The sequence below is a fragment of the Cupressus sempervirens genome, chromosome 8 (assembly GCF_028749045.1).
Source record: "Cupressus sempervirens isolate cs-2001-9-10 chromosome 8, ASM2874904v1, whole genome shotgun sequence".
Taxonomy (NCBI): Eukaryota; Viridiplantae; Streptophyta; class Pinopsida; order Cupressales; family Cupressaceae; genus Cupressus; species Cupressus sempervirens.
The window spans coordinates 653,138,318-653,282,496 of NC_143125.1; the positions used below are offsets into that span (position 1 = coordinate 653,138,318).

The following is a 144,179-nucleotide window of genomic DNA, read 5'->3' on the forward strand; positions in this document are numbered from 1 at the left end:
ATGTATTCCAAGTGACTCCAATGTCAAAGTAGGAGTTGGAGAAGTGATAGAAAGGGAGCTTGAATATCCCTCCTCAAACTAAACACTCCTCTCAATGAACAACTCATGTGTAGTAGGGTGGAGCAACTGATAACCCTTCACACCATTAGCATAACCTACAAAAATGCAAGCTCTACTATGTGGATCCAAGGCCTTGCATATCTCTACAGGAATGTAGGCCCATGTAGGAGAGCCAAAAACTTGAAAGTTCTTAACTGATGGTTTTCGATTGCTCCAAGCTTCAAAATGAGTAACTCCCTTCAAGGCTTAGTGAGGAACATGATTCTACATATAACAAGCATAGTTAATGGCCTCTACCCAATAGTATGGTGCAAGAGATCTAGAGTGAATCATACAGTTTTCCATTTCCTTCAAGGATCTATTTGTCTATTATGTAACATCATTCTACTAAGAATTGTATGGAACTGAATGCTATAAATCAATTCCCTCTAAAGTGCAAAATCTTCCAAATAGATGGTTGACATACTCACCACCATTGGTTTTGTCCATGAAACTTTGATGGCTTTCTTAGATTGCTTCTCTAAAAAAATTTTGAAGTCCTAAAAATGATCAAATACCTTTGACTTCTATTTGAGAAAGTACACCCAAGTATATCGAGAAAAGTCATCAACGAATGTGAGGACATATCAAGCCCTGCTGAAAGAAGGATGCTAAAATGGACTAGCCAAATCACTGTGAACTAACTCTAGTATCTGTGGAGCTCTCCATGCCTTACTTTTTCAAACCTTTCCTTAGGATGCTTACCAAGAATGCAACCTTGGCAAAAACTGCTTGATAACTAAACTGAAGGCAACCCTATGACCATGCTCTGCTAGTTAAGCTGATGCAAGTAGTAGAAGTTAAGATGGCCAAACTGCTCATGGCATAATTTACTCACATCATTAGAGTGAGTGAGAAAAATAGTTGAAGAAGGATCAGGAAAAATGTGAGAAAATAGATAGAGTCGTGATTGATGATCTGCTCTCCCAACTGTAATTGTAGAATTATTGTGCAAGTCACATATCTCCACTGAATCAAGAGTGAACTCAACCCACTTTCTTAAACTTGTGTGAGTGATGTGGTATACCGATAGGATATTAATTGACAATGACAGTACACAAAGAACATCATGAAATGTGCCATCCCCCACATCAATAGACCCTCTCGCACACACCTCAACAGGAGTGTCATCACCCATCAAAATAGAAGGTATAGTACATGGCTCCAAGGATGCAAGTTCTTCCTTAGATGAAGCCATGTGGTGTAAAGCACCTGAATCAAGAACCCAAGTGGATGGTGAGGAAGCAACTGCAACAAGGACCTTGCCCTTTCCTTTCCCCTTGTTATTTTCTTTTGCCTTGTTAGACCCTTCATTCAAACTTTGTTTGATAGACTCAGAAACACTGATATTATTCTTCTCAAGAATGTGTGTCAAGTGATCAGTTTGTTTCTTCAAACATTTATGTTCATTAAGACCAGGTCTTTTACAATAGGCACATTATACCTTTTCTTTCTTAGGCTTATTGCCCTTGGAAGATGGTGTATCAATAGTTTCTTTTGAAGAAAATAGTATATATTCCTTCTTGTCCTTGCTATTCTGTTGTTTCTTGTCCTTACAATTGATGTTACTACTTTGTCCTTTTTGTTCTTTTGTACCTTGGTTGGCAGCCAAGACATGTGACTTAGAGGACTTAAGAGTGCCCATCTAGATTAGCTTCTTCTGTCCTCGAGTGAGATTGATAGTAAAATCATCTAAAGATGGCATGGTGAATTGAGTACCAAGTGCATCCTTAGTAGCACAAAAGGTAGAGATAAACACAGAATATTCTAAACTCAGCTTAGAGAGAATACTTAGAATCAAATTTTTATCTTTCTTTTCAATTCCACATTGTTTTAACTGCAACCTTAGCGACTTCAATTTAGTGAAGAAATCTTGGATTGTGTTGAAATTGCTTACACTTAAACTAATTAGCTCATTTTCCAACATATGACCCCTCATTTAAACTTGTGTGCCAAATAATGTTTCCAGCTTTATCCATATTTCATTTGGTGTGTCCAAAGATTCAATTTGTAATAACAAATTAGGAGGAATAGAAAAACACAATGTTCTATATGCCTCATCACATTTGTTAAACCACTTAGGCTTATCTTCATCTTTATCAGGTTTAGTTTCAAGTCCCATAGTTATCCTATTTAATCCAACTTTCCTTAAGTGAATTGTCATGCATGATTTCTACTCAAAGTAATTGTATGGAGTTAGGATGGGCATATTTGTTTGATCCATGATGAAGAAATGCTAAAAAAGGAGAACCCAACCACAACAATGCACTTGATTTCAATGCATTACAAAACCCTCATGAAGAGCATATGCTAGAATTGAAACTTGGGCACAATAGTTAAGGAAACCAATAGCACCACTATAATCTAATAAAAAAATATGCACTGTGAAAAAAAGAATCGCCTCGATATGAGGTGGTATGAGAAAGTTATGATCCTCCAAAGTTTCCAAAATGAGAACTATGCACAATCATGATTAAGAATCTACAATTTTTGAAATATTTTTGCATGAAAATCAAACAACAACTCCACTAGTGGATAGAGCACAAACAAATAGCCAAAGTCATAACAAGAATCATTGAAATTGGAGTTCGTATGAGCAAGAATGAGGCATTTGAAAACTACATTCAAATCTACAACTACCAACAGAGAGGGGTACAACTATAGCTTTCCATGATCAATTCTACAAAATAAATAGATTACATGCAAAAACTAAATGATACCAAGATAGGTTTTTGATACTATGAACAAAACCCATAAAGCATTTTTCTTGCTGATGTACAAAAGATGTAGGTGTAGTGTAAATTAGATGCCTTTAACAAAAAAAATGGCCCCACCAACCAAGAAATGACCCCAGCAACCAAAATTTGGCATGCAAATGTTGAATCAGCTACCTAAGTCAATCAATGGCATGTTGGAACCTACAATACAGATTGAAAACACCAAATATGCAAGTTGGTTGTCAGGTTTGAGATTGAAACCTTAGAGATTCAAAAAACTTTCTTTTGTCAAACTTTTCTGATTCTCAAGATCATTAGAAGATGCAAGAGAAGAGAATACCTCATTTTTCAACAAAAATACAATACAATTTATTAGCCTCCCCCCCCCCCCCCGTACAAATCTCTCAAATAAGGAAACTAAAATCTACTCTTGCACATAGAAAAGCTCTGAATACCATGTTAGAATTTGAAAAGGTTGATAACCTAGAAAACTAGTGCAAAGAATAGATATCTAAACTATGAATAAAAATGATACAAAATCAAAATAGCAACATAGAGTTAGTCTCCAAGAGAGTAATGCAAATGCTAGAAGCCAAATAGCATTAAGAGGATGCAAACAAAATCATTTCCAAATACAAGCCAGACATCATGCTTATATAGACTAGGAAGAAGAAGGAGGTGGCAACACTGACCAATGAGGAGCAACCATCTATCAGAGTAAAGATAGAAAAGTATCTTCCTAAGATAGCTAATAGATGCTCACATGTAGGAAGGTGACACCTAGCAACCACTTACTAAATAAGACATGCTTTATTAACCTAAGTAAGATTATTAAAAGTATTGGACAAACCTAGCACTAAGGGGGAAAATAAATAACCCACTAGGAAATTAAAAAACTACACTAGCAGGGTCCATGTTGGGATGATAATGCCTATTGTAAATATCATTAGAGCAAAATTGGTCATACTACAGAAAATTGTCAAAGGTTAAAACATGATATTCAAAATTTGATTGATAATGGAAATTTAACAATTGATGGTGTTATTCATGCTACTAATAATGATCATCAAGCTTATAAAGATCCATTGCCTGAGTATGAAAAGGGTGAATCATCTAAGAATGGGAAAGCTCAAGTGAATTGTACTTATTCCAGTCAAAATTATGGATATTCTAATGTAGACAATGTTGCAAACATGGTTGGAATTAAGGAAAATGATAAGGATTTTAATCATCAACATAATCTTGCCTTACATATTGAAGTCATGATTCACAAAACTCTTGTTAGACGCGTGTTGATAGATGGGGGTGTCGGGTTGAATATTTGTCCTTTCAACATACTTGAAAAGTTGGGATATTCAGAACAAGATATTGATACTACATAAAAGGTTACTATTAGTGCTTATGATGGTAGTGAAAGACATTTTAAATGATTGGTTGTTTTACCTATTTGGATTGAGTCATTTGAAAGAGATATTTTGTTTCATGTTGTTGATACTAGTACCCTTTCTAATAAAATTTTATTGGGTAGACCTAGGATACATGAAATGAAAGTCATTCCTTCCACATATCATCAATGTGTTACATTTCCATATAATGGGATTCAGATGTGTATTTCAAGATTTAATATTTTGGCTATCGATAATATTTCAATAGAATCACATATACCTTTGGACAGAGTTTTAGATAAGATAGTTGAAGAATCCATAGAATGTGTGATAGAATACAAGACACTTAATAGTGAAACAAAGGGATGTGAGGTTGTTTCTTCAAAAAATTTAGATTAGATATATACTGATTTCAAACTTTGTGAAGATGAAATTAAATATCTTGACACAAGAAATGGAGAATATAGGATGGATTCTATCAATACTCTTCCATTTTTACCTCATTCCTATGAGTTACCTTCACTTGAGATGAAACCTTCTTCTTCTACTAAGATTTGGTGTGATACTTTGGTTGAACCTTTACTTCCTATGGAAAAAGAGGAAGAAGAATTGTTGTTAGAAATTGGATTTACAAAGAAGAAAATGATGATGGACTCATCTTTGATGTTTACGATGATAATTATGAGGAAGTGTATATACTTGATCAATGTGATATATGTGATGATTTGAGCCCTTTTACTAATCTTCCTTGGGGAGACAGACATGTTTGGTTAATGAAGCCTCTACTTCAAAAATTCAAAATGATTCAGATGTACAAAACAATGATGAAAGAACATATTCAAATAAGTATGAATTGGATTTATTTTTAGAGCCTTCTATAGTTGATTTGGATATTGATGTGATTCATGCTTATGATGCTCAACCTAGTATAGTTAATGAGATTTTGAACTCACATATTCCTCATGAGTCAAATTCTCCAGTTATTGGATAACTTTATGATTCAAGAGAAATTAAGAGGAACTTAATGGACTCTGATTCATTAGTTACCAACAAGGATGTTATTCTTATTTACAATCTTGAGTCTCTAGAGGTTGAGATTCTATCATTGAGGGTTACTCTTAATGAATTAGTGACAAATGAAAACTATAGAGTTATGAGATTACAAGAACTTGAGTTCCTTAATGAGAAGATAAAAGATGTTTTCGATCACATGAGAGTTTATAAGAAAATATTTTCTAAGACTTAGAAAAATAAAATTTTCCCTAGAGAGTTTTCAGTGGGAGATCTTGTTTTGTGTGAGAGTCCTAAGAATCACAATAATAGAGCTCAAAAAGGAAAATTTGAGCCTAATTGGTTGGGTCCTTTTATTATTCCAGCTACTTTTGGATTGGGTGCCTATTTTTGTTGTCTACACTTGAGGGAGATCAGCTCCCTAATCCTATCAATGTGCTTCATTTGAAAAATTTATATCCTTGATGTCCATTCTTGCTAGGAGCATCTATACATATTTATGGGTCCTAAAAAAAAAAATTCAAAAAGAGTGATATATTCCAAAAATACAAAAAAATATATAAAAGAAAAAAGAAAAGAAAATGGTATTTTTCAATATCAACAATGGTGTTCCTTAAATATCTTAAACACCAAAACAATTTTTCTCAACACTACCCTAGGAGTCTTGTTTTGTGATCCTTGGCTACTTGTGAGATCTTGACCTTTTCCTTGAAATTCAGTTTTGATTATCACACTTTAGTTTATAATTAATGTTGAGCTATGCTTTAATCTCTCTTTGTATGCTGACTGTTCATTTATATATATACATTTTTACTGCACTATATATCTGCATTTTTTTTATTCCCTCCCTAGTCATTTTTGCACTAGAGGAGCATGTGGTTTTTTTTTTTATAAGTGATTTGATTAGTATTGATTTTTGATGAGTGTCTCTATGGTTATCTCTAGATTCATATTGAGAGAACTATGGACCATGAGACACATTTTTGGTTGATTTCTTACTTGTGTGGTTTTGATCTCAAGACTTGCAGTATTTTTCAACACTACCAGATCTCATTCATATCATCATAGTTGCCTTGGTGACTAGTGATGATTGTGGGAGGCTTATGATCATATTTACATCTTCATATTACTTTGGTGATTAGTGATGATTGTGTGATCTTTCCGATAGAGTTACATTCATATCTTCACGATTTTGACCAATGAAGGTTGTGTAGCTCGACACGATGATTAAAACTAGGATCTTAATCTTGGCTGAAATGATTAAGTACATTGAATGGAGAGAAGCGTCATATGGACATGAACATCCATCTTATCCCCTTGTCTTTTTGGAGGTTTTGATTTGTTTTTTTGCCTTTTGGAGGTCTCCTTCATCTTTTCTTTACTATAAGTTGTGATCACAATTGTGCTTTTTTTAGTACACGTCACTTGTTCATGATCTCAATCAAAATTTCCTATCTTGCAAATTTGATTATTTTTGAGGCATTTTTTCCTCTTCTTCTTTTCATCTTCTCGCCTTTCATTCACCCTCCTTTATTCTTATTTGGGGCATTCTTTTCATGGTTGGTGATTTAACCCTTATTTCTTGATCTATATGTTGCTTATCTCTGATCATGAAACTTTTTCTAATTTGATCATATCTATCTTGTTCTTTCTTATACTCTCCATAATTTCAATTTCGATCTAGAGGGGGGTAGGAAAACTCTATTGAGCTTCATTATTTGCAAACTTGATTCAAAATCTACCGGTCTTTTTTTGCCTAGGTTGGGGCAGATGAATATTGTACCCGAGGCAAGTCAATGTGTGATTTGTTATTTTCTTGGGTGTTGGTATTTTTCTTTTTCCTTTATATATATTTCATGAGTTTTATATTTTTTAAAAACTCTTTGAGTAGACCTACAATTATAAGACCCATAGGGGCATATTGTGTTCCAAGCACTGTATGACACCTGATGGCATGTTGAGGGAACAAGAGTTGGATGCTTAATCTTTTTTTTTTTTTTTTTTCATAAATCAATATTTACACACACTTTATCTTATGATTCTTTAACTTAGTGCACTTGTCATGTATGTGGATACACATTAGTCAAAGAGGGGCAAATGTAAGCACATGAAAATGGTCACCTTGAGTATGTGCCCCAGTTTCATAATTTATGGCAAGCTTGAATCAATATTTGCATCATCATTTCCTTTAATTGAATTAAATTGTTTGAATTATTCAATTTATTTGAATTATTTAATTAATCATTATTATTTTACATCAATTTCCTTGATTAAGTTGAAATTAATTAATTTAATTACTTTAAATAAATGCTTTAATTATCTTGATTTTTGTATTATTTATTTAAAGGAGTTTGCTCTCTTTTAATAAAACCCCTCCTCACTTAATTTTATGTGCAAAAATTATTATTTTAAAAGAAATAATTAAATAACCATCACACACTTTATTTTATAAGAAAAAGGATTATTTTACATTTAAATTAAATAAAAAATGCCCCTTACCTTATAATTTTTATGGAGTGTTACACTCTACATCTCTTAATTAAATGCTAATTGCACATTCTCTTATGTGGGTCATACCCTTTCATTTAATTTTCCTTTTGCCTCCAATTTGGGAATGCCTCTTTGGATTGGTATGTAAAGGAGACCTCCTTCATCATTTTGATAGGATGATTTCTTATACTATGATTATTATATTTTTTTTTGAAGTTTTCTTGGAGACTTGGAGATATTTTGCATGTTTATGATCATTTTGAATCTTTCGTTTATTGGATGTACTTACGAATACCAAGATCAACGTTCATATGAGAGCTACCACTTTAAACCTTTGAAGGTCTTTGCACATTGATGATAAGAAGCTATGAGTCGATTCTTGAGATCTTTCATTTTCATGGTGTTGTTTTGAAGGATTTCAAGTGTAAGGATTCATAGAAGTGTGCTTGCTATTTCTCCACATTTTTCACACAATGTGTGTGTGTGTGTGTGCGTGTGCCCACGCGCATGTGCGTGTGCATGTGTGTGTGTGTGTGTGTGTGTGTGTGAGAGAGAGAGAGAGAGAGAGAGAGAGAGAGAGAGAGAGGGAACTTAGGGAAGGAAGATAGAGGGACTTTTATTAAAATAAACTTGTAGAGAGGGAGAGACAAATGAGAGTGAAAGAGAGATTTGGAGACATGAATGTAGAATAAAAAAGATAATGGGAGAGGAGGAGATTGAGAGATAGGAAGATATATCTTCAAATTTTGAAGATGTGACAAAATAAAAAGTGTAGTGCTCCAATTGTAGTTTTTAAATGATTATATTAAAAAATGGTTGAGATTAACGACCTCATAGGAGCACACAAAGTGATCCTACTATTTTTACAAAAAAAAAAAAAAAACATATCATTTGGTGTGCTTGAGCCACAAAATAAGCTTTTTTCCTAGAATATATTTTGTTTCTATAGTGACAAGTTAGTTAGCATTGAGAAGTTTATCGTAGATTTTCAACTATTCTATGAAAATATGAAATTTTCTAATAAATTTTCAAAGTGGAGACATCCTAAAGATGCAAAATTTGAGTGCCCTTATTCTAGAAATTGTTGAAAACTAATAAACAATAAAATATTCCTTTTCTCTAGGTATTTAGATTGGAATATTTTTTAAAACATAATTTATCCAAAATTCTGGCAAAAATTATGGCTCTTAGACTGGTCAATATCCTGCCTAAATTTGTTAATTCTACCCAAACTGGGTTCATTAAGGGTAGGTGTATCCTTGAGAATCTCATAACCAACTGGGAGGCTATGGACTGGTCTAGATACTCTCATCAGAACTCTGCCATGCTTCTTTTGGATTTTGAGAAGGCCTATGATAGGGTTGAATGGAGTTTTACTCTTATGATTTTGGATGCTTTTGGTTTTCCTCCATTTTTTATTAATATTGTGGCTATGCTTCTTAAAGATGCCTCTGCTCAGGTGGAGGTCAATGGTATGCTTTCTGCTCCCTTCTCTCTTGGAAGATCTATCAGGCAAGGGTGCCCTCTGGCTCCCACTCTCTTTGTTATTGCTTCGGAGGCTCTATATTATATCCTTAGAGATAACTCCATATCTCAGGAAGTTAGGGGTATTTATTTGCCCAATAATGAGGAGCTCATCAATTTTCAATTTGCGGATGATACTGCTTTATTTTTAGAGCTCTCAAAGGATAACTTTAAGAACATGCAAGAGAAACTCAGTCTATTTTTCTTTATGTCTGGGGCTAAGATATCCCAATCTAAATCAATTTGTTTAGGTTGGGATGAGCGGCCTCCGGACTGGTTTCTTCAATATAACTTTCAATGGGGAGGTCCTAAGAGGATTACTAGATATCTTGGCATACCTTTCTCTATTGAGCTTGACCTCAAAGACATGTGGTCATGGGTTAAAGTGAAGATTGATAAGAAGCTGAATAAATGGCATAACAGGGCATTATCTTTGGCTGGCAGAATTCAGGTGTGCCAGAAAATTTTGTCCTCTTACACTATATACTATTCTTCTGCTTGGTGTTTTAATAACTATCAGATTGCTGAAATTCAGAAATCCATCAGACAATTTCTTTGGTCTGATGGCAAGGGTAATAGTAAGGTTCATTTTGTTAAGTGGGCTTGGTGCCATACTAACAGGACCCTTGGGGGACTTGGGCTGAAGGATTTTAAAACTCAAGGTATAGCCTTGTCTGCCAAATGGATTTTTCAGTCCATGGAGGGTGATGCTCCTTGGAAAGTGCTGGTTAGAAGTAATATTGAGAGGGGTGTTTTGAGGAAAGCTAAATCTTGGACTAGCCTCCCCTTTTTTGATCTCATTCTTGGTAACTTTACTATTATGGTTCAAGGATATGTGGTTTTTAAGTCTATTTGGAAGGCTTGGGATCATGTGAGGCAATTCATCACTGACAAGGAGTTTCATTCTAATGTTCAACTCTATGGTGAAAGATCCATTTGGTGGAATCTTCACCTAAATGGTAAACCTTTGGCCCTTAACCAAGGGTGCTCTGCCAGACTGTGGTCTAAGAATGACATTAAAATTTTTATGGACCTTTTTGACAATGATAGAATTATGACATGGGATAAGCTTAAAGATAAATTTGACATCCCTGATTCTCATAAAAGAACTTATAACATGATTGTGCAAGCTATTGTTGGTATTCCTTCTGTTTGTCATGCTGATTCTCATAGGTACCTTAAGTGTAAATGGCCTGATGGTATAGTTACTACTCTTCTTAAGGCCAAGAATATTTTTAAAATCATTGAGTGTAATACTGATATTATAGAACATATCAATGTTGTTTGGTATTCTTCCTACGATACTGATGTTTTAAAGAAGTACTTTGATATCTTATGGAAGAACCCTGTTGAACCCAAAATCAGATGCTTTAAATGGTTACTTCTGTTAGATAAGCTACCTGTGAAAAGAGATTTTGTGAATTCTGATATCTATAATTTATGTAAAGTTCCTGAAACTAGTAGACATATATTTCTGGATTGTATTTTTGCTAAGGAGATATGGAACATGTTTGGCATTATTTATCCTTTTAATGTCAATATTTTTTATATTATTTCTAGTCACATTAATGGTCTTCCTAAAGATACCAACCTTTTTTGAAATATTTTGTCGTTCAACATTCTATGGCAGATCTGGAAGTGCAGGAATGAGGAAAGGTACCAAGGTAAGCATAGGGATCTTACTGAGTTTTTCCGAAAAATTACTTATTTTAAAATATTCTTGTAGGTGCAGGCTACTATGGTGATTGAACAGGACAAGATGAGGAGGTTTCTTCATGATGGGCATGCTACTTTTTACTACTATGAGCTCAAGCATGGGTACTAGTGGCGAAGAACGTTGGATGACTTTCATATTTTTGAGCAAGTGTGCAACAAGCTAAATAAAGAAATTAGAGAAAATGGGATTGCTAGAAAAGATGAACTTTTTATGCTAACACAGATACAAGAGCACAAAAGTATTGTTTGGATGGAGGGTCCCTTAGGCTGGACTACCTGGTTCGACATTCACTATGATGTTCTCAGCTAGATTGTTGTTCCTTCTTGCCTCTCTTTTTATATACAGCTGATACTGTTCCGTCATAGTGAGGCTTTGCCTCCTTTTGTACTCCCGCAATGAAACTCTGGTGACTCTTGGTTCATTTTTTATTCTCTTATATCTAATAGAAAAAAATTTGGTGGAAAAGTCAAACCCATGCCTAAAGTACTACACACTAGTTTTTGACAAAAAAAAAAGACCTAATTATTGAAGATATTAGAGATGCAAAATTTAAGAAAATAAAAAACAAAAATAACCTTTATGATTAGATAACTAACATAGAGTTTAACACAATCATGGTGTTTAATTTTGTCGATGTCAAACTGTGTACAAAACTAATGGGAAATACAGATAAAAATATAAGATTGTTTCGTATGTTTTCTAAAGAACGTCTCAGATCTGTTAGAGCACTCAGCCTTTCTCAAAATTTGATAATATTGCACATTCCCTATATGGTCTGCTTCATATACGGTGTAGGAGAGTGGTTTTTTAAGTGGCAAATTTTTGCCAATTGTCAATTTGCAAATATCGACGACATCGACAAATTGGTGAATGTAATTATTAAAAATGTTGGTCATATCGCCTAGTTTCATGCAAGATTTTCTATAGTAGCTGGTTTATTTTCCACCTTGGGGTCGAGTAATATTTACTTAAAAATGGTTTATTCACCACGAGATCATAATCGGTATGAATATTGCTTAGTCATAATTTTTTCAAGAATTTCTAAAGAAATCACTGATGGAGGCGCATGTATTTGCCAAAATCTACACATGAGTTATGAATTTTAAGGTACCATTTAACCAAAAATATTTATTAATTTCTTCTTTAGGGCCGCATCAACTTTCCTTAATGGGGGCTATGGAATAGTAATATTGACTTCACAGTTTAACTTCAAATTTAGAATGACACCGCCATAATCCCATCCAAGATTGCCAAATTTTAATCTCCAAAATGGTAGAATGGTACACAATTCACTAAATTCATTTAATATTTAAGTACATGAGATTGCAAACTTTCTACATTTAGTTCGTTGTTTAGACCAATCTGTACTTCCACAAGCTCTAACTAAACAATTTATTGAAGAATTCTTTAGATGTTGAGTCATTTAAGGACCATGTTGTTGTAAAAACGTAAGGGTAAGTGAAGAAGGATATAGGAATGAAGATATTGTTAGACATCTTATACTTTATGCCTTGTCCAGATCAGTTTGCAATTTGGTCAAATATTGTTGGGATATACTTTAGATGTTGATCACCAATAGAACGTATTATTATGCAAATTTTAAGGTAAGCGACAAAAATAAAATTGATGTTAGTATTTTCTATTTTGGTCATTATTTTCTATTATTTTGATTTTAAATTTTTTTGTAGCTTAGTTGTTAGAACTTAATTATTTTCTATTTTAATATGATCTTCTCTATATGGCATGCATTACAGCACCAAAAAATATCTTGATTTTTCCCTCTTTTTGTCTATTATTGCATTTTGTAGGAATCAAATTCATTCTTGAAGTTTTTGAAAGTAAGAGATGTTGAGTAGTAGGACACATCAACCTATCAAACTAATGTAGGAGCATCCTAGGGTAGTTGGCTATCCTACATGATTAAGGGATTTTAGTAGAGTTTAGTGGACCTATTTGGGTCATGGGTAATTAATTTTGATGTATTTAATAAGTATTATAAGCCTTTTAAAGCATTTGGTATTTAATTTCTGCTGGAAGCCGACTTGTGGCTCTTTAAGTATCTAATGTAACTAATATTTAATTTGTAGCTTATTGGGTTGAGTTGTGGCTTAGTTGGGTATAAGTAGGGGGTATTCTGAAGTCTTTTTCCATTATTCATTTAGAGGAGGAGGAGTGAGTGTGGAGAGTAGCTAGATATTGAGTTTTTTCCTGAGTCTGTGGACAAAGCATTGAATGTGATGCAGTTTATTGTAGGATTATGATTATTCATCCATGTTGGTGAAGAGGAGGTGGTAGAGGAGCGAATTTTTAGAAGAGCTAGTAGTCGTGGCTTGGAAAATAAAGGGATTGCTTGGTGGGCTTGCGAGCACAAGTTGGATCTTCTTTGGAGGTTTTTACTAGAGTGTGGATCTAGACTAGCTAGGATTTGGATTGGATTTTGAGGGATCTTAAAGAACTATTACTTGCTTTATATTTGGTCGTAACCAGGAAGGCCTTACAGCCTAACACATTACATGTAATCAATTATTTTATGAATAAAGAGTATTAATTTAATATCAGATCTTGTATTTTTATTGTGTTTTTGTTGTATGGTTATTTGTTGGGGGATAGGAAATCTCCTTTGGGGATTCTCCTACCTTGCATTGCATCAAGTGGTATTAGAGCAAGGTTTTTCCTGAGTGTGTAGATAGATCACCGAAGTTGAGGTAGTTTGCACCAAGACCTTGGAATGACATGTAGATGGATCTATGGTTGCAAAGATGGAAGGTTAATCTTGTTCAAGAAGATTGATCTATTAGTTATTTGTTGTTGAGGATTTGTGAACATCTTGGAAGATGACTCTAAGAGGATTGGACCCTAAGGTGATTGTGAATATTTGTGATATAGTGGATAGGAGGATTAATGAGACAATAGCTCGGGTGGATGCTATTGTGGATGCTATTTTTTCTAAAAGAGTTAAGAAACAAAAGAAGGAAGTTGTATGCTATTGGAGTCTACCAATCCAGAAGAGAGTTGTCTAGCTGGTTAGACGACTTGTTCAAGAGAGAAGATGGCATCGCAAGATCAAGGTGGAGGAGGTTGGCTCTGTTGATTAGTTTGTGGAGCCTAATATAGAACATGAAAACCAACTGGAGGTTGTTGCTGAGGATATTCCTAATCTTGTTGATGTTGGGATGGGGATTGGTTTTCATGATCAACTACTTGAGTCTGACATGGAGATTGAAGAGCACTCAGTCATGGATGTTCTAGTTGATGTTGGTGGTGACTTGTATGTTGTAGAGCATCTTGTTGTGAGCAATGAGATGGTTGGTGTTGAGATTTTGACATATGTTGTTAAGGGGTTGCATATTGCCACTAATATGGAGTTTTTTGTTGCTGGTGTGGATTCACTAGTTGTTGATGTAGATGAGGTTTTTTTGATGAAGCATTGTGTTTAGTTTGTTCTTGGGAGTGAGCAAGTTGATTGGATGGTTGAGATTCTAGTGTTTGACAGAGTGATGCAGATGTGGATGATTTACATGCTGGTTTTCTTGTCTTCGTTAGAGTGGAAGCCCTTGGTGAAGATGAATACATTTTTGGATTTTTTTCATTGGGCATCAAAGTGTGAGAAACACTTTCCTTTTCACACTTGGAGAGTCTGATTTAGGAGCATCCCAGAGTAGTTGGCTATCCTGCATGATTAAGGAATTTTAGTAGAGTTGAGTGGACTTATTTGGGTCTTGGGAAATTAATTTTGATGCATTTAATAAGTATTGTAAGCCTTTAAAGGAATTTGTTATTTAATTTCTACTGGAAGTTGACTTGTGTCTCTTCAAGTATTTAATGTAAGGGATATTTAATTTGTAGCTTACTTGGCTGACTTGTGGCTTGGTTGGGTATAAGAAGGGAGTATTGTGAAGACTTTTGCCATTATTCATTCAAAGGAGGAGGAGAAGTGAGTGTGGAGAGTAGCTGGATAGCAAGTGTTTTCTTGAGTCTATGGACAGAGCATTGAATGTGAGGTAATTTACAACAAGATTGTGATTATTCATCCATCTTGGAGAAGAGGAGGTAGTAGAGGAGTAAAATTTGAGAAGAGATAGTGGCTATGGCTTGGAAAACAAGGAAATTTCTTGGTGGGCTTGTGAGTGCAAGTTGGATCTTCCTTGGAAGTTTCTACTAGAGTGTGGATCTAGACTAGCTAGGGTTGAATTGGATCTTGAGGGATCTTATAGAGCTATTATTTGCTTTGGATTTGGCCATAACTAGGAAGGCCTTACAGTCCAAGACATTGCATGTAATTAGTTATTTTATGAATAAAGAGTTGTGATTTAATATAAGATCTTACATTGTTATTGTGTTTTTGTTGTATGGTTATTTGTTGGGGGCTAGGAAATCTCTTTTGGGGATTCTCCTACCTTGCATTGCATCAAATAGGGAGGCCATCAAATGCAAAAATAATAATATAATGTCATATTTTCACAGTCTATTAGATGGATGTAGAAAATCATTGCCTTTACTTGATGCATATGTCACGTAGAATGTTCCAATGGGTATCCAATGTAGCTAGGTTAAAACTATCAAAAGAAAAAATCAGTGTGGGTGATGTTGTTGTGATAACATCACTTCTTCTCTCATTGTCATGATGTTGGTTATAATGTTATAGATGATTGTGTAAATTTTAGTGATTTTTTTGGTGAGAACATTGATGAAATTGTTGTAAACAATGTTGGTAGTGCTATTGTTGATAATGTAACAAAGAGGAGAAGAAAAACAAAAACAAAAATTGGTGGCAATGTCACAGATACTAGTGTAAATGTCATTGATTCTATTTTTGAAACTATAGGGACTTAGATTGTTAGTAATGTTTCTATTGAGAATGCATATAGTAAAGGAAAATCAATAACCAAAAAAAATGCATGATTGAGATTGTATGTGATTTCATCACATGTCTTAGACTTTAAATAAACATGAATTATTCCAATGTCAAATCCATACCCAAATAGATAAAGTTGTCATTAATAGATGATATATTTTATAGATTTACAACTTTTCATGTTGGAAAAATATTTGTAATTTTGTTTGAATTTTTTTGAATTTTGTCCCTACCATAAAAATGGTCCAATAGAATTAATCATAAATATGATTTATAAAATAATAAAAAATGAAAAGAAAAGAGCACAATAGTTATCGTTTTTTGACAAAAGTAATAAACATGTTAGAGAATGGTTGAAAGAAGCGTAGAAGAATTAGTCAAATAAGGCCACCATTAAAATTAAGTTTTGAAAAAATAAGTCAACTTTGATGACATGAGTTGTGGATTTATCAGTTGGATGTTGTGAAGAATGTCTTATGGGTGATTGCAAAGTAAAAGTGTATGCTAACAGATCTTGAAAATATTTTTTTAGTATCGTCAGTTTGAAGTGGATCTAAAAATATTATCAAATAAGAAAATGTAAAAATGGGAATAGGACTAGCTATTCCAATAACAAGTATTTTTGTGAATGTACATATGAACATTTTTGGGGCAAAATGGGAATATGTATTCCTATTCCCAATTCTAATTTGGTGCACCAAACAATGAATAAAAAATATATTCTAATTTCCTATTCCTACTTGTCATGTCCTTTTTTCAAATAGTTAAAAAAAAAAAAACTTTGCTAAGGCAAGAAGGCTCCAAAAAGGTGAAGTTTCAGAAAAAAGGGGTTTGGAGGCATTTTGGGCTCATTCCAGAACTTGATTTTTGCTCATTTCTTTGTTGTTCTTCAGAGGCTGCCAAACCTGTGGAGAAGGAGACCCAAGAACGGGATTTTGTAGGTTTCTAGGAAGGCTAAGGATGGGATTTTGAAGCCATTCCATGTGCATGCTCATACAGAGTTTTCCTTTGTGCTGAACAGTGCAGATTGGTGGGTTTTTGGGTGTGTTTTTTTTGTATGAGTTTGGTGTTTCAGTTGAGTATTTCATATCAGTTTGGGTTGCTGCTATATTTCAAACTTTAAGGTGTTAAAATAGAGCTAAATATATGTGTTTGGACGTGATCAAACTTTTGAGATAGATTATTAGTGTTTTTGTGGTGTTTTCAGACATTTTTGTGTTAATTTCAGGAGCCCGATGAGCATAGTTTTTGTCCTACATTTGTGAACTGTTGTGTAAAGGCTATATGAATTTGAAAATGTCATTTTGTAGGCCGTTATGCTGCTGAAACTTCTATAAAAATTTCTATTTTCAGATTTATTAATAATTTGTGAAATTGTGAAGCTTTTGGCACCATTTTCAGAATACCTGATTTGGATTTATTGAGAAATTGGTGGATCTTTGTAATATTGGTTGTTTGATTTTAAAGTTCTGATTTGAGGCTTGAAATATCATACAAAATCAGTAAAGGGACATTTTAGTGGTATCAGAGTCATGATCTTGCCAGCCTGAGGGTTTGTAGAAGTTGCATGTCAGTTTTAACAACTACCCAGATCTTGCATGTTAGTTTTGCCAACTACCCAGATCTTGCATGTCAGTTTTGACAACTACCCAGATCTTGCATGTCATATTTTATGGTTGCATGTTACTTCTAATCAGTTGCATGTCAAAATTTATGATCGCATGCAACTAAGTGAAAGAGAAAAAAGATATTTGCAGCGAGAAAAGAATAAAGAAATTTTGATCAAACCCCCAGTTGAAAGCAAAAGTACGAAATCCAAGGAAGGAAAAAGTATGGCTGATCCAGATGAGATGGCAAAGAAATTCTTTCAAGAGATCCAAAATACTCAGAAGCAAACAGTGGATAGTTTGGCAGAAACTAGAGAGGCTTTGCGAATATTGATAGAAAAACTACAAGGAGTTGCATCTATTAATGATAAAGGGAGCACTTCAGAGGAGCCAAGAAATCTGAAATCCACACCATCTAAATCAACCAAAACTATTTTCTTGCCTGCAGATGAGCCATCAGTACCAAATCCAGCCATTAATCCTATGGAAGAGGTTATAGGTAACTTGATTACATTAAGAGCTACTTATAATGGCTTAGATGATGACTTTCGTAGTTTGGTTCCTTTTAGAGAATATATGGATATGATGAACACCTTGATGCCCAAGAAAGAGAATAGGAGGGAGCATGACATAAGTGGAAGAGAACTCAAAAATAAAATAAGCAAGTTTACAACACCTACTTTTGATGGAACAAATAAAATTTCAGCTAGAGCATGGCTACAAAAATTACAGACTTTCTTCACACTTAAACCCATGAAGGAGAGTGATGCTGTTCAGTTTGCAAGTCTACACTTGGAAGATGCAGCCTATGATTGGTGGTATCATGGAATGACTACTCAAGGTCATGATCAGGTAACTACATTTGATAATTTCAGTCAAAGAGTGATAGATAGATTTGACCTCAAGGATGATGAAGAGTACTTTAAAGAATTGTCAAAGTTGAAGCAAACCAAATTAGTTAATGAGTATATAGAAGAGTTTCAAAAAGTGGCTATTATGGTACCTGATATGAGTGAAAAGAGGATTGTTTATATTTTCCTTGATGGTTTAGAAGATTCTGTTAAGGGTTTGGTTAAGGCTTTCTCACCCTCAACCTTACAGGAAGCTATCAAAAGAAGCTTGCAACTTGAAACTTGCATGCCTATGAAATCAATCACTAATCAAAAACCCCCAAATCTTTGGCAACATAAGGGAAATTTTCAAAGAAAGACTTTCCCAACACTACCACCAAAAGATGTGACAAATGTGGAAAAAAGAAGGTAGATGAAGAGACTAGGAGTGAATTACGAAGGAAAAAGCTTTGTTTTACTTGTAGAGAACCATGGGCTCTAGGACATAGATGTTTGGGGAAAGGTCAAGTGCACTATATTGAAGTTTCTTCAGAATCTGATTCAGATGAGCATGAGAAATTTCATGATACTAAGGAGGAGGTAGAAGAAGAGAAAGAAAAAGAAACCAGCAAGGATGGCACTCTAGCAGCATTATCGAGAGTCCCAAGATACCATCCCTTTCAAATTCGAGGGGTACTAGCAGGGCAAAGGTTGACAGTTCTTCTTGATAGTGGGGCAACTCACAATTTTATTGATGAGGGATTTGTCATGAAAAGAGGGCTTAAAGCAGAAGATTTTGAGGGATTCAATGTTACGGTAGCTGATGGATTCACTATGTCTTGCACATGGGTGGTGAAACAACTCAAGATGACCTTAGGAGATTATGAGTTATGTGATGACTTCTATGTGGTTGGTATTGGGGAGACAGATCTTGTATTGGGTGTTCAATGGTTGCACTCTATTGGAGGCTATTACATGAACCATCAAACTATGGAATTTAAATTTCATTCCAATGGGAAAGAAGTCATATTGAGAGGTTTATCGAATGGAGCACCTAAGGCGGTCTCTGCAAAGAGGATGGAGAGGAATTTTCGAAGAGGACAAGTAACATGGGTAGCAGGAGTCATAATCCAACCAACAAGCTCTCCAAAGAATCAAGGTAATTTCCATTTTGAAATTCAAAATATTCTTGATAAGCATAGTATAGTTTTCAATGATTTGCCTCTAGGATTACCACTAGATAGAGGTTTTAAGCATGTTATAGAGTTAGAATAGGGTGCCAAACCAGTTATAACAACCCCATATCGCCATCCAAGAGGTTATAAGGAAGAAATTGAAAAAACTATTAAAGAACTCCTGGACATGGGATTCATAAGGCCTAGCTCTAGTCCATTTGCATCATCTATGGTACTTGTCAAGAAAAAGGATGGTACAATGAGAATGTGTATAGACTACAGGGCTCTAAACAAGAAGACCATAAAAAATAGGTATCCTATACCATGCATAGATGAACTCATTGATGAGTTACACGGTACTGTATACTTCTCAAAAATTGACTTAAGATCAGGGTACCATCAAATTCGAATGAGGAGTGAAGATGTGGAAAAGACTACTTTCAGATGTCACTATGGGCACTTTGAATTTCTTGTTATGCCATTCGGACTCACTAATGCACCTGCAACATTCCAATCTTGTATGAATAAGGTTTTCAACCAGCATCTTCAAAAATTTGTTTTGGTATTTTTCAATGATATCTTGATATACAGTAAAACATGGGAAGAGCATCTAAAGCACATAGACACTATTTTGGGAATCTTGGAGCAGCAATCCTTCTATGCTAAGCTATCTAAATGTGAGTTTGGTTTGACAGAGATCCTATATTTGGGACATATTATAAGTTCTAAAGGAGTACAAGTTGATCAACAAAAAATCTAGGCAATTTTGGATTGGCCTCCACCCACTAATCTTACACAGTTGAGAGGTTTATTCGGGTTTTGTAGCTACTATAGGAGATTTGCCAAGGGATTTTCTTAGCGTGCTGCCCCCTTGACTGATTTGACAAAGAAAGGAGCTTTTGTCTGGACAAAAGAGGCACAAAAAACATTTGATAAGCTTAAGGAGGTAATGAGTTCATGCCCTGTGCTTGCAATTCCAGATTTCTCTTTACCTTTTGTTGTTGAATGTGATGCTTCTGGAGAAGGTATAGGGGCTGTCCTAACTCAAAGGGGACATCCAATAGCATTTGAGAGTAGAAAATTAAATCAATCAGAGAAAGGTTACTCCATCTATGATAAGGAAATGTTGGCAATCATGCATGCACTTCATAAGTTTAGACAATATTTGGTATGTGGGAGATTCATTGTAAAGATAGAGCATAATAGCCTCAGGTTCTTCTTGAACCAAAGGGATTTGAATGATCGTCAACAAAAATGGGTAATAAAATTGCAAGCTTATAAATTTGATATTGAATACATGAAAGGAAAGAATAATGTGGTTGCTGATGCTCTCTCAAGAAAGCCCACTTTGTGTTCCTTATCATCTATCTCTACTTATTGGAAAGTCTCCATAATTTTAGAGTATGCTAAAGATTCCTTTGCCACCAAGATTTTGGATAAGTTAGTGGATGATAACAGGTACAAGGTTGTTGATGAATTGATTTATTACAAGAATAGGATCTTCTTAGTGCCAGGGTCAAAAACTAAGGAGAGGATATTGAGGGCCTTTCATGACACACCTTTGGCTAGTCATCAGGGATACTTCAAGACATACAGACAAATTTGAGAGTAGTTTTCATGGAAGGGTATGAAGGAGGATGTCCTTAAACACATTAAAGAATGTATGGTATGCCAACAAAGCAAGAGTGAGCAAAATTTTCCTGCAGGGTTGTTGCAGCCACTTCCTATTCCTGAACAAAAATGGGAAAGTATTTCCATGGACTTCATCACTGGGTTGCCCAAGGTTCAAGGTAAGGATTGCATATATGTGGTGGTAGATAGACTAACTAAGTATGCACATTTCTTTCCTATCACATCTGATTTCAAGGCATCACAAGTGGCCGAATTGTTCTTCAAAGAAATTTTTAGATTACATGGTTTGCCTAGAAACATTGTTAGTGATCGAGATAGTAGATTCCTCAACCCTTTTTGGAAGGAGCTCTTTCATTTGGCAGGAACTGAACTCACTCCCAGTACTAGCTATCACCCTCAAATAGATGGACAAACATAGATAGTTAATAAATGGATAGAGGGATATTTGAGGAACTATGTTTCAAATCAACAACATGCTTGGGTGAAATGGTTACACTTTGGGGAGTATTGTTACAATACATCTCATCACATGTCTATTGGTATGCATCCTTTTCGTGCTCTTTATGGTTATGATGCCCTTTCCTTTGTTGATCTAATACTTTTCGATAGTAGAGTACCCACAGCAAGTGATTTCGTCAAACAAAGCCAAGACATAATGAGGCCCCTCAAGGATAATCTACAACATGCACAGAACCAACAAAAGATATATGCTGACAGGAAAAGGATTGAAAGATCTTTTGAGGTGGGAGATTTGGTATTTTTTAGGTTGCGGCCATATAAGCAAAGCACCTTGAAGAGGAGTGGGGCAGAGAAAACCAAGCCAAGGTTCTATGGGCCTTATAAAATCATCAAGAAGGTAGGAGAGGTAGCTTATGAATTGGAGGTCCCACCAAACAACAAAATACATAATATTTTCCATGTATCTTGCCTAAAGAAGGTTCTAGGCCAGAAAACCATAGTATCTACAGAATTACCACCTCTTGATGATGAAGAGAAATTAGTTTTGATACCAGAAGAGATTTTGGATACAAGAGAGAAAAGATTGAGAAATAGGAGCATCATAGAGCATTTGGTCAAATGGAAAGGATTACCACTAGAGGATGCAACTTTGGAAGGAGCACATATTCTTGAGAATTCCAACCTTCATTGCTTGAGGACAAGCAATATTTGGGAGGGGATGACTTGTCATGTCCCCTTTTCAAATAATTAAAAAATAATAAACTTTGCTAAGGCAGACAGGCTCCAAAAAGGTGAAGTTTCGAAAAAAGGGGCTAATCTTTGGAAACTAATGGACTAATAAATAAAAATTATTATTAAATTATATTTTATTAACCCTTCTTGGATGTGAGTTAGGGTTATGCCCTCTTTTAAGGGGTTTGGAGGCATTTTGGGCTCATTCCAGAACTTGATTTTTGCTCATTTCTTTGTTGTTATTCAGAGGCTGCCAAACCTGTGGAGAAGGAGACCCAAGAACGGGAGTTTTTAGGTTTCTAGGAAGGCTAAGGATGGGAGTTTGAAGCCATTCCATGTGCATGCTCATACAGAGTTTGCCGTTGTGCTGAACAGTGCAGATTGGTGGGTTTTTGGGTGTGTTTTTTTTGTATGAGTTTGGTGTTTCAGTTGAGTATTTCATATCAGTTTGGGTTGCTGCTATATTTCAGACTTTAAGGTGTTAAAATAGAGCTGAATATATGTGTTGGGATGTGATCAAACCTCTGAGATAGATTATTAGTGTTTTTGTGGTGTTTCCGGGCATTTTTGTGTTAATTTCGGGAGCTCGATGAGCATAGTTTTTGTCCTACATTTGTGAACTATTGTGTAAAGGCTATACGGATCTGGAAATTTCATTTGGTAGGCCGTTATGCTGCTGAAATTTTTGTAAAAGTGTCTATTTTCAGATTTATTAATAATTTGTGAAATTGTGAAGCTTTTGGCACTATTTTCATAATACCCGATTTGGGTTTATTGAGAAATTGGTGGATCTTTGTAATATTGGTTGTTTGATTTTAAAGTTCTAATTTGAGGCTTGAAATATCATACAAAATCAGTAAAGAGACATTTCACTATTCTAGTTCTATTCTAGTAACCAAATGGGCTTGGGTAATTGTTAAAGCTAGTTCAAGTGTTCATTGTTTTAGTTGTTGTAATGGGTGTGATGTTCTTTTCAACATAATTTCATTTGGTTACTTCATTGTTAATTCTTTTATTAAAACTATTGATATTTTGGGCCTTGTGGAAAAGTCTTGTTTTAACCCTTAATTGAAAATAATTATTTTCTTATGAATTAACAATGATCTTGGGAAAAATAAGATATGCATGACTTTAAAAAAAGTATCTCATAGTTCCACACTATGTTATAATTCAAATAATCTATACAAGGAAGGTATACCTTCTTATAGACCCCATATGAATTTAGAGGCAATTATAAACAAACCCCATTGTAATTTTAATTTTACTAATATATGTAAAGGAAGGTATGCCTTCCTAAAGACCTCAGACATAAAAGAGGCCATTGTAGTAGTCAAGACATTGCATCCCAAGTTAGACCAATATTTTTCTTCCCGATTCTTTTTTCCCCAATGCCCATACTTTGAACAAAGCATAAATAATTTTTACTATTTTGAAATGATGAATAAAATTGGCAATAGACTTTTACCAAACAAAAAAATTATAGACTATATATATAATTTTAGAGGTTGTAACCTCTAAAAACTACCCCATGTAACCTCAAAAACAACATACAATATCTAATGGATTTGCAATATCAATAAATATGTTTGTGTGTTAAACCATTATCTTCTCATCAATTTTTATATATCTATGTGTGGTCTATCTTGCCCTTCCTTCCCTGATTTTTCCAAATTTTTACATCCAAATTTCACACTTCTGCTTAACATTTAATACGCAATTTTTTTTAAGGAATAAGAAATTTCCAAAGAGCACAATATTAATATGATATAGTCCAACACCGAGGAAATTGAAGGATAACAAGTAAAAGGCCAAAACTTACCAAAAGAGAAAACATAATGGGTTTACATAAATTTGAGTGTTCTATGTTCTAAATGTGAAGGTTGTATTCCCCAATTACAAATAGTGTATGTGAAAAGATAGTCGACAACTTCACATGCAACATTGAAAACTCTTACCACATCGATATCAAATGAAGGAAGAAGGCATTCAAGCTATCATCATGTCTAAATTAAGTCAACAAACTATACATTTGACAACAATCTGAAAACTCTTCATTATGTTTAAATAGGTTTTGTACAACCTTCTTTTCCTCAAAAATGTAATTGATGAACTTTGAAGATATTCAGATTCGCACTAGAATATTCAAGTCTTGGGAAGGAAGTTATTTCTTTAGTTTTCTATTGTTTTTCTTCTTTATCGATCATTGAAAAGTTTTTTTCAGTTTTCTACTATTTTTCCCTCTTAAATTGTTATTGTACAATTATTTACATTTATAATTTTGTGTAAGATGTAAGGCATATTGTGTTTGCGCTTGTTCATTCTTTATGCCCATCTAAATCAAGTCTAGAGATATATCAATTTCTAATATATATTTTTAAAATATTATAATTTGATACTTACATGTGATGACAAGTGACTTCATAGATTACTCATTAACTATTTTAATCAGATTAGTTAAGATGTGCATTGGTCTAATTGTTATATTATTATTTTATTAGTAATCTTATTTTAGAGGAGTTAATTTCATTTAATTCAATTATTTTAAAAACTAGTTAAACTATTAGAATTTATCATGTGTATTATGTTAGTTAAGTAGTGATGTCTTGTTAGTCTATAATAATTATTAATACTTTACAAATCAAATATAACATAGAGTAATAGAGTAAATGAGCTTTGATCTACAAACATGCTAAAGAATAGAAAATTATTTTAATAAAATTATCTCTAATATTTAAAAAATCTCAGATTTATTTTCAAAGTTATATAATATAAATTAAGTGAAGAAAATAATATTCAAGTGTAATTTATCTACTACCATCACATAGTATTTAAACAAAAATAAATTTATTTTATTTTTCAGACTCATCAAAATATAGTGATTTTATCCAAAATCTTTTGTTGTTTTCTATAAAAAAAAAATATAGATATTAAATTTTTTTTGAAAAATCCTGTTTATTTTATATATTTTGAAATTTGAACAAAATAACCACATTCCAAACCATCTGATTCAATCGAATCTGTGGGTCCCAAAACCTTCTTTTCTTAGAAGGCAACAGGGCATCCGGTTGGTCAAACATGATCAACATCATCCAGAACTATGACTGCCCGAGAAGATGTCGGGCAGCTTACAAGAATCGTCCTACCCATTTCTATATTGTCAACTGCCATACCTCCAAAGCCAAGATGTCTGGCAGCAGCATCTCTAACATCGAATAAAAAAGCTACATTTCTCTTATGACTTTTTAGTTTTATTTGGTACGTTTTGTAGGCTTCTGGCATATTGAAGTGTGCTTATTTCAGAGTCTATACAACTGCATCTACGCTCAGTCTCACCGGATGTTATGCGGCCACCGGTGGTACCTCTCTAACCTCTGTCCCCACAAGATGAGCGATATGCTCGAGCAGCTTGCCCTCGTCTCTACACAGGCAAACATAACATTGAATAAAAATTCGGCTGTCACAGTTGACCTTATTCTGAGAAGATATAAAAGAATTTTGCAGAGGATGCATTGATAAATTATAGGTTAAGTGATTAATACTTACTCCTTGCTCTTAACGATGTTGCCAACATTAAATGAAACATTGTAAAGCGCCTCCTTCCACGCCGAAATCTTTTCCGAGGCATATTTTTTATTCTTTACATGCCGATCAATTGCATGAGCATAGACTCCTTTAGCATCCCGGCTATCTCCTGGCTCAATATAGTAGAAAATAGGAACAATTCTAGCGCCTGTCTCGAGCATAAGTGTCAGCTCTGACAAACACCAGGGGGATTCTGCATATCTCTTGGAAAATATAGCTATATGAATCTTAGCACTGCTTATTGCTTCTTCTATTACACTAGACATGTGATCCCCCAATCTAAGCTCTTCTGTATCCAAGAACACCTTCAGTCCCATGTCCTTTAGCCTGTTATAGATAGGTTCGGCCAGTGAACGCTTAGCATCAGGAATGCGATGACTAATGCATACATCACAGCGGACATCTCTCGTAGGCCTTGCGTATGTTCCACCAGAAAGAAATGCCAATTTACCCCGTGGGTGAATGCTTGAACGAGTGTTATCTAATGAGAATTCTTGAGCCTCTTTACCTTCCTTCGTTACCAAATCCGCCATCATCTTCATAAGCATGTCCTCGTCTCTGACATATTGAAGAAGGAAACAAAATAAACTTCAGAGTTTAAGATATCGAGAAAAGAAGTCTATGGGCCTGAAAATTAGGAAGGAAAAGATGCAAATAATGTATAAAAAGAACTTGTGTTAACTGCTTGGATTGGAGTAATCGATACTTACTCCTTGCTATTGACGATACGACCCGCATAGTCGGAAGCATTGAAAAGTGCTTCCTTCCACTCCTCTAGCTTTTCTGGGTCATGTCTACCCTTCTCTTGGTGCCGCCCAAACGCCTCACCATAGCTTCCCTTTCCAATATATCTTATTTCATACGGCCAAACACGGTAAAAAATGGGAACAAAAATACTGCCTTCTCTTCCGCTAATCAACGACAGCTCTCGCAAACACCACTTGGACGATGCATAGTCCTCTGAAAATATAGCTATGTTTAGCCAAGTACTCTTTATTACTCGTTCTAGTACGCTAGGAAAGTGACCCCCCCACTTAAGCTCTTCTGAATCCAGAAAAACCTTCAGTCCCATTCCTGTGAGCATTTTATAGATAGCTGTGGCGAGTGTACGCTTGACATCAGGACCCCGATGGCTAATAAATACATCATACTTAACCTTTCTCACAAGCATTATCGATCCACCTGAAGTAGATGTAGTTGCTGCAAATACTTCACCCTTTTGTTGGAAGCTTGAACTAGTCTTAGCTGGTCCTACAAATTCTTGACACATTTTTCCCTCTTTCGCTACCCACTCTGTAATTGTCTTCAGCAGCATGTCTTCGTCCCTGGACACATTCGACAACGAAGAAAACAGAGTAAACGTCACAAGTTATATAGACAACTGAAGTCTATGAGCCTCAAGATTAGGCGAGAAAAAGATAAAAGAATGCATCGATTAGTAAACGCTGAGTGCATCTGGTGGAGAGATGGGTACTTAGTACTTACTCCTTGCTCTCAACGACCGGACCTACATAATGTGAAACGCTGTAAAGCGCTTTCCTCCACTCCTCCAGTTTCTCAGAGTCGCATTCAAGCTTGTTTGGGTCAAATGCGTAGCCTCCTTTTACATAGCGTACATCATCAGTCTTAACACGGCAGAAAATAGGAACAATTTTAGTGCCTAATTTAACCCTGTTGTGCATGGATGACAGCTCTTCTAAGCACCGGTCGGATTGTGCATAGCCCTCTGAAAATATTGGAATGTAAAGCCAGGCACTCTTAAAAGCTGCTTCTACTTCTTCATCCCCCAAATTGAGCTCTTCCGAATTCAGAAAAACCTTCAGTCCCAACGCATCAAGCTCTTTATAAATTGCTACGCTCAGATGATGTTTAAAATGATTGATAAATACATCATAACGCGGGAAATCTTTCACAGGCATCGTGGATGCACAAGAAGCAGATGTGGATGATGGAAATTCTTCAGCGTGTTGGCAATTTAATGGAACACCACTGTACGGGTTAGAAGCAGATGCCATGAAATTAGATAAGTAATGAAATTTAACGGAACACAACAAAGGTTGAAAAAAGGGGCGTTCAAAGAGAAAAGGAGTGGGTGCATATAAAAGAGCAGGAGAGGGATAAGTAATGAGAAATAAAAGTGGGACTAGACGCGTAGACTGCGTCTATTGGCTGAACTAGCTGAGGACAGCTGAAGTTTTATTTGACTTTTCGTACTCCTTTGGCCTTCTTCCAACTTTGACCTTTCTCCCGGTGGGCCGAGGCTATTGCGTAGTTCCTAAACAACCTCGAAGCGGGCACCTACTACTAGTAGTTTTGTCATAGATATCTTTTAATTATTATTTTTAAATTTTTTTTAAAATGATGATGTGTAGATGATGCATGTTTATTTATGTTCATTTACTAATAGTTGATCTTTTTAAGCTCTCTTGGTTGCTGATTATTTCATTTTTTAATTGAATTGGACATGTCAATAGTTGTCGAGTTCTAAGCCTAGATTATTTATTATTCATTTACTATTATTGTGAAGATTAAATATTATTTTTTAATCTTGAGTAGATTCGAACCATAGACCCCCCATAATGAAACACTCACAATTTACTGTTTTATTGTAGACTCTTGTTGACAAATGTGATTCTTATTAATATTAATAAAATATTATTAAAATTTTATAATTAATTTATGAAAATAAAAATTAATCTATAAGTTGCTAGCATTCAAAGTCAATGTACTATTGTCATTAATAATCTTGATTAATTATAATAAATTAATAATATGAAATTATTTAATTATAATTAATTAGTGAAATTTAAATTTTCATGTTATTTGAGAGTTTTATAATATGTACTTTTATTCAACTTATGACTTAACACATTAAAAATAGTATAAATATTCAAAAATAAATTTATGTCAATGAGCTCTTGGTTTATTGGTGAAGTTGAATGGCTCACAAAGATCCCCCCTGAGATCAAGTCTTTCTGAGTGCAAGGTTCCAACATCAAAAGGGATGGGATCAAGATTGTGCCTCGCATGATTTTGATGGCGTGGATGTCCCTCAATTCTTAGGGTCTAAGCTAAAGAGGTGCATATGTGGGCATGTATTAGCTTCTTAAACCCTCCATCAAAAAAGAAGATTTAGAATTATATATAAATATGATTAGTATATTAAAATGTATTTGTTCTCATTTTTATTTTTTTTCTATATTTTAAAGGCACTTGAGCTAATTTTAAATATTATTAAATGTTATTCACATTTATTTTGTCTATTACAACTAAATAGTTATTTATATTACTTCTACTTTATATCATCTTGGGGCAATCATCTATATGTAGGACCAACATTGCATCCATAGATCTAGTTGTTAGACTTTAAAAAAAAAGTGTATAATTCAATTATTTCTGATCTATTATGGTAGTTGTTATAAAACCACATTATTTGTTGGTATTATTGAATTTAAAGACATTATATATTATAATCAAGTCACGTATATTTACACCCACATACATAATTGAAAATAATTTATAATTAGGAATATTTCACTTATCTTTAATTATATTAGTTCTTATCTTTAATGATGTCAATAAAGAGGGATTCCCTAAATCCTGGACAACTAGCATAGTTATCCCTCTCTACAAAAGTAGTGACATAAATAATCCATCAAATTATTGCACTATTATGATTAATCCCTCTTGGAAAAGCTCTTTGGTAGCACGGTGGAATGTAAGAGCAGCAAATGGGTTGAATCATAAAGTGAAAGCGGTAAGGGGCAAGCAAGGTTCAAACCAAAATACTCCACTGTTGACCATGGGTTTACAATAAGATTCTTGGTTTAAAATGTTTTGGAATATGTAGGGTAAGGCCTTTTGTTGCTCTGTTAACTTTAAAAATACCTTCGACATAGTGCAACATGACTAACTCTAGCTTACAATGGAAGAGTTGAAAATTCCTACCAAACTTAGAGTTGTGATGCATAGACTATATGAGTAGGTCATTGCTAAATCAGAACTATGAAAGGGATGTTAGAGAGCCTTGGTAGTGATATAAGGGTCAAATACGGGTGCCCCCTCTCACCAATCTTGTTTGTGTTATATATTGAAAAATTAGGTGAATGTTTACATAAGGACAATGATGATGGGTTTCAACTAGCTAAGTATGTGATTAACTTGTTTTTATATGTAGATGAGCTCATTTTAATTCCTAAAACAACGAGCCTTTATCATGTGGTTGGGATGCAAGTGAATACTAGCAAAACCAAAGTGATGATTTTCTCTTTGAAAGGAAACAAGAGGTAGGGAAAATACTTTCATTTTCAATGGAAATCCATTAGAGATTGTGGATGAGTACAAGTACCTCGGAATTGACTTCAACAACAAACTTAATTGGGAAACATGTAGCTTGCAAAAGGAATTCAAGAAGGATTGAAAGTATTATACACTTTACAAAATAAATGTAGGAATGTGAAATTATTTGATTCAAAAATTAAAAAAGGTGCTCTTTGGTTTGTTAGTTACTTGGGTAAGCCTTTATGGTTGTGAGATTTGGGGCAACAACATGTTTAATCAGAAATGGAGACAAGTAGAAAAAATTCAAAAACACTTAATCATCAATAGTCTTAAAATTAAAACAATGGTTCCCTATGAGATCTTATTGGTGAAAATGTGCATTTTCCCTTTAGAGGCCTTGTAGATGATTTGATTACTATTCTATTCAAAGAAGGCCCAAAGAATGGAAAATCATTGTTGGGCTAAGTTTATCGCAAAAGAAAGGTTAAATAGAAGAAATAACACATGGATGAATAAAAATGTTAAATGGATGGAAAAATGGAATCTTGGTATACATGAATACCCAAAATAACAATGCTAGAATTAAAAATTCATGAAGGAAAAATTCAGGTGTCACATGATCAAAACAAAATGAGTACAAACGAGACTACTATATCAAAGAATCTTTGGTGACCTACTTTTTTGTTCTCCTCAGAGGTTTGTTTCTTGTTTGTTTTTTACTGCTATCTCGGATTCTAGCTAAGACTTTTGTTTTATGTATAAAGGTTTCAGGTCCTTTAAAACCTGATTTTACTTAATCAAAACAAAATGGGTACAAACGAGACTACTATATCAAATAATTTAACCTAATGCGAGCCCATGAGGAGAAAGCATATATATGAGAAAATATCAAATGCAGAGTTAAAATGCTTATAAGACAACTTAGAACAAACTCTCATCATTTGCGATGTGGAACAGGTAGATGGAGGATACCCAAGAAAGAATGTGAGGAGAGAGTATGGATTTTCTGCAATATAGGAGTGGCAAAGGCCAAGCAACACTTTCTCATGGAATGCCCAACATACAACACCATTCACTTCAACTATTGGGATATACTAGAAATAGGCAATTTAGGTACTCTTTTTGAGGAAACATAGTTGAACATGACAACAAAGTTAGTGGTCAACATTCATATCGAAGGCTGGTCTTATAGAAGCAACTTCAAAAGACCTAATATTCTTGCATGCTTTATCTTAAAGGGATTCTTGTCTTTTGTCTAATGGGTACCATAGACTTCTTTGACCTCACAGATATTATTAAATTCATTCATTCACTTGAAACATATATTTGATTTTCATTGCAATAGTAGTGTTGGTTGTAAATCTACAAGATGTGACCCTAGTGATCTATTTCATCACCAATCTTTATAATAAAGAAATAATTTATAAATTTGATTATCCAAAGTGTAGAGGCATACAAATTATTTTTTAGAGTATTTAAGGACAATTAGGGTAAAGCATGCACTGTGAGAAAAGACTTAAAACTATCATACAATTCCCAGAGAATTATAATCAATTTCTAGTTTCAAACATATTGCTATAACTAAATTAGCACGACAGGTGTGCTAGCTTTTCAACTGACATAGAAAAGGAATCTCAACCAAATTGTAACTGATATTTTCCCATTCACATAATCAATTCATAGTTAGTTGGAGAGAAAACATTATAATTTAACTTGATTGGCATGACAAGCATGCCAACTTTTACTACATCAACAAAATTTTGTAGAATAATAAGTAAAAGACCAAAAAGTATGAGAATAGAAGTTTGAAAATTATAGTGTGCTAAACTTAGATTTGTTGTATATTATTTTAAAGGGATCCCAATGTCCATAGTTTGATAAAAAAGAGTACACTTCCATTTTAAAAAGTAAAGCATGTGCTACAATCAAGGAATATTGTAAAACTTGGTACTATAGATAATTTCTAGTCTAGTCTAATCAAATAAAGACATCAATTCACAAAATTTTCTCTTTGTTCCCTTCTTATTGCCTTCCAACTTCTTTACAAGATGTCATAGTGAAATTTGCATATGGGCCAATGTATTCACATCCTCTTAATATGATTATATAGCGATAATTAATTAATTAGTTTTTAAAAAAATTCTACTTCCTTTTTTTTACTACTAATTGTACATTACTATGTAATGGTATGGTGAAGTGTTGTGAAAAATCAACCAAAGTAAATTTTGGTGTATCTTTTATATGTTTGTGTAATACATTAATTGAATTGATATGTCATTTATCAAATGATATTTGTTTTAACAGGAAGTAAAATATTGGAGATGAGGTAGCTTCAAATTAACTTCTTGGATTCAAAGCATTGCACAATCAAAACTTTAGAAATAAGAACATAATCATGCTCAATTTCATGTTGTGTTTTCAATATGGAGGGAGACGAATGGAGGGAAGAGAGAACGATTTCAAGAGGGAGAGAGGAGTATAGAAAATAGAAAAAAATTGTAGATGGAGATGGAGTGTGTGTGTGTGTGTGTGTGCGTGTGCGCGCGCGTGAGAGAGAGAGAGAGAGAGAGAGAGAGAGAGAGAGAGAGAGAGAGAGAGATCATGGGATATAAGAAGAGGGAGAAGGGGAGATATAAACAAATATAAATGGAGAGAGGAAGAGATAAAGAGGGGGAGATAGATATAGATATATGAGAAGAGAAATATAGAGATATATATAGACATATGTGGAGAGAGGGAGGGAGAGATGTTGAGATAATGTGTGCTGCACACATTACATAATATTGTTATATTGTATTACTTTATTTTATTATGTAATGTTGCACCTAGATGGACGTGCAACATGTAAAGATTCCCATTGGATATACTTGATGAGTTGTATTGTAACATTATGATAATATTTCATGTAATTATTTAATATTGGGTAAAAGAATTAAATTTCCAATATTAAATGTGGAGTCAATGGATTAGGTAGCACATAGTTTTAACACCTGGCTTATGTAATACTACTTAGTGGTTTTGTGGGACTTGCTACTATATAAGCAGCCACAAGGGTAGTTATTCTGAGAGTGAAGGAGAAGAAGAAGGAAAAAAGGGAAACAGTCGAGTAGGACAAGGCTTGACAGGTTAGCCAAGGGAGCATTTGTGAAGGTTGGAAGCATGGTGTGGGATGTATGGATTCATGCTTGTTCACATAGATTGCTCGGTGGTGGCTATGGCTTTGAAGGATTCCATGGTTATATTGCAATGGTATTTTTGCTTAATAATACATGGTGATGGATGCTTTTGGAGGTTGGGTTTTTCCCTCAATGAGGGTTTCCTAGGGTATATCTTGTGTCATAATTTTTTGGGTATGTTGTCTATTCTCTTACATGTGGATTTTCATTGCATATTTGTTTCAAATCTATTATGGGTTATGTGGAAATGGTTATATTCTTTCTTGCAAGTTTCCTTACAAGTGCTATTAGAGCTACGGTTTTATAGTAGTAACCCTAGATGAATCCATGGGAATGTATGAGAGGATAAAAGAGAGGGCAAGATATATGAGTGATTTATTTTAGATCTAAGAGTTTTAGGTTTGTTGTTATGATAGGATCGTGGCTGATTTTGGGTATGTGAAATTGTTGGACAAAAGGGCATTTTGAATGTTACATTTTAAATGAGGGTTTTAGGGGGGAGCTTGCAAAAATGACCTCCTAGGTAAAAATAGAAGAAGTAGTTATATTTGAATAGATGAAGTAGTTATATTTCATTACTTTGATATTTTTCTTATATATCTATAGTACTTTAATGATATACACATGTACAACTTACATACATGTTAATCTCATTGCTTATTCAATATATATACATATTTCTTTTTTGCTTACATTGCTTTAAGTGTTTATTCAATATATTTACATGGTTTTTTTTTACATTGCTTTAAGTGTATAAATGTAGATATAATGTTTTAATTTCTTTAGATGAAATAGTTATTTGTAGGTGCATAATTCTTATGTGTCATGTATACGCATGTGTACATTTATATATGTAAATGTAGAACTTAATTGTAAATTTAGCACATGAAAAAATATCTAAAATATTTTCTATAAACATTTACAAAGCACATGTACATTTAAAATATATTTTCATAAATTTATAGAACATGTAAATTTGTTACACATTAACAATCTAAAAATATTGTATAGAGATTTCAAAAACATGTATCCACATTTATGTAAAAGATATTCTATAAATTTTGAAAATATGTATGCAAATATCAAATGTGTCAACTATAAATGTAAATATCGAATATATCAAATACCTATAAACATGGTCACATAACTCATGCAAATATCAAATATATCAACTATAAATGTAAATGGTTAGATAACTCATGAAAATATCAAATATGTCTACTATAAATGTAAATGGTTAGATAACTCATACAAATATGAAATATCTCAAATTTGAGTGTGTTGTAAATGTTAAATTCCCCATAGCTATAAATCTAAACGATCTCATCATAAGTGAATATCAAACATCTAAAACATATGAACCAAACTCATGTACATGACATTTATAAATATCAAACATGATCTTATCGCATTCCACAATGCGATCGATTGACATGAGACCTCAAAACCTATGTGAAATATAATAATGAACGTATCATGACCATGTGTATATATTCAAAATAAAATACTAACATACGCACAATTAAATTTACATGTGACTTAGGATGACTAGGGTCAACAGGCATCTCTCCATCTCCACCCTCATGAGCTGAAGATGTAGACTGTAAGAAATAGAAGAAACAAATATGTCACAGCTTATAATTTACTAAATTGAGTAATATTATATTTATAAATAAATGGAATATCTGTGGAGAATTAAATAGACATGTTTGTAAAGTTTTACCCATGTCTCTTGTTGCACATTATTCATAGTTGTCTACAAGTTCCCATATGACATCATCATTGTAAATATATGTCTACCTGCATCATTTAGATCACTATCACTAAAGGTCATATCTGGGATGTCAAGCATAGGATCTATGAGCATATATGTGAACAATGATCATCATGGTGGGTAAGAACCTACCTCAATAAGGGCGGTTGCATCCTCTTCAACTATGGTTTGTGGTGGAGTTGCAGCTACAACATGTATGTCCTCCTTCCCCTGACCACCCTATGCCATTGATCTACCATTGATGATACAAGTCACATATAATGGCCTTGCACAAAGAGGTTGTCTAGTCAACAACTAAATAGCTCAATAGGCTAAAAGAAGATCAGTAGATAAACATGTACTCATACCCCTCAAATGGTCTACTATAGACTTTGTTGCCAAGTTTTAGTCTTTCCTTTTTAAAGCTTGATGTCACTAGTTAAAGTGAGTAAGAGGTGTCTAAGTCTATTTTAGGTTACTTACTTCTCATCTTTCCTAAAGCACTCTACTACCTACATTTCCTAGGTGTTAGGTGATTTATGTATGGTTGGGGTGTGATATTGCATCCTCTTGATGAGAAGTAAGTGTTTCAAATTCCATTCTCTACTATCTTGTCTTAATATTAAATATCTCGTAGATTATGAGCTGTTGATTTGATTTCCCCATTGAGCAAACTACACCAAAAATGAATCCAAAGGTTGGAGCCATGGAAAGTTATTTAAAGGGAAGTAAATGTGTTTTTGCCAATATCTAAGGACTTACAAAGCTATGGATAGAGGCAAGGGCAATTCTTATTTAGATTTGTGGAAATAAGATCAAATTCTTCTTAGAAATGTAGGTTTTTGGTTTCATTACTGCATATTCATGGAATGCAACCATTTTATCTTATTTTTGGAGCCTCATGAACCTGAGCCAAATCTTAGTTCAAATAATCAAATAATGTGAGCATAATAATTTAATGGTTCATAACTAGTAAGGTGTGCTTGAGATCTTTCTTCAAGACCATCAAATCACAATTAAAATTTGAATACTGTTTGTTGTGTCTCAGTCTAGAAAATGTTGTTGAGAAAGGAGTTTTCTACCCAAAGGTAACAAAACGTGCTATTTTTTTGCTATCTCTAAAGATAGAAAGTCCAGTTACCTTAAAATTTTGAATATCCTTCAGAGATGCCCAAAAGATACTTCTAGAGAATTAAGTGTTGAAAATGCAAACCCATTATGAAGGAAAAGTAGTGTTAAAAGCCTTTGGTAGAAAGTGGAAGAACAAAGAGCACAAGCTAGAAAAAGGATTACTCCTTGTGCTATGATTTTGAATGAAAGGAAAACAACATTACATAAAAGATAATTGTTTCTTTCTCTCTCACATATACTAATATTATAAAGATATCTTCTCTAGATTCTAAAGAAAAATGAGGCACTTCCCTCATAGTATTTATGTTATTCAATGAATTTTAGACATATCACTTTAAGTAAAGTGAGAATTCTTTTAGGAACTTAATATTTTAAGTGCAAATTAACAAAAAGTTTAAATAGTTGTTACTCATGGAATTAAATACAAATCTTGTTGTTATAATCATTGGCTAAACTTAATTTTGTTTGTGTGGTACCAACATTCTAATTCCTTAAGGTTATTTTATCATATTTTCAAGCAATTTGTTTCTTCAAGTTTATTTAAGGCTATATATTGAAAGTTGCATCCTGTGCAATTATAGTGAATGGAAATTAGAGCTGCTAGTTACGAAAGATTAATTGGCTTGGAAGGTGAGTTAAAAGATTATATAGATACATCCTTCAAGTTGTATGACTTGAGTCATCTACATAGGAGGTTAAATTCCCAACCCATTCACCCAGTCACTCTGGAACTCAAAGAGAGTGGATTAGTAGAGGCAACCAGCTTTTGAATGGTAGTTCATGCACCTGAGTTAGGAAAGGAGTGCATAGAGAGATATAATACAAAAATGATGGAGATTCTATTTCCAAATTAATGTATTCTCTTGTCAGTTAACAAGGTGTTGATGTAGTCAGCATTTGACATCCCTATAGATGAGCGGTATTGTGACATTGATTTTGGGTCCCCCGTGTCCATGTTTAATGACAAAAGGACCATCAGATGGGAAGACATGCAGAGGACCTAGTTCCAGATTGCCTGCTCGAAGAAGAAAAATATGTTGAAAAATCTGTTTGGCAAAAATCTAATGCAATAGATCGTGGATATCCTCACACACCTCTATAGACTGAAGGGAAAATAGGAGATTTTGGAGTTCATCAAGCAGCATTTCTTCCTAGTGCAAGAAATTTTTGCTGAGGATATGAAGATCGATTGAGCATAGATCATCCATCATGAGCTTGCTTCCTAGTTGAATTTTGCTAGAGTATTCAAGTAGTTCTATATGTCCTCCTATTTGATTTATGCTTTGGAAACACACCATTTATGACCTAGTCTCCCAAGTATCCCAAACTATGATGAACACACCAAGATTTATGAGTTTTATCCACATCTACAACTGTAAACGAGCTATGAGGAGTATGTAGCTATCAATGATGCCTTTATAATGGGGTTGTGCCAAGAATTGCAAGGTTTCCTTGAGAGGAGATTCTTACCTGAAGAAATTTTGGCAATGAGCTAGTTTGGATGCCTATTCATCCAGTTTCCAAGCTTCTCCTATTTGTGAATAGGAGCCTATGATGGATTTCCCAAGAGATTGCTTAGATATCTAGAGGAAAATGTAGTTATAGCTAAGCTGTATCGACAAATTCTAGAGGTGAACATCTTGTGTTAAAATGTTTTTGTTAGAATTGTATTCATGTGCCTCCATATCAGATGCCTAGAACTTGGTAAAGAGTTTTGAAAGCAAGATCAAGTTGATAGGGTCTCAATATGATCCAATAAATTTTGTAAAGGATTATCTGAAGTTTGGATATGCCTATAGGCATATCCTAGATATTGAAGAAATCCGGTCTGGCTGTCTTGATGAGTATCAAACTCAGGAGAGATTTTGGTTATGGTTAGCTATTGAGGAAATAAAGTTATATAATGATTCTATGAATGTTTCTTATCTTGTAGATGATGGAGCCTACATGCACCCCACATTTTATGAGAAGATCAAGGGTATACCTATCCTGTCTACCCCACCTGCTGAGCCAATCATTGATACAATGGAGGATCTCATGCAAGGGATAATTAAAAGAATAAACAAATGGGTATAGTGGACTTGGGTGAGGAAGAAAAGGACTAGAGCAGCTAGTTCAACAAATGGAGTATCAATAGGAGCTACCCAGTCATCTATAGCTGTGACCACAATGACCACTACAACAAAATCTATTAGGTCATCAAAATCTAGTGGCTAGGGAAGAGACCAGCCTCTTGAAATGAATGTACCACTTACTCCTACTTGTAGAACTAGCTCTCTTCCAAACATTGGGAAGATGAGAGAGAAGGAAGATGACAAGGACAAGAGGAAATAACAAGAGAAACTAGTCGCCAAGCCATACTCCCCTATTCAAGTCATCAATTTGGGTGGTGATATGAATCCCATGGATGGATAGGAACAAGAAGCATCTCAACAAAGGGATACATTAGCCCTTTCGATAACCAATGTAACTTCCTTTCCTATTGCTTCCTAGAGCAAACCAACTCCATTGATTCTAAGGAAGTTGTTTGATCCATCTGCACTACAATTTGCTATCAATGTGCTCTCTACAGAGTCTTGGCTTGAAGAAACCATTAAAAGAAAGAAGAGGAGATACGAGGATGTGGCCCCATCAAAAGACTTGATCACACAAGTCAATTCCACTCAATCATTAAAGAAAACTAATAAGCAAAAGATAATTGCTGCATTATCTACAGATTTGGTAACATGCCTTATGCTAGTTGAGATTACAGTGCCTCAAAAAGAGGGAAGATTTCATGAGCTCTCAAAAGATGATTTCCAAATAAAACATTGGATCTTGGAATACCAAATCATGAGTCCATGGTGAACATGTGGAAGTCAACCAATGAAAAGATTGAGGACAAGTTTGAGGAGCTAAGTGCAGAGAAGGAGATATTGAAAGCCTTTAATAGAGAGTTGGTAGAGTACATAAAATCCACACTTGGGAGTATTTATTCTAGTCAATTCAACCCAAATGCGGAAGAAAATAAGAACTTACTACTCAAGTTGCAACAAGAGAGATAATCCAGACAAGTAGGCAGAACATGGGTAGATAAAATAAAGGCCCAATGTCCCCTACTAGTTGAGAATCTAGAGAGCTTAGTACTAGACTCTAATAACCTCAGAAAGGTTGCATCAGACCATCAAACAACCATATAAATTACAGTAGATAAGCTCATGGAGCAATTGGTCCTTTTGCAGGAAGAGATAGATATGAAGACAAATGTGGCCATTGTTTATGGGATTCTAAAGACTAGCCAAGAGTCATTGTTACACTAGATGCAATCCTTGGATTTTTTCATAGAAAACTCTGTGAGATTTGCAAGTGAACTCAAGGATGTGCATGACCTAGTGTAAAATATCATTGACAAGTTGTTTCAATACTTGAAGATCTTGCATATAGAGTCCTTTGTGTCTACTAATGGAAAGCTAGTGGACATTGAAAGAATGAAGTCCAAGCCCTTGGGATTTGTTGATGAAGCCATTGAACCACTTCGCTTCCAAGTGGCCAAGATCTAGCAAGTATCAGTAGCTAATGCAGTCATAAAGAGGGGAATGGAGAAGTTCCAATCAATAGTGGCCAAAATTGATGAACTTACAAAAATACATGCTTACTAGATGATCAAAGCTGACGATATTCTCATCCTAGGTGTTGAAGAGCTAGATAAAGTAACTAAAGCTATGAAAGCATATAGGGCTAAATTAGTTACTTCTAAGAAGGTATGATGATTCTGATGCTTCTCAAGATATCTGTCATTCTTCCCCTCTTCCTTCTTTCGTCACCATTCTTGGCAATTCACTAAATCTCTATAACTGACAATGATTTAAGCTTGTCCTATTTTTAGATTATTCTATTGAGTAGCCATCCAACGTAATTGACCATTTTAAGGAGGCCTATAAATGTAATCTTTTAAGATGTAAATATGATTGGAAAAATTTGCTTTGGGAAAGCCTCTATAGCTAGGACTACTTGTGAGACTCTGAGTTCATTTTAAGTTTTTCTGAATAAAGTTTATGGAATGAATGTGTGAATGTTGAAAGTTGAATGACTATGAATGAACTTGTCTTTCTTTCCTTCATTCAATAGATTGTATGCTTTGCCCTCTTCAGCATAAGTGTGTCTTCTATTCACCATAGTTTATGTATTTAGTTTAGTTCATTACATAAGGAATCTCAAAATTATTGTGGAAGAAGTTGAGGAATAGACAATTCATGTGTTGTCAAAACATTGGCTAACTCTATAATCTAGGAGTTACTTGTTTAACTATCTTCTTTTCTTCCCATTGTCGTAATTATTCCTGCATGTTCCCATTTCTTTAAATTTTTAGTTTAAGTAGATTTCATACTATGAGTTAGTCCCCCTTATTTTTCTAAATTGTTTAAAAATGTTGAGCAACTTGGTTTTGGCCTCATCTACTGTCTGGTTAAGAGCATACTCCCGAAACCTGAACGTCAAATTCATTGCATATCTTGTAGTCATAAGGGAGATTTACCTTTCAATTTAGGGGTTTTTTATAGATTACTATACTAACCCATTGTGTTGTTAATTTTTTTTTTTTCCATAAGCCTTTGGGGAAGTAAAGAGTCAATGAATAAACCAATATATCAAGGAAAAAAAATTCTTAGCCAATAGACTCCATGGAGACATCTACTGGAGATGGGATGCCAACCTCATGATGCATATCATCAGCTAAAGATGATGTAGCATCATGACCACCTATAGATGTAGATCATGAGTGTGTCATGTATTTGTGCACTCAATCAATAAACATCTCATGCAACTGGGTTGCAATAGTGGCAATCCTTGCATACACATCTCTATATGTATCATTCGTCACTCTATCTCCAGCTGCAAGTAACTCCAATCATTTTGGCATCACCAAAAGGTTTGGACCAATAAATTCCCATTTATTAATGGGTGCAAGAGCATTAGGGTGTTTGAGTTTATCTGAGAGCCTAACCTGATCTTGCCCAACATGCCTAGGGATATTGGTGCAATCAACATCATGATGTAGATGAAATTCTACAAATAATTATTTGTAGAAATATAAGGGTAACTTATCCTTTTGGGGCCACATGTGATGTGTAGCCAACCAACAAGGAGATATGAAAGGAGCTACCAATAGATCAATATACCTCCTTGCACGGTAACCTCTAACCATTTTGAATAGTTGATAATATGGGAACATTCTCTTCACATTCTTCATAACAACATCTCATCTATCTCTCTCCACCTCAAACCACCATTAACACTATGGGATAGAGTGCTATAAAATGTGTCTAAACACAAAATATCATAAAGGTTAAAACCTTAGATAGTGTGCATCATTCTGATCAATTAATCTCTAATCACAATCACCTTATCCTTATGTTGTAGGGTAGGTGAAGCCAGTAAGCTCTAATCAATAGCATCAAGTGTGCTCTATAATAATTGAAGAGTCTTAGTGAAAAGTGGTTTCTTATCATAGGTACTATTAGTGGATCTACACAATGATCCACCTGCTCAAATTACAATAGGGAAAGAAAACTCTAAAAGGGGGTTTGAATTAGTCCTTCAAAACTTTAAGCATAAATTCATTCATCACATATCCATCTCATAATTATACATGTAAACTAAAATAGCTAGCTAAACATATTCATCCATAGTATGAAGGAAAATAACATTCAACACATGTATAACACAAGATATTTGGTTACCTAGAAACCCTCCAATGAGAAGGTGAAACTAGGGTGGGATGATACCCACAAATCTCCACTACTGCAATAATAAAAATGTTTGATCATGAAACATGATCTACTTTGTAAAAGGTGTGCCCTATTAAAGGCTTACAAGATCGTTAGATTTACCCTATTAAAGGATTTTAACACCTTGTTAGAAGTCTGCCTAGTAAAAGGATTTTAAGTTACAATGAAGTAAGCATCTTGTTAGATGATTTACAATAGCCTGTTAAGACTACTTTGTTAAGAGATTTAACTAAATCACTTGTTAAAATGTCTCAACAATTATTCTACAATTAGCACTATGTTGCTAGATAATAGATCACCTCTTTCCTAATGTATACTTGATCCTCACTAATTAGATGTATCTCTTCTATCCTCTAATTCCTTTCCTCTATTCTCCTTTAACTGATTCTTCAATATATCTCAATTCACCATACATTAGTCATCATGGATGCTCTATTTGTGCATGCAAACTTCTTTCTTTTCTCCTTCCACACACATAAAAAGTTTAGGGTTTGTCCTCCTTAAGAAGACCTAGGTGACTTAGGGTTGGGTACAAATCAATGATTGCGATTAACCCATATTATTGCTTAATCCTTCCCTTTTTCTAATTGGTTGCATGTACTACATAGGGATTCTCAATAAAGATTCATATTTATCATCTAAGATCACAAAAGAATCCTTAAGTTGGCTCCAAAATGGTTTACATGGCAGTGTGTTCCATTACAAACAACTATGTCAAAATTGTAGTAGTTGGCACTTGAAGTGTCTGATGCTTGGCATCCATTGTCTCTTCAATGTTGTAACTCAACCTCTGAATGACTCAACATCCACTAATCACTTGGCATCTGAATGACTTGGTAGTTGAGTGATTACTCAACATGTATTGTATATCTCTTTCTTGACATATACTACTTGTTTAGCATGAACTAAGTAAATGACTTAAGTATATTGTCACTAATATGTCAAAACCAATATGAGATTAACAATCTCCCCCTTTGACACGAGTGGAAAAATACTTTGTCGTGCATGAATAACCTTAGCCTTTTAAGCATAACTTAGATAATATCCATTTATTATTTTTCTTACATAAAAAGTTTCAAAAAAATCAAAATTTTGTAAAAAACTTATGACTCATCAGTCATACCTCAAAGTTCAATGACTCCCCCTGAGTTGATTATTCTATTATGAACTAAAACTAAATACTCCTGCTGAGTAGATCTGATATGCTGACTTTGTCTCTATTTGGTCTCCCCCAAAACTTATTTCTCCTTTCATACATTCTCCTCCTTTCTTCACTCTCTCCCTTCATTTATTTCTCCCCCTTTTGACACTTATGTCATGGGTTGTACACAAATTTTGTTTGTCTAAGAAATTTTTATGGACCTCCAGTATTATCTTTAGAGTTGCATCCCAGTTATCGCAAGCTACTTCTAGTGATTTGATTTGGATAGATAACTTAGCAGCAAGGTGAACTAAGACTTCATGTGTAGAAAGATGAGGATCTTTCTTCTTTACTATTTCTACAAAGGCTAGTTCCTAGTGTAGTATCTCCATGTGTGGGGCCAACATGGACTAGATACTGATCAATGTAGCCTGAATGTTCACATCTTGAGCATGTAGGGCTACCAACTAACCTTGGGTATTCATCAAAGTCCTAAAGTGCTTTTGACTTTGTGCTAGAGAATTGGGTATCATAATACCTAATAACTTCATATCTCCTTGCAAAGTGTTAATATGGTGTTGCACTTCTTGTGTGAATAGAGTTGTATCACACAACTTGGTGAAAAGAGAGAATATATTCTCTAATACTTCCTTCACACCCTATATCTTGGTTGGTAACTATTGGTCATTTTTTCCTCCTACCAAAATTGCCATATTTGAATTCAGCCATAGTAATGTTTGACACATTTGAAAATTCAATTATTAGAGCACACAAAAATACATTAGTCCTACAAGTTATATCCTAAGTCTCGAGGTTAATTCATGTTTAATAATTTTGTGAGGCTACAACATTCCCCACCATCGAATCTTCCTAGATCTACAGTTGTCATCTTGTCACTTTATGGAGTTACAAAGGTTTTATGGAAGGTGACAAAGTGAGAAATGAACACATAGTAGGGTGGACCCTCTTTCTTAGTTCTAATAGGGTGCATCATACATCTTCCTAGCCATTGATCTTCCTCAAATCAATGGTCCTTGCTATGTCATTATAGAAAGTTTTGAATGTTTTAATTCATGTGACATAGTGAGCACTTGCTACGTACATCTAATAATGTCATTCTTTTTGCGGGCTGCAAAAGTAGAAACTTTGTCAAACAGGTTGGCATATGGAAGGGTTCTAATTAGTTTGGATCCTAACATGGTTGTTGCATGCTTCTGGGCCATCAGATGGAGGAAGATCAATGCCTCTTGTTATGTCACTATGGAAAATTGTCCGACCTTTAGCTATAGTGACATAGCAAGGTCTTGATGTGTGGCCTTACCTTGCCCCATTTCTTTGGATCACAAAGGGTGAAAACCAAGGTTACGATAATATGATTAGATTTTCAACCTAAGATCATGAAGCTAATCCTTGAAGCTACTGATGTTATGATATTTAGTTATTGTAATATGGTAACTACACATGGTTGTAGGAAATGTTAAAGAGAGTTGCAATCTTATGGTACATGGTTTTCATAAGACCATAGGAGCAGTTACAGAGGGTTTTTGAAAGGTACAAAGGAAAGGCTTTTTTGTAACATTGTGGTGATCATAGTGTCATAAGAAAACTTTAAAGAGAGCCCAATGTTATGAGAAGATGACAATCGTAAGATCGTAGAGATTATCAAGACTGTCCCCGAACATAAGATAGGAAGACAATCACAAGATTGTAGAACCTTGGGTTAACCAAAGTAAAGGTGACTCACTCATCCAAACTAGAAAAGAAAAGGGTCTCTAACCAATAAAATTGTGAGAGTGAGCATTGAATATAATTGACTTACTAATAAATCCAACTTGGTGTGGTGGCAATGAAGACAAAATAACTCTTTAATGGTGGATTAAATTTTTGATCGTTTGTAGATTGCTTTCTGCATTCCCATGCCTAGTAAATGCAAAAGGAGCATGCACTCATCACCTAGTTATCCATCTACCCAACTATGCATTGATTGGTGACATTTCTATCACTTCAAGGTTTACTCTAGTTAGGGTTTTTATGATTTTTATGCCTCTACAAGTGTACCAAATCAAATCTATTGTTTGGATCATCCTGATTGTCCTCTAAGAACTTAATGGTAGTGGTTGTGGAGTAACTTTTAGTGAGAAAATATCTCAGTTATGCTTGAGCTATAAAGGTTTAAAAAATGTAATCTTTGTGTTGGTCGACTCTTTTCTATTTTCTTTGGCATTTCTCTGGCATGCTACTATAAATCCCCCTTTTCCTTCGAACCATGGCATTCTATCTTATCTCCTTCAGTCATTGATGTTTATGCAAGACCTATCCACCTCTCATCAGTGATTTGTAGATATCTACAACTTGCACAACTATATCTCTTTGACCTATGAATGATATATAAGTGAATTTCGTCTTCCTTATGTCATTTATTTGGGTTTTCTGATCTGCATGTGATTGCTAGATTAAAACTAGCCTAGACGTTTATATCTTTTGGTGTCATGATGGTTCAAAAGTGCATGTATGGGAAGTGATTGATATGAAAACTCTATTTTAGTGCAAAGCCCCTTAAGTTAGAATAGGTAGATTTTCTTTCTTGCATCCCCTTCTCCCTTTTCCTCACAATTCAAGTCCCATAGTTTGGAGGTTGTTTCCATGTTACACGATGTTGTCTAAGAAGTATTCCCTCAGACTAGGATGCAAGATTTTGTGTCAACAGTAACTCAACCTGGTGTTGTACAATGACACTAGATATCTATTCATCCACCTTGGTTTGAAATTTCTTCTCAGACCATTTCAATAATTTGACATGGGTATCTAGGTCTTCATCATTGATTTTCCCTGCAATATTTGCCTACTGCTCAATGATGTGTTTGGCTTCATTAGGTGTAGGGAGGCTAAATGAATCAAGGAATATATCCTTGATGTCATGAAGTGCTTGTTTATGCCTATGCTCCCTTCTGTGTAGTTCTTGGTGTTTCTTCCTTGCTAGAGCATCCTGCAATATGCTCATTTTCTCTATTGTGATTGTAGTAAGGTCATACTTTGGTAACAAAATCACCTTATTTAAGTTGATTTCACCATAGGAAATAACCTCATCAATCTTAGATGTGCTAGGACTTGGCCTTGACTCTCACAAAGGTGTGCCTTTAGTACTCGGCCTATGAAGTGCTTGACTAGGTGTAGTAGTAACAGAGTTTGGGAAGGTAACTAGTGTCTATATTTATATTACTTCCTCTAGATTCGTAGTCAAGACTAAATCTTCAATCCTATCCTTCTCCTTCTCTTTGATCTCTTCTCCAACTTGTGCTTGTGGTGTAGGTGCAAGACTAGCTTTCTGATCTGTTTGAACTAGTGTCCTTTCTTTTTTAATTATTGTAATTGAAGGTACCTTGGTGCTGATATGTGGAGGCATGGTGTCCTTCCTCTAGTACACTACCATATGCATGGTAGGTTGCACCTCTATAGATTGAGAGGGGGTACTTGATAATGCTTGAGATTTTTTCCCCTACAGATGCCAATCCCGCCTTCTCAATCTCATCCACACTCACCAACACAAAATTACTACATAATTGTGCCTTGGTGGTGGAATCAGTCAGTATCTTTTTCATATCCTCATTCATTATGGGATTGATGTTCTGAATGGTGGTGTCAGACACATCCTTAACTCTTACTATATCTACTTGAGGACTGACACTCAACATTTGGAGTACTAGTACATTCTGATCTGGGTGTCACTCTTCATTAAATGTTGCCTTTATAATGCCTTCCCCATGTACTTCCATCACAAATTCATCATTTATTACTTCAACTATTTCCTCTATTTTTACTTCACCTATTTCTTGAGGTGCTTGCTCAATAGCCTTTTGTGTTGTCAACCCATAAATTACCTTCCATATTTGTGTGCTTTGTTGGACAATAGCTTCAATCTTGTTTTTTAAAATCTTAAAATCTCAGTACTTTGGAGAAAATCTCCCCTTGTACTTATCAATAGCTTTTCTTATCTCATATTTGTCAAAATTTGGCATCACTCTTGCAAGTATAGTCTCTCTAATATTTCTCTTTGTTGTGAGACTATATTTCTACCTTTGCTCAACTCTATCATATAGGTTCTTTGGTAGAGAGTTGGCAATCTCAAATGGGGTCATCTTAAAAGTTTCAATCATGGCATATAGAGACTCATCTACTTTATCCATATCTAACTTCCCATGTTTATCAAACTCAACATGTGTGAATCCACTTAAATCAACATTATTCTTAATATTTTCACACAAGCTGTCCAAATTAGAAGAGGGACAATGACTTACAACTTTGAATTGGTTGTTATCATCTAATTTTGTACTCTCCTCATTTGATTCAGCTGGGGCAAAGTACTTCCTTGTTTGCTTCTTCTCAGGTTCATCTCCTTGTGTAGTTGTACTAGCTCTCTTTCCTTTAGGCTTCTAAACCTTTTGAGTCTTCTTAGCAATAGCTTTAGTGCTAGCCCTAGTAACAAGAACTATAGGATTTTTTTGTAAATATTTCACAACCTTTTAAGGTTTTCTTGCTGCCATTTTCTTTTCTTTCCTTTTCTTTTCTTTTGAGGAAACACATGCCTCATTGGCTTCTTCTCCCTTGACACTTTCATCGATTTTTGTTTCTTCTTTTCCTTAGTCCTCAACATGACTTTGCGTGATGGCAAGCAGTGCTTGGGTAAGTGTATTATCATCATCTTTATTATCTTCTTCTTCTCCATCTCCTTCTACCCCTACATCAAATTGTTCTTTGAGTTTCTTGAAAAGCTTATTCTTTTTCCTCATCACAAAAGCTTTCTTTAAGTCCATTGTGATCTTTGACTTTGCTACATCATAGTTTCCAAAAGTAGTAGCATCCTTATCTACTTCTTCTTCTAGTAAAGAATTGATGGTTGTAGATGCCTCATCAACATTAATTTCATAAGGTAGGGGTTTGAGCCAGCTCACCCTTGGAACAACAACTTGAACATATATGAAATCAACATCAACTAGAAAATAAACATCACTAAAATGTTTCTCTATTAGTGATACTAATATCCTTTGCCTTTATTTCATTGACTTCTTAAAGTCTTCAAAATAGCTATTCATCACACTCTCAAAATTATCTCCAAGTTTCTTTATAAATTCACTAATCTATTCTACAACTAATCTGGTAGCCTTCTAAACTACTTTCCTAAATGTGGAAAAAGTGTTCTACATAGAAAAATATAAAAACTAGTATTGAACCAAATTTTTATTGTACACTTTTGTTTTCCATATGGCTCCCAAGTTCTTAGATAATTGTTGGAGTTGTAACTCGGCAAGGTCATAAGAGTGATCTTTCTTCACTATCTTGTAACCCAAATCCATAGCCATACATGGTACACTATTTAACCTACTAGATTGAAAGAACTTATGTGCAATAATTATTACTAAAAAAATAATTAGGGGATCATAAATTTTGTCTATGGTCATTCCTCTCTTGTTCCATAGTGCCCTTGTATTCTTTTCAATTGTCTCTTTTGCATCACTCCTCATTATCATAGGTCTATATAGGGTTGGATGCATTGTCACTCTATGAATGATCCTCTTTGTGGTTTTTATAGGTCCATCCTCCATACACACAATATTTTCATGAATTCTTCTAAGAACAATCTTAATCCATTCGATTTTGAATACATTTGGAAAATCTAGGGCATGGGTTAACCCTTTTGTCTCTACAACCTTGAATTTTTATTTTAATACTCCGTTCTCAAAAATTTCACATATAAATCTCTTATCTCCATGTCTCCAATGCTTCCAACCTTACAAGTGTACAAATACCTTACATCTTGTATCCTCAATACTTGTGGTGGTATCATCGATAATGCACTAGATGGGTCTCTTTTATATGCAATGTAGTTTGACTCAACCATTTCTTGTAGTTACTTCTAAAGTATGTTCTAATGAAATTTTCAACAGCATTTCCATACTCTTGACAATAGTGACAACTATACCTTGTATTATAACCCCAATTATAAGAGTTTTCATGTGCTTTACCTTTGTCTTCTTGTTTGATGACCGCTTGGGCTTGGATCTGCACTCATATGCTCTATCTCCATACTTTTTATAGTTATGGTAGTATCCTTCAAATATTTGTGTGCTAATGGTCTTGGTTATATATTCATGTACCTGATGTCCTTGCTTGTTGTACTTATGGCAGTGACCCACAAACTTCTACTTGGGATTTTGATTTATAATCTTGCTGTTGCAAACACTAGCAGTATGTCCTAATTTTCCACAATTATGACAAGTAGGTTTCAATTTCTTACCATTGGCATTCCTTTATTCACCACTTTTAGAGTATTCTCCTTCTTCACTATTAGTGTAACCCAATCTAGTAGTATCACTGGTGGATCTAGGAGATCTCATCAATTGCTCAAAATAATTGATGACTTCACTAGGTCTATTGAAACTTTTAGCAAATTATTTTTCCCTTTTCAGATCATTTCATAGTTGTTCATTCTACAACTTTTTTGTGATCTCATTATCTTTTCCATTCAATTCATGATTTGCAATCATCATTTGGTTCAATGTTTCCAATTCCATGTGAGCAATCCTATTCACCTCTAATGTCTTCTCTTCCAGTCTATTGGTTAGTATCCTTTTTTCATCTTCAATTGTGACTTTTTCTTCTTTAGCTTTCTTTTCCTACTTAGTCATCTCACATAGCAATACTAATTGGACTTCTTGTTCTATTTTGAGATTTTTGACCTCTTTAATTAGGGCTCCATTCTTTCCCATTAGATCTACAACTACTACATCAAATTCACTCATGTTTCCATCTATAAAAGATTCAGTAGTGTCAATCTCTTGGTAATGTGCGTCATTCTCTTCAATAGCTATCTCTTTCATTCATTTCAATGATCGTTTAAACTTATCTCTTGTTTCATTTAGATGATGTAGGGCAAGTTGTATTTCAATCTTCTAGTTCTCAATAGTCTTTCCCAACTTGTAGACTTCCATCATCAAGATCTTTCCTCAAAGTTGCAAAGCTTTGCTTTCCAGAGAACCTTTGCTCTGATACCAATTGTTGAAAATACAATATGGAAAGTAAACTCTGAGAGGGGGGGTGGGGTGAATCAATCCTTCAAAAATTTAACCATAAATTTATTTCCCACACATCCATCTCACAATTGTACAAGTAAAGTGAAATAGCTAGCTAAACATATTCATTTGTAGTATGAAAACAAATAACATTCAACACATGTATGACACAAGATATTTGGTTACTCAAAAACCCTACAATGAGAAGGTAAAATTGGGGTGGGGATGACACCCACAAATCTCCACTACTATAGTAATAAAATGTATCCAATGAAGGTTACAATATTTGATCATGAAACATGATCTACCCTATAAAAGGTCTGCCCTATTAAAGGTTGACAATATTGTTAGATATTACCCTATTAAAGGATTTCAATTCCATGTTAGAAGTGTGTCTGGTAAAGCGACTTTAGCTTACGATGAAATAAGCACCTATTAAAGGATTTACAACACCCTGTTAAGACTACTCCATTAAGAGATTTAGATGCTTCACCTATTAGAATGTCTTAGAAATGATCTTGTGGTTAGCACTCTACTGCTAGATAATAGATCACCCCTTTCTTGATGTGCACTTGATCCTCACTAATCAGATGTATTTCTTTTGTCCTCTAACTCCTTTCATCTATTCTCCTTTAATTGATTCTGCAATGTATCTCAATTCACCATACCTTAGTCACCATGAATGCTTTGTTTGCACATGCAAACTTCTCCCTTTTCTCCTTCAACACACATAAAAAATTTAGGATTTGTCTTCATTAAGAAGGCCTAGGTGACTTAGGGTTAGGTATAAATCAATGATTGTGATTCACTCATATTGTCATTAATCCTTCCCTTTTTTTGATTGGTTGCATGTACTATGTAGGGATTCTTAGTAAATATTTATCTTTATTAACTAAGATCGCAAAACAATCCTTAAGTCAGTTGCAAAATGGTTTATTTAGTAGTTTGCACCATTACAAACAACTATGTCAAAACTATATTACTTTGCACTTGAAGTGTTTGATGTTAGGCATCCACTATCTCTTGAATTTTGTAACTCAGCCTTTGAATAACTCAGTATCCACTAGTCACTTGGCATCTGAATGACTCAGCTCTTACTATTTGCTCAATGCTTGTGTGACTCGACACTTACTAGTTACTCAAAATATACTATGCATCTCTTGCTCGACATATATCACTTGTTTGGCATGAACTAAGTAAATGAATTAACTATATTGTCACTCATATGTCAAAACCAATCTGAGATTAACACCACTATAGGGACAACCATGTACACTGGCTTCTTTAGATTTACTACCTCTAGATGCCATAATGATGAAATATATAAACAAACAAAACAAGATAGTTGATAATAGAGATCTACACACACACACACACACACACACACACACACACATTATTTTAAAAACTAATTTGATAAAAATACACTAAATGAATCTTGCTAAACAAACCTATCGTACAACATATAAAGAAACATTAACTAAATTATATTTTCATTTCAATAATAGGTACAAATCAAATGTAGATAAAAATAAACCTAGTCACACTTGAATGCACATTATTTTAAAAAACTTTAATTTAATCAAAACATATTAAATGAATATTTATAAATGAATCTACTATAAAACATATATAGAAAAGTACAAATTACATTTTAATTTCATTTATAGGTACAAATCAAATTTGGATAACAATTAATAAAAATCACCTAGTCATACTTGAAAAATCCAATCATGATTAGGGATACAAGGTTAGGAGTTAGAGAGAGGTTTAGGGTTTAGAGAGATGGGTTTTAGGAGTTAAAGAGCGAGAAGAACTAAATGTTAGAGAGAGAGAGAGAGAGAGAGAGAGAGAGAGAGAGAGAGAGAGAGAGAGAGAGAGAGAGAGAGAGAGAGAGATGGGGTTTAGAGTTAGAGAGAAGCAGAGGGTTATGGATTATAGAGATGAGGTTAACGATAAGAGAGATGAGGTTAGGAGGTAGAGAGGGGTTAACGAATTAGAGAGATATTTAGGACTAGAGAGATGAGGTTAGGAGTTAGATATGGGTTAAGGTATTAGAGAGACGTTTAGCATTAGAGAGACTAGGTTAGTAGTTAGATAGGGGTTAAGGGATTAGAGAGAGGTTTAGGGTTTAGAAAGATGGGGTTTAGGAGTTAGAGAGAGGAACTATAGATTAGAGAGAGAGAGAGAGAGAGAGAGAGAGAGAGAGAGAGAGAGAGAGAGGAGGTTAGGGTTGGGAGAGGTGAGGTTATGTTAGTGAGAGAGAGGGGGTTAGTTTTGGGAGAGATGAAGCTATGTAAGCTAAGGAGAGAGGGAAACAAATTTAGGGATTATGGGGTTAGAGAGAGGTTTAGGGTTTATAGAGATAAGGTTTAGGAGAGGAACTATATATATATATATATATATATATATATATATATATATATATATATATATATAGAGAGAGAGAGAGAGAGAGAGAGAGAGAGAGGGGGGGGGGGGGGGGGGGGGGGTTGACAGAGATGAGGTTTTAAAGTAGGAGAATTGAAAAGTAAATTTCTATAAAAATTGAGAGTAATGTGGAATATCAACATGAAATTTTGAAAAGTACATAGTTAAGGTGAGCATGTATAACATTAGAATACTTTCACTAACATAATATATGAATACTTTCACTAACATAAAGTCATCTCTCTTTCTTCTCTTTCTCCCTACGCATTTATTAACATAATAAGAAATTAACCCTAATTATATTTATTTGTAAATAAAATTTAACTAACATCGTCTAGATCATTCAATAATAATTTTAATAAACATCATTAAAATAGATTTCCTAGTAACTTCATTAACAAGACTAAGCCCAAACGTGTCCCATTTCCATTGAATTTCCTTTGGCTTTCCCTTTACCAAGTAGCGACAAAGGAAAATTTGACTAAATCGTTAGAAACCACGGCATGGAAGAAGCGTAGAAGCATCCAGATTCTACTGGACCACTAGTCATATAACAATGTCTTTTCCCAACTTTATAAATGTAAGTTTTTTATGCATCTTCCGAAACAGCATCTCCCGGGTGACACGAAAGTCAGTTGCGTCAAATCTTTCGCTACTTAATCCGTGTGGGCAATATAATGCGAGATTCTCCACGTTAAGGAAGTAGCTATAGCTATGCCCCACCTGATGCAAGTTAAAACAAAAAGCATTTCCCAATTGTCACATTTCCTAATTGTCTTCTCTCTATGATTGAGATCAGAACTAACGAGTGCTCTGGAAAAGCTCGAGTCCCTATCTTAAAGGTATAGAAGATTAAAAGAAAGTCTTTGTTTTATATTTTGTTTTGTTTAAAATATAATAATATTCTAGAAAATATTGAGTTGAACGAAAGGGAAATATATTTATAAGATATTTTGTTTCTGAATAGTGACATAGGCAGCATTTTGAGCAGTGATCAAAATGATCAATAGGTAAAAACTTAGATGCACTCTAAATAACATTTTAAATATTTTAAATGAAATATTTGAGAAACAATTGGCACCTTAAAAAGTGGACTATAAATTTGTTAGCTTAAATCATGTCACATTAGAAATATTATATCACCTCCAAAGAAAATAAGTCCTAATAATTAATACATTGAGTGTAATGAATATATTAGTTCCACTAATAATGTAAACAATATAATAAATTTAAAATAACATTTGTTAATTAATTATAAATATATTAATAAATAGATATTAATTAAGACTAATATACAACTAACTAATAAGTCTTAACATAAAACTATTATAACAATTGTAAAACTCAAAACATTTCAAAAATTCAAAGAGTAGAATGCCTTTTAAATTATATTTGAATAAAAATATTTCAAACTTAACAATGTTAGAATCTTTTTATTGTAAAAATTAATAGATTGGATCGAATGCTAGTTTTTTGTGGCAAGGACTAATTATTTAACTTGAAAGAAAGATTCATATAGCTAAATTATTTTGATCAAGGAAAAAAATTTAAAATGCGAAACAATTAATATTTTAGATTTATCAAATGGTATATTTTTATTGACTTCAATTAGAATATTTAATTAAACTAAAACATATTTTCATAACAAAATGTTCTAATAAATTTCTAATTAATTACAAATAAATCTTTTTTAGAGAGTAATTATCCTTCAAATAAATTCCCTTCACCAAATATACTATTGTTTTAGATAAGCAACAAACATGTTTTTTTTTAATATTCAAATTCAAATTTACATGTATTTTCCTATCTTTTATTGTGAAATTCATTATTGCACTCAACAAAATCTTCACCGCAAACAGTTTTGAGATATAAACAAAAAATAGTTGGAGCATTTTATGTCTAATTGTAGAATGCATGGCTACATTATAGATGAAACATTTTAAATAATTAAAAAAAAATCAAATAGTGAGAAAGATTATTAAAATTAAATTGAAGAATTTGAAAAGAATTTAAGCATTTTAGTGGAAAATGTGCAATCTTGAATTCTAAAATTGCTAAATTCATTTAAGCATAAAAGGTGACACTACTACATTTTAGAATTCAAGATTGCACATTTTCCACTAAAATGATGAATTTAAGCTGCAATTTTAAATAATGATGATTCGTATAGCCAAAGCCAAGCAGAGAAATTGAAATTGAATGTCAAAACATACATTCTTCAGTTTAGCAAGATCCTAGGAAATTGTAATTTGAATATCTTGGCATTTCTTGAGGTCCCAAGGAGGAAGCTTAGGAATGGTCACACTTAGCACTCCACCCTCAAACCTAGCAGAAGTGGCACATGTATTGTAGTAATTAGACAAAGGGAACATGTACATAAATTTGGCAAATTTTTGATCCTTCAGGATGTAAGTGACATCCTCCTCCTTCTCCCTCTCTCACTCTCCACCGATGATGAGCAGTAGAACACTCTTGTCCTCCACCTTAATCTATTTACCCACAACCAATACAAACTTAAAAATTAGAGGAGAATTTAGAATCCTAAAGTGGAAGTCATTGCTATGTCATGTCCAAATGCTTCTACTACTTAGTTCCATAGGTGGAAAATGTTGTCCTAAAAATTTTGGCGAGGAAAGGGGCCTAATTGATAGAGGCAAGGGTTTTTTCCCCATATCTTCCAACTCATGATTAACAAAATTGTGAAGCTGCTGCAAGCTCTACAAAACCTCATTGTACCATGAAAAGCCATATAATTAGGTCAAGTTTCTCTGTGCTCCCTCGGTAAAAATTTTAAAATCTTCAAGGAAATCCAACACCTACAAGTTGAGCTCTACATAGGAGAGCTCTAGAAGAAAACAACCATGAATTTCCATCTAAAGCGCCTCACCATTTCGGAGATTTGGAAGAAAGTTCTAGAAATTTTAGTTGCAAAAATTTAATTTTATCCCTAGAAAATGGGGCTCAACCAATCAAAATTAAGAAATTAATGTGTAAATATTAATTTAAAAATAAATCAATTTTGAACTTTATGATAAGGTGAGTTTAAATATAAAAATTAATTGGTGTAGCACAACTGGAAAAATTAGTTCCCTGCCTTATAAATAAGGCATGGACTAAATAAAAATATGCTTGACAACAATCATTCAGACAACATTTAAGTTTTCTGGCTAAATATATTTCACATTATCAAGGTATCATATGCCATGTCTTTCAAACATCATGTTGTTTGAAAACTTCTATGATATTTTTGTAGTCACATTATCAAATTCTTAGAAAAGATTTGTGTTCTTTCAATGAAACAATGCTGCATATAGATTTTATTCCTTAGGGTTTCTAGGCGTGTTTTTTCTTACTTTATATTATAAAAATATATTGAATCCATCTAATACAATAATAGTGATACTCATATGTGTAAGATAGAATACCAAAATAAATAAAATTTACATCATGCATACCAATTAGGTGCGTTGAACAACAAGCTCATAAATAGTGTACTAAATGTGTTGGATATTACCTTCATTGTTAGAAATCTAGAATCGCTAGAATGAATTGCCTTCTACAATGGGATGTCAATTGGCTACACATCTTGTTTGACATCAACTTGTGTCAAGACATTGGGACATACATCATACGCTACAATTGATTATGCTTTCTAACCAATTTTGTTGTAAGCATTTCAGACACATGTTTATTTAAGAACACAAAATAATTTTATATTAGCATCTACAATTTAGGCCAATGAACTTAAATGAATGATCTAGAGCCCAAAATAATAGAAATATGGAAAGCCACAAAATAGTAGATTGAAAATGAAAAACTATATAGACTTATAGATATTACATCATAGGTGTCCCACCTTGGGCTCACATGAAAATCCGTGCTCTTTTTTCTAGATACAACATACTTGGTGATATAAATAATGAAAAAATATATATATTTAATTGGATCAATCTTTTTCAACATGAGTTCTTTTTAGTTTCTACTCAATTTGTTTTCAAAAAAAACTATAAATATGTGGATACAATGAACAAATTAAACAAAAAATATATATTTCTAGAATATATAGCATTCTTAAGGCCATAAATGGTTTCTTATCCACCATAATTTGCTCAAATTTAAAAGTAAAATGGTCAATTTTATGACATTTCTTAATTCTATAAATCATTTCACTTCATAGGAATCATCTTAATATTGAGATTTCATGTCTATTTTTCTTCCATTAATGGCCAATGTTGTAGTCTTCCAAATACTTTAGGTAATCTTACAACCCAGTATTTCCTATGCAGATCCATTGTCTTTGTTAGAATGGACTCAATATCACTATTAGTGATTTTTGCTTGGTCATTATTTTAAGGATGGTAAGGAGATGACTTACTATACGTTATGTTGTACTAAATTACCAAAGTTGTGATGAGAGTGGAAGTAAATGGTGTCCCTTGGTTTGTTCCTATTTCTATATGAATCCTAAATCTAGTGAAGATTTCCTAATAGAAAAACTATTTTACCTTGTTATGCCTAACATGCTTTATAGGTCTAGCTTTGACCCACTTCGATACACCATTAGTGCACACAAGAATATAAGAATTTCTATTTGAAGGTGGGTCAATGGGGCCTATAAAGCCTAATCCCCACTTATCAAAGGGTGTAATAACAACTTGTGGAACAATGGTATTTCATCTAATCTTGTTGGCATCCCTATTCTTTGACATCTATCACACATTTTGGTATAGTTGGTTGTATCCTTGTGCAATGTTGGCTGATAATATTCAATAATTCTTTTGATGAATAGTCCATTTTTATTAATAAAAATATAAAGTTACATATTTATAGAAAAAGACTTAGGGATACATGATCACCCTATTAAAGTCCACTTAGCATAGATATCAAAAACCTCTTAGCTATTCATATAAAAAAGAGTATAAGAAGCCCTTAGGTTGCAAGAGTAGTGCTAGATGAGGGAGGTGGATCAAGGTAGTCAGAAAAAACCCATACATTAGTGGGGTTTAGAGTTTTGTCTAGAAGAGACCACCCATTATTATTATTATTTTTCTTCCTCCCTCTTGGGAGATGAAAGATAAATCACCAGATCAAGAAACCCTTTATAATGTTGACCTTCCAAGAACAAGTTGACCTATATAACATAGTCTATTTAGAAAATGCATAACACTCAAGTTTAATATTGATGGCTATCAAACATTGATAGAAAAAAATTAATATTTGCACCAACACCATCCTTTGTACTAGAATCCATGGTAGTTATAAGGGCCAATGCAAGAAGTTGGGTCTTACTTTTGGAGAAAAAGTGGAAGTGTTTTTCCTATTTTTGAAATATATTGTCAATTGATGCCAAAATTTGAGCCATTTAGAGATTAAATATTAAACACACTTCAACAATAAAAATTGTAGTGCATGGGATCTTCTTTTTGAATATGTAATTTATTTGTATACCCACATGATAGATTTTTTTTGGTATGGATCTTTGAAAACCACTTTTTCAAAATGCCTATTTAGGACCATACCATGCTCATGTACAGAAACCTTAATTTGACACAACTAAATGGATGCAATAATTTAATCAATTTTTTAAAAAAAAATTTTGATTTTTTTAAAACTTTAAAAGAATTGTGTGAGGATTGATGACATGTATATTAATTTACAAAATATCAATAATTTAAAAAGTTATTAAAATTTTACTGAATTTCACTATTTAACATTTAAGAGATACCTTTGATTAATAAATAATGGAAATATAGCAAATGAACTCATAACACTATAAAATTTACATTTTTGAAATCAAAACAGTATGACCTATAGTGGGTTTTTGTTTTGTCAAAAAATTCAATGGGGACGACCATATAAAAATTATGAAAATTCCTGAAATTATTGATAAAATGCCTTTAAAAAAATGGTTCATAAAGGCATGCCATGCCTTTCCCCAAGGCAAAACCCCATGCAAATTTGTGGCCATTACAAATTTCCACCTATGTCACTAGAATCGGGCACTTGATTTGTAATTCAAAAATTGGGTGCTTGATTTGGTTTTAGCCATTAACAAAAATGGGTACTCAATTGTTTAAAAATTGGGTGTTCAAATTATAATTGGGTACCTAATTTTAAACAATTGGGTACCCAATTTTTAATCAATCAAGTACCCATTTCTAATCTACCTTTTGGGCCCCAAAAGATGCCCCACAAACTAATTATTAATGATTAAAATGATTGACTAACAGTTTTGATAGGCAATAACAAATTCTGTCATAGTTACTATATTTTATTGTCTTCTTCTACAATTTGCAAGTTGTTGATTCAAATACAAAACTGGTGCAAACATAGGATCAAAACAATGAAGAAAGAAGAAAATAAAATTTATAACAAATGAGGAGATTGCAATAAATAAAGAGAATGAAGCCCAAGGTCAACAAGAGAAAAGACAAAGAATTAGAGAATTGAGCAATGTTTCAAAGTAAAAAGACATCGAGGATACCACGATGGATGAAGAGGCTAAAGAAGAGAACCTAGTACAAGGAGATTTAGGTGCACATTCTAATCAAACATTCAATATAGGTGTGTCTTGAAACCTTCAATTTTTTTCTCATGATGAAATTGGTGATTTTTTTAGAAGTAGGTTATGATTTAAACAATTTAGATTTTCTTCATGAGAATAGATTGTCAAATGATCATGTGCAACAAACTCCAGTGGAAATGCATGCCCCAAAAGAAATACCAAGTAAAAATGAAAATGAGATTCAAATCCCAAATAATAGTGAAAATGAAATGCCAATGAAAAATAACAATTATAAGAATGTAGACATAGAAACACCAATTAGTGAAGAAACATGTCAAAATGATACTAAAAGTACCTAAACATAATTTTCATTTTCCTAATGATGTGCTAAATAATCTTGATGGATTTGTTTCATGGAGACAAATTAGGACACATGATAATAGATTATATAGACATTTTTTTATTATAAGAAGTTTGGGTTTCAATGTCAGTTGATGTTGCAACTAATTACAATGTCTAAAATGAAAAAAGTAATGAAAAGGTTAGGAATGTATGGAAAAACTAAGAATAAAAAAGAGTCTTTAAAACAATTTGTGTCCACTGTTACCGGTGCCTTTGATGTTATTGGAAAGAGAAGTCACTTTAAAGATAATAATGCAGTGCAACAAGAAATAACAATAGCTTTAGTTAACAAATCAACAACTGACAAAAGAATGATTAGAAACATAAGTGGATATCTTAATGTGAATCGTGAGACATTAGAAAGAGCTACAAATAGAAGGGTTAACTTTGAATGTGATCCAACAAATATTTTGTGGACTTCTAGTGGTACACTCTCGAGATGTGATATGAAATTTACTAGTGAAGTCAAAAGTTTGGTTGAAAACTCTTGGCATGATAATATGAGAGTATCACCTAATTCAAGAGATGTTCTTAAACTAAGAGTTGGGTCAAAAATACACAATCCACATCCTAAACACCTTTTGGACATGAATCAAACTCAAATGTTTAGAAAATTTGTAGATGGCAAGGTGTTAACTATTACCATTAGTCAAGGATCTTTTGAAAAGTGTAAACCATGGTATGTAAGGATTAACAAGGAAAGAATCACATGTTGTTGTAAAACTCATGTTCAATTTCGTTACCATTATGATGTATTTCGATCTAAATGTAGTACCCTGCATAGTAAAGAAATGTTACAAGAATGTGGTATAAAAATACCACCTCAAACTATAAAGGATTTCATATCAAGTTTGGTTTATAAGCCACCTAATGATCAATACTTTCTTTTCAATGCATGTCTTTCTAGTACATGTGATATGTGTGTAAATATTTCTTTGTTAGATGAATGTTTGCATGAAAATGCTTTGACTACTTTTGGACAACACTTAGTTGATGTAAAAAGATTCAAAACTATTGAATATCCATTGAAGGATGGGAAGATCGGAAGAAGGTGTGATCTAGTTATGGATAAAGTTAGTTGTCATGTATTTATGGATGAGTTTAAGAGTGTGATCATACAAAAATATGTTAAACACTCTCAATATGCTAGATGGCTTGAGGGAAAATTTTGCATATGTAAGAATACATTTCCAATTTTTACTATACTTTTAGTTGTTCACTTTGTAGAGAACTACACACTTCCACTGTAAGATGAGATACAACAACAATTTTACAATTTAGTGCAAGAAACAATTTATGTCCATATAATTTATAGGCATGCACTTGATAGTACAAAGGAAGATCAAAAAATATTGACAGAGTACCATTTCTATATGAGTGATAATAAACTTCATTCATTTGAGCTTGTCCAATATTGTTTTAAGGTCTTTTATGATAAATTAAAAGAGAGACAAATTCAAATGACACAACATTGGATATGGTCAGATAATTATACAAGACAATTCAAGAATGCTAGAATGTTCTATTGGTTGAGTAGGACACATAGGAAAACTAATATCCAACATGTGTGGAGTTTTCCTGAGGTTGGACATGCTAAAGGAGAACACGATGGTACCAGTGCATGCATGAAGAGAGCTCTTAGTAGAGAGCAATTAAAATTTGAGAAAAAAGCCAAATTCAAAAATGCACATGAGATTGTTGAATGGTGTAACAAATACTTATACATAGGATCAAGTAATAACTCTACATAGGATATAGAATTGGTTGAAGATTGGCAAAAAAAACCATTAGCACTTACTAACACAAATTTTCAAGATGATATAGTAAATGAAGGCTAGAGTGTTACTTTTGAATGAAAAGACTATTGTTGTATTTCAAACCTCATACAACCTGGTATGCACAATTAAATTAGATTTTGTCATGATCATGCTTCAATTTATATTATTTATGGATGTACATGTCATTAATATAATTCAAGTACAGGTCTTTAATATATTAAAGTTATATATATGTACACATGTGATTAAAGTGTTTATGTACTTTATATTATCTTGTAGGACATGTTTATGTTGTTATTGTACCTAATGATAACGATGAAAAGATTAAGAATTGGTTATCTAAACATGTGAAACCTAAGAAAAAAATAATATGTCATCAAGTAGACGATGATGGTTTTGAGTATCCGATTGGGTTTGTCATTATAGCTGGCACCTGGCTACATACATACCGAACAAGAAGAAATGGTTTACTAGCATTTGAAGACTACCAATCTAAAATGAAGGTTTTACACTATTCTCATTTGGTTGTGGCACAAAATATCAAATTAGAAAGATACAAAGGGAGACCCACCAATCAGGTATTATGGACAATTTCAATGGATGAGCACAAGACAATCATAGATGCATTGTAAAAGAGAGAGGATGCAGATGGTACAATGGGATGGCTACATTGGAATCAAACACATGTAATATTTTCTTTATTGTGTTTGTTTTTAATATGTACTTATATAATTTAATTACATGTATGTATTCATTGTCAATAGAAAATCAAAAAACTTATATATACCTCTTATTTAGGTCTCAATTAAAATTTATGCAAATTTAAATGTTAAAGTGGACCGAACATCAACATATTGTGCAATTACACATGGTGAGTATATACAAATTACACATATTTACATAGTTTAGATAGCTCATATTAATTTATGCTTTTATTAACATGTGTTTTTGTTTTACAATTTTATTTTACAGGACTTCATTTGAAGAAATGTGTTGAACCATATTTATATTTTGAGTTCACTTCTATAAATGTGTAATTGATATTGTCTTATATATATTGTGAAACATGTTGTAAACATTTAAAAATAGGATTTTACTTCTATTTGAAAGTTAAAGGTGTGCACTTGATATTATAAATTAATTGTCAATTCAAGTAATGACCTCCTACTTTTTTCCATTACTTTTACAGTCAAACATGTTTAAACTAATGTTTGCATATAAATAGTTAAAATTGTTGTTCATGTACCATGTACTTACAAAATGTATCATAACATGAGTAAAATATGTTGCAATAAAGAAAGTAGTTTGAATACTTGCAATTTGATAACATAATAATATATACTGTATACACTAGCATGATAGGAAGTCGTAAAAAAATAGTACATGGTCTAATACATATAATATAGTTAATTTTTCTAATAAAAAGTGTATCAAAATAAATAATATGTGTAATAGAAACAAAATCTAAAGGTGCCAAAAAGACCTATTATATCTGATACGCAGTCCTCTTTAGTCCACACGAAGAGGACTTAAATGGATCATCCTATGTAACATGAGCTATCTCATCATGTGGGACACCCGTGAGGTAGATGGATCATCTTGTGTAACATGAGGTGTCTGATTATGTACATGCTTAATTGAAATGGGTTTCAAAATCTAGCTTGTAAATAAATTCAATATTCACAACATAATAAAAATAATACCACATGAGATGGGTGTCCCTCCATAATAGGAGGAGGTGCACTATGAAAGCTACCAAATGCGATAGTGGTGAGGTCCTATAATTTAAAATACATACATTTTTAAAATTTGATAAAGAGAGTAATGAACTATGTATTTACATAAATCACAATACTGACCTCAAATGATGATGTAGGTACCTCCATCTAGCTTAGTCCCATACTCTCAGCAACATGCATGGTGACATAGTCCTAAAATTATGGATACATAAATGTTGTGTCAAAACTATATATACATGAATTACAAAAGATGTAAACTAAAAAGTGCATAATTTGTACACTACATTTTTATGAACTATAAAAAACATGTATATATATCATACCTGAGTAGTAGCCAATGTCACAAATGTGTCTAAAGATATGCTAGCATGATGATCATCAGCATGTCTCATAGGGTCAAAAGATGGAGTCAAAAATAAACTATACCGAGGCCTAAATGGATAAGTATGATCCATTTCCTATTTGTAAAATCAAGAAACATAAAATTATACACATGAATCAAAGGTGAAGATTATAAGTTAATAACAATGTACATACATAAAAATAATACAAATTATTTTCCTTGAGTCAAAAGGTTGTATCGCTGGTATTTGAGATTGTGTCTCACTAGTTAATGGATCAAGACCTGTACTAACATCAAACTATGTAGTAGCCGACAATCCCTACAAAATTAGATAAAAAGAACATATGAGAACATGTTTTTAAATTTGAGTTTGAATGTACATTTTTATAGTGTAATTCAAACTGCATACCATATGAGGGATGCCAACATTTGTAGGTCTTGAAAAAAGACTATACTACCTCCTAGGAGGAATAGTATCATCTGTCCTCTGTTATTTCAAAATCAATATACATTAATATGGTTAATACAATTAAAAATGTGTGTAAAAAGTAAATAATTATGTACTTTATATTTAAATTTTAGTTGACTATCTCTGGGCTCTCCTTGCATGAGGTCAACAAATGATGACACATCAATATCATCACTACCATCACCATGAGCAACATATATGTCATCATCAAAATCATAATAGTCATCATGTGTGTTACATCAACATCACTCTAGGGGCCTCTACATATATCTCCACAACTAATACAAATGTGTCCAAGTGGACAAATATCTCTTGCCTACGTCCACTACTCTACTAAGTTTCTTGAAAGGGAACTCAATAAAGTAAGAGTAGATGACACTACTTGATGATGGTGTGGCATTGGGACAACTAGTGTGGGAAGAGGTACAAGAGGTTGAGGCCATATGAAATTTCTCATTCTATTTCTTAGCTTTTCCCTAGGCCTATCCTGAGGCATCCCTCCACTGACCCCCTGAAATGCTCTAATATCAAAATAATTGGGTTTCAAAGCCAATTCAATCCTAGCCTATAGTTTCTTAAGGAAGTACATGGGCACCCCATGATTAGCGTGTGGTGGATGGTCAAATACCATCCACCACCACTCGCAAAAGTGTGCTAATATACGTGGATGTGTGCACCATCTAATAGAAATGCAAGGCTTCTTCTCCCAAATCTCCTCACCTATCTTAGGGTTTATAGAATACCTAGCAAGATGTTGTTTAACTATTTTGAGCTTATGGACCTCTCTATAGGATAGGCCATCAGAATAAAAGGCACGCATGTTTTGCCTCCATAATCTAAATATATCAATATGAAAATCCAAATGTTGTATAGAGTGAATGACACCTTGCATGCTATCCATAGGGCATATTAGGTGAGGAGGGGGTGGACCTTGCCCCTAATAGTCTCAATATCTTGCATGAGGTCTCTAAGATTATGCCTCATGCTATCCCACAAATACTCTACGGTAGGTGGTAGAGGAGGACTAGATGGTTGTGGAGGTGGGGGAGGGGGAGGGGGAGGGGGTGGGGTGGGTCCATCAAATATAATTTGCATATATGTTTAAACAACATAAAAATCACAAAATTTCTATTTAATAAAATAAATCTAAAATGTCAATAATATAAATGCACAGATCTTTAAAACCATATCAATTAAATAAATAAAGTTAAACACTTACATAAACTTTAATGTTAAGGATAATTGAACATTATACCAAATTTAAGCCTAATCATAAAATAATACTCCAAAAAACTATATTAATAAATCAACTTAAATGTTATTTCTAAAAATATCTTATATAAATATATTTATGATTATGCCTTGGCAAATTTGTATGATTGATGATCAATATTAAAACAATTAGGATTGAATATATAAATAATATTTTGGTTTGGGTTAGGATTGAACATAGATATAATATCACACATAATTAACCTTTTAGATGGTGACATCTATAGGGAAATGTGTTGGTTACCATGAATTGAGTAAATAACTCTTTAAGTAGTTATGTTTTAAGTATCTATGTAGATGGTACATCTTTTTCTGTGTGTCTTTGTTATAAGGAGGAACTAGAAATCTGGTTTTTGTGTTAGATGTGAACTTGTTTTGTCTATGCAAGTTCAAGGGAACATATTTTTTATATTAAGGAAAATGATGTGAAAGTTCCCAATAGTTTAACCATTGTTTTTTTATGCTTTCAAATGATATTACAAGAAAATGATATTACAAGAGTATAAATTTTTTATTGATGTATGTGTGTGTGAAAGATTATGATAAAGAAAAGGAAACATCTAAATGTACATCAATCAAAATAGATGTATGTTTCATTTAGATGTATGTGTGTGTGAAAGATTATGATATATCATAAACATATACAATCACTATTAAATAACTACGTTAATAAATGAATATTTATACACAATCCATTTCATTATTTAGAACTAATTATTAATAATATGTATTCTCAAAATAATATTATTCATATTATCCATATATATATATATATATGTGTGTGTGTGTGTGTGTGTGTGTGTGTGTGTGTGTGTGTGTGTGTGTGTTTAATAATTCATGAATAAACTTTAAAATCTAAGCTATATTGCACTGCATTATATTTAATGCCACATATTTAATAAACCAATAATAGATAGATGTCAGTATTCACATAGCAAAGGGATGCCACACTTACACATACTGTTTGATGGTATATTTACTTGGGAAATGAAAATGCATAGAGGGAGATATGTGAAGATAGTACAAGCATCAATATAAGCGTCAAAAGGAAGTTCTTAAAGTAAAAAAAAAACAAAACAAAAATAACATGAAACAATATATTTAAGACAAAAACATAACATAAGTTCATAAGAAACCCATAGAAATAATATAGAAGATACATTAAAAGTAAGGAATCAAAATAAGATAGGGGAACTAAAAAGAGAAAAAATACATAAGGAGACAATTAAATAGATAAGAATATGTAGCAGCCAATAATGCACTGAAGACAAAAGGGAGAATCATTTAAAATAAACTCCAAGGAAATATAACATGGTAAATGCTGATAAATTGTAAAGAGATGATAATATAAGTATGTCCCCCTTATATAATTATTATAATTAAGAGCCCGACTTGTAAAAAGTAAGGTTAAGACATAAGACCACCATATATTAAAATAACAAAAGAAAGAAGGAATATAAGATAATAAAGCTTAAATAACAACATAGGATGGGTATATTATTGAAGATGTAAGAAAACTAATAAATTATGAAATGTAAAATAAGGTGTAGAATGATAAGAATGCTAATAAAATATATTTATGAGAAATCTAATTTATATATAATGGAAATGTTATAAGTTTGCCATATTTTATGAATATTACACATATATACAAGGACTTTATTTGATTAAACTGACTAAATGAAATTTATGTTGTATTAAATGATATCATTTATAATAGATAAGGAGGTAGAGAGGAAATTAAACATAGAAGATAAAGGGTAAACTATAAAGGAAGAATATCTTGATTGACGTAAAATATTAATAGAAAGAGAATACATGCAATGTAAGATTGCCTAAATGTCAATTAATCTCATACAAGATATGCACTTCTACCAAAGAATTGAAACCAAACCTATTATCTGGGGACATTTTTATTAAAGTGTGACTTGAAAAGTTCCACTATGGGAAGCCATGTCCTTAAGGGGACATTACAATTTCTTTGAGATAAATCATGATTTTAATGACTTTGAAAGTTCACTCAAGATTGGAATAGATATGAAAATCCAAACACATCAAATGTAATATTGGATAAGCTTGACAATGGTATGTTGATTATTACATTTGTTTACTTCAAGAAATGACATTTTAATATAAATTTACACATAGTCCCTAAAATCAATCATTTGTCCAACTTATCAAAATAATTAAAGAAATACAAATTGTATATAAAAATAAATTATTTAGACAATTTAGTTTAGTAAATTATTTTCTTCCCATTATAGTTTTTGCTAAATAGTCTAAGGCTCTTTTTTAGTTGTTCATATTTGCAAATGGGGCACTATATTCTTGCCCAATAACTATGTATATGGATCAATTGTAGCTTTTGATGTTGGAGATGTTTAAATTCCAAAATAGCATCTTTTGGATGCACGTTCTTCCAATGAACAAAATTTTCCTTGTTGCTACTTCTTGTAATATACTCTTGTGCCCAATATTTCTTCAACCCAATTTAAAATCATTAAATAAAGTTTTTAAACCTAGGATTAAGATTACTCTACATTATGGACCTACTGCTATGGTTACTTAGCTAGGGATCAAGTGTTAGGTTTAAGATTTGAAGTTACAATTAGAATTAGGGTTTAATATTTAGGTTTCATTTATTAATGATTAGGGTTAGGCTTAGAATTAAGTTTATCAATTTTAACTATATAATCCAGTTAAACTTTTAATCAGTGTTAGGGTTAGGCTTAGAATTATGGTGAGAGTGAGATTTTACATCAAGGTTAATACTATGTTTATGATCAGTGTATAGCTTTATTTAAAAAGATATGGTTTTAAGGTAAGGGAGCACATTATGTAACTCCGAACTAAGGGATCCAAAGAACTAACCAATTTTTTCATTAAGAAATAAAATAAAATAATACATAAGAAAACATAAGATATTACATTCCTTAAGTATCCCAAGATGTTGAGTCACATTTAATTTTTAAATAATTATACTAGAAATAAAATAAATAACACATCCACATGAAAGAATAACTACAAGATCAATCCATTTAAATAATATACATTTTTTTTGAATGCTACTTGGCATTAATTCAAAATGCACAATCATCCACTATACATGTCACAGGGTATGAAAGGTTGAATGAATATACATGTATGAAATAGTTTACATCATCCCTTTCAGATCCTTGAAACAAAGTACAATACAATAAGAAAAATCATTAAATGCTTAGTTTTGTGTTTGGATCCATTGGCGAGGCATTGCACATTAAATACTTAGTTTTATGTTTAGGGTTTAGACTAAATTATTGTATAATTATGATTAGGTTTCAAGGTTACACTTAGGAATATAGTTGGTTTTATTTTCTTTGTTATATGGTTTACAAACTAATTTATAAATAATTACTATTTAGTTGAAATAAATATAAAATATTGAATGTAATTACATGTTTAAACAATCTAATTTACATCTATCTAATTTTCAAACATTGGAATTTTTATTAAATACATTGAAACATCTAAAATAATAAATTTTAAATGAACATTTACAAATTTTTAAAATTAAAATATACGAAACTATTTAAATGAATAGATACAATAATCTAAAGATAATACTATTAACAATGGAAAATTAAAATTTTACATCTTAAAAGTGAAAAAAAAAAGAAATTAATAAATTGGCAAAATTATAAAGTGTAAAACTAAGAAAAATGAAATAAAATAGTAGAAAACAAAGTAAAATAACTAGTGCATTGAAAAAGAGCAATAGAGGGTCAGTAGAAAATCTAAAAATGGGCTCCCGTATCTCTCTAAAATCGAGCTCATGTTTTGCAAATAGTAAAAATGAGCAAAAAAGCCCCAAAAATTCAGCTTTTGTAGTTTTCCAAAATTGGGTGCTCGATTTTTAAAATCGGATTCGAGCACCTAATCCATGTTCAAAAATCTAGTACCCATTTCTGAAAGGTCTCATTCCATGAAATTGCAACCCAACTTTGTGCTCTTACCCCATATCACCTTGTTATGATTAAGGGGATGATAACTACCATAGTTGATCTTTAACAAAGGGACTTTATTCGATAGTAATTAGTTCTTAGTAAAATTCATAATAACTAAAATATATATAACTTTATTAGTTGTTTAAAGTAATGTTTTGAAAACAAATTAGTAAACTTCTTTTATATTTTTTAATCTTTTCATAAATCATTTCAAATGCTTGTCCAAAAAAAACTTTTGAAAACTATATTTTTATAAGAAATAGTTTTCATAGAGGGTACTGTCAAAATTTAATTTTATAAGACTAATGAGATGAGAAGATCAATTTTTTATTTTCTCTTCTTCTAGTTTTATTTTGTTTTACCTTTTAGAATTTAAATAGAGATATAATTTTCTCTTTTTATTACTCTTAAAAACATAAAAGTTTTAATCAACTAATAATGATGTTTGAAAATATTGTTCATGTTTTCACTAAGATTTAATGGGACATCATAAATATTCAAATAAAAAAATAATGTGTAATTTTAATTTTTACACTAATAATTTATTTTTAAACTAGGCATCTTTTATTTATTATATTATGCTAATTAACTATAATGATAATAGTTTATCAAACTTTTTTGTTTTCTATACTATACTATTATACAAAATATTAATATAGTAAAATAAATCTATTTAATTCATTAGAGCAAAAGAGGAGCATATATGTAACAATAATCTAACATTACTTCAAAGAAAAAAATGCAAGTCTCATCATAATATTATACATATAGTAAGATTTTGAAAATTCACTTTAATATATTAATTTGTAGAATCATGTAATAGACCTAGATGATATAATATGTATTATATTTTAATATATAATAGTGTTTTTTTATTATGTTGAAATAAGATAATTTATTTAGTTCAATTTAACTTAAAAAAAAATTCATATTCATAATAAAATCATGAAATTAATTTAGTCTCTTTAATATAAGAGTTTTATTAATGATTGTAGATATTAATATATGGTAATACTATAAAGTGAGAAGACATATACATTTTTAAAAAATAAAGATAGATAAATTCAATAAATCAGTAATAAAAAGTAAAACTATATATCTAGGAAGTAGGCATGAACTACAAATCTCAATGAAAAAATTATAATATGGAAGTATCCTCTAACAAAATGGGTCCTATAAGACCCAAAAAATTTAACCAATCATGTTAGAGAAAACTCTTTTTGATAATATATAAATTTCATAAATAAATATAAGAATTTTAGAAATATTTGAGTTTGAAAAAAATAATTAATTGTAATTGGTGGAAACCAATTTAGTTTTTAGAGAAAGTGAATACAATAGTAATATTTCCTACAAAAAGTACCATAACAATGTCCTTTCCATGATTTTTATGCACCTTTTGAAACAACATCTACTGTGTGATGTGGAAGTTGTCGTGACATGTCACTCACTACTTTAATATTTGTGGAGAATATATCAATGTGTGATTCTCCATGTTAGGAAGTTTCTTAATGAGTTATTTCATCTCATCACTTAAACAAATGACATTATGGTAGTTGATACATGGCTTCATTAGGTCCACTGTTTAATGAGACTATATGTGGTACACATCCTTTCTTATTATGCAATTTGACATTGCCATAATTCTTTTGTACATTATGGCTTCTTTTAGCCTGCTATTCAATGTAATTTCTACTACGATGTACATACAATCACTCTTTTAAATACTTAGCAATAATCTAATGCTTCTAATTTCTCATGATCAACATTTGGGTAAACTGACTTTTAAATTTAAGGTTCATTTGGTTGCAGGGATAGGAACTAAAAATTGGGAATTTCTATTCTAGAATAGCTATTTTGGAATTAGATTTTTTTCTCTCCATTTGGTTAGACAAAACAAAAATGAGAATTGCACTAGTCATATGAATCATTCTAGTTTTCAAAGAATTTGGCCACCAAAGGTCTCCACTGGTGATAATAAGACACCATAACTTGGATTGTCTATTGGGTTACATTTGGGTTTAATGGACATGGCCTTAGTTATAGAGTTGATGCCAAATCGAACCTTGGATGAGGACATTGAGAAAAGAAATAGTTAACTTCAAATCAGTAAGTTTCAAATGTCACAACGATCGAATTTTGGTTTGAACTTTTATTATAATTTTTATTTTTATTCCATTAGGGGTTCTTTGTCTCTCTTATACAAATTGGGAATTTCTTTGCTTAAGGATTGCAAGGGGTGTGGCAAAGTAGATGAAGTGCCCTCATCATGAATGTTCCTAGCCAATTTTACACTACAATTTGAATCCATTCAACATCTTGTTGGACATGGACTTTGAGAAAGATTTCTAGAATTCTAAACTACAATGACATGACCCATGGATTTATCAGTTGGATGTTGTGAAGAATATCTCATGAGTGATTGCCATGTAAAAATGTATGCCTACAGATCTTGATTTTTTTAAAAATTTAGTGTCATCAGTTTGAAGAAGTTCTAAAAGTGTTATCGAATAAGAAAATATGAAAATGGGAATAGGACTAGTTATTCCAATAATAGGAATTTTTGGAATCGACATATTGCTCATTTTAGGGGAAAAATGGGAAAAGTTATTCATAATCCCAATTCCTATTTGTTGCATCAAACAATGAATACAAAATATATTCTAATTTCCTATTTCTATTCCAATTGTATTCCAGTAACCAATCTATCATAGGTAATTACATTAAAGTTGGTATAGGTGTTTATTGTTTTAGCTTTTATAATGGATGTGATGTTATTTTGAACATTGTTTCATTTTGGTACTTCATTGTTAATTCTTTTATTAAAACTATTGGGATTTTGGGCCTTGTGGAAAAAATTATTTTAACCTTTAATCAAAAACAATGATTTTATTATGAATTAACAACAATCTCAGTCAAAATATGATATGTAGGAATTTAAAGCAAATATCTTATAGTTCCACATTATGTTATAATTCAAGCAATCTATAATAGGAAGGTATACCTTCTTATAGACCCCAAATAAATTTAGGGGCAATTATAAACAAACTCCATTATAATTTTAATTTTAATAATAAATATAAAGGAAGGTATGCCTTCCTAAAGAGCTAAGAAAGAAAAGAGGCTATTGCAGTAGTCAAGATGTTACATCCCAAGTTAACCCAATATTTTTCTTACCGATTTTTTTCCCCCAATGCCCATACTTTGAACAAGGCATAAATAATTTGTACTATATTGAAATGATGAATAAAATCAGCAATAGGCTTTTAGCAATCAAAAAAATTATAGACTATATCTATAAAATTTTAGAGGTTGTAATCTCTAAAAAGTACCCCATGTAACCTCAAAAACCTCAAAAACAATGTACAATATCTAATGGATTTGCAATATTAGTAATTATGTTTTGTGTGTTAAACCATTGTCTTCTCATTGTTTTTAATATCTCCATGTGGTCTATTTCACCCTTCCTTTTGTCATTTTCCCAAATTTTTACACCTACTTTTCACACTTCTACTTATTGTTTAATACATATTTTTTTTTTTAAGGAATAGGAAATTTCCAAAGGATGCAATAGTTTAATATGATATAGTCCCACACCTAGGAAATTGGAGGATAATAAGTAGAAGGCAAAAACTTACCAAAAGAGAAAACAAAATGGGTTTACATAAATTTGAGTGTTCTATGTTCTAAATATGAAGGTTGTATTCCCCAATTACAAATAGTGTCTTTGAAAGGATAGTCAACAACTTCCCATGCAACATTGAAAACTCTTACTACATCAATATAAAATGAAGGAAGAAGGCATTCAACCTATCATCATGTCAGGATTAAGTCAACAAACTTTACATTCCACAACAACCTAAAGATTCTTCATCATGTTTAAATAGGTTTTTCACAGCCTTCTTTTCCTCAAAAATACAATTTATTAACTTTGAAGATATTTAGATTTGCACTAGAATATTTCAAGCTTGGGAAGGAAGTTGTTTCTTTAGTTTTCAACTATTTTTCTTCTTTATTGATCATTGAAAAGTTTTTTTAGTTTTCTATTATTTTGCCTTCTTAAATAGTTATTTTACAATTATTTACATCTATAATTTTGTTTAAGATGTAAGTCATATTGTGTTGTGCTTGTTCATTCTCCTTGTCCATCTAAATCAAGTCTAGAGATATCAGTTTCTATATTTTTTAAATAGTATAATTTGATACTTACATGTGAGGACAAGTGACTTCATAGATTACTCATTAACTATTTTAATAAGATTAGTTTAGATGTGCACTGGTCTAATTATTATATTATTATTTTTATTAATCTTATTTAAGAAAAGTTAATTTCATTTAATTCAATTATTTTAAAAACTAGTTAAACTATTAGAATTTATCATGTATAGTATGTTAGTTAAGTAGTAATGCCTTGTTAGTCAATAATAATTTATTAATAAGTTTTAAAAATCAAAATATAACATGGACTAATAGAAAAAATGACCTTTGATCTACAAAAGTGCTAAAGAATAAAAATAAATATTTTAATCAAATTATCTCTAATATTTAAAAAATCTCAATTTTTTTTCAATGGTATATAATAGAAATTAAGTGAAGAAAATAATATTCAAGTGTAATTTATCTACTACCATCACATAGTATCTAAATAAAAAATTATTCAATTTTAAGCTACATTTTTACTAGGTAAGAACGTTCAAAATCATTCTAAAATTTTTAGAGCAGCAATTGGAGATAGAAACCATATATATTGTCAATGGGAGCTGGCTAATCTGCATTAAAATACATGAAAGACAATAAATAAATTTTATTTTTCAGACTCACCAAAATATAGTGATTTTATCCAAAATCTTTTGTTGTTTTCTATCACAAAATTTATAGATCTTACAGAAAAAATACTAAAAATTTCAAAAAAAAAAAACTTTCTATTTTAGATGTTTTGATTTGAAACAAGGATAACCACATTCCAAACTATTTGATCCAATCAAACATGTGGGTCCCAAATCCTTCTTTTCCTAGCTCATTGGTTAAGAGCAGAGGCTTGAGCCTATGGGTTATCCCCATGGTTCTTCGTTCAAAACTCTCTTCAAATTTATCTAGTGGGATTGTAGTGCGAGCCTATTCCCCCACCCACATAAGATTAGTCTTGCCCAAGCTCACCTCAACTTGATCACTTGGCTGGACCACTGGGATACCTCTGTCGCTAGCCAAAAGTAGAGACCATCTAGTTGGTCAAACATGATCAACATCATCCAAAACTATGACTTCCCAAGAAGATGTCGAGCAGTGGAATCATCCTACCCATTTCTATATTGTCAACTATTAGACCCAAAAATTTGATGTAATAGAAAATAATTGAAACATAATGGAAACTTTATTGTATGTTGCTCATTGGGATTCATTACATAAATAAAGTAGTCATTTAGTAGTTCAACTACTATTTAATAACTACTAAAACTAAAACTTATAACCTAAATCTATAACCCTAATGATTAATATGCTAACATCCTCCCCTTAATCAGAAAGGGTTACATGAAATTAGGAGTATTCTAAACTCTTGAAACTTTGAACTCAACCAGAAACATTTTTTGGTTGATCTGAATCATCTTTTGAAATTTTTTATCTGTGATGTGATCTAAAATCTATTTGAACTTGTAGGGTTCAAACTTTTATACTCCAGCATGTTATCCATTGTTGGACTTGAAATTTATATAATGAGCCTATTGCTTTGATAGCTCTCAGTTTTGTCCCTTTCAAATTAGCACACATTAGGTGCAATGAACATCTACTGCTCATGTTTCAACTTGATAAGAGCACACATTGAGTGCAATAGAATAACACACATTGGGTGTTATGAACTTGTTTATTTGTATTACAATTTGATAAGAGCACACATTGGGTGCTATGAAATAACACACATTGGGTGTTATGAATTGTTTTCTCCATATGAAATTTTTATAATAGCACACATTAGGTGGAAAAAAATAACACATTGGGTGTTATGTATTTGTCCTTCATTTTAAATTGAACTTGGAACTCACATTTAATAATCTAAAATTGCATTCACTTGAACTTGAACCTAGAATTGACTTGAATTAAATCTAAAGTTGCATTCACTTGAACTATAAGAATATCGTCCCCTTGATAGATGAAAGGAAATGAATTCATGTGATAAGCTATTGGATTATTTTTATTGATACTTTTCAACTTCTATTGATGTTGCCTTTTCTACCTTGTAATATTGTAAACTAAGCACTGGATATCTTGAAGACAATCTGTTAGTTTTCAAACGTTTTGCAATAGTACTTTTACAAAGTATACTTTGTCTGTCTAACCAATTTCAAGCTTCCAAATACATAGACTATGATAAATTAAACTTTGATAAGAAATTTGATGTAGAGCATCAGAGAGCATTTCTAAAACCTTCATATCAAATGTCATTTACTATCATCAAATTGATAGAATAGAAACATATTCACATATTTTCTCATATGAAACTCATTTGATTGATCACTTAATCTTCTCTCCATAGAAAACTCCTTTGATACTAATTTTCTAGACTGTATTCTTGAACCATTCAAAATCTTCTCATAGAAACTAATTTTCTATTTCAAAATGTTCCATACCCAAATCATTTAAACTATGGATAAATTTGAAAATGATGGGAATAATTTGAAAATGGTGGGAATAATGGATTGATTCCATAACCTTTGAAAGACTTTTTAAAAATTTAGATTTTGTAGACCTAAATCAATCCAACTATCCTTTTTAGGAGAATACATGGTTTGAAGATCATCAAAAATCACCAATATCTTGTGGGATTCGAACACGGGACTGTCTAGGATCATAGTGAGGCTAAGGAAAGGAGGAGAAGGAAACTATTTGTAGGCTTTAGTGAGGGGATTGTAGATACAAAGAAAATTCATAGTGTGGGAAGAGAGACAGAGAAATCCTCGCAAAGATGCCATTGGAATTGTTAGTTCAATGGGTACAAAATTTAGGGCTAATGTTAGGGTTTTTTGGAGATGTGGATCATAGAAATGAAAAAGCCTACTATTGTGATTTAAGGCTATGCTAGTTTAATCTGTAAGGAGTACACATGAATTTCTATTGCTTTTGGCAGATGCATAATAATGAAGAATGAAAAGTGGGGAAGAGAGAAGAAAATGCCATCACTTACAAACGGAGAGAGATCGAGTAAGATCGAGGAGAGGCAGATGGAAGAAGACTCTCCCCAACACATCCTTGGGCACTTGCTCCATCCTCTTTCTTCTCTTAAAACCATCATTCTACTACATCATTTTTACCTACTTTGATACCATTGTTAAGCCCAAAAATTTGATGTAATAGAAAATAATTGAAACATAATGGAAACTTTATTGTATGTTGCTCACTGAGATTCATTACATAAATAAAGTAGTCATTTAGCAGTTCAATTGCTATTTAATAACTACTAAAATTGAAACTTATAACCTAATTCTATAACCCTAATGATTAATTCATTAATAGTCAACTACCATACCTCCAAAGCCAAGATGTTTGACAACAGCTTTTCTTTTTCCTCGTGCAATATGTTTCTGGCAGCAGCGTCTCTGACATCAGATAAAAGGCTACATTTCTCTTATAACTTTTTAGCTAAAGTAGTTTTTCCAGAGCCACCCTTGCCCCTATATTCCCTCATTTAGTAGATTTTGAAGGCTTCTAGCATATTGAAGTGTGCTCATTGTAACCTCTGTCCCCACACGATGAGTGATATGCTCGAGCAACTTGTCCTCATCTCTACACATGCAAACATAACATTGAATAAAAATTAGGTTGTAACAATTGACCTTATTCTAATAAACTATAAAAGAAAATTGTAGAGGATGCATTGGAAAATTAAAGGTTAAGTAATTAATACTCACTTCTTGCTTTCGATGATGTGGCCAACATTAGATGAAACACAGTAAAGTGCCTCCTTCCACTCCAAAATCTTTTCCAAGGCATATTTTTGCTTCTCTACATGCCCATCAATTGCACGAGCATAGGCTTCTTTAGCACGTCGGACATCTACTGGCTCAATATAGTAGAAAATAGGAACAATCCTAGTGCCTATCTCAAGCATAAGTGTCAGCTCTAACAAACACCAGGTGGATTGTGCATACCTCTTGGAAAATATAATTATATGAATTTTGTGATATTGCTATCAGAATTTAACTATGTGATTTTGAGTCAAACTCATTGACCCATGTTTCATGAGTAGTGATTCAAAATGAATCCATCTCTCATGAGAATAAATGGAACACTTAGCACTCATTGGATCTAGGTGATGCTCACAAGGGTGAAGCACCGAGACTTCCCAGGAGGTCACCCATCCTAGTATTGCTCCAGCCTAAGCTTTGGGTTTGAGGAAACTCCATAGTTAAGCACGCTCCTACAAATTCTTGATACATTTTTCCCTCTTTTGCTACCCACTCTGGAATTGTCTTCAGCATCATGTCTTCATCCCTGGACACAGTCAACAATGAAGAAAATAGAGTAAACGTCATAATTTATAGGGATAAATGAAGTCTATGAGCCTCAAGATTCAGCGAGAAAAAGATCAAAGAACGCATGGAAGAGAAATCGATAAGTGTGTTTGTTGTAGAGATGGGTACCTTTTTTTTTTTTTTTTTTAAAAGCCAAGGTGGAAAAGGCACCATATAAATATATATATATATATATATATATATATATATATATATATATATATATATATATATATATATATATATATATATAGAAATATACCAGATTCAAGAGCTCATTAAGGAAAGAATTTGGAAAGAAAACCCCAATTCATAGCCGATACAAAAGAGTAAATCAATATCAATTACATTTACATTGACAAGAAAGATTCCTAGGCAACAGCATAAAGCTCTTTATCCGCATCAATAATGTGTACTAAATCTAGAAAATCTTTCACATGGATACTTAGTCTTGTGGAATCAAGATGAATGCCATTGGATCCCCATTTTGCTTAAAGATCAGCATCCGAATTTACTTCTCTATAAGTATGTGAAATGAGGCAAGAATCAAATGAGTCGATCGAATACCAGATTTTACACATGATATATTTGATTCTCTAGTTAATGATTTGTCTCTTGATGCAAGCATTAATGATGAGAGTGGAATCACCTTCAATATGAATCACTTTTAATTCCAAGTTCTTGGCCAAAACCAAACCATAAAGTAATCCAAGTGCCTCTGCTGTATTGTTTGTGCTTGAGGGTAAAGAGAGATATTTGAATGCAAGAACTTCACCCAAATGGTTTCATAAACACATGCCACAACCAGCTTTTTTGAGATTTCCTCTCGAAGATCCATCGAAGATCATTTTAATATAGCCATTGGTCGGAGGTAGCCACTTGATTTGAGATCTGTCAACATGGTTGCTTGGAGAAGAGGAGGCCATAAATGGAGGGATAGAAATGTGGTTCCATCTTTTAAGGATGGAGTTATCCCATTGGGTGAAGCTATAGTTGCTGATCTTATCTTTGACATGAGCATTGACCACTTCCAAAATTGACTTTTCTAAACCCTTAAGGACCAAATCTAAGGAATTGGTAACATTTTTAAATATTCATTTGTTACGTTCCCACCAAAATTGCCCAAACGACAAGTGCAGGAGAAAATTTCCAAATGCAAGAAAAGAAGGATTTAGAGAAGAGGATCGGCCAAGATTGAAACAATTCCCACAATGTGTATGGTAGGGGCATCGAAAGGTTAAGTTTTTGCATGACAAAATTCCAACATTGTTGGGCAAAAGAACATTGAATAAATAAATGGTCTACATTTTCCATATCTTCACTGCATAAGACACATTGAAAAGGCTGCAATATGTTAAGTTTTTGTAGCCTGTCACTGGTTAAAATTCTTTTTCGAAGTGCAAGCGAAGAAAAGCAACATACCTTGGGAAAAACTAGATTATTCCAGCAGAAAGAAAATGCCCATTGTTTTGTTTCATGCTGCTCCACTAGTTTCAAATCTCGGTATCCAGCTTTAATGGAGTATTCGCCGCTTGGAGAAGGGGATCAAATCAAAACATCATTTTCACTATTCAAGAATATCTTTCTTGCTGTCATGACTTTGAAAAAATGTTGTTTGTGACTACAAGAAATTGGTAAAATAAAGGGATCTTTTCAAAAGACTTTACCAGAGAATCTTTCAATAGCCAGGACATAGTCTATCAAAAATTCACCCCAATTGTCTTTGATTATGTGAATAACATCTCTCAAATCATTATCATAAGATAATGAAGGCAAACCATGCCAGGAATCCTCCCAAAATTTCACTGATTCACCATTATGCACCTCCCAAGAGACAAAGTTTGTAATGATATCCCTTGAAGATATCAGAAAGTTCCACATGGCTGAACCATTTGGGGGATCACAAAAAGTTATAATTCTATTAGAATCCATAGAGTCTAGATATTTTCCTTGCATAATCTTACACCATTTACTTTCAAGATTCCTCAGCATCCTCCAAATGAGCTTGGCACCAAAAGCGATGTTTCTCTTGCTCATGTCATGTAAACCAATACCACTGTTGTCTTTGTCATAAATCATTTCCTTTAATGAGATCAAAGAGACTTTCTTCTCATTAGACATATTGTTGTTCCAAATAAAATTCCTTATAATTTTTTCAATCTTTCTGATAATACCAGTTGAGGCTTTTAGGATAGACATAGAGTAGTTTGGAATAGAAGCTAAGACATATTTGACTAGCATAATTTTTCCAGATAGAGAAAGCCATCAATATTTCCAATTAGAGATCTTACTCTTGATCTTGTTTACAATTGATTTCCAGAAAATAGCTTTATTATTACCAGCAAATAAAGGGATACCAAGATATAATGATGGTAGTTGTTCTTGAGAGAAACCAAGAATATTGATCAATTTTCTCGAGATCCTTGGATTGGTAAAGAAAATATATACTTTTGACTTTTGAACATTTAGCCTTTGTCCCGAGACTTCAAGATATAAGTCTAAAGTTTTTTTAATTACCTTAGCTTCCTGAACATTGACTTTCCCAAATAGCAATGTATCATTAGCAAAAAATGAGTGAGTGATTGCAAAAGGAGTACCTTCGTTCTGAATACCAACCCATCTTTGCTGAACTTGTTTAGCTTTAATAATTCTACTGAATGTCTCAACCATAATGATAAATAGTGTTGGAGATAACATGTCACCTTGTCGTACACCTTGCCTGGATTTGAAAAAACTGACTGACTCACCATTTATAATGATTGAAAAGAATGCACCAGAGACACATGATTTGATCCATTTACACCATTTTGTGTTGAAACCAAACTTCTGGAGAACTTTAAACAAAAAGGGCCATTGCACTAGATCATATGCTTTTGTCATGTCAAGCTTGATCATCACATCAAGAGATTGTTTAGAGTGGATTGTGTGTAGAGTCTCATGTGCAATAATGGCCCCTTCCATTACTTCTTTACTTGGCACAAAACCTCCCTGCTCTGGAGATATAATTTTGGTTAAGATATTTTGTAATCTCATGTAAATTGCCTTTGTGATTATTTTATACACTGTGTTGCACAATGAAATGGGTTTGAAATCTGAAAAAGTTTTAGGAATTTTGGACTTGGGGATCAAGGCAATATTTGTGGTATTAAAATTCTTTAACATGGCTCCATTTTTACGAGACTCTTCCACTACTGCTAGAAGATCAAATCCAATCACATCCCAACATTTTTGGAAAAAAAGTGCTATAAATCCATCAGGGCCAGGGGCTTTATCTAGAGGCAAGGAAAAGACAACATTTTGTAATTCCATCATAGTGAATGGGGCCATTAATTGTATGTTGTCTTCTTTAGAAACTAATGTTGGGATAGCATCAAGTAGTTCATGATCACAAATATGAGATGAATAGGGGTCAATCTATGGAGTTAACAAATTCTAGAAAAAAGTCTTCTCTTCAGCCTTGAATTCCTGAGATTCTTTAAGTAATCTACTTGAAGAAGCTTCTTCAATCTCAAAAATAGTGTTTGCAGCCCTTCTTTGTTTAATTGACATATGGAAGAATTTCATATTTTTATCACCCTCCTCAAGCCAAATTTCTCTGGATCTCTGCCTCCAAAATTCCTCTTCCCTCTTGCACAACTCTTCCCATTTAGCTTGAAGATTATTTTGTTTTAAAAATGTGTCTGAATCCAAACCATTGACAATCACATGTTCATTAATCACATGCAACTGTTTGCCCACACAATTTTTTTGATTGACAATCACATGTTCATTAATCACATGCAACTGTTTGCCCACACAATTTTTTTGGTGAAAAATATTTTTGAAAACATGTTTATTCCAATGTTTGATCCTACCCTTCACATACTGCATTTTGCGATAAAAGCAATACATTTTAGTGCCTTCATAGCTTGGAGAACTCACCCACCATTGATGTAGCAGGGGAAGAAAATGTGGGTGTCTGAGTACTTACTCCTTGCTCTCAACGACCTAACCTATATAATTTAAAACACTGTGTAGCAATTTCTTCCACTCCTTCACTTTCTCTGAGTCGCGTTCAAGCTTGTTTGGGTCAAATGCATAGCCTCCTTTACATAGCGTACATCTTCAAGGTTAACATGGCAGAAAACATGAACAATTTTAGTGCCTTTTCCCCTGTTGTGCATGGATGTCACCTCTTTTAAACACCGGTTGGATTGTGCATAGCCCTTTGAAAATATTGGAATATAAAGCCAGGCACTCGTAAAAGCTGCTTCTACTTCTTCTTCCCCCAATTCGAGCTCTTCTGAATTTAGAAAAACCTTCAGTCCCAACGCATGAAGCTCTTTATAAATTGCTTCGCCCAGAAGATGTTTAAAATGATTGATAAATACATCATAACCCGGGAAATATTTCACAGGCATCGTAGATGCATAAGAAGCAGATGTAGATGGTGGAAATTCCTCAACGTGTTGACAATTTAACCGAACACCACTGTGTGGGTTAGAAGCAGATGCCATGAAATTAGATTTAAGCGAACACAACAATGGTTGAAAAAAGGGGCGTTCAAAGAGAAAAGGAGTGGGTGCATATAAAAGATCAGGAGAGGGATAAGTAATGAGAAATAAAAGTGACTAAACACGTAGACTGTGTGCATTCGCTGAGGTAACCCCACGGAAGAAATGCAGAAGCATCAGAAAATTAGAGTGACTTAGTTGAGAACAGTTGAAGGACCAGTTGTCCAGTCTTATTTGACTTTTCATACTCCTTTGGCCTTTCTCTCGGTGTGCCAAGGCTATTGTGTAATTCCCAAACCTTCCTTTTCCTAAGCAACCTCGAAGCAGGTTGCACCTTAAGACAATAGGCCAATGTTTATGCCAGCATCAGGGCTGCAATTTCCTGTTTTAACTAATTTAATTAAAAATTAATTTAGAACTATATCTTAATTTAAAATTTAAGTCAATGGGCCTTTGATCAACTGGTGAATTTGGATGGCTCACAAAGAGCCCATTAGGGAGCAAGTCTGGCTAGGTGCAAGGCTCCAACACCATAAGGGATGAGGCTGGAATCATGCCATGGGTGATTTTGATAGCGTGGATGCCCCTCAATCCTTGGCTCTAAGCCAAAGAGGTTTTAGGCATGTGTGGGCACGTACCAGGTTCCTAAACCTTCAAGTGGTAGCCTTCGCTGGTTGGTAGCTCGCAAGCCTCATGCCTCACTAAGTTACCTCATAGGTCTGAACCTTCCATCAAAATTTTAAAAAATAAAAAATAAAAATAATTTAAATTTAACTAAAAATTATGTTTTGATGCCAACGTAGACATCGTGGTAGAAGAGACCGCCTACTACTAGTGTCATGATATATAATTTTTAATTTTTTTAAAAAAGAATTCCAAAAAAGATGACATGTAGATAATGCATGCACATTTACTAATAGTTAAAAGATGACATGTAGATAATGCATGTACATTTACTAATAGTTGATCATTTTTTACTTTCTTGGTTGTTGATTGTACCATTTGTGCTATGGCTATTGGGGGGTGAACAAAACACGTACCTTAATTAGTCAAACATAGCATTTGTAAGATCTACCGATCCACATTGAATTCAATAGATCATTTTAAAATTGAATTGGACATGCCAATAATTGTCTAGATCTATTTTGGCTAAAGCCTAAATTATTTATTATTCATTTACTATTATTGTTAAGATTAAATACTATTTGTTAATCTCGAGTAGATTCAAACCATAGACCCTCAATTGAAACACTCAAAATTTATCATTGTGTTGTAGGCTCTTGCTGGCGAATGGGATTCTTATTAATATTAATAAAATCTTATTAAAATTAATTTGTAAGTTGCTAGCATTCAAAGTCAATGTGCTATTGTTATTACTAGTCTTGATTAATTATAATAAATTAATAATATAAAATTATTTAATTATAACTAATTAGTGAAATTTAAATTTTCATGTTATTTGTGAGTTTTATAATGAATACTTATATTTAACTTATATCTTAATATATAAAAAATACTATAAATATTCAAAAATAAATTTATGTCAATGAGCCCTTGGTATATTGGTGAAGTTGAATGGCTTACAAAGATCCCACCCATGATTAATTCTTTCTAAGTGCAAGGTACCAATGTCAAAAGAGATGAGGTAAGGATTATGCCTCACATGATTTTGACACCATGGATGTCTCTCAATTCTTAGGATCTAAGCTAAAGAGGTGCATGTGTGGGCATTCATTAGGTTCTTAAATCCTCCATCAAAAAAGAAGATTTAGAATTATATATGAATATTATCAATATATTAAAATGTATTTGTTCTCATTTATTTTTATTTCTATATTTTAAAGGCACCCGAGATAATTTTAAATATTACTAAATGTTATTCACATTTATTTTGTCTATTATGTCTAAACAATTATTTATTTCTTCTACTTTATATCATCTTGGGGCAGTCATCTATATGTAGGACCAACATTTCATCCATAGATCCAGTTGTTAGATGTCAAATATAAAAGATTAAATTCAATTTTTTTTAATCTATTATGGTAGTTGTTATAAAACCACATTATTTGTTTGTATTCTTGAATTTAAAGACATTATATATTACGTTCAAGTCATGTATATTGAAATCTGCATGCATAATTGAAAATCATTTATAATTAGGAATATTTCACTTGTCTTTGATTATATTAGTTCTTATCTTTAATGATGTCAATAAAGAGGGATTCCCTAAAAATTGGACAACTAGCATAGTTATCCCTCTCCAGAAAAATAGTGACATAAATAATTCATCAAATTATTGCACTATTATGATTAACCCCACTGAAGAAAGCTCTTTGGTAGCATGGTGGAATGTAAGATCATCAAATGGGTTGAATCATAAGGTAAAAAAGCTAAGGGGCAAGCAAGGATCAAACCAAAATACTTCACTACTGACCACGGGGCTATGCTAAGATTCTTGGTTTAAAATGCCTTTTGCTTCTTTATTAACTTTGAAAAGGCCTTTGACATAGTGCAACATGACGAACTCTGGCTTACAATGGAAGAGTTGAAAATTCCTACCAAGCTTAGAGTTGTGACACATAAACTACATGACTAGGTCATTGCTAAAATCAAAACTATTAAAGGGATGTCAAAGAGCCTTGGTACTGATATAGGGTTCAAATAAGGGTTCCCCCTCTTACTAACTATATTGATAAATTCTATAAGAATGTTTAGATAAGAACAATGGTGATGGGGTTCAAATAGCTAAGTATGTGATTAAATTTTTTTTTATATGTGGATAACCTCATTTTAATTGCTAAAACAACAGATGGTCTAAGGAAAAACTTGAAGGCACTTGAGGCCTTCTATCAAGTGGTTAGGATGTAAGTGAACAATAGCAAAACCAAAGTGATGATTTTCTCTTTGAAAAGAAACATGAGGTAGGAAAAACACCTTCATTTTCAGTGGCAACCCATTAGAGATTGTGGATAAGTACAAGTACCTTGTGGGTCAGTGCAAGAAGTTGGGTCTCACTTTTGGCAAAAAAGTGAAAGTGTTTTTCCTGTTTTTGAATTTTTTTGTCAATTGATGTCAAAATTTGAGGCATTTAGAGATTGAATATAAAAAACTTCAGAAAAAAAAAATTTAGTGCTAAGAATCTAGTTTTTTAATATGTAATTTATTTGTGTACCCATAAACCACTTTTTCAAAATATGTGTTTCAGGACCATACCACGCTCGTGTACGGACACCATAATTTGACACAAATAAATGAATTTTCACAAATCCTTTTAAAGGGAGTTACCTAGTACATCTAAGATTGATAACAATATTTTTTCTTAATTTTTTTATTAATAATTTCTAATTGGCTATAAAGGTAAATTTTAAAACCTCTTGTATATGGACACCATAATTTGATCAAAATCTCACTTTTTCCCAAAAAAAAAAAGAATTTAACCTCAAAAGAATTGTATGTAGATTGATGACATATAAATTAATTTAAGAAAAATTATAAAATAAAAAAGTTATTAAAGTTTTAGTGAATGTCACTTTTTAACGTTTAAGAGATAGTTTTGATTAATAGATAATGGAAAAATAGAAAATAAACTAATAACACTATAAACTTTACATTTTGGAATCAGAATAGTAAGACCTATAATGGGTTTTTGTTTCATCAAAAAATTCAATGGGGACAACTATAAAAATTTTACGTCAATCCTAGAATTGTCAATTAAATGCCTTAGAAAAAAAAATGGATCATAAAGGCATGGCTTGGTGGGACCAAGCCTATGCCATGCCTTTCCCCAAGGAAAAACCCCATGCAAAAGTCATGTGCCATACCAAATTCTCGCTCATGTCTCAAGAATCAGGCACTCGATTTGAAATTCAAAAATTGGACATCCAATTGCATTTCAAACATTTGAAGAATCAGGCACATATTTATTTATAAATTAGGTACCCAATTTGTAAGCGGGTACCCAATTGTTTAAAAATTGGCCCATTGGGCACCAAAAGCTACCGTACAGACCAACTTTCAATGATTGAAATGATTGAATAACAGTTTCAATCTACAATACCAATTTTTTTCATAGTTATTCTATTTTCTTATCTTCTTCTACAATTTGTAAACTATTGATTCAAATTCAAAATCAATGCAAATGAGGATCAAAACAATGCAGAAAGAAGAAAGTGAAAGTTCTGACATATGAGGAGATTGCAGCAAATAAAGATAATGAAGCATAGCGTCAACAAGAGAGAAGACAAAGAATTAGAGGCTTGAACAATGTTTCAAAGGAGAAAGACATTGAGGATACCTTGATGGATGAAGAGGTCAAAGAAGAGAACCGAATACAAGAAAATTCAGGTGCACATTCTAATCATGCATTCAATACACGTGTGTCTCCGAACCCTCAAATTTTCTCTCTTGATGAAATTGTTGATTTTTTAGAAGTAGGTTATGATTTAAATGATTTAAATGATTTAAATTTTTTTCATGAGAAAAAATTTTCAAACGATCATGCACAAAAAACTCCAATTGAAATGCATGCCCTGAAAGAAATACTAAGAAAAATTGAAAATGAGATTCAAATCCCAAATAATAGTGAAAATGAAATGTCAATTGAAAATAAAAATTGCATAAATGTAGACATAGAAACACCAACTACTAAAAAAACATGTCATAATGATAGTAAAGTGTTTGAACATAATTTTCATATCCCTAATGATGTGCTAGATAATCTTGAGGGATTGGTTTCATGGAGATAAATTAGGATACATGCTAATAGATTGTGTACACATTTTTTTTATAATAAAAAATTTGGGTTTCAATGTTAGTTGATATTGCAACTAATTAAAATGTCTAAAATGTGGAAAGTAATGAGAAGGTTGGGAATGTATGCAAAATCCAAGAATAAAAATGAGTCTTTAAAAAAAGTTGTAACCATTGTTGCTAGTGCCTTTGATGTTATTAGAAAGAGAAGTCAGTCTAAAGGTAAGAATGCAACATGATGAGCAATAACAACAACTTTAGTTAACAAATCAATATCTGACAAAAGATTGCTCAGCAATATAAGTGGATATCTTAATGTGAATTGTAAGACTTTAGAAAGAGTTTTAAAGAGAAGGGTTAACTTTGAATGTGATCCAACAAATATTTTATGGACTTCTAGTGGTAGACTCTTGATATGCGATATGAAACTTACTAGTGAAGTCAAAAGTTTGATTGAATAATACAAGAGTATCAACTAATTTAAGAGATGTTCTGAAATTGAGAATTGGGTCAAAAATACATGATTCACATTCTAAACACCTTTTGGACATGATTCAAACTAAATTCTTTAGAAAATTAGTAGATGGTGAGGTATTAAATATTACCATTAGTCAAAGATCTTTTGAAAAGTGTAAACCATGGTATGTAAGGATTAACAAGGAAAGAATCACATGTTTTTGTAAAACTCATTCAATTTCATTACCATTATGATGTATTTCGATCTATACATGGTACCATGCATAGTAAAGAAATGTTGCAAGAATGTGATATAAAAATGCCGCCTCAAATTGTAAAGGATTTCATATCAGGTTTGTTTTGTAAGCCACCTAATGATCAATACTTTCTTTTCAATGCATGTCTTTCTAGTAAATGTGATATGTGAGGTAATCTTTCTTTGTTAGATGAATGTTTGCAAGAAAATTCTTTGACTAATTTTGGACAACAATTATTTGAGGTAAAAAGATTCAAAACTATTGAATACCCATTGAAGGATGGGAAGATTGGAAGAAGGTTTGATCTAGTTATAGATAAAGTTAGTTGTCGTGCATTAATGGATGAGTTTAAGAGTGTCATCATACCAAAATATGTTAAACACTCTCAATATGCTAGATGGCTTGAGGGAAAATTTTGCATATGTAAGAATACATTTCCAATTGTTACCATACTTTTAGTTGTTTATTTTGCAGAGAACTACACACTTGCACCGCAAGAAGAGGTACAACTACAATATTACAATTCAATGCAAGCAACAATTTATGTGCATATAGTTTATAGGCACGTACCTTATAGTATAGAGGAGGACTGAAAAATATTGAGAGAGTACCATTTTTATATGAGTGATAATAAACTCCATTCATTTGAGTTTGTCCAATATTGTTTCAAGGTCTTTTATGATAATTTAAAAGAGAGAAAAATTCAAATGACACAACATTGGATATGGTCAGATAATTGTATAGGACAATTCAAGAATGTTAGAATGTTCTATTGGTTGAGTAGGACACATAGGCAAACTTACATCCAACATCTGTGGAGTTTTTTTGAGGCTAGACATGGTAAAGGAGAACATGATGGTGCTAGTGCATGTGTGAAGAAAGCCCTTAGTAAAGAGAAATTAAAATTTGAGGAAAAAGCTAAATTCAAAAATGCACATGAGATTGTCGAATGGTGTACCAAATATTTATACATAGGATCAATTGAGAACTCTACAATCAAACATTTCTTCTACCTAGTTGAAGAAAATAATATCCTTTCAAGATATGACTATGATACAATTAGTGGGTCAGCTAAATGGCATTCATTTAGGAGTTCAGATTCTAACACTTGGACTATATGGACTAGGAAGCTTGCTTGTTTTTGTCAATTTTGTCTTGTAGGTGAATGGGAAGAGTGGAATAATACATAATGGGTTCAAGATTGGCAACAAAAATCATTAGCACCTACTAACATGCATTTTCAAGATGATATAGTAAATCAAGGCCAGAATGTTTCTTTTGCATAAGAAGACTATGATCATATTTCAAATCTCATAGAACCTAGTATGAACAATTTAATTAAATTTTGTTGTGATCTCATGCTTCCATTTATATAATTTTCATATGTGCTCATGTGTTTAAAGTGTTTCTTTACTTTATCTTATCTTGTAGGACATGTTTATGCTATTATTGCTGTTAGGATAAACCACAGACAGAAATAAAACTACATGCAAATATAACCAATAACAGAAAAATAATAGAACACACAGAAATGAACACAAGGTACCAAGATTTAACGTGGTTCACCCAACCCCTAGGCTAGGTCCACCAAACAGCAAGTCCGATCTTATTACAATCCAGTGATTACAACCTGATTACAAACCGTAATCCCTTACAGCTCAATACCGTCGCAAGAACCAATTTCGTATCACAACATTATGAAAAATACCCAACCCTAAGCCCTTTTTATACAAGTATTAAAATACTTTAGGGTTATAACATGTCGGCCATAATATGTCGGCTACTGCCCAAAAATTTTTTATTTTTTTTGGGGTGATGCCCCGAACCCCACTATTTATGAAGTATGTACAATACTTTCCTAATCAGTCACCACAATCTAAAAATCTCCCACTTGGGGACTGATCAAGCTCCACACTAAACAAAAATCTCCCACTTGGAGACTGATCCTATAGCAATACCACTACCACATGGGGCTCCCACTGGATCAAACCATCCTAGACTCTACTGTTCTTTTATTCATGTTCAGTCTAAAAGACCAACCGAAGCTAAGAAGGAGTTCAGCTTCTCCCTTGTTACAACCTTTGTCAACATATCTGCTAGATTGTCATTGGTATGTATCTTCTCTAGCTTTAACTATCCATCCTCCAAAACTGACAGAATGAAATGGTACCGCAACTATATGTGTTTGGTCTTAGAATGCAGAGCTGAATTCTTAGCAAGATGAATGGCACTCTGACTATCTATGAACAAATAATTATCCTTCTGAGGATGTCCCAATTCTTCCAAGAAGAACTGAAGCCATATCATCTCCTTGGCTGCCTCTGTAGCAGCAACATACTCTGCCTCTATAGTGGAGAGAGCATTAATCTTCTGTAACCTAGAAACCCAGCTCACGACTGCCCCACCAACAGTAAAGACATAACCTGTAGTACTTTGCCTGGTATCAATATCCCCAGCCAAATCTGAGTCAACATAGCCCTGTAAATCAGTATTAGAGCCCCCAAAGTGTAAACACTTATTGGATGTTCCTTTCAAATATCTGAGAATCCACTTGACAGCATTCCAATGCTCAAATCCTGGATGACTCATATACCTGCTAACGACTCCCACTGCATGTGCAATATCTGGCCTAGTGCATACCATAGCATACATCAAACTTCCTATAGCTGAAGCATAGGGTACCTTGGACATCTTATCCTCCTCTTCCTGTGTCTTGGGACACATCTCCTTAGTCAATTTCAAATGACCAAGTAAAGGTGTGCTGACAGCTTTAGCATTCTCCATAGAGAAACGTTGCAACACCTTCTCAACATAATCAGCTTGAGATAGCATCAATGTTCTATTCTTCCTATCTCTGCAAATCTTCATACCAAGGATTTGTTTTGCTGCCCCCAAATCCTTCATAGCAAATGCATGTGCTAATTGGTGTTTTAGCCCCTTAATATGATCCATGTTAGACCCAGCTACAAGCATATCATCAACATATAAATATAAAATAATGTAGCTATCATCATCCAACCTCTTAAAATAAATACAGTAATCTGAATGACACCTATTATATCCATGCTTATGCATAAAACTGTCAAATTTCAGATACCACTGTCGAGGTGCTTGCTTCAAGCCATATAAACTTTTCTTCAATTTGCACACTAAGTTCTCCTTACCTTTGACCTCAAAAACCTGTGGCTAAGCCATATATATTTCTTCATCCAAATCACCATGAAGAAAGGTTGTTTTAACATCCATCTACTCTAAATGTAAATCTTCAGTAGCCACAAGACTTAAAACAGTACGAATAGAAGTCATTTTAACAATAGGAGAAAATATCTCATCAAAATCAATTCCCTTTTTCTGTGCAAATCCTTTTACAACTAACCTGGCCTTAAATCTTTTCTTACCTCCTTCCTCTTCTTTCAACCTGTAAACCCATTTATTTTGTAAAGCCTTTTTACCTGCAGGTAACTTGCACAAATCCCATGTCTTATTTTTTAGCAAAGAGTCCATTTCATCTTTCATTGCAGACTCCCACTGAATCTTAGTATCCACCTGCACAGCTTCATCATAACTTTCAGGTTCACCAGCATCAGTAAGTAAAATAGATTACAAAGAGGGAGAAAACCTTTGTGGAGGTCTAATTTTCCTTGTTGTCCATCTAACATTCACTGGTGTGTGTGGTATTTTTTGTTGCGGTTGTTGCACATCATGAGGAATGGCTGGAACATCAGCTTTTGGAGTATCATCCAGCACTACATAATCATCTTCTTTCTTCTCATGTTGCTGCAACAGATCTTTGTACAACACTTTCTCATTGAATATGACATCCCGACTTCTAATAATTTTAAGATTTTCAAAATCCCAAAGCCTATAACCAAATTCATTAATGCCATATCCAACAAAGACACATTTCTTTGATTTAGCTTGTAGCTTGGTTCTATTTTCAGAGTCTATATGAGCAAAAGCTTCACAACCAAAGGTCTTGAGAAAAGAATAACTCACCTTCTTACCAGTCCATGCTTCTTCTGGAATACCACAGCCCAAAGGAGTAGAGGGACCTCTATTAATCAAATATACTGCAGTTTTGACAGCCTCTGCCCACATGTGTAAGGGCAACCCAGCATGCAACCTCATGCTCCTTGCGCGCTCCATTATAGTCCTATTCATGCGTTCAGCCACTCCATTTTTCTGTGGAGTCCTTGGAACAGTTTTTTGTCTACGAATACCATTAGTGGAGCAATAATCTTCAAATTCATGACTGCAATACTCACCACCATTATCAGATCTGAGACATTTTAATTTCTTACTAGTCTCATTTTCAACCAAGCATTTCCATTTCTTAAAAGTTTGAAATACATCAGATTTATGTCTAAGGAAATAAACCCATACTTTTCTAGTTGCATCATCAATAAATGTAACATAATAATGAGAGCCACCAAGGGAAGATACCTGGGCTGGTCCCCATACATCTGTATGCACAAGCTCTAATTTCTCCTTTTTGTTTTCCTTCCCTGTCTTTACAAAACTCACTCTCTTTTGTTTTCCATACACACAACTTTCATAGAAATCCATATTCACACATTTTAGACCTGGTAAAACTTTCCTTGAATGAAGTACTTTCATACCTTTCTCACTCATGTGCCCAAGTCTATTGTGCCACAACGCTGTATCAGAATCTACAGCAGCTATTTGTTCTCCCTGCTCAACAACAGTAATTGTTCCTAAATAATTATTTTTCTCTGAAACAATCAAAGTAGAAGGAACAATATGACTTGTACAAAGATATAAGGTGCCTACTTTCACACCTTTTTCTACTACAAGGGAACCTTTTGAAACCTTCCAATTTTTATCGTTAAAAGTAACTACACAACCCTCATCACCGAGTTGCCCTGCTGAAATTAAATTTCTACTTGGTTTTGGAACATGTCTTACCTCATGTAGTAGCCAATGATTCCCATTCTGCAACTTAATCTTAATTTTTCTCTTTTCAACAATTTGATAGGGTTCATTATCCCCCAAATAAACAAGCCCAAAATCCCCTTGTTCATAATCAATGAAATAACCTCTATGAGGTGTAGCATGAAATGAAGCACCAAAATCTAAAACCCATGAATCATCAACGCTCTCTAAAGACAGAAGCAAAGCATCCTCTTCGGATTTGTTACTTACCACATTTGCCTCCTTGTCTCCATCTGATTTATCTCCTTCATTTTTCTTTCAATTTCAGCAATCTTTCTTTTTGTGCCCTGGTTTCCCATAGTACCAGCAATCATTTGGTCCTCTCGATTGAGACCTCCTCCCCTTTGACTTTCCTCTTGATTTCCCACGATTTCCAGAGTTACTTCCTCTTATAGTCATTCTGCCCCTGCTTTGTGCATTTAAAGCACTTCCTGATGTAGATCCACTTGAAGATTTTCTACGAGTTTCCCCACTTAAAATAACATCGATCACATCATCATATTTTAGGGTACTAGATCCAGGAATAGAATTACTCACCACCATTACCAAGCCATTCCAGCTTTCAGGCAAAGAACACAAAATCAAGAGAGCCCTAATTTCTTCATCAAAATTGATACCCACAGAAGATAATTGACTAGTAATAGTATTAAACTCATTTAAATGATCTGCAACAGATCCACCTTCTGCCATTTTCATATTAAATAAACGCTTCATGAGAAATACCTTATTTGAAGCGGAGGGCTTTTCATACAGTGTTGCTAGGGTTTTCATCAAATCTTCTGTCGTCTTTGCTTTTGTAATATTAAATGCCACCGATGGTGCCAAGCATAACCGAATGCTTCTGAGTTCCTTTCTGTCCAAAAGATCCCATTTAGCCTTTGACATAGTTCCTTGATTCTTGGCTTTTCCTTCCAACGGCTTCCATAAATCCTTCTGATATAAATAGTCTTCCATTTGCATCTTCCATAACTGGAAGTTCTGCCCATTAAACCTGTCAACCCTCAACTTACCCTCATCTGCCATCGCTCCCACTCAACTGTGAGACTCCCACTTAACCGTGAGACTTTCCTGCAGAGGATAACTGAAAGACAACCTTGCTCTGATACCACTTGTTAGGATAAACCACGAACAAAAATAAAACTACATGCAAATATAACCAATAATAGAAAAATAATAGAACACACAGAAATGAACACAAGGCACCAATATTTAACGTGGTTCACCCAACCCCTGGGCTACATCCACCAAACAGCAAGTTCGATCTTATTACAATCCAGTGATTACAACCTGATTACAAACCGTAATCCCTTACAGCTCAATACCGCCGCAAGAACCAATTTCGTATCACAACATTATGAAAAATACCCAACCCTAAGCCCTTTTTATACAAGTATTAAACTGCTTTAGGGTTATAACATGTCGGCCATATGTCGGCCATAATATGTCGGCTACTGCCCAAAATTTTTTTTTTTTTTTAGGGCGATGCCCCGAACCCACTATTTATGAAGTATGTACAGTACTTTCCTAATCAGTCACCATAATATAACAATTGCACCTAGTAATAATGATGAACAAAATGAGTATTGGCTAGCTAAATGTGTGGAACCTAAGAAAAAAATAATTTTTCATCAAGTATACGGTGATGGTTTTGAGTATCAAGTTGGGTTTGTTGTTGTAGATGGCACCTGGAAACGTAGATACCTAAGAAGAAGAAATGGTTTACCAACATTTGAAGACTACCAATCAAAAAATAAGATTTTACACTATTCTCATTTGGTTGTGGCAATGAATATCAAATTAGAAACATACAAAGGGAGACCTGTCAATAAGGTATTATGGACAATTTCAATGGATGAGCATGAGACAATCATAGATGCATTGCAAAAGAGAGAGGATGTAGATGGTACAGTGGGATGACTACATTTAAATCAAACACATGTAATTTTTTTTTTATTGTGTTATTTTTATATATTTTCTTATATAATTTAATTACATGTATGTTTGCACTACCAGTATGAAATTAGAGAACTTGTATATATATATATATATATATATATATATATATATATATATATTCCTCTTATTTAGGTCTCAATTACAATTTATGCAAATTTAAGTGTTAAAGTGGATCGAGCATCAACATCTTGTGCAATTCCACATAGTGAGTACATACAAATTATACATATATTTACATAGTTCAGATACCTCATATTAATTTATGTGTTTATTAAGTTGTGCTTTTGTTTTACAATTTTATTTTGCAGGACCTCATTTGAAGAGATGTGTTGAACCAATTTTATATTTTTAGTTCACTTCTATATATTTATCATTGACATTGTCTTACATATATTGTGAAATATGTTGTACAAGCAAATTTAAAAAACAAGAGTTTGCTTCTCTTTGAAAGTTAAAGGTGTGCACTTGATATTATAAATTAATTGTAATTTAAGTAATGGCCTCCTATTTTTTTCCATTACTTTTAGATTCAAGCATATTTAAATTAATGTTTGTTTGAAGTTTCAAATTACTATTGATTATTATTAATAACCCCTCACTTGTACATGATAATTTAAAGATCATTACTCATTGTATTGATTATATGTTATTGTTATGTTGATAATTGACATGTATGTTTAACCATGTTAACCATGTTAAGTGAGAGGGAGGGAAGGAGGAAGAGAGGGAGAGGGAGGGAGGGAGGGATATGGGGAGGGGGGTTATAAGTGCTTGTAATTTATCAGAAAGGGTTATAAGTCCTAAGAGTAATCTTTTCTAATGTGTCCTAGTACATTCTAATATTTTCAAGAGGTTTTGATGGGTCATATGTGGTCATAAGAAACCTTAGGACCCATTATGACTTGTTGGAACCCATTCATACCATTAGCACACATTATGAACCCTTAGAAAACATTAATCATCATAAGATACACTTTAAGGTTGTAATGTGTCCTATTCAATCTTTTTTTTTTTTGTAAGGATTTTTAGTGGGTCCTAAGTGGTTATAGGAATGCTTAAGACTAATTACAACCTCCTAAGAACCATTATGATCCATTATGAGCCTTTATAGCATATTAGTCATTGTAGGACATCATTTAGAGGTCTAATGTACCTTAATGAGTCATATGTTCTAAGGGGACATTAGGGATTTTTAGGACTCATTAGTACACATTAGGTCTCATTAGGACACATTAGGATCCACTAGCACACATTAGGACCCATTAGACCCCATTAAAACCTCTTATAACACATTAACCATTGCAAGACATAGTAATGTGTCCTAAGTGGCTCTAATATCTCACAATGGATCACGATTGGTCCTATGTGGTTTGAAAACCCATTAATACTATTTAGGGTACACATTATGACCATTTGGAACATATTAAAATCCATTAATGCCTCTTAGATAATCTTAAGGGGCATTTAAGACACACTAATGGGTTATAATATGCCCTAATGGGTCCTAATGTGTCTTAAGGGGTTCTAATGTGTTTTAAGTGATCCCATGACCTTTTAGCACCCATTAGGAACCCTTATAATCAATTAGGGGCCATTAGGACTCATAAGAACCATATATAACTCCTCTGAACACATTCACCATCATACAATACACTACTATGTCCAAAGGCATTATAATAGTTCCTAAGTGGTTGTAATCAGTCCTAATGTTTCCTTTTGGATTTTAAACTATGATCTTAATATATCATGAAGGGTCATAATGGGTTCTTAGTGGTCCTAGGACATCTTAGGGTCTATTAGGATCCCTTAGAACACATTAACTATAATAGGACACACAAATGGGATGTTAATTATTCTAATGTATCATAAGGGGTCATAATGGATTGTAAGTGGCCCTAGGACCCATTACAAAACCTTAGAATATATTAGGACCAATTAGGACACATTAAAACTAGCTCAATTGGCTATTTAATTACTTTGGATGTAAGAAAACCTAAGTCCAAGTTACAAGGAACCATCTAGGTACATGACTTTCCTAGGTACATAATTGTATGAACATACGTACATAGCCTTGATGAGAAAATGTGTGAAAGGAAGGGTATCATCCATCATTTCATTAAAAAAAATTCAATCTTTACCTAAATTTTATAAATTTGAATTTTTAGAATGAAAAATATTTATAATTTAGTAGGTCAAATTTATTTGTATGAATCTCAATGCATAAATTTGATGTGATATTTATCCAATAATCTGTTTGATATCAGTACTAAAATAGTTAAAATTATTGTTCATGTAGCATTTATACTTACAAAACGTGTCATATGTTCATGAATAAAATATGCCGCAAAAAAGAAAATGGTTTGAATACTTAAAACATGATGAAATATAATAATACATACTACATACACTAGCATGATAAGAAGTCATAAAAAAATAGTACATGGTCTAAAATGTCATAACATGATCTATGAAGTCAAAAAATACGTATAATATAGTGAACTGTCCTAATACAAAGTGTATCAAAATAAACGATATGTCTCATCAAAACACAATCTAAAGGTGCCACTAAGACCTAATCTATCTAATAGAATGTCCTCTTTACTGCATGTGAAGAGGACTCAGATGGATCATCTTGTGTAATATGAGTTGTCTCATCATGTGGGACACCCTGTGAGGTGGATGGATCATCCTATGTAATGGGAGGAGGTGCACTAGGAAAGCTACCAAATGTAGCAGTAGTGAGGTCTTGTAATTTACAATACACACATTTTTAAAATTTGATAAAGAGCATTTAATGAACTATGTATGTACATGAATCACAATACTAACCTCATAGGATGATGTAGGTACCTCCATTTGGCTAAGTCTCATTATCTCAGCTAGACTCATGGCAACATAGTCCTAAAATTATGGATACATAAAAGTTGAGTAAAAATTATATATACATGAATAATTACAAAGTACGTAAACTAAAAAGTGCATAATTTGTACACTACATTTTTTATACACTATAAAAACATGTATATATATCATACCTATGTAGTCACCACTATCACAGATGTGTCACCAGGTATGCTAGCACAATGATCAAAAGATGGAGTTGAAAATAAACTATATCAAGGCTTGTATGGATGAGTACAATCCATCTCCTATTCATAAAATCAAAACACGTAAAATATATACATGAGTCAAAATTGTTTAGATTATAAGTTAATGACAATGTACATACATAAAAAATAATACAAATAACAAAGAGAGATAGGGAGATAGGGATGGGGTGCGAGAGATAGAGGTAGAAAGGAGAGATTGAGATAAAGATATAACTTGAGAAAGATAGAGGGGATTTTTATAAAATAAGTATATCAAGAGGGGGAGATGGATGAGAGAGAAAGAGAGATGTGGATACATGAAGGTAGAATAAGAAAGATAATGTGAGAGGAGGAGATGGAGAGATAGAAAGAAAAAGAGGAAGTAGAAAAAGATGAGGAGCCAAAAAGTTGGTATAATGAACCTTACAAGAAAATGAAGATAGACCTTCAAAATTTGAAGATGTGACAAAAAAAAAGTTTAGTGCTACAAATGTAATTTAACAACTATTGAGGAAACAAAAATGTTAAAATTAAGGGTCTCATAAAAGGAGTGCACTAAGTGGTCCTATTATTTTTGAAAAAATAAACATATTATTTAGGGTGCTTGAGCTATAAAATAAACTTTTTTCTAGAATATTTTTTATTTCTCTAAGAAGAAGATAGTTAACATTGAGAAGATAAATTTCCATTCTCTTAGGCTAGTGTCCCATGGAGATCTTTAAATAATCTTTTCCTTACCAATTTCCCCATTCACAGACCTAGATTTAATAAATGGCATCCACTAAGGATTTAATGTACATCAAGATATGCATTTCAAGTTTTTTTATTTTTATTTTTAAATTAAAAAAATGCATTTGATATAAGAGTACATAATAGATATACATATATTATGAAGAAAAATAAAAATAACAAGATAAGAAGACAATTTGGAAAACAATACATGTCTGCCTAGCAAGCTAATAACAACTCCCAAAATGTGGATCAAAGGGAGAAAATAGAATTGAATTTAGGCATTCAAACAACCACCTACTCACTAGTAGTGATAGGTCAAAGAAATCTGCTCATATGGAAAAAATAGTCTCAATTTCATGGGTAGAAAAAAGAAAGCCAATCCGACTTGTGCAATTTGATGGAGAAAAGAAAAATGAGAATATATAGGAGGAAATAAGAGCAACTGGCAGTGCCTCTAGCAAGAAACCCTATTGCTTCATTTAGTGGAATTGATTCCTAAATCAACTACATGATTACCAAGATGCAAGAAATGACTATTACTTCAGCCTTTTTAATATATATATATATAAATATGTTCCTTTGTGTAAGATTTTGCAACCTAAAGTTGTAAAATAAATTAAAAGTCTGCTAAAAGAATGAAGCCAAATTGCAGATTAAAATAAGAAAATTCTTAATTTATTTTGCAGCTTTAGATTGTAAAATCTTACATGGTATCAAAACATAGGGAGCTGGAACAAGAAATACCTATGTTATTTGTAGGTATTTCAAGCCAAAGCTTGTTTAGATTGGAATTTTTTCATTAGATTGGGGGTTGTTAATGTTTTTTTTTTTAAAATCACGAATTGAGATAAAGTTCTAGTTTTGGGGGAGATTAGTGACACTTAATATGAATTTTCATCCTTCTATTGACAAGCTAACCTTAGAGAATTAGAATTATCTATCTTGGAAAAAGGGGATAGAGAATCACTACCTTAAGCAAGACAAATAATTCTCTAAGGTTAGCTTGACAATAGAAGAATGAAAATAAATACTAGGCACCATTGATCTCCCCCCAAAATAGAACTTTATCTTAGTTTGTGATTACAAAAAGAAACAAACAATGTTCCATTTTTGGAGAAGATTAATAACGTAGGGTATTTATTTTCATCCTTATGTTGTCAAGCTAACCTCAGAGAATTATCTATCTGATTTAAGATAGTGATTCTCTATCCCCTTTTTCCAAGAGAGATAATTCTCTGAGGTTAGCTTGACAACAAAAGGATGAAAATAAATACTAGGCATCATTGATCTCCCCCAAAAATGGAACTTTATCTTAGTTGGTGATTACAAAAAGAAAAACATTAACAACCCCCAATCTAATTAAAAATATTCATTCTAAATAAGCACCTACAACAAAACTAATACTTCTTCTAGCTCTTTATGCTCTGGTACCACAAAAATAATACTTCTTCTGCTAGCTCCCTATGTTCTGATACCATATAAAGTTTCACAGATCTTATGTGAAATTTATTAAAATTTTGTTGAAAGAAAGAGGCACAAATTTTAGACAAGAGAGTAGAGAAAATAGAGCTACTAAAAATGAAAAAGAAATCTATTTCTCATTGATTGTTTATAATGTGCATTCATGTGCATGATTTATACAATAACACCACCCTACCAATTAAGAAATCACAGTGAAGAACTATGAAATAATAGCATGAATTATGCATGTGTGAACATCCACTATTTAAGTTGAATTATTGCATCAAAACAACAGTGAACTTGGAGTTAAAATTAGTTAACACCGACACTTCCTAAGCATCCACAAGCAACAAAAAAATATTTTAAAGTTGGAAAACAAAATAAATAAATTTGCAAGTGCACATTTAACATAGTGATAGGCACCACACAGACTCAGAAAATTGGGATAAGAAAATATAAAAGAATGGCACATGGCTATAGTGATCATTGCCAAGGTGCAAGAAGGGCAATTTAGTAGTTATAAAGCAAACATGGTGGATTCGATCCACACTAAACTCCCTACCTTTATCAATAAATAAGAAAACAAAGAAGTGTTGTAGACTTAGAAAAAATATATAAATAAAAGTAAAATAAATGCAGACCTCATACATCAAGGCTCGAGAATTGGTCAGCCAGCTAACACATTGAGAAAATCGAAAATGTGGAAATAGTTTTAATAGAACAAGTGAATCTTGAGAGCACTATCAAAGATTGAATGGAAACTCTATTTCACAATTTCTCCATGCAACTTAACATCTCATCAAAGTATTAAATCAAGACCAAAATAAAAATAAGAGTTCTATGGGAGCAAGAGTTCCTACCTATTATGATAAGAAGAATAGGAGATTGACTAAAAATAACCTACAACTTTGAATCAATTAAAATGATTCAAATTTAACTTTTTCTACTGAAAGGATAATTATTGATTGATATATATATATAATATTAGTCATCTAAATTAACATTAAAATGAAAAAAGGTAAAAACAAAGTTATTATTATAGGAAGAATTATTTAGATTTTTAGTAATGTCTTGATTTACAATCAAAGAACTAGCAATGAATATCACATTTACTTTAATTTTTTGAACAAATTAAAAATATGTTTTTCTAATTAATTTTTAAGCTTTTAATTAATTTATTTTTTAATTAAAAAAACCAACCTAGGATGCCCATGATAAGGTGTACGTTCTCCATTGATGTACTTGGCAGTGCCTTCAAATTGGATATTTCTTTTGATTCTCTGATCAGAATTGGAAAAGTAAATTATAAATTCAAATAGATTTTTTGGAAAAGTAAATTATATATTCAAATAGTTGTTTTTTTTAAAAACTAATTTAATGTCTGTAAGAAAAGTCACCTATTATGTACACTTAATGCACCAATAGAGTGACATTCAAGAATGACACTTGAAACCCTAGAAATAAGGAGGAAATGAAGTATAGAGAAAAAAAAATAAATCAATTAATATTTTAAAATTAATTTTTTTTTTGAAAGAATGATTTTTTTGGTTTCTCATTTCTTAGCTCAAAATGGCCATAAAATTAATTGGTCAGGTGTGAGTGTATTGGTAATTCACCAGTGGTCATAGAATCCAATCTTTTGCTTTAGGGTTCCTTAGTAATTCATTTTGATTCCCACAAATCCAACATTTACTTAAGAACTCCAAAGAATTGTATTGCTAAATTTTTTGGGGGAAATCAACAAGTTATATCATACAATATTGTACAATCAAATTTCACACTTACCTTTATTGCATAGAATGCTCTTTCAAGCATTATACATGTTTTGAAAATGAGAATTAAAAATCTATTTAGCATATGCTATTTTGACTAGTAAACAATTTTTTTTTCATTACTTTATGTTCCAAACTATGTTTCTTACCCTAGCTTTGTCTATTTAAAATTTCACCTAAATACATATAGCCATATCCCTTGCACCTTCTATTGGTGGAAGTGCTAATCAGTTGTCCACAAAATACAATTAATTTTGAAAATGAATAGGGCATGCCGCCTAAAAGATGAATGATAGTATTGAATGTCACATAAAGATGAATGGTAGCTTCCTATAATGTGCGCAAAAATATTTGAATTAAAAAAATGTGATAAGAAACCAAACATAGAGCTTCTTTATTTGAAATGGGAAGATACTAGACAGTAATAGATACTTCCAATCCCCTCACAAGTGGGAAATCATCAGCGATGTCTGTCCAATGGTATAGTGCACAGTCAATGAGGAATTTGGAGACGAGCATGAGCAGAAGGATAGGCCAAGGACTGGAGGCGAGGAAGGCTCCACACCCACCACTCGACCACATCTATTTTCAGTTAGCAAGGTGACTTCAGCAGACACCTAAGGGAGATGGAGAAACGTAGTTCCCTTGCTTGTAACTCTGTCATTTTACATTGCCATAAAGATTTGTTCATTGCAAAATTCTAACAATTCTAATGTCAAAAGAGAGGTGGACCCTAGGTTTGTGTTATCCAAAGGGATTCTCCTCATCCTGTTAGGGTTGTTCATGTTGTCTAGAAAATTAATGCATATTTATGCCAGTCATGTAGTTACCAAAGTGGTCCTTAACATGTAGAAATATGAAGGAGAGGGTTGGGGGAGTTTTAACCTTTCATTCAAGTGTGAAAAAATTAACTATTGTAGTCACTGATTATTAATCTCCTATCATAAATGATTATTAAACTGCTGAAAATAAATTCCCAGCTAATATCGAAAAATAACACAACTACAACTTCACTTATAAAATATGGAAAGAAATGAAGAACACAATGAACACAATATTTTTGGACAAATTGTCGTTGGAAAAACCCCTAAGGGAAAACTAGTTCTACAGATGAGAAATTATATTAAACTTTAGCAAATCAAGAGGTACAAGATTCTTTGCCTCTTACTGGCAGAACTTTGACAACCTCCTAATTTATCCCATTGATATTCCCCACTGCTATTCCCATGCTAACACTGCACCCTTATTAACACTGCAAGACTATTTTCTAACACTGCAAATGTTTCTCCAAACTTCATGTTCTCCAAATGCCCCCCCGACCTCCTTTTATACTACTGCTTTGGTTGAGATTGATTTACAATCGACGGTTGAGATTAAAACAACTTAACAACCCTAACCAAGTCGATTTCTAGTTGTTTCCAAAAGTGGTCAATTAATTAACAAATATTTTTTTTAATCTAACAGAAAAATAATTACTTGCTAAATAATAGTAAATGGACAAACAACTATCCAAAGCTAACAAAAACTAACACTCCCTCTTAGCAAGGAAGCTGTTCTGCAGGACACCTAACTTATCTCTGAAGAAGATAAATTTTTCCTTCCCCAATGCCTTAGTTAGAATGTCTGCTACCTGCTCCTTTGTAGGTATGTACTGTAGATGAACAACTCCCCTTTGTACACAGTCTCTGATGAAGTGATATCTGATATCTATATGTTTAGACCTATCATGAAGCACTGGATTCTCAGACAACTTGATGCAACTCTGATTGTCACAATGTATAACAGTAGTCTCAACCTTCTGACCAAACAAGGCTACTAACAACTTTCAAAGCTGTAAGCTTCACATGTCACCATGCTAGCTACTATGTATTCTGCTTCTGCTGAACTTAGAGCCACAAACTTCTGCTTCCTGCTGAACCAAGATACAACTCCTGACCCCAGACTGAAACAACACCCTAAAGTGCTCCTTTTCTTTGTTGTACTGCCTGCCCAATCTGTGTCAGTATAGCCTATCAAATTGATACCTTCACCATGAACATATCTGATCCCATACTCGACTGTACCATACAAGTAACGTAGCACATGCTTAGCCACTATCCAATGCATTCTCTTTGGTTCAACCATGAACTGACTAAGAGAATTAACTACAAATGCTATATCTGGCCTAGTGTTGATCAAATACATAAGCGAACCAATCAACTATCTATATAAAGTGGGATCTACATCTTTCTCCTTAGTTGTATCTACCTTCCTCCAATTCATAATCATGGGTGTAGACATGGCTTTGCAATCCTCCATCTCGAATTTCTTCAAGATTTCAATGCAATATTTCCCTTGACCAAGGAAAATCTCCCCATCTATTTGCCACACTTCCATGCCTAGCAAGTAGTACATAAGTTCTAAATTCTTCATCTCAAACTCTTCTGCAAGGTTCCTCTTGCAATCCACTATGAGCCCTAGTGAACCTATAAGAAATAGGTCATCCACATAAAGAACAAGAATGAGAATCTCACCCCAAACCATCAAGTAGTAGAGGTTAGCATCTGCTTCACTCTTCACAAAGCCCATTTTTTGCAAGTATGTATCAATGCGCTCATACCACGCTCTAGGAGCCTGCTTTAGTTTGTACAATGCTTTCTTCAATCTACACACGTGGGTCTCTTTGCTATGTGCTACAAAGCCTTCTGGTTGTTCTATGTATACCTCCTCCTTCAACTCACCATTAAGGAATGCTGTCTTGACATCCATTTGATGGATTTTCCATCCCATCTGTGCTGCAAGTGAGATTATAGCTTGTATAGAAGTATACCTGGAAATAGGAGCAAATGTCTCCTCATAGTCTATTCCCTCCTTCTGAGAGAATCCCTTTTCCACGAACCTTGCCTTGTATTTCTTGATGCTACCATCTACACCATGCTTTATCTTATAGATCCAGTGTGATCCAACTACAGCCCTATCTATTGGTCTAGGTACTACCTCCCACAGATCATTTTGCATTATTGAAGAATATTCCTCAGCCATAGCATCTCGCCATACCTGATGTTTTGCAACTTGATGATAGTTAGAAGGCTCACTATCTACCAACTGACTAACTAATGCCATATAGTTATTGAACTTGGCTGGTTGTCTTTGTTGTCTAGTACTCTTCCTAGGAGCTCTCACAAACTCCTGAGTATCCCTTTGTGTATCTGGAACCACATGGTTCCCGCTGCCAACTGTAGAGGATGAAATGTCAACCTCTAAGTCTTCTAGATGCATCTCCTATTGCACCTGTTGCTCCATACTATGTGAATCTTCACTAACTAAGTCTACACTCGTACTGGTAACTATACTTGAGCTTTGCTACACTTGACTTGGTCTTGGAGCTTCTATTGGCAGCTCACTCTGATCATCTACTGGAAAATCTCTAGATCTCCTGAATGCCTTGTACTCCATGAACTTGACATACTCTTTGACAATAATTCTTTTAGTCCCTAGAATGAAAATCCTGTATGCATTTGAGGTCTCACTGTACCCAACAAAGTACCCCCTCTCTGCAGTCTGATCTAACTTTGTACGTGTATCTCTAGGAATATGACAATATGCCAAACTCTCAAATATCCTGAAGTGACTAACATCCAGCTTCTTCCCTGTGAAAGCCTCCTCTGGTGTCATCTTCCTTGGCACCTTGTGTGGAACTCTATTCTGAATGTAGACTATTGTATTACATGCCTCTGCCCATAAGTAACGGGGCATGTCCTGGTCATGTAGCATAGCTCTTGCTGCCTTTGATATAGAATGGTTCTTCCTCTTAGCAACTCCATTTTGCTATAGATTGTAAGGTACAGTCCATTCTCTCTTGATTCCTTCTCTGGTGTAGAACTCCTGGAAGACATTTCCTTTGTACTCGCCTCCATTGTATGACTGAAGAACCTTTATCTTCTTTCTTGTCAAGTTCTCTACAAGAGCCTTGAACTCTTGGAATCGACTAAAAACCTCATCCTTAGTCTTCAAGAAGTATATCTAGGTCTTTCTAGAGAAATCATCAATAAAAGTAACATAGTACTCATATCCTCTAAGAGATTTCATCAACATCGGTCCACAAACATCTAAATGTACTAGATCAAGAACACCCTTAGATCTGGTGTCACTTCTTGGAAAAGATGCTTTCACAATCTTCCCCAACACACATCCCTTACATGCATTAACATGCTCTGTGCTGACCTTTGGAACACCTGTCACCATCTCACGAAGCAATCTAAGTGCTCCGTGATGAATATGACCCATCCTCCTATGCCATAGCTCTCCAAGATCTCTAGGATTACTGTTGCTCATAAGTGCCTTAGGAGTATCAAATTGCAATCTATAAAGGCAACCACTCCTAACTCCAATAGTTATGGGTGATTTCCAATCCTTGTGCTTAATCAACACATTTTTCCCTCTAAAGATTACATTATACCCCCTATTCTAAAGAACAGATACAGAAATCAAATTCATACCTAAGCCTGGCACATATAACACATCATGAAGTGGGATTATCTTTCCATTCTCCCTCTGAAACTGAACAGTCCCTTTCCCAATAGGGTTGAGTTTAGACAAGTTTCCCATAGAAATCCGGATGTTGGTGTCCTCCTCCTTGTAACTGGAGAAGTACTCTTTAACTCCTATCATATGAAATGATGCCCCACTATCTATATACCAAACACACTATGAGGTTGAGCCAACCATACAAGCTATGAGTGCAAACTCATCTTCCATTCTACTGGAGAGTTCTTCCGCACTTGCTGAAGCTACCACCTACTTCTTACCCTTCTTCCTCTCTAGGCAATCACTGCCATAGTGGCCAAACTTGTGACATTCAAAGCACTTGACCTTAGAAAGGTCCTTCTTCTTCTTTTCACTTTTTGAATTTTATCCTTTGCTAGATCCCTTCTTTGCTTTCCCTTTACTTGCTAGGGTAATGTTCTCTTGTTCCACCTCATTTTTTTGGCTCTTGTTGGCCCCATTGACAAGACTTAGTCTAAACTCTGCCTGAGTGAAATCAGCCCATAGTTGATCACAACTCGATAAAATATCTCGTCCACTGACAACTTGAACAAAGACACTCCATTGTTTAGTAAACCCATTTAGGGCTATTCTTACTAGCTCATCATCACTTGGGCTATCTCCAACAGTTGTTAACTCATCTTTGACAAGTCTAAGCCTGGTGAGGTAACTTGTGACATCTTCTCCCTGATTCATTCGGGCATTCTTTAGCTTCTCTCTAAGAATCAACTTCCTATTGGTGGTAGCATTTGGGTATTGATTCAAAATGGCATCCCACATCTTCTTCGCTGTATCTAGCTCTGAGATATGTGGAACAATATGATCCTTGACACCATCAAGGATTATCCTCCTTGCCTTGGCATCATCCTTCCTATATGCTGCAAGTTGTGTTGCATCTATTGGTACAGGTACAACACTGGTAGCATAATCCTTGATACCATTCTCTTCCAACAATAAAGAAATTATAGCCTTCCAAACACCAAAATTTGAGGCACCATCCAATCTATCTTGATCTCTCAAACTAGTTGAAGCCATCTCAAGGGTTTAAAGGAATAATAAATCTAAAGAGATCAAAATTTCTTTCCTAGGGTAAAACTCTTCTACCCTTAACAACGCTCTGATACCATGTGAAAAATTTCACTATTGCAGTCACTAATTATTAATCTCCTATCATAAACGATTATTAAACTGATGAAAATAAAATCCCAACTAATATCAAAAAATAACACAACTGCAACTTCACTTATAAAATATGGAAAGAAATGAAGAACATAATGAACACAATATTTTCGAAAAAATTGTCCTTGGAAAAACCCCTAAGGGAAAACTAGTTCTACATATGAGAAATTATATTAAACTTCAGCAAATCAAGAGATACAAAATTCCTTGCCTCTTACTGGTAGAACTTCAATAACCTCCTAATTTATCCCGCTAATATTCCCCACTATTATTCCCATGATAACACTGTGCCCTTGCTAACACTGCAAGACTGTTTGCTAACACTACAAATGTTTCTCCAAACTTCATGCTCTGCAAATGCCCCCCTGACCTCCTTTTATACTACTATTATTGGTAAACCAATGGCCGAGATTGATTTACAATCGACGGTTGAGATTAAAACAACTTAACAACCCTAACCAAGTCAGTTTTTAGTTGTTTCCAAAAGTGGTCAACTAATTAACAAATATTTGTTTTTAATCTAACTAATTAGTTAGCAAAACAATTACTTGCTAAATAATAGCAAATGGACAAATAGCTGTCCAAAGCTAACAAAAACTAACATCAAGGAACCCCCTTGTGCTTCTACTAACACTTCCATGCACCATCTGAATTCCTCAAAGGATTTGTAATGTGTAGAGGAATTTAATCCACTAGTGGTCAATTCTTTCTCATGTTCTAAGAAAAGTATGTGTGTGTAGAGTGCTTTTTGCAAATATGTTAAAGTTAATCAAACTCCTGCTATAGATCTAGGGTTATGAGGGTTTCAACAATTTTTTTTTTTAAAGATGATTGACAAGCTTAAATATTACCTACTGAAACTAACAAATCTTAGCCTCCTTGTTAAGCCGATAGGCTTCACTTATTGGAAAATAATGAACAGTTTGTTTGGATTTTTCAATGGTCTTACGGAAGAAAAAATGGTCGGGAAAAAATTGGCATTGTTCAGTGTTAGCATGAGACAAGGTCTAAATGGATGAAGAAAGCTAGCCACTCACCAACTTAAGCATGTGACAAAATCCATTTGCAAGATAAACTCTTGTCTTTGGATAACCAACACTAACAGATCTGCATTATCGATTATAGATAGCCTCAAACATTTGGGGTTTTGTTGAGATCATATTCATTGCAGACATCAGATTGTGATGAAAATCACCACCAGCTCCCCCATTTTGATTGAGGATTCTACTAATGGCCAATGAGCTTTATGGAAGATCAAAATTACCAAAGGCAAGCTTGCAGAATATAAACAAACAAGATCGGGTAAAATGGATTTCTGTCAAGGTAAAGGTGGTGTGGGAAATATCAATAGCAGGACCGAAATTTTTTTACATTCATCAAATAAAAGATCTATTGAATGAGATTAAAAAGCAGAGGCCTTCAATTAAATTTTTCTTGGCTAAGTGCTTCACTTACCACTTTGAGAGGGCTAAGATGCTGCAAAAATCTTTGCATGTCTTCAATGAGGTTAGAAAAACATATCCAAAGTTGAATAATCTTTTTTATAATCATCTTTTTGATGTTTTTGTAAAATCAGGAAAGATAATGATGCTCTCACTCTATTACATGCAATGTTGGAGGCCAACTATGTGTCAAATAAGATCATTTTGAGAGAAGTAGATTTGACATTGTTAAAGGAAAATAGACTACAAGAGGCAAAGATGACTATAGTTCACATCAGTGAGAAATTTTGCAAGTCCTTCCCAAATACCCTTAAATTTAGTCAATTTACTAATGAAATGTGTAAAGCCTGGAAGGCAGACAAGGCCTGGGAGATTGTGCATTTAGCAAAAACTAAGGAGATTTCCCTCAATGTAGCACCCCTTAATGTGATATTGTATAGCCTTGGCCATTGTGGCAATTTCTCTAGAACTAATTTTCTTTCCTTTGAGATGGAAGAGATGGAAATCAAATTAGATATCATGACTTGTAATACTCTACTAGAAGCATATTGTGAGTGGGGTTATATTGATGAAGCATTGGAATTGTTAAATAGAATGAGGCATGGCCATTGTTGTCTGAACATAATTACATTTACTACTCTGATTGGTGGCCTCTGTAGGGTAAGAAAAGTAGATAAAGCTCTCAGATTGGTGGCTAAGATGGGTGATGCTAATTGTACCCTAGATGTACTTACATTTACTACTCTGATTGATGGTCTCTGTAAGGTTAACCAAGTAGATGAGGCTCTTCAATTAGTTGCTAAAATATTGCATGCTCATTATTGTCCTAATACAATTACATTCACTACCCTAATTAATGGATTTTGTAGAGTGGGGAGAGTAGATGAAGCTATATTTTTCTTAAAATCACCAGTTTAGTTAATCATTTTTCTTAAAATAATAATATTAAAAAAAATTGAAAGAATAATAGTATATTTTTGTTTTGGTGGATCCACATGTTTGCTGAATTTTTTATTTCTTTGTTCCATATCTTTGTAAGGAATTTTCTTGTAGTCTAAATAGGTTGATGAACATAAACATTATGTATGTATTGTAAATTTGTCTACAAATTTTTTCTACTATATTTTTCTTTCTTAAGTTTTGGAAGTGAGTGTTAGGATTTATTATATCAATAGAATATGATTATTTTAATTTTTTAGAATCAAGAGTGGTTAGATAAACTTATCTAAATATTAGATAAAGAGTTAAAAGGTTGAAATTCTCACTATTTGAGTGAGTGTTGTGGTAGCTAAGGTAGGAAAATTGCAAAGAGTGTGTATCTTAAATAAGAAGATTGCTTATATAAAGATTTATTTTATAATCGAAAGGGATCATAGAAGGTAGGGTTTTGCATGGAAATGATTATTTAGTATAAAATATGGGCGGTGATCTATACCATATATTCAAGAAAAAATAACGATGTCAAGTATAACTGAAAAGATTCATATTAATAAGTATGTTGAAGGAAGGTAGGGATATATATTACTAGGATAATGAAATTTCTTTATTTTTTGGATAAATTGAAAGATATAAAATTAAAATTTATAATATATATTAATATATTTTTCATAGATCTAATTTTTTTGTAGTTTGAGTCATGGTTAAACATAGGGTAGAGTTGAAGTAGAGTTGAATTGATTATAGAATTAGGGTCAAGGTTTAATAATAATTGGAGTTAAAAAAATAATTTTAAGATTAAAATTAAGAAATTAGGTATTTGTTTTGATCATTTTTAGATGACAATATTATTGCACTTTACTTGAAAGATCATCATCACATCTCCTACTCTCTCCATGTAGTACATATTTTTAAACCTATGAAAAACTTAATAATTTGATTAATACATTTCATAAAAAATATATTGAAAAATTATTGATTATCTTGTTGGTATGATATATTATATGAAATTAATCAATTTTTTTCTTATTCATTAAGAACTATTAACAAATTTATTTATCAAAAAAGAAAGAAAGCCCCAAACAAAGTTTTTTTTTTCCATAAAATTATTTAACAATAGAGTGGTTTCAAACACAATACATCTACTATTCTTGCAATTTTATGTTGTTTTCTTATTTTCATTTTTTTGTTTTAGCAACTACAATTTTCATATTTTGTTTCACATATAAATACATAGGGATTAGGATTAGAGCTATAATTTGAATTAAAATTAGATTGAGAAATAAGTTTTGGGTTAGAATAAAAGATGAAATTTTGATATGATCTCAAAATATTAGAAAATATTAAATATTAATCTATGTTTAAATATAATATTTATATAGTAATTTAGAAAAATATAATTAGACTTATTAAATATTCAAAAAAAAAAATTATTTTACATCATAAAAATATTCTAACAATTTATGTTTCTAAATTTTATGTAAGGCTTTTTTACATCTTCAATTTTTATAGTCTAGCAATGTAAGTAAGGATTTTATTAGGATTTTATGGATTAATACTTACTATTGTTTAAATAAAAATAAAAATACAATATAACTATAGTGATGGGTAGATGGGGGAAATTATATAAGAGTGGATGAGACAAAGGAATCATGAGATGGATATAAAAGGGATATATGGAAGAAGAAAGGAGATAAAATAGGAAAATATTGGTGATATATGGATCAAAATCAAATATCAAAGTGGGGGATAGTTGTGAAGGGATAGACAAAGAGGAAGAAGTAGGGGAAAAGAAATAGGAACAAGAGTGAGGAGAAAGGAAGAGATGTAGAGAGAGGTAGGCAAGGAGATAGAAGAAGTGTGTATGTGTGAGTAAGAAAGATATATATGGACTAACATTTAAATTGTGTCTAGAATAAAATCTCTAGATGGTCTCTATATTCAATCAACTTATAAAATCTCTAGACCCAATTTTGCCTCATTCATTTTCTAATACTGTCAACCTTTGCTTACTTTTCATCTTCAACTCTTCCTCGGTTCATACACTTCTTGGAAAGATGTCCAAGTTCTATACAAACAAAATATCTCTTTGTAATGTCTCTCTTCCTCATGTGATGTTTTATGCAATTTTCTCCAATGTACCCAAATTAACCACAATAGTGACATCTGTACCATGTTTTGTAGTCCCAACCAAATATTGCTTTCACAATTTTCTCTACTAGGTTCCACTTCTTGGTCTTGCATTCTAAAAATTTATGTCCTTTCTTGTTGCAATTGAAACACTTTCCTTTGAATTGAGTTTTCTTTATGCACTCACTTTCTCTATGCCCATGCTTGTTGTAACTGTAACACTTTCCATTGAATCTTAGTTTTCTATTACTCCAACACTTGTTTGATGTATGTCCTATTTTTCCACAATGATTACAAGTAGGCCTTTTTTTCTTTTGAGCTCCTTGCTGATATGATTCTCCTTCATCTATATAGCCTAATCCAACTTTTCCTTTTTGTCTTGATTGTATTTTCTTATCGATTTCATTCATGCTTTCTTGAGATTTCATTATCCTTCATTAGTTTTCTTCTCCATGCCAAGATCATTCTACAACCTTTCATTCTGTATCCTCAAGTTGATCAATCAAATCTATTTGTTGAAGGGATAATTGATGAATTTCATTGTTCTTTTCTTCCATCCTTTGAGCTATCAATCTCTTCTCTTAATTGACTTTGTCCTTTTGTTGTATGTTTTCACACATTTTGACTGATTTCATTTTTTCCTCTTTTTTCAACTTTATAATTTCTTTGTGAAGAGTGAGATTTTTTTCAAATAGGTTTTTGACTATTGCATCAAGTTTATCTAAACTTTCATCTTGAGATATAATTTCAAATTTTTTTGCAATGTAGAGATTGTCATTCAATTGTGTAGCTATTTCCTTTCTTCTTTGCAAGGATTGAGAGAGTTTCTCCTTTAATCTCTTGATTTGTCCTATGGCCAATTGTAGATCCAACTTATCATTCTCAATAGCCTTTTCTAGCATGTATACCTCCATCACCTCTGATCTTTTCTCAAGCTATTAAAATTTTGATGTGAGAACCAATAGCTCTAATACCAATTGTTGCAAATATATGGTAGACTAGGTTACTAAGAGGGGAGGGGTAAATTAGGAACCAAGAAAACTTTTAACTTAATTCACCAATTAATCCTTCATCTATTATTCTGATCTAATTGCATGCATGAATAACTAAAAGAAATAAAACATTGATCACACTGGATAGAATATTTGGTAACCTAGAAATCATCCAAATAGAAAGTAAAACGATGGTGGGGATGATACCCGCAAGCTTTATGACTGCAGTATAAAGTTGGCTTGTTAAGGCTTACAATTGATCACTTATGGTGATCTTCCCTATTAGGAGCAATAAAGACTATTAGGTCCACCTTGTGAAAGGATTTTACAACATACAATGAAGTATGCCCTATGTTAGGAGATTCAAAAAAAGACTATTAAGTCCACCTTGTTAAAAGATTTGAGTAATGCACCTATTAGGATGAATCAACAATTCATCTCTTCTCTACAAGTTGGTTTGTTGTATGACATTCCTTTGATGTAAACTGATCACCTTGTTGTGATAGATAAGTCTATGCTTTTCCTTATAATTCTTGTAGCCTTTTTCTAATTCACACTCATGCTTGTTCTTCTTACTTCCACACATATCTATTTTTGATATAATATAATTCATTACATATATTCTAATCCAATTCATTATCTTCTGAATTTGACTAAAACACCAAACTAAAACAATCTTCACTAAGATGGTTGCTACTAAAACTTGGGCTCTAGAGACAACTCGGGTGATAATCTGACACTCGGTAACACTGTCAACTCGGCAAGCTCTAACAATTGGTTGATAGTGTTGATTTCTTAGTCCATATTGATAACTCAAAGTACCTTGTAAACTTAGTACTTGATGACTTGGTGAACACTGAAGAACTTGGTAGACATTGAAAGACTTAGTTCAAACTAAGGCTTGTTCAACACTACCTTCATTCACTTCATTAATATTGTTAGCTCGGTAGACATTGAAAAGATTGGTTAACTATAAAATATTCATCACATACACTGATGAGCTTGGTAAACTCTATGAAGCTCGATAACAAATAAATTTCCTTCTGCAGCTTGGTAGTCTCTACTAAGCTTGGCTTGCACTGCATTCTATCTCAGAAGCTCAATAGACTCCTTTTTCTTCATATGGAGCTCAGAATAATGCAAACAATCAACTAAGTGTTTGGTCACTAATTGACAATAATTTTAACATATATATATATATATATATATCTGTGTGTGTCTATATATATATATATATATATATATATATATATATATATATATATATATATATATATATGTCTATATGTATGAATATATGTATATGTATATGTATATGTATATATATATGTATATATATATGTATATATATGTATATGTATGTATATATGTATATGTATATATATACATATACATATATATATATATATACGTATACATATATATACATATATACATACATATACATACATATATATATATACATACATATATATATATATATATATATATATATATACACACACACACACATATACATATTCATATACATATACATATATACATACATATATGCATACATAAACACACACATATATGTATACATACATACATAGACACACACACACACATATATACATACATATACATATATATACATGCACAGACACACATGCACACATATATAGATGTATATATGTATACATGTATGTATGTATATATGCATATATATGTATATAAACATATACATATATACATACATACATACATACATAGACACACACACACACACATGTGTGTGTGTGTGTGTGTGGTGTGTGCATGTATCAACATTAATTTATCTAATATAATAATAGGCTTATATCTCATATAAAATGAACATATTATATTTTATATATAAATATCCATGGGTTTATCCATGTAAAGCTACAAACTTAACAACAAGCCCCTATGAGAATGAAAATAACTCCACATTTATGTCAATAGTTCTTGGCTTTAACAATAAATACCAATCACAATAGTGTGGGTTATAACAATATACAAATCTCAAGGGATGACACTACAAAAGGTAATAATCAACATTGGTTAGGTTGAGAGGCATCAATGTGAATGAAGTGAAGGCTACAAAACCAAAGCGGTTATTCCTTCCATGTGTCTCTTCATATCCATTTAATACTATGAAATATAGTTTTACATAAACATTTCTTACACCTATTATAATGTTTCATGAATATACAAGATAATGTGATTTGTATAGATGTCTAGAGATGTAACTATTGCACCTCATTTTGACATTTATTCAAAAATAACATTTGACTAACATAATCATCTTAACTTTATGTTGTTAGCTATCAATTTGTTGATAGTGATCTTTTCACTTTGTTAATGTTCTTTTCTAGCCAATCACCCATTTTTTACTACTTTAAATATCAAAAACATAATCACCTAAATCATTTGAATTTTCATCTTTGTAAATATTATTAACATAAATTTCTCATAATTAGATTAATAACTTCATTAATTTGATAATTCAATTAATTATAGAAATAGTTAGTTACTTCCCATGAAACAACATAGAAGGGCATGTAAGAGGCAAGACAAAATTGACTAAACCCAATGATTCCTTCATTCTATATTAAAGAGGAAAGTATTTTCAAGAATGCTAGGAATGTTCCTCTACCTCAAAGGTCAATTTTCATTGAGTTCCATTTGACCTTACCTTCCTTTAGTGAGTAGGAAAAAAAGAGGAAATTAATTAAATGCATTAGATAATAGCTCCAAAAGGAGCATAAAAGCATCAAGATTCACTAGGCCATTGGTCACATAAAAATGCCATTTCCAAAACAAAAAAGGCCAATTTTGTACCTCTATTATAGGGAAGGCACATTTTAAAATATCAAGAAGTATTTGGGTCACATCACTTTCTATTTCATAGGAAATCATTATGACACGGGGAATCATACATGATATGCTCTTTATTATTAAAAAAATCAACAATTGCATATTTTTTATAAGAAAAAATAGCAAGAGGGTGCTGACCTGTGGTACAAGTAGAGAACAAACCTAAAGGGGCAACACTAGATATAGATAAACAACACCTAGAGTCAAACAATCTAGTAAAGTAAACATCTTATGTCTACCTCTATAAAAAAAAAGGTCCAAATGTGGCACCACCATGGATATAAACTACATTGTCTAAGATGATGATTGGACAAGAACACATACTTGTTGCATTCCTTATCTAAAAAAAAAAAAACCAAGGACCCATGTGAGCCTTTTAAAACTAAAACCAGACACCTAGCAACTAGAAGAGAAAGAAACAAGATACGCACATCCACAAAAGGCTTAGAAACTAAACTCAAGCATCAAGTAGCCTGTCCTTGCTTCACCATCACAAGCCCAATTTTGAAGCCAACGAGACCATCCATTCAAGTCAACATTTACCAAGATCTTCCTCTATGTTGCATACTCCCTTCCCACCTCAATAATGAAAGGATACACCTCAAGAGAAGTAGTGGAAAGGATCCCAATACCTAGGGAACATTAATATATAATGAAAAAAGTAATACCAAACTACCTAAGCATATTGAAACCTTACCCCTAAAAAAACATGGTTTTAGCAATAGTCATTCCAATGCATCAAACTTAGTCCAAGAGAGCTTTGAATCAACCCAAGGTATGGTGTGGGGTCTCACATCAAGTTCAATAGTGTGTGAGGAAGGAAAGAATATTTTATTCCCTCCAACTTCTCCAAAAGTAGAACACACATATAGCCAATCCACAAGTTCACTTGGACATTCTAAGTTCTCCTCAAAGTAGTCAACTCAAAAGGAAGGTGAAGACAAGTGGAATCCACAAACAACACCACTCTAGAATCTCTCCACCTGTCCAACAAATCATAGGGTCAAACCTTCCATCAAAAATCACTCCAACACATAATATCACCCCTTCAATAGATGATACCTTCACCTTGATAAGAACTAAGCACTGAAAAGACATGATTAGAAAGAAACCCCAAGCCTTGAAAACCACCTAAAGGAACCAACAAGGCATAAGGAGGAACTTCACCTCAATAGAAGTAACTAGGAGAGAAAAAATAAATATGTATAGGGACCCTCCAAACATAAGAACAATAAGATACTAGCCTTCATAAGGGGACGAAATCCCACACCTAAAGATTTTACCAAAAGGGACACTAAAGAACAAAGGGTAGAGCATCATAAATTTGTAAGTTGTACCACCACTCTTTATCCAAAAATTTAGATCCAACTTAGGGTAGCCTAAAATAAAGAGGGTCTCCTCAAATGAATCCTCCAAATGTTTAAAGGGAAAGACCCCACCACTAGAGTGAGATCTCTCCCTAAATACCATCAATCCAACATTTACCAATAGCCCATAGAAGAAAATATTTGTGTTTGACCCATCCCTACAACTATCTTTGGAATCCCCATCATTGGGATCCCAAAACCCATCAAAATGCTACCATCTCATCAAACAAGCACTCAAAGAAAAGAGGAAGTTAGAGGAAGGCAAAACCCAGTTAATCCCACAACATGCATCCCTCTTCTCCACAACTTCCACCTGTTAAAAACCAAAACCTTCTTCCCTCAAAGCATATTTGCAAGAATCCCAAAAAATATGCTCAACCTACGAACCATTTTTATTGACATCCACAAAATCATTGCTTCAATCAGAGAATTCTCCTAGACTGTGGAAGTCCTAGCTGCTCCTAGTCCCCTGCTTCCATCATTCAATTAGCTCTCCACTCTCCCTCTCCCACCCATTGTTTTCTTCCTTTCGTTTAAAAAATAGTATTTTTACTTATCAGTTATTGCATGTTACTTTTGTATCTTCTAACCTTTTTAACCCCCCACCCCCATGCCACATTATCATGCAACTGTACTTTACCTCTTATATATTTTTCCATGCCAACTAGAGTAAAATCAAAGTAGCCTATATGATATAAAAATTGACATGTTTCATTAAACATTTGCTTATATATACAATTTGATAAAAACTATTAACAACATAAATTTCTTTCTTTCTTTTTCACTATTTTTCAATTTTGAATTGTAAGATTGTTATTAATATAATTTCAAGACTATTTTTATTAGAATTAATATTTTTATTATATTATATCAATTTTTTATTCTATAGAAATACATTTCTATATATAAAAATGTGCTAAAAGTTTTCATATCTATATCTTTTTTTTTGATGACGTAGTACATAAGGAGTTTTATACAACTAAATAAAAAAGATAAAACATAAAAAATTAAGTAGGTTTTTTTTTTCAATCTAAACCTATTTTCTATAATATAAATTTAGTTAAAATGTATTATTATATTATAATATTACTTGTTAAGTAATTTTTATGTAAACACTTATTTATATGGTATTATATACCAAATGTTTTATTGCTTATAAATTAATATTCCAAAATAAAATTTAATAGATAATTAAATGATACTCATAATTCAAATTTAATGCAAACATATATTATAATATTTCTTAAATAATTATATGTTAAATTTAGTTGAAAAAAATAGATATAAGAACATTTTAATTTTTTTTGAATTCTACTTAGATTATCATTATGGATGTATAAAAAATTATTATATATAACAAGAAAAGCAAGTGTAGTGATAATAATAATATAACATGTACAATAATATAACAAAAATTAGTTCACATATTGAATAAATATATAAAATAGAACATTATTTTAATTATCTAAACTATTTTAATTTTATAAAATATTTTTAAATCTTTCTTACATTAAATAATACATTAGTATAGAAATCTTAAATAAATCTATCTAAAAATGACTAGATATGTGTTATAATTTATTACATCTAAAAGTATTTATATTTATTGTATATCCATTTATTGATTTTTGCATTCACTCAATATTTTATTTTTATTTAAAAACAAATAATATGCATATTTCTTGAAGTCAATAATTTTAACAAATATTGTATGTAGTGTTTATTAAATTATTTTTAAAAAATACTTGAATTATAATAAATGTTAAGATTTTGACATGTAGATGGTTGTCAAATTTAATTTAAAAAAATAAATATTAACATTAAGAGATCCACACCATTGCACTCCATCCAATCAAAATTCTTTAACACAATAATATGATGAATGTTAAAAAACAATTATAACATTCTTTTATATTAAACCTATTATTGGCACAGCTATTAATATAGTTTTCCTTATGAATACAATCCTGAGCCTCTATTCGTGGAGTGTTAACTGTTCTTCAATGTGATTCCTCCCTTTTCTCTGCACTATTTTTCTCAACGTTGAGAACAAATAGAAAGAACGCCCTTACAAACAACAAAAGGCCATTGGAAGCTTGCACTAGGAGTTTCCGAAATATACAATAGTCATTTACAATCACTGCCTAGTTTTCCTCGTGCATGTATATATTGCTACAAAAGAAAACAAAACCTGAGTTCTTATCATTCTATTCTCTCTTTCTGAATATGCCTTTTTCTTTCTGCTTTCTACTTCTTTACATATCCAACTACTGCACTTATATCACATAGCAGGGATCAGGATTGGATTCTTTTATGTCAATGCTATGAGAATTATGACATGTCGCTGTGATTTTCCTTTCGTAAAAGACATGGAAGAAGAGCAGACGCGCTTTGTAATTCCTGTTTTTTATTTAAATCATCCGCTCTTCTTACATTTGCTCAAGGAAACCGAGCAGATTTATGGTTTCAGTCAGAAAGGCGTATTTACGATTCCCTGTCAAGTTTCCGACTTTGAATATCTGCAGTGGCTCATTGAAAGGGAAGAGAATCAGAAGTCTGATGCGAGCTAATCTGATTACATATTTCTCTGAAAAGAGATTCGATTATTTTCCATGTGCTTTGTTTGTAACTTGTAATTAGAATTTTAATATCAATGATCTTAGTTTTTCCTGCCTGCTAATGTGTTTCGTACTTCAATCTTACTCCAACATATTCATGCCTGCAAATATATTTTCATTTCTCAATCTCTACTCCAACAAATTCATGTGTTTTCATTCAATTTTTAATACAACAATCTCGCATGCAGGCGAGTCTTTTGCCAGTGCAGAGCACGATTGTACAACAGTGGGTTTGATGGTTCCGCGTCAATTTTCATCATGAGTGGCTTGCGTATTTGATTTATTTCGTCTGAGCAAATCAATGTTTTACATGTGTATATGGAGAATTAAAAGGTGTATATTATGCTAAATTTGTTTAATGTATAGCTAATAAACTCACTAAAAACATTTCTACCTACCAACAAACCAAAAATCTATTAACATTCATATATTTTATGTCTACTCTTCTTAACAAAAAGAATTTATTTCCAAGTGAAAATACAAATAAAGGAAAATACTATTTTCTAACTCATAGGTAAATGATCATTGTTTCCTTAGCGCACAAAACTAGGGCAATAACAAATGCATGTTCTTATAAAGAATGACAATGTCCTCCAATTTATAACATAGTACAAACACCACATTAAGCTCCAAATTTCAAAATGCATTCCATAAAGAGTGACGTATTCCAAGGTGGATTAGTTGAGGTGTATTATTTTAATTCAATGAAATCAAAATAATACAGAACATAAGAAAGGAATAATTCAACAAAGTTAAATCAATATAATCGAACCTGAAATCTCTTCTACTTCAGATGGAACCTTGGAGTTGTGGCTATGGCGAGGTACAGGTGGACGAATGTGAAGCTCAGGTGAGTGGGGGAGGAATGCCATGTAGAATCTTACCCTTCCACGATAATATGAGTAACACCGTGGGACGTAATATGAGCAGATTTCCATGGAGAAGCCAACTCCAAGTCACGTGCATGTCAAAGGTTTGTTATTGTGTTCTTCATTTAGCAATTAGAATATTATCTTTTACTTCTATAGTAGCTTTCACTAATGTGTTCCGTTTTCTTGAATGCGGATCATGATCCCAAGGAAAGGTCTGCTTGTTTTACCTTCGGCATCTACGAAATGGCTATCCAGCCGACCGAACGGTTGGTTAATTGTCATTTTTTTTTTATTGAAAAATTATTCAAACAGTTTTATAGTAATTTTTAATTAATATTAAATAATAAAAAATAGTATATTTTGTCAGTTGGCCCGACCTTTATAAGTTCGAAGGCAAGAAATGCTTTTAATTTCAAGCTTGTAGTTTAATGATTATTGTATATGTGTGGATAGTTAATCCTTGTGCTTTGTTTACATATCGATCAACAACATGAAGTTTGGTGACCTGTTTGTATAGATGGGACCATGCTTGAGATCATCAACGCTATGGGGCACTCACTACACAACAACTTATTTGCATCTTGGTAAAAATAATTTTGAGCTAACAAACAATAGTATGTTAGCATATATGTTAGTTATTTGTTTTAATATGTGTTAGTAATTTGCAAACTCTTACATCTAGCTAGCATATATATGTTAACATACTATTGTTTGTTAGCAACATATTTTTTGCTAAAGTGCAAATGAGTTGTTGTGTACCGCAAAAAGATGATGATGTTAGGATTCATGAGTCAAATTTTTCTTAGTTTACAGGTAATTGTTTTAACACATTCTATTTGTATAAGATTTTTTATTTTTTTTTTGTTTTTCAAACATTTTAAAAATGATTGTATTGGTCCTCAACATTTTCATTATTATGTGAACCTTGATTTTGGTACACATGCAATAACTAAAATAATGAGTGATTTGTATGTGATTCCACTGGTAATAGGGATGATTCCAACAAGTGCAAATTCTTTTTATCATAATGCAATCCTCTAGAACTAACTTAAAAATATAAATATGCTCAATTTAAATTTTGAAATTTCAAATTGCAAAGATTTATGACAATTCAAGAGATTGGAGGGTTTAGTATCTCTATGAACAATCCTTTTGTGCCAAAGGTATTTCAATCCTTCCATCACTTAATTGGCACAACCATAGCCAAGAACAATTCATGCCTTGATCAATGTATTCCATAATAGATCAAATTTATTCCATCTCTAGTGGGAAGATACCTCATATTTCACAATAAGTTGTGAGGCATGTAACCGTAATCTAGCTTGTAGTAGTCATTTGCCACTAGAAATCTATGAAATAAAATTGACCCTCTAAAGCCTCTAAAATTCCATAAATAGGTAAGAAATAACTAAGGCAAAAAAAATTGCATGAAATTCCTTTACTTTGTTCCACATTCAATTATTTGATAATATTGAATATTTCCACAATCCATTAGTAATATGATTAGCTTTTGTCTTTGATTGTGTATGTTTTTAAGCATCAATATTTTGGATCACACTTTGTGATCCATCTTTAGGATGTGAGAGAAGGATAGTGAAGAAAGAAAGAAATATAGGCTAGCCTCAAATAATTATTTTGCAGGCTAAATTGAAATTATTAACAACTAAGAAAATTTAAAACTTATGAAGTAAATTAGAATAGTTCTCCAATTAATAATGTAAATAAAATAAAGTAATTCTTATGATCATAATTGTAAAGTACAATATAATAATTTTAAAGTACATAAAGTTATATAGTTTTATCAAATAAAATAAAAAATATTTATTCTTAATACTTTTTTACATCAACTTAAATTGAATAAATATTAATAACATTAATTTTAAATTAGAAATATATTACATCTATCCATAGTATATTTTTTGTATTGTTATTTGAAATATTTTGTACCATAATTAATACAATGATTCTAAATTATAGTTTACATTTTAATGTTTGAATTGATGTTTTGATTCTTATCCCCCCTCCCTCAAAAGGTGTAACTTAAAATACAAAAAAAAGGTCGACATTAGTTCAATATTTTTCATGAAACATTTTATCCAATTAAATTAAGGTATTTTTTTAATCGAGTTAAACTAATGTAATTTGATTTTGATAATTTTTATATCACTTAAATAATTAATTTTTCTCCACAACTAATAGTCTTGTTTTGATTCAGTAGGGAATTGGACCTAATTCCTTTTGGCAATAAATTTTTTCTTATTATATATTTTTTCAAAAACCTTTTCAAATTTGAGAATGGTGAAAAAATTGAAGGAAAGGCAATTTTCAAAAATGGTTTCTAAAAATGAGCTAATCATACCCACTTCTCATGTCATGGCCAATGGTCTTCCTATTTTCTCACATCTCTAAGAAAGACTATCAAACCAAATATTGTGTTTTTTCTATTTTGAACTACTTTCTTAGTTTTTAGATAACCTATTTTCTTTTTATGAAGAGACATTAACAAATTAGGCTCAAACTTATGAACACCCATTGTCATTGTTGGTAGGTGGATTTGCAATGCATGTTTTTTCTGTGTAGCCTGATCATGAGATTGAACCCTAGGGAAAACATGACTTTGAACAATATAAAAGATGTACAAAAATTGAATGATATATAAGGTAAAACAATATGAAAGATGACCTTGTTTCCCTAAAGAACACTTATAGGACAATACAATAGCTTTCTATGAAATATAAAATTACCCTAAACCTTTACATATAATAGATTTGGCCATCGAGTCATAACAAGCATAGCCTTTGTAGGTGGTGTGTTAATTATATACCATGTTTAATGTTGGAAGTCCATAGTTTTGAATGATTTTTTTCCCTTATAATGGTGTTTGAAAGAATGATCTTAAAAAAGGGGGGTTCTCATGCAAAAATTTACAAATAACATTAAAATGCAAAAAATTGTTTTCCTTTTCATTGGAACGATGCCTTTATATGTAACTTAGGATGACCTATCAATATTTCTACTTGCCTAGATACCTATTTACGTAGTGTGGGCCTAACACATCAACTTTCTTGTGGAGTCTCTAAAAAAAAAGTAAGATAAATTTGAGGGATCTCATTTCCCTCAATAAGTGGGCCATAGATCTCAGAATGCTCATTTGAAGAGCAATAATGGCTCTTGGATTGGGTGAAAACCTAGTTTTCCATTTGATCAAAAAATTGTTATGATTCCTTCATTTATGAAATTGATTCCCCTTCTTTTTGTGGATACCAATCACAGTTTTTTTCCCTCAAGAACATCAGCTAAATTAGAACTAATGAAAATTAGGTAACCAAAGTCTTAGATTGCGATTTATTCCAAAAGATTTTGAATGAGTAGAAATCCAATAATTTAGTGTGAAGAGAAAGAATTGGTGGAAGACATTGTTAGCATGAGAAGAATTTGTGCAAATTTTAATAAGCAAGATTTCATTGTCTATAGCTACCTAGTAGACCTTGGATGTGAAGAGAAACAATTGGTGGGAGACATTGGTAGCACGAGAAGAATTTGTGCAAATTTTAATAAGCAAGATTTCATTGTCTACAACTACCTAGTAAAGCTTGGATCATACTTTGGATGCAATGAAGATAGAAGAATGGTTCAATGGTTGTTCAACCTTTTTCCATCACTATGAACCCTTGATCATTCATATTAGGTAGAGCATTTCATATAGGAAAGGCTTACAAAGTTACACATAATTCAAATGGAACATATCCTTCAAGAATAGAAAAGGAATTAGATAAAAAAATGTCTCCATCTATGTTTGTAGGTAGAAGTACAAACATGTGTCACCATTTTACAAAGGAAAAGGCTAACATCTAAAATAGGGTTAAACTTCAACAATGTAAAAGTTATTTTTTTTTTTTGAAATTCAAGTTGGTGTATTATGATAAAATGTGTATAAATGGATTAAGTTTTTGTCTGTTATTTTATAAAATATTTTAAAATAAAAATATTATGATTTTATAATTTACAATGGTATTTTTTGATAATGTAAAAAACTTAGCAAATCAGGGGTTATAGTTTCCAACCACAAAAATAACTTCAAATTTTATTTTTTCCATCTACATTTGAACTATGTTTTTTATGACATACGTACCTATAACTATAATAAAGAAAGATTAAAAAATAGTGTATATTTTGCCTATTATAGTTATTCCAAGTTGAACTTTTCATAATTAATAGTTTTTCACTCCCACCATCCTTTCCCTAGTGAATCCATGCTAATCCTTTTAAAAAAATTATATTATTGAAGAAGACTCTCTCCTCTATAACAATTCATCATTTTAAAAAAATCGCTATCATCTACTATTTTTTTTTATTTTTCCAAATGCACATAATCTTCAATGTTGAAATACCTAATTACATTATTTTGCAATTATTATAAATGATATTGAGACACTTATAGAAAAAATTCTATATGCATAATTCTGACTACAACCTCTATCCAGTGGTGTGTGTGTGTGTGTGTTTGAAACACTAATTTTGATATTGAAATTGGCCTCTAAATTGTGACAAAAATAGCCACATAGGATGCACATAGGTAGTTTCAGCCAAACTCAATCTGACCAAATCAGATTTGGCCAGATTAGATTCGACCAAACTGTGTTGCATGAAAAACCACAAGCACAAGGTCACATGTGCTAGCCTTAAGGTTTCCTTTGTTTAAAAAAAAAAAAAAATACTTGAAAAGTAAAGTTTAATTTTTTTTATATATAGATTTTATTCATATTTGCATTTGTACTATTTTTTTTTTTTTTTGAATTTTATTGAATTTACTCAATTTTAATGTACAAATAATTAGAAATTAGGTTTTGAAAATTATTTATGTATTGAAATCAATTAATTAAATTTATTTTTTATTTTAAATTTATAATTTGATTTGATTTAAATAAATTATTAAAATTAATTAAATTATTTTAAAGAACTATGACAACTATTAAATATTTTAAATAGTTAAATTATTCAATATATTTAATAATTTCACTTAATCTAAATTTAACAACGCTTTAATGCAAGTAGTTGTCTTAAAATTTTTTAGTCTTCCAAATAGTCAAATATAAAAAGCTTCTAAACTTGAAAGCTTTTTCTAAATTGTCTATGATCTACTATTATTTATGTAGTTGAATTTGGAAGTCTTTTGTATGTAGGCAATTCTAAGCTCTCTATTCATGTTTTCTTGCAATGGGGGATAATGTAAAAAGAGAAAAACAAAAAAAATCAAGTAAGAGATGACCAAAAGAAAGGATAGACAAAACATAATTTAGAGCCACCAATTGAAGATCCATTGATTGAAGTTGAAGCAGATCATGTTGAAGTTCTGAAAAGTAGTATGTAATTTGGAAAATATTCTTTAAGGCTAGAAAATTTGATGGAGATGGATGAAGAATCTCTTTTTAGAGAAATTGAATCATTTGAACACATGATTCCTAGAAGTACAATTAAGCTACATCTAAAAAATATGATGGAACAATTTTTTGAAAATAAATTTCTATTTTTAAAGAACATTTATTTGCCAGATTATTTAATCCAAAAGAGAAATGATTCATATTCTAGATTGCTAGGTGTGAAAAATAAGAAAATCTCTAGAGATAATGTCAAGGAAACAATAGTTCATAATTTTACAGATGCATTAAACACTATTGATAAAAAAAAGTCAAGTAGTTGATTTAAGTGTTACACAGAGAGCATTGATGACTATTATTACCAAAAAGGATTATTCATGCAAAATAAAAAAGTTCCAACAATTTCTAAATTGCTAAATCTATCTAGAGGAACTATTCAAAGATATATAAAATCTAGAAATTTTCTAGATGAGAAAACTGAAAAGAACTGGGTTAATATTTGTCGCCTTTCTCAAAAAGATACAATTTCTAAAGATGTTAGAAGACAAGTTGTTGAATATTGGACTAGTCACTCATGTGTTTCTTCCAATAGAAGAGACACAATATAGATAAAAGATGAAGACACGATTATGAAAATTGCACATCGAAAACACTTTGTAGATACAACACATTGTGAATTATTTGAAGCTTTTAAAAAATGTTTTTCAAATGTAAAAATTTCGTAGAGAATGTTTGAGAGGTTGCACCATTGTTTTGTATGCATAAATAAGGAATGTGAAACTTGTTGTTGAAATCATGTTTAGTTTCATCTTTATTTGCAATTTTTAGAAAAGTTATGGCAATACTTAAGAAAAATGTGACAATTCCTAGAAGCACAACATAGTTTGTCAAGTCCATGTTATGTGATATTTCTAAAGAGTTAGATGAGTTCAATGTACAATGGATAAAAAATAAATGTACAAATTTTCAAGAGTTGTAGAAATTTCCACATAAAATGGAAAATATTGATGTTTCAACATGAGTTGCATGGAATAGATTTGAGTATGAGATATAGTGATTAAAGAATTGACAAAAATAGCATTGAAGGAGAGAATTTTTCCATATGGTGAGTTTATGGATAAATTTAGGACTCTGATTTATTAACACATCTAGCATTGTCATGGTGCAAGATGGTAAGCAAAACAGTTTTAAGATTCAAAAAATTATTTCTCACCAAGATGTATTCTATTAAGTGTAGACATCTTTGAAAACTATACTTTTTCCCCTCAATCAAAAATTCAAGATAAATGTTATCACTCAGATTACGGTGTAATTTTTGTACAAGTTTCCTATAGAAATGTGGAATTTGAGGTGGATGGGGTAGAAAGTATTGAAATAGATGAATGCATTATCATCAAATAAGTCTATTTTTATCTTAGTGATGATAGGGTTCATGATAGGAGCTATGTAGCTCATTATTTTGGAATGTTCTTTAATGATCTTACGAATCATGGGATAAATTCTTTAGGACAATGGATTTCATCTGATGGTTGTACCAGTATGTGTATTTGAAAGTTACACTTTAAAATTTCATGTACATATTTAATTAAGTGACAATTAATGTATGTATACATTTAATTACTCATAAAAAAATTAATTTTTTTTTCTCAAGGAAATTTAAGTTTGTAAAAGTGTTGAATTGGTTTGCAACACAACGTTCGAGATGAAATGTTAATTTTTTTTTGAACTTCTTTGAAACTGGTCATTGAAAAGGAGAGCATGCATAAAGCGCGCACTTCTCCAACATGAACTTTTAGGGATAATATTGTTATTTATTAATCAAATTTGATGTATATGAGCATCTTCTAGATAATTCTTTTAGATTTTGTTAAAATGCATACAATTTTCTTTCCAATATAGGTACAAAGATAGATAAAGAAAATCAAGTTGTTGAATGGTGCAAATCTCATTTTTCTCCTCAAGACACAATATATAATATGTGTTTTTTTGTGAAGTGAAAGGCAAGCTCTTCATTTTTCTTAGATCTAATTAGTTTTATATTTTGAATTAAAAGTAAGATTATTGACATAGAAACTTGCCAATTCAAGTAGGAGAAAAATAATATTTTTGTGATGTCTGCATTCAAAACAATGCAATGGGTCAATGAGAGAATATTGCAAATGGGTATGTCTCTGAATAGAAGTGGAAACACATAATCATAAGTCCTCCTTGTGAAGAAGATGAAAATAACATAGAAATTCATAATCCTATGTATTCAATTGATTATGAGCAAGTTTTTGATTTAGTTGTTCTGGATAAGTTTTTACAAATATGTTTCATTTTTGTATTTAATTGTTTTCATATTTATTTATTTACAGTTTCCATTATTTTTGTACATTTGTAGGTGATATCTTGATTGTGTATGTGGATCCTAAAAATGTGGAAGGTGTAGATTATTATTTACTTAGATGCATAGAATAAAAGTTCAAGTTGACTGAGCCAACTACAGATGATGATAACCAATTATATCTAGCTAGTTCAGTTTTTATAGTTATAGATTATCCCCTTACAAGTAATTAGAGACTGGGAGATTAATTATAAATATTTATTTCTTTTCCATATTATCAATAAACCTCAATGAAGTAAATCTTATTTTGTAGGCACCTATTATCAACAAACAGAAATTGACCACAATGGTGTTCAATTTGTTGAATACGCCCCTATCCAAAAAAATTTGCATTACAACCACTTTGTTTTAGCCACAAAGATTCAATTTGAAACTGTGCCAAAAAAGGATGTAGCAAACCAAAGTGGAGGTTAGATATCAAGGAGCATGACAAATTGTTAGAAATTATTAAAGATAGAGATGATCTTGACCATATGTATCAAGAACTTTATGTTAAGAAGAAGTAGTTATATTTCATTACTTTGATATTTTTCTTATATATCTATAGTACTTTGACATACACATGTACAAATTACATACATGTTTATCTCATTACTTATTACTTATGCAATATATATACATATTTCTTTTTTTTTTACATTGCTTTAAGTGTATATTCAGTATATTTACGTTATTTTTTTACATTGCTTTAAGTGTATAAATGTAGATATAATTTTTTAATTTCTTTAGATGAAATAATTATATGTAGGTGCATAATTCTTATGGGCCATGTATACACATGTGCATTGATAGATAGGTTTATGATTCATATGAATATTTCAAATGTGTGTGTGTGTGTGTGTTTATATATGTAAATGTAGAAATTATTTGTAAATTTAACACATGCAAATATATCTAAAACATTTTCTATACACATTTACAACACTCATGTACATTTATCTAAAATTTAATTTCATAAATTTATAGAACATGTAAATTTGTTACATATTAACAATTATCTAAGAAATATTGTATAAAGATTTCAAAAACATGTATCCACAATTATGTAAAAGATATTCTATAAATTTTGAAAAAATGTATGCAACTATCAAATATGTCAACTATAAATGTAAATGGTTAGATAACTCATGAAAATACCAAATATGTCTACTATAAATGTAAATGGTCAGATAACTCATGGAAATATGAAATATGTCAAATATAAGCATGTTGTAAATGTAAAATCTCCCATAGCTAAAACCTAAATGATCTCATCATAAATGAATATCAAACATCTAAAACATATGAACCAAACTCATGTACATATAACATGTATAAATATCAAATGTGATCCTATCACATTCCACAATGTGATTGATTGACATGAGATCTCAAACATTGTGTGAAATATAAGAACAAATGTATTGACCATGTGTATATATTCAATAAATACTAACATACACACATTCAAATTTACCAATGACTAGGTTCGATAGGCATCTTGACCCTCATGAATTGTAGATGTAGCCTATACACAATAGAAGAAACAAATATGTCACAACTTATAATTTACTGAATTGAATAATATTATATTTAAAAATAAATATAATATTTGTAGAGAATAAAATAGAGATGTTGGTAAAGTTTTACCAATGTCTCCTACTGCACATTATGCAAAGGTGTTTGCAAGTCCCCCTACGACACCATCATTTTGAATATATGTCTACCCATGTCACTCAAGTCACTATTAGTAAAGTTCATATTTGAGATGTCAAGCATAGGATCCATGAGAATATTTGTGACCAATGATTGTCATGTTGGATAAGAACCTACCTCCATAGGGGGACCTACATCCTCCTCAACTATGGTCTACAGTGGAGTTGTAGCTGTAACATGTATGTGCTCCTTCCCCTAACCACCGTATGCCTCTAATCCACCACTAATGATGCTAGTCACATATAATGGCATTGCACTAAGAGGTTCTCTGGACAACAAATGAATAGATCAATAGGATGAAATAAGATTAGTAGACAAACATGTACTCATAGACCTCAAATGGTCTACTAAAGAATTCATGGAGATGTCTACTGGATATGGGATGTCAACCTCATGATATGTATGATCAGCTGAAGATGATGCACCATCATGAAAACCTATGGATGCAGATCATTAGCATTTCATGTATCTATGCACTCGATCAGTAAACATCTCATGCACCTGGGTCGCAATAGTGGCGATCCTTGCATACACATCTCTATATGTATCATCTACCACTCTATCTCTAGCTGCAACTAACTCTAAAATTTTGGCTTCACCAAAAGATTTTGACTAATCAATGCCCATTTATTAATGGGGGAAAAGCATTAGGGTGTCTAAATTTATCTAAGAACCTACCCTAATCCTGCTCAACATGCCTAGTGATATTGATGTTATCAACATCACCATGTAGATAAAATTCTACAAATAATTATTTGAAAAAATATAAGGAGAACTCGTCCTTTTGGGGCCACATATGATGTGCAACTAACCAACAAGGATATATGAAAGGATCCAACAATGGATCAATATACCTACTTTACATTACCCTCTATCCATTTTAAATGGTTGATAATCTGGGAACATGCTCTTCACATTCTTCATTGACACCATCTCATATATCTCTCTCCATCTCAAAACCACCGCTAACACTATGGGATAGAGTTCTATAAAATGTGTCCAAACTCAAACTCTCATAAGAGTTAAAACCCTGAATAGTGTGCATCATGCTTATCAACTCATCTCTAATCATAGTCACCTTATCCCTATGTTGTAGGGTAGGTGAGACCTATAAGCTATGATGAATAGCATCAAGTGCACTCTATAAGCATTGTAAGAGTCTCAATGAAAAGTGGATGCCTACCTTGGGTACCATTAGTGGATCTATGTGATGATCCACTATGGGGACGACCATGTACATTGGCTTCTCTAGATTCACTACCTCCAGATGCCATAATGATGAAATATATAAACAAAAAAAACAAGATAGTAGATAATAGAGATCTGTACATGCTTGTGTATGTGTGTGTGTGCATATATATATATATATATATATATATATATATATATATATATATATATATATATATATATATCGATAGATAGATAGATAGATAGATAGATAGACACGCACACACACACACACACACACACACACACACACATTATTTTAGAAACTAATTTAATTAAAACACACAAAATGAATCTTGCTAAACAAACCTATTGTACAACATATAAACAAATGCTAACTACATTACATTTTCATTTCAGTAATAGGTAAAAATCAAATTTAGATAACAATAAATAAAAATAACCCTCGTCATACTTGAATACATATTATTCTACTTGAATACACATTATTTTAAAAACTTTAATTTAATCAAAACATATAAATGAGTATTTATAAATGAATATACTATAAAACATTTGTAGAAAAGTTAAGAACAAATTACATTTTCATTTCATTTATAGGGACAAATCAAATTTAGATAGAAATAAATAAAAATCAGCCTAGTCATACTTGAAAATCTAATCATGTATGGGGATATGAGGTTAAGAGTTAGAGAGAGGTTTAGGGTTTAGAGAGATGGAGAATAGAAGTTAAAGAGAAGAGGAACTCCATGTTATATATATATATATATATATATATATATATATATATATATATATATATATATATAGAGAGAGAGAGAGAGAGAGAGAGAGAGAGGGTTATGGATTATAGGGATGAGGTTAGGAGTTAGAGAGGGGTTAAGAGATTAGAGAGAGGTTTAGGATTAGAAAGACGAGTTTAAGAGTTAGACAAGGGTTAAGGGATCAGATACAGGTTTAGCATTAGAGAGACAAGGTCATGAGTTAGATATGGGTTAAGGGATTAGAGAGAGAAATAGGGTTTAGAAAGATGGGGTTTAGGAGTTAGAGAGAGGAAATATAGGTTAGCGAGAGAGGAGGTTGGGTCAGGAGAGATGAGGTTATTTAATTTAGAGAAAGAGAGGGGCAAGAGGTTAGGGTTGGGGAAAATGAGGTTATGTAAGTTACAATGTGTGTGTGTGTGTGTGTGTGTGTGTGTGTGTGTGTGTGTGTGTGTGTGTGTGTGAGAGAGAGAGAGAGAGAGAGAGAGAGAGAGAGAGAGAGAGAGAGAGAGAGAGAGAGAGAGAGAGAGAGAGAGAGAGAGAGAGAATGAATTAGGTATTATGGGGTTAGAGAGAGTGAAGGTTATGAGAGTGAGGGGTTAGGGTTGGGATAGATGAAGTTGTGTAAGTTAAGGAGAGAGGAAAACAAGTTTTTGGATTATGGGGTTAGAGAGAGGTTTAGGGTTTAGAGAGATGGGGTTTAGGAGTTAGAGAGAGGAACTATAGGTTGGTGAGAGTGAAAGAAAGAGAGAGAGAGAGAGAGAGAGAGAGAGAGAGAGAGAGAGAGAGAGAGAGAGAGAGAGGTGCAGGTTGGGAGAGATATGTTGTGTGTGTGTATGTACGTGCACACACGCACGTGTGTGCATATGTGCATGTTTGCATGTGTGCTTGTGCACGCACGTGCGCACGTGTGTGTGTGTGTGTGTGTGTGTGTGTGTGTGTGTGTGAGAGAGAGAGAGAGAGAGAGAGAGAGAGAGGCTTATGGGTTATGGGGTTAGAGAGATAAAGTGACAAAGTTGGGAATTAGAGAGAGAGATATAGATACAAGGTTAGGAGTTAGAGAGAGGTGAGGGTTTCAATGTTTGAATTAGAGTTTCATTAGGTGAACATATATGGATTTCAGGTTCAATATAGGAGTTAGAGTCTAATTTGGTTTAATGTGAGAGTTTTAATTAGTGTTTGATTAGTTTTAATGTTGTGGTTTAATTGCATTCAATGTTAAGTTCCACTCAACTATAATTTATTATGTTCAATGTTAAGGTTTTAGTTAGAATTTAATAAGGTTCATTATAAGAGGTAGAGTCTAATTTAGTTCAATATGAGGGTTTTAGTTACCAATTTCATTTGCTTCAATGATAAAGTTTTACTTATGCTAGATAAAGTTTTGTACTATTTTCTATTTTTCTTGGTTTTTATTAAATATTTCAAACAATAGTTTCTAAAATTTTACCTAACATTTTATAATGTTATAGAACAAAAACAAAGTAAAAATATATAAATATTATAATATTCTCTCTAAATAACTTTCTATATTTAATAAATATTTTCTAAGCTTTCTAATATTTTTTATATGTTCAAAATTTTATAAATAATTTTCTATATTTTCTCTAAATAAAGTTTTATATTTTTAAATATTTTTTCTAATATTGTTTAAAGTTAACTAAAATTGTGACATGTGAAAAATGACAAAAAAAGCAGGAAATGCAAGAAAAGAATACTTTTGCAAAGATCACTCTTGAGCACATTAAGAAACCTTCCACAGTAAAAATAAAATAGCTAGATATGGAAATAAGTCAATAGAAATAGTTGTAGAATTGATTGGAAAGTAGGTGCACCCCTACATTCTAATCAGGAACAAATTTGAAGCATTATTAGATGGCGATTAGAAGGAAAACCCCTTTGGAGATATGGCAAAAAAGTCTGAAGCTTGGACAATAGAAGTAGAATCCAAAACTAGACTTCCTTCTCAACCAAGGACAAGAAATTTAAAATTAGTTAGGCATCAATCAGATGAATCAACAAAAATCTAGGAGTTTCAACAAAAATCCAAAACACCCATAAAATCAATGGGTTTCAAAACCCTAATCTTGCTTCATTCTGAATGCAATGCAATAATTCAGAAGTCATAGATTAGTATGAATCAACTGGAATGGAAGACCATCATCAATAAAAGGAGGAGACAAATATATAAAAACTAGAATTCAACACTAGATAACAGGAGAAAAGACATTCATGAACCAAACAACGTACCAATCAGCCATGCCCTTGCACTAACTTGGGATCCAGTAAATAAGCAAGAGGCCGATGATTCTATGAAAAAAAAATATGGAATCAAATCAAAAGGTAACTAAAGAAAGGTCAAGATCAGCCTATATACCACCCCATTGGAAGATGAATAGCATATCAATAAAGTCGAGTGAAGAAAAAAACCCTAAATTAAGTAACTTTATGGAGGAGAACTACATAGATACCATAATAATCAATACTACGTAGTGAAGCTAAATGGAAGGAATGCATAGAAAAAGGTGTCTACATTCAATGAAACGACCTAGATAAATATAGAGCCAATCTGGAAAGGTATTTAGAAAAAATCTCCTAAGCATAGGTAAGTAGCTTATTATCCCAAGATAGGCATTATTAGATTATACAATGTTTGAATATAGAATCTAGAAATGAAATTTTAGAATGATCAAATTGTTATTATAAAGGATATCACATAGATCTCTTAGAATGGAATCCAAATTTCAACAAAAATGATAAAAAAAGAAGAAGAGGAAACCAAATTGATGGAATGTGTAAACTTACCACTAGAACTAAATGAAAACCAGATTTTAAAACTTAATAGGGTTCAAACTTTGGGAACATTAATAGGGTTTGAATAAAACAAGCATTAATCACATATAATTAGATTTTTCATAAAAACCAATCATAATAACTCTATAAAAAAGAAAATTATAACAAATAGATCAATATACAACTTAACATTCACTAAATATATAGGAGAAATCAACAAGATAATAGGAACCAATTTTAGAAAAACAATGATAAAAAAAATTAAGAAATTACCAAGGGTGGGTGGAAAACACAATAGGAGACTTGAGGAAAATAGGACAACAAGGTCACCAAAGAAGGTTAGAGTTATAGATGTAGGGAAAGCAGAAAGAGAGCAAGAAACCCAAATAGAGGTTTTAGAAAGGATAGAAGAGGCAGAAGAAGGATTGATGGTAAATATAGACCATCAACATTCAATAGATGAGATTGAGAGCAATATCAAAAAAATAAGGAAGCTCACTCATGACTTCTTGCTATTACAAAATGAACTGGAAGACTAGTATATCATAGCAGAAGAAAATCATACAAAGCACATAGGAAAATGAATTTTGGAGACTAAAGCAAAGGAGATACCAGACAACAGTAATATACATTTAATGCAAGTAGAGAAAGAAATTAGCAATAACTAGTTAGGAAAAGAGAACCACCAAGAAGTGGAACCAGAGCAAGAAAATATCCAAGCACTAGATCAAACAATAAGGTAGAAAGGGCAAAATCTATGCATCCCACCATTAGACTCATCTGAATGGAGTAACATAACTATTAGAAAAAAAGAAAAAAGGAAGAGCTACAAATTCTGGCAAAAACCAAGTAATGGAAAGGACATGTTCAATTAGAGTAAAGATGAATCCAAGAAGAAGTTAGATAGAGGTAGAGAGGCATCAGAAACTGAAAAAATAAGAAAGCAAACATTTATTCTAGAAGATGAATAGGAAAAGGAAGTAAGGAATGAATCCAAACCCCTGGTGGAAAGCTCTACTAGGAAGAATGAAATGAAAGAAACAAGTTAGGAGGAATTTAGAAAAAGTTCAGAAGTAGAAGAGGACCTAATGAATAATCTACTTATCAATGAAATTCTACTAGAGGACCAATAACCACTAGAAGTATCAGAGACAATAGTAAAAGTAATCAACCAAAGAAGGTTGGAAAATTTGGGCTTAGCAATGAATCAAGAAGACATAAAGACACCTATATGTGGTAAGCAAAAACATAAAAGAGGACAAAAATCATTGAAAGAATTGAGGGAAGTAGCAGGTTAGGTAAAGGAACAAACTAAAATAAAGGAAATTCTACAAGGAGGGAAGGGGAAGAACCTTTTGAAGGAACAACGAAAATCACTATATGGAATGCTAGGGGCCTAAATGCCCCTAGCAAGAAACACTTATTAAAGCATAATCTAACCATTTTTAATATAGAGATTCTATTAATCCAAGAAACAAAACTAAGTAAAGAAGAAGGCATCAGACTCGGGTAGAAACTTGGAATATGGAAATCATAATGTAAATCATCATTGGGAGCCTTAGGAGGATTGGGCATTATTTGGAATAATAAAAAAGTTAATGTGGAAAACACTATTTCTTGATCAAATTGGATGGGTAGTAGAGTTTCTAGCAATAAGACAAACCTATAGATGATAGTAATCAATGTCTATGGACCTATAAAGATAGTAGAAAAATTAATAGTTTGGAATGAGATAACCAACTACATCAAAACACTATAAGAATAGAACATCATGATTGGAGGCAACTTTAATGCAATTTTAAAGAAAGATGAAAAATCTGGTGGAGTTAGAATAGTGTCTAGAGCTACAAAGGATTTAAAAGTATGGACATAAAAGAATTCTCTCATCGACATTCCAACATCTAGTGGAACATTGATGCAAGAGCATCTTTAGTTTTCTTGGTGACTACTATGGAGTTCATGGGAGGAGGCTCAGTAGTTGCTTTGGAGGGTATTTCAACTGGTACTTGGTTGAAGAAGGATTGGTGCTCAGCATGGTCTTTGGAGCTCGGCATGGTCTATGGAGCTTGGCATGGTCTTGGTTGCTTGGCATGGTCTTGGTTACTTGGCATGGTCTTTGATTTCTCAGCATGGTCTTGATTACTCGGCATGGTCTTGGTTACTCGGCACAGTCTTTGGTTGCTCAGCCTGGTCTAGGAGGAGTTTGGGCTTGCTTAGGAATTTGGTACTTGTTGCAGAACAAAAAAATAATTTTCTATAATTAATTAAAGGAAGAAAATTTTAAGGATTGAAGAGGGCTTATATTTCAAACTATGGTTCAAAGCTCGATTTCTAATTCATTTGGAGCTAGGAGATATCGCAATTTTACTAAGACATCAATTTTGGAAATTTAATTGTTGCAGGAGGTTGACTTTGGCATTTAATTTATGTATTTGTATTTAATTTGTGTTATGGGCTGACTTGTGGCTTAGATTGGTATAAGTAGAGGTTGTGGGGAAGTCTTTAGATATTATTCATCCATCTTGGAGAAGTGGAGAGTAGCTAAAGAGCGAGTTTTCTTGAGTCTATGGACAGAGCATCAAAGGTGAGGTAGTTTATAGTAGGATTGTGATGGAGATGTGAATGTATTGATAGAGCACGGAATGTGAGGCAATCTATACTTGGATCTTGGAGCGAATTTGGAGAAGGGCTAGTATTTGCAGCTTGGAAAACAAGAATTCTTGGTGGGCTTGCGAGCACAAGTTGAGATCTTCCTTGGAGGTTTCTACCAGAGTGTGGAGTTGGACTAGCTAGGGTTTGGGTTTGGATCTTGATGGATCTTGTAGAAATATTAATTGCTTTGTATCTGGCTATAACCAGGAAGGCCTTAGCACCAAACACATTGCATGTAATCAATTATATTTTATGAATATATTATTATGATTTGGTATCAGATCTTTCTTTTTTGCTTCTTGTTATTGTGTTTCTGCTACATGGTTGTATAGCTAGGGGCTAGCACATATCTTTTGGGGATACTCTTGCCTTGCACTACATTAGGAGGTATCATAGCTCAGTTGTTCATGAGTGTGTAGACAAATCGCCAAAGCTAAGGCAGTTTACACTAGGACCTAGGGAGGACATGCAAATTGATCGATGGATGTGAAGATGGAAGTTTGATCTTGTTGAGGCATGATCGTAGAGAGTTTGTGGATTACAGATCCATGGTCCTAGACTTGTGATGTGGTTCCTAGCTGTCCATGCAAGTTGGCAGGTTGTGATTTGACTTGCAAATAATTCAAGGTTGTCACAAGGAGTGTGGGAAGGATTTATTGCAAAGGGTTTTAGAAGATCTTGGGAGATGGCCCTGAGAGAATTGGACCCTGAGATGCTTGACAATCTCTGTGATGTGGTGGAGAGGAGGTTTTCTAAGATGACTACTCAATTTGAAGCTAACTTGGCTGATCATGTTAAGGATGAGGTGAGGAAGGAATTCCATAGTTGTTTGTGGAGTTGGAGTCTATTGATTCGAAAGAGAGTTGTTTGGCTAGTTAAGAGACTTGTTCATGAGAGAAGATGGCATAACAAGGTTGAGGTGGAAGAGGTTGGCTTTGTTGATCAGAATGTGGAGTTTGATATAGAACTTGTAGGGCAACTAAAGGTTGGTGCTAAAGATATCCTAACCTTGTTGATGCTAGGATGGATATTGGTTTTCATGATCAGCTGGTTGAGTCTGACATGGAAATTGCAGAGTGCTTGATTGTGGATGATCTAGATGCTATTGGTGGTGAGTTGTGTGTTGTAGAGCATCTTTTGTGAGTAATGAGATTGATGGGGTTGTGAGTTTGGCATGTGTTGATGGAGATCTTCATATTTCTACTGATTTAAGATTTTTTGTTGCTAGTGTGGATTCACTAGTTGTTCATGTGGATAAGGATTTTTTGATGAAGCATTATGTTCATTTTTTTCCTGGGAGTGAGCATGTTGATTGGATAGTTGACATTCTAGTGTTTGATAGTGTGATGCAGATCTGGATGATGTGTAGATTGGTTTTCTTGTACCTATTGGAGTGGAAGCCTTTTGTGAAGATGAAAATGGTTGTTTCTCTTTCTTTGGGTATCAAAGTGTCGAACACACTTTTCTATTTACCTAGGGAGTCTAATGCAGGAGCATCTTGGGTTTTCTTGCTGACTACTATGGAGTTCATGGGAGGAGGCTCAATAATTGATTTGGGGAGTATTTGGACTGGTACTCGGTTGAAGAAGGATTGGTGTTCAGCATGGTCTTTGGAGCTCCGCATGGTCTATGGAGCTCGGCATGGTCTTGGTTTGTTGGCATGGTCTTGGTTACTCGGCATGCTCTTGATTACTCGGCATGGTCTTTGGGTGCTCAACATGGTCTGGGAGGAGTTTGGCCTTGCTTAGGAATTTGGTGCTTGTTCCAGGCCAAATAAATAATTTTCTATAATGAATTAAAGGATTTAAATTTTAGGGATTGAAGAGGGCCTATATTTCTAAGTACAGTTTGAAGCTTGAGTTATAATTCATTCGGAGCTAGGACATATTGTAATTTTACTAAGATATCAATTTTCAGAATTTAATTGTTGCAGGAGGTCGACTTTGGAATTTAATTTATGTATTTGTATTTAATTTGTGTTATGGGCCAACTTGTGGCTTAGATTGGTATAATTAGAGGTTTTGGGGAAGTCTTTAGATATCATTCATCCATCTTGGAGAAGTGGAGAGTAGTTGAAGAGAAATTTTTCTTGAGTCTATGGACAGAGCACCAAAGGTGAGGCAGTTTACAACAGGATTGTGATGGAGATGTGAATGTATGGATAGAGTGCTAAATGTGAGGTAGTCTATACTTGGATCTTGGAGAGAATTTGGAGAAGGGCTAGTACTTGCATCCTGGAAAACAAGGAGGATGCTTGGTGGTCTTGCGAGCTCAAGTTGAATCTTCCTTGGAGGTTTCTACCAGACTGTGGAGCTGGACTAGCTAGGGTTTGCGTTTGGATATTGAGGGATCTTTTAGAACTATTACTTGCTTTATATCTAGCCATAACCCAGAAGGCCTTACCACCCGACACATTGCATGTAATCAATTATATTTTATGAATATATTATTATGATTTGGTATCAAATCTTGCTTTGTTGATTTTTGTTATTGTGTTTCTGCTGCATGGTTGTATAGCTGGGGGCTAGGACATCTCCTTTGGGGATACTCCTACCTTGCAAACCCAAGATGATCATTATGATAAGGGGATTTCTTGGTGGGCTTGCGAGAACAAGTTGAGATCTTCCTTGGAGGTTTCTACCAAAGTGTGGATCTGGACTAGCTAGGGATTGATTTGGATCATGAGGGATCTTGTAGAACTATTACTTGCTTTATATTTGACCATAGCCAAGAAGGCCTTACAACCTAGCACATTTCATGTAATGAGTTATATTTTATGAATATATCATTGTGATTTGGTATCAAATCTTGTGTTATTGCTTCTTATTATTGTGTTTCTGTTACATGATTGTATAGCTAGGGGCTAGGACATCTCATTTGGGGACTCCCCTTCCTTGCACTGCGTCAGGTGGTATCAAAGCGAAGGTTGTTCCTGAGTGTGTAGATAGATTGCCAAAGCTTAGGTAGTTTGCACTAGGACTTTGGTTGAAGAGGTAGATTTAGTTGGTGGATTTGTTATAGAGGGTTTTCAAAGATCTTGGGAGATGGCCCTGAGAGGATTGGACCCTAAGATGATTAAAAATCTATGTGATGTGGTAGAGAGGAGGATTGATGTGGTGGAGAGGAGGTTTTTTGAGATGGATACTTGATTTGAAGCTAGCTTAGCTGATTGTGCTAGGGATAAGGTGAGGAAGGAATTCCATAGCTATTTGTGGAGCTGGAGTCTACCAATCTAGAAGAGAGTTGTTTGGCTAGTTAAGAGACTTGTTCATGGGAGAAGATGGCATGACAAGGTCGAGGTGGAAGAGGTTGGTTTTGTTGATTAGAATGTGGAGTCTGATATAGAACTTGCAGGGCAGCTAGAGGTTGTTGCTAAAGATATTCCTAACCTTGTTGATGCTAGGATGGATATTGGTTTTCATGATCAGTTGGTTGAGTCTGACATGGAAATTGCAGAGCACTTGGTTGTGGATGATCCGGTTGTTGTTGGTGGTGAGTTGTGTGTTGTAGAGCCTCTTGTTGTGAGTAATGAGATTGATGGGGTTGTTTGTTTGGCATGTGTTGATGGAGATCTTCATATTGCTACTGATGTGGGATTTGTTGTTTCTGGTGTGGATTCACTAGTTTTCGATGATGATAAGGGTTTATTGATGAAGCATTATGTTTAGTTTTTTCATGGGAGTGAGCATGATGATTGGTTGGATGAGATTTTGGTGTTTGATAGAATGATACGGATGTGAATGATGTATAGATTGGTTTTCTTGTCCCTATTGGGGTGGAAGCCTTTGGTGAAGATGAAGATGGTTGTTGCACTTTTCTATTTACCTGGAGAATCTAATGCAGGATCATCTTGGGTTTTCTTGGTGACTACTATGGAGTTCATGGGTGGAGGCTCAGTAGTTGCGTTGGAGGGTGTTTGGTCTTGGTTGCTCAGCATGGTCTTGGTCACTCGGCATGGTCTTGGTTACTCGGCATGGTCTATGGAGCTTGGCATGGTTTGGGAGCTCAAGATGGTCTAGGGATCTTGGCATGGTCTAGGGAGCTTGGCATGGTCTATGTAGCTTGGCATGGTCTTGGGAGCTCAGCATGGTCTATGGAACTTGAGATGGTCTTTGATTGCTCGGCATGGTCTAAAAATTTGGTGTCTATTTTAGGTTGTATAACTAATTTTCCACAATGAGTTAAAGGATTAAACTTTCAAATATTCAAGAGGGCCTAGAATTCTACCTATGATTCAAAGCTCATTTTCTAGATCATCTAGAGCTAGAAGATATAGTAATTTTACTAAGACATCAATTTTGGGAATTTAATTTTTGTAGGAGGACAACTTGTGGCATTTAATTTATGTATTTGTATTTAATTTGTGTTCTAGGCCAAATTTTGGCTTATATTGGTATTAAGAGTTTTGAGGGAGTCTTTAGTCATTCATTCATAAGAGGAGTGAATGTGGGAGCAGATGAAGAGTGTTTTTTCCTGAGTCTGTAAGCAGAGCACTGAATGTGAGGTAGTTTACAATAGGATTGTGATGAGGTTGTAAATGTATGGATAGAGTGTCAAATGTGAGGTAGTCTATACTTGGAATATTCATCCATCATGGAGAAGTAGAGGAGCATGGAAGAGAGAATTTGGAGAAGAGCTAGTAGCTGCGGCTTGGAAAACAAGGGGATTGCTTGGTGGGCTTGCGAGCACAAGTTGAGATCTTCCTTGGAGGTTTCTACTAGAGTGTGGATCTGGACTAGCTAGGGATTGATTTGGATCTTGAGGGATCTTGCAAAACTATTACTTTCTTTGTATTTGGTTGTAACTGGGAAGGCCTTACAACGCGACACATTGCATGTAATCAGTTATATTTTATGAATATATCATTCTGATTTGTTATAAGATCTTGTGTTATTGCTTCTTGTTATTGTGTTACCACTGCATGATTGTATAGCTAGGGGCTATGACATCTCTTTTGGGGACTCACCTACCTTGCACTATGTCAGGCCTAACACAGTGAAAGGTAGGTGAATCCCCAAAGGAGATGTCCTAGCCCCCAGCAAATAACCACATAGCAGAAACAGAATAACAAGATGCAAAGTATGATACCAAATGCAACTCTTTATTCATAAAATAAATGTTACATGCAATGTGTCAGACTATAAAGCCTTCTTGGTTATGGCCAAATACAATAGCAATTACAATAATAGTTCTACAAGATCCCTTAAGATCCAATCCAAACCCTAGCTAGTCTAGATCCCCACTTTGGTAGAAAACCCCAAGGAAGATCTCAAATCATGCTTGCAAGCCCACCAATCTATCTCCTTGTTTTCCAAGTTATAGCTACTAGCCCTTCTCAAAATTCACTCCAAGATCCAAGTATAAACTACCTCACATTCGGTGCTCTATCCATACATTCACATCTCCAACATAATCCTACTGTAAACTGCCTCACCTTCGGTGCTCTATCCACAGACTCATCAAAACTCACTCTTCAGCTACTCTCCACTTCTCCAAGATAGATGAATAATGACTAAAGACTTCCCAATAAAACCTATTTATACCAATCTAAGCCACAAGTCAGCCCCAAAAACAAATTAAGTACAATTACATAAATTAAATGCCATAAGTCAGCCAACAACAATAATCAAATTCCCAAAATTGACTTCTTAGTAAAATTGTGATATGTCCTAGCTCCGAATGAATTAGAACTCAAGCTTCAAATTACAAGTAGAAATCTAGGCCCTCTTCAATATCCAAAAATTTCATTATTTATTTCATTATAGAAAATTAGTTATTTGGCCTACAACAAGCACCAAATTCTTAAGCAAGGCTAAACTCCTCCCAGACCATGTCGAGCAACCAAAGACCATGCCGAGCAACCAAAGACCATTCTAAGTAACCAAGACCATGCTGAGTAATCAAGACCACACTGAGCAACCAAAGACCATGCCAAGTAACCAAGACCATGCTGAGAAACCAAGACCATGCCGAGCTCCATAGACCATTCTGAGCTCCAAAGACCATGCTGAGTCCTATAGACCTTACTAAGCTCCTAGAGCATGCCAAGCACCAATCCTTCTTCAACTAAGTACTAGTCCAAATACCTTCCAAAGCAACTACTAAGCCTCCTCCCATGAATTCCATAGTAGTCACCAAGAAAACCCAAGATGCTCCAGCATAAGACTCCAAAGGTAAATAGAAAAGTGTGTCCCACACTTTGATGCCTAAAGAAAGTGCAACAACCATCTTCATCTTCACCAAAGACTTTGACTCCAACAGGGACAAGAAAACCAATCTACACATCATCCATATCTACATTAAACTATCAAACACCAGAATCTCAATCATCCAATCAACATGCTCACTCCCAGGAACAAATTGAACATAATGATTCATCAACAAATCATTATCCACATCAACAACTAGTGAATCCACACCAGCAACAACCAAATCCACATTAGCACCAATATGATGATCTCCATCAACACATGCCAAACTCTCAACACCAAAAATCTCATTGCTCACATTAAGATGCTCTACAACACACAACTCACCACTAATAGCAACCAAGTCATCCATGACCAAGCGCTCTGCAATTTTCATGTCAGACTCAACAATTTGATCATGAAAACCAATATCCATCCTAGCATCAACAAGGTTAGGAATATCTTTAGCAAAAAGCTCTAGCTTCCCTATAAGTTTTATATCAGACTCCACATTTTGATCAACAAAACCAACCTCTTCCACCTTGACCTTGTTATTCCATCTTCTCTCATGAACAAGTGTCTTAACTGGCCAAAAAACTCTCTTCTGGATCGGTAGACTCCAACTCCACAAATAGCTACAAAATTGCTTCCTCACCTTGTACTTAACATATCAGCCAAGCTAGCTTCAAATCGAGTAGTCATCTCAGAAAACCTCCTCTCCAC

The 144,179-nt window shown here is 32.9% G+C and overlaps 1 protein-coding gene and 1 pseudogene across 1 annotated transcript; one reads left to right on the forward strand and one right to left on the reverse strand.

Annotated features, from left to right (window-relative positions):
* Positions 1–25,165: 25,165 nt before the first annotated feature.
* LOC149544121 (uncharacterized) lies at positions 25,166–77,151 on the reverse strand. Its single transcript, XM_089795890.1, has 8 exons — positions 76,952–77,151; positions 76,778–76,826; positions 76,570–76,639; positions 27,591–27,667; positions 27,301–27,440; positions 26,526–27,140; positions 25,777–26,373; positions 25,166–25,651 (listed from the first exon to the last, which is right to left on the reverse strand). The coding sequence occupies exons 1-8, from the start codon at positions 77,149–77,151 to the stop codon at positions 25,573–25,575; spliced, it is 1,827 nt and encodes a 608-aa protein (XP_089652016.1). The 3' UTR covers positions 25,166–25,572.
* Positions 77,152–108,405: 31,254 nt separating this feature from the next.
* On the forward strand, positions 108,406–109,535 carry LOC149544122 (uncharacterized; annotated as a pseudogene).
* The last annotated feature ends 34,644 nt before the right edge of the window (positions 109,536–144,179 follow it).

Bases quoted from the DNA above. Each gene is read 5' to 3' on its own strand.
- LOC149544121 (XM_089795890.1), bottom strand. From the start codon at position 77,151: ATGCTTGAGATAGGCACTAGGATTGTTCCTATTTTCTACTATATTGAG. The intron at 76,640-76,777 runs GTTACAATGAGC...ATCTGATGTCAG, and splicing joins CTCATCGTGTGGGGACAGAG to AGACGCTGCTGCCAGAAACA. The intron at 27,141-27,300 runs GTAAGTACTAAG...GAATGTGTCCAG, and splicing joins CCGGTCGTTGAGAGCAAGGA to GGACGAAGACATGCTGCTGA.